Below are 144,179 nucleotides of genomic sequence, written 5' to 3'. Positions count from 1 at the left end.
TCCAACCTCTCCTCATGGCTAATGCCCTTCATATCTGGCAACATCCTGGTAAATCTTTTCTGTGCCCTCTCCAAAGCCTCCACATCCCTCCAGTAGTGCAGCGACCAGAACTATTCCTGGAGCTTTAAATCAAGCGACATCCCGCCTCCATCTGCCCTTCTCAGTCAAACAGCCCTTTTTAAACTATCTGCAAGGACTTATTTTTAAAGAATTATTCAAGGCAAATGTGCAAAGGAAAGGATAAAAAGAATCATACCTTGATTTCACACTACCTACGATTTTTCTTTGAGTGTCCTGGAGAATCATCTTTAATTCTTAGATATTCAAGAGCAATATTGGAGAGTTGGCACCCTATCTCATCCACAGGATGGCACCCACAACAACGCAGAACTCCCTCAGTCCTGCCGTCCCGGGTGTGTGAGCCTGGACTATGTGTTCAGATCTCTGGAATGGGATTTGTCTTTCTGAATCCGATGCGAGAGTGTCAGCACATAGACAGGGGAGGATTTCTGATCCAGTGACTTCTGTTGGGAAGTGTTCACCCGTGGGAGTCAGACAAGGAATTGGGATTGGGATTAATTGTGCATGGCTGTTGTGAGCCACATCGCCTTGCGACATGACTCGTTTATCAAGGCTCAGATTTCTGGAACAGAGAAGATGGAGGGGGGGGGGGGGGGATTGCAGGATAAAGGTGCCCGAAAGGAAGGTTGTTGCCTCTCTTCAAAAGAGAGAGAAAAGAATCACAGCAAGGAAGATGGAGAGAAACACATAAAGAGACCAAGAGAGGAAATACCCCCAAAACAACTGCTCGAGATCATGCACTCAGCTCCGTTTAACTGTGGTTTCCAAGGCAACCAAGCAGCTCCAGTGCACTGGACTCCTACTCAGAAAGCCTCGGTTTGGCATCGGGCCTACATGCTGAGAGGAGGGGGAGGGGGCAAGAGTGGGGGGTGGGGGGAGTTGAGGTCATTGTTAGTGCTGATGTGTAAAGGGAGACTGTAACCACAAACAAACACGCACACACTGAAAAATAAACATTTCAAAGCGCCCCTGACTCGGGAGGCTTGTATTGTACAGCATGTGCGGCAAAACACTAGGAGATGGCCCCACTCCCGGCCTACCCCTCACTGGGGCACGCCTGTTCCTTCTGCTCCCTGATTGTTTCTGCCAGAAGATAAAGCACTCCCTTCCCACACACACACACACACACCATTCACAGACATCCCTAGGCAGACCTGAATGGCTCGAGAAGCGGGATTCACAGTCCTGTGAAGGCCCATTGCTAAGTGGGCACTTTCTGAATGGTGAGCCCATGGTTATCAATGGCTTAATCTTTCCCTGGGTCAGTCCTGATTTCTTTGACCTTATTATCTCAGGGCCTGGTTGTAGGAAGCTAGGTCACAGTTCCGAGACCTCACTCTGTGAGACTTTGAATTCTCAGTCAAAAAAATACCACCTCCCCCTTCCCACCCCATGGTGTGGCTTAAATAAAACACATTGTCCCCTTAGCTCTGGCCAATTGTCTCCAATTCCTTTCCTGAAAATAGTCATTGTCAGGCTTAGTTCTACCGATCGCCCTCGGTGCTATCATCTGAGTGTTCTTTCAGCAAGAAAGACTTTTAATGACCAGAGTTGTGGAGTGGCGCAGTGGTTAGCACTGCTGCCTCGCAGCGCCAAGGACTTGGGTTCGATCCCGGCCCCCGGGTCACGGTCTGTGTGGAGTTTGCACATTCTCCCTGTGAATGCGTGGGTCTCACTCCCACAACCCAAAGATGTGCGGGGTAGGTGGATTGGCCATGCTAAATTGCTCCTTAATTGAGGAAAAAAATTGTATACTCTAAATTTATTTTTTAGAATGATGAGAGTTGTTTAATGACCACTTCATCTGTTTTTTTGGTGGCCTTTCATCCCGCTCTGCATGGTTTAGCATGACATCAGGCATCACCCTAACTACTCAGAGGGAGCTAGGGTTGCCAATTCTGATTAAACATGTTCCTGGAGGGCAGCATGGTGGTTAGCACTGCTGTCTCGAAATTTTTTTTTTTTTAAATAAAAAAATATATTCCTGGAGGTTACATCACATGACTTTCCCCACGCTTCAGCCATTAGTCGGCCAATGAATCCATCCTTGTGACGCACGGCCTTCCTACACCAATTGGAAAGCATCAAGACTCATTACCCAACTGGATTTTTCCTCATTGTCAATATTTTAATACCTGATGAAGAAAAATGTTCGAAGAAAATATCAAAAGAAAACAGCTTTTTAATAATGTTCTGGGTCGCACACAGCAGTGTCTTGGATAGGCTTTTCAATTCCTGGAGATTCCTGGCCAATCCTGGAGGGTTGGCAACCCCAGGGAGCCACCACTATATTTTACTTTTTATTAATTTAGAGTACCCAATTAATTATTTTCCAAGTAAGGGGCAATTTAGCGTGGCCAATCCACCTAGCCTGCATATCTTTGGGTTGTGGGGGCGAAACTCACGCAAACATGGGGAGAATGTGCAAACTCCACGCAGGCAGTGAACCAGAGGCGGAATCGAACCTGGGACCGCGGCGCCGTGAGGCAGCAGGGCTAACCGACTGCGCCACCGTGCTGCCCCCACTATATATTTTGCCTTTAATCCCAGACCTTCTCCCTGCTCAGTAAGAAAGTGCTGGTTTCAATCCATACTCTAGTGCAGTATCCAGGCTGATCATGCCATTATGGGTACTGAGGTAGTGTGTGCCGGATTGTTGGAGCTAAGTGCCACCTTTCCGATGAGCTGCTAAATGGAGCCCACATTTGCCCTCTCAAGTGGGAGGTCACGGATCCCACGGGCCAATTTTGAAGGGCAGAAGAACTGACCTGGTTTCCTGGTCCATACTGATCTCTCAAACAACATTACCTTGTTAAAAATAAATTTAGAGTGGCCAAACCACCTTCACTGTACATTTTTGGGTTGTGGGGGCGAAACCCACGCAAACACGGGGAGAATGTGCAAACTCCACACGGATGGTGACTCAGAGCCGGGATCGAACCTGGAACCTCGGCGCCAGGAGTCAGCAGTGCTAACCACTGCGCCACCATGCTATCCCTCAAACAACATTTCCCAAACTGGATGAACTGATCCTTCATCTCATTGCTTTTGTTTTGTGACCTTGCTCTGCACAAAATGGCTGCTGTGCCTGCTTATGAGGCAGTAACAACACTTAAAAGTGCTTCGTCGTTTGCAAGATACTTTCAGGGTAGATGTACCTCTTGTGGGAATATCTAGAATTAGTGGTCACTGTTTAAAAATAAGGGTCGTCCATTTAAGACAGAGATGAGAATATTTTTTTCACTCACGGGGTCATGAGTCTTTGGGACTCTCTTCCTCAAAAGCAGTGGAATCAGAGTTGCTGAATATTTTTAAGGATGAGCTAGAAAGATTTTTGGTTAACAAGGGAGTGAAAGGGGTTGCAGGAATGTGGGGTTGAGGTTACAATCAGATCAGACATGATCTTATTGAATGGCGAACAGGCTTGAGGAGCTGAGGTGGCCTACTCCTGTTCCTAATTCGTATGTACATATGTTCACATGCCACAAAGCTTTGAACTAGGCCCGAGGATCGGCACCCCAACTGACTCCTCCAGGAGTATCTGCTCAGAAACTGGATTCCACAGAAGGAGATTCGGTTATCATTTTGTAAAATTCATTTTACTGGGTGAGGGTGTCGCTGGCCAGGCCAGCATTTATTGCCCATCCCTAGTGGCCCTTCAGAAGATGTTAGTGAGTTGCCTTTTTGAACTGCTATAGTCCCTGAGGTGTAGGTACACCCATAGTGCTGTTAGGGAAGAAATTCCAGGATGTTGCCTCACCGACAGTGAAGGAACAGCGATATATTTCCAAGTCAGGGTGGTGGGATTCCCAGGTATCTGCTGCTCATGTTTCCGAAGGAAGGTTACACCTTTCAGAATGACACCAACAATTGGATGGAGTTGGAGAATGGCAAGGTGAAGTCCCTGCTCCACTGTTCCTCATGCATGAGCGCATGGATCTCAGCACCAGTTTTCCACAATAACATTCCACATTGGGAGCACTCCTATTGCACATTCCTGCAGGAACCTCTTTCTAGTTTGGTGATGCTTCACCGACTAATTTACAACCATCCCAGAGAGGCTTCACCAGTCACAATGTGCAGAGGATGCATGAAAATTATAGCTGCTTCCAACAAGGCATGGGCACAGTGACTTGACTTCTGGTGACAAACAGACACTGCAGACACGATGATGACAAAGCTACCTGCTGCTTTTTCTGAATTGAGAACCTGTAGCACTAGAAATACGCTTTTGTGCTGAGGCATCTGGAGAAATGTGCCCCCAATGTTTGAACAAGCAGCCATCGCTGCTGTAGTTTCTGTTACCAGAGCACTACTAAGGCCCCTCAGCAACAATGAAAAATAAATAACTGCAGATATTGTACATCAGCCAACTTACATCTTGGCGCAACATGGGGGCAGCAAGTTACCATCAAAGAATGGACTGACAGTAAAGACTGACAGAATGGGTGGAATGTCTTGGCAAAGCTGTTGGAGCAAATATTATGTCATACAATGAGTGGCCTTTGGAGGGAGCTCGGCCCCACTGGTCCAATTGACTTGTCCAATCCCTCGCAATTCGCTGAAAGCCAGGAGTTAATCAGCCACCTGAAGTTCCAACACTAAGGTGACTATACAGAGCTTTCTGAAGCTCGGTGTTTGTCAGCTGGTCTCTGACAAAGAATGAAGAGAGCCAAAAGGATCAATCGGCCTGGGAGAGCACTCAATGCAAAGAGGCAGCGCGTGGAAAAAAGACAGAATCTGAAGACTGGGACGTGAGCTGTCCAGCTTTTAGAGCACAGAGCCCATGATTTCTTAGGTCAAGTGTGAGCATGGATGTTCTTACTTCTTCCTGCGACTGGCTACCTGGAGTGGAGGCCCCACCACACACATTGCAGTATGAGTGGCATACATCTTGGTCAGAGTGGTCCTTGATTTGATTGATTTAGTTTTATTGTTGTATGTACCGAGGTACACAAATTATTGTTCTGCGTACAGTCCAGGAAGATCGCTCCATACATGAAAACATAGAACCCAATCAATGACTGGAGTCACCAACCAAGAAAATGCCACTGGGCCTTTTTAATTCCAAGTCCCACGGTATGCAACACTCTGCAAGACGAACTTCAATATTGATCATTAACTGCCAAAGCCTCTCACCCCCTCCCCTGCCACACACACAATGTTGTTTGTTGGACACTATACAGCGGGCAGCTGTTACACAATGTGGGATAGGGTGTTGAGGATAGATGAGGCCAGTGGGATATAGAGGATTCTCAGTCAGTGATTACATTTGGGTCCCTCAGAACAGGCACCAGGAACAAACATTCCCTGGAGTCTCCCGGAACAACAACCGCTAATGTAAACATGGGTTTGGGATCAGACTCCTTTCTGCTGAGCTTGGCATGGAGAAGCAGGAAGGAGAAAAGGAAAGCCTGGAATGGAGCAGCAGTGAGGATTGGGGCAGGACAGCAATGACAGAAATTAGAGGAATCCACAGCGACATCAGGAGACAATCCGGGGGAAAGGCATATTGATGGAATAGGAGGAAAACCACTTGCTCCAGTCGAGAAGGTTTTGAAGTTTGGGAGAGGGGATGGGAGGAGAGGGGATGGGAGGAGCGGGCAATGTCTGGTCATTGACAGCCGAATAACCCCCAGAGTGTCAGTGGGGGTCCAATATAACCCCCCACCCCTTTTCATTTCCACACCCTGTGAGAAGACTCTGAACAGAAGGGTAGTTCACCCTGGATAATAGCTCATACCTCCTTCACACCAGACAACAAAGCTTCTTTTTAATTTAGAGTACCCAATTCATTTTTTTTTACCAATTAAGGGACAATTTAGCGTGGCCAATCCACCTACACTGCACATCTTTTGGTTGTGGGGGCGAAACCCATGCAAACACAGGGAGAATGTGCAAACTCCACATGGAGAGTGACCCAGAGCCGGGATCGAACCTGGGACCTTGATGCCTTGAGGCAGCAGTGCTAACCCACTGCGCACCAGACAACAAAGCTACAGTGGAATCTGGACAGCAAACTAAAAGGCCACATACCCCATGAGCGTAGTGCTCATGCCCAGTCGTATTGTGTAATAATGTTTGGTTTGGCACGTGCATGTTTTTTAAAAAATTTAGACTATCCAATTCATTTTTTCCAATTAAGGGGCAATTTAGCGTGGCCAATCCACCTAACCTGCACATTTTTGGGTTGTGGGGGCGAAACCCACGCAAACACGGGGAGAATGTGCAAACTCCACACGGATAGTGACCCAGAGCAGAGGATTCCGCAACTTCCAGGTGGCCAAAAGCTGGAGTGGTTCGCACCGTTCTTGGCATCGGGCCATCCTGCCTATTGCGTGAGAATCCCACCCAATGTTTTGCGTCCACTTGACTCTTCTTCAGAACTAAAGAGAGGGGGAAACGTGATTATATATAAAAGGGAGTGGAGCAGCTGGAACAGAATAGAAGGTCATTGATTAGTGAGAATTGGGAGAGGTTGCAACAAAGGTGGAGCAAAACTTAATAACAAGTGTCAGATGGTCTGGTGGGGGAGGGGGAGGAATGACTTTTGCATTGAGATAAAAATGTTTGGGACATTTACAAAGGTTAAGATGGAAGAGAAGGGGCAGCACGGTGGCGCAGTGGGTTAGCCCTGCTGCCTCACGGCGCCGAGGTCCCAGGTTCGATCCCGGCTCTGGGTCACTGTCCGTGTGGAGTTTGCACATTCTCCCCGTGTTTCCGTGGGTTTCGCCCCACAACCCAAAGATGTGCAGGGTAGGTGGATTGGCCACACTAAGTTGCCCCTTAATTGGAAAAAATTAATTGGGTACTCTAAATTTATTTAAAGAAAGAAAATGTTGTTGAACTCAATATTGAGTCCTGAGATGCTGCATTGGGCTTCACTGGAGCATTGCAGCAGGCCAAGGACAGAAAAGTGGGCCTGAGAGCAGGGTGCTGAGATAAAATGGTGAACAGCAGGAAGGTTGGGGGTCAAGCTTGCTGACTGAATAAAGATGTTCCGCAAAGCGGTCACCCAGTCTGTGTTTAGACTCCATGATGTAAAGGAGACCTTATTGGGAGCAGTGAATACTGTGGACAGTGAGGAGGGAGGATGTAAAGGGGCAGGTGTTCCAACTTCTGCAATCGCCAGGAAACGTGCTGTAAGAGGGGATGAAGAGTTGGGTGTGATGGAGAAGTGGACCAGGGTGTCAGGGAAAGATGTGTTTGATGGTGGCATCATACTGAAATTGGCGAATATGGCAGAGGATGATCATTTGAGGGCAGAGGCTGGTGGGCTGAAAAGTGAGGACAAGAGGGACCCTCTCATGGTTCTGAGAAGGTGGTGAAGGGGCGAAGGCGGAGGTGCAGAAGATGGGTTGGACCTGGTTGAGTACCCTGTCAACAGGGGGTGGGGAACCTCAGTTAACGATAAAAGCAGACGTGTCGGAGCGACATTTTTGATTGTGTCAACTGAACAGAAGCAACAGAGGCAGAGAAACTGGAAAAATGGGATGGAGTCCTGAAAGGAAGTGGGGTATGGAAAGCTGTAGTTGAGGTCGCTGTGGGAGTCGGTGGTCTTGTAATGACTATTGGTGGTCAGTCTACCCCCGGAAATGGGGACAGAGAGGTCATGGAAGGGAAGGGTAGGGTCAGAAAATGGACACCAAGGGCAGCACGGTGGCGCAGTGGGTTAGCACTGTGGCCTCACGGCGCCGAGGTCCCAGGTTCGATCCCGGCTCTGGGTCACTGTCCGTGTGGAGTTTGCACATTCTCCCCGTGTCTGCGTTGGTTTCTCCACCACAACCCAAAGATGTGCAGGCTAGGTGGATTGGCCATGCTAAATTGCCCCTTAATTGGAAAAAATTGATTGAGTACTCTAAATTTAAAAAAAAGGGAAAATGGACACCACTCTACGAATGATAGTAGAAGGAGGTTACTGCCTTCAATAACATCCATCAGGCTCCTCGTCTCTCTTTAGTTCACATAAAATATTATTCCAAGGTCTTAACCTTGGCTTGATAGGTATCACTCTCTTTACTGGGGCAGAATATTGTGGGCGAAGTCACTTTCCACAATCTGGAGCAAATAATTAAGGTTGGCACTTCAGTGCAGAACTGAGGGAGTACTACATTGTCAGAGATAATGAGACATTAAACCAAGGCCGCATCAGCCCTTGCAGGAGGTGGGCCTTCCATTGACATCCATAACAAATCCACTGACTCTCATAACTACCTGGATTTTACCTCTTCCTATCTCTTGTCTTGTACGGATTTAACTCTCTTCCTTTGGTTTCTTTCTTTCCATTAGATCTGCTCCAACAGATTCGATAGCAGTGTTTCCAAACTATCCTCCTTTTTCATCAGTCTAGGATTCCTCTCCATCATGGTACTCAAGATCCTTGACCCATGCCCAACCATGTTTATGCTTTCACCCCTACCTCCCGCTATTAGAGCCAAAACAGGGGCCCCATTGTCTCCACGTTCCTCCTCAACACTCAATTGACCATCTTCCGCCATTTTTCTCATCGCCAAATTGATCCCAGCACCAAACACATCTTACCCACCCCATCACCCAACCCAACAAACCCATCACCCAACCCATCCAACCCCACCCACCCCATCACCCCACCCACCCCATCACCCAACACACCCAACCCCACCTACCTCATCACCTAATCCAGCCAACACATCACCCAACCTTGCCAATCCCACCCACCCCATCATCGAACCCATCCAACCCCACCCACCCCATCACCCTACCCACCTCATCATCCAACCCATCCAACCCCACCCACCCCATCACCCCACCCACCTCATCACCCAACCCACCCAACACCCCACCTACCCCATCACCCAACCTACCCCACCCCATCATCCAACCCATTCCACCCCATCACCCAACCCACCTCATCCCACCCACCCTATCACCCAACCCAACCATCCCACCCACTCCATCACCCAACCCACCCCATCCCACCCACACCATCACCAAACCCACCCAACCTCTCACACCCCATCTCACCCAACCCATGCCATCACCCAACCCGCCCCATCCCACCCACCCCATCTCTCCCACCCCATCCTACCCACATCATCTCACCCACCCCATCCCACCCAACCCCATCCCACTCATCCCATTTCACCCACCCCATCACAGCCATCCCATCACCCAACCCACCCCATCTCACACACCCACCTAATCCCACCCACCCCATATCACCCACCGCACCCTATCTCACACACCCACCCAATCCCACCCCATCTCATCTCACTCACCCACCCAATCCTGCCCATCCCATTATATCTCACCAACCCAACCTCACCCACCCCACCTGTATCCCTTCAGCATTCTGAAGTCACTGTTTCCACCATGATGTCCTCATTCATTATTCATTCTACCCTATTCACTGCTCCCCTACCCTGACACTTTCCCATATGAGAGAAGCAGATGTAACATCCAGCCTTACACTTTATCCGTCATCCCTGTCCAAAACCCTAAGCACTCCTTCTGGGCACTCTAGCTATTTACACGCACCTCCTTCATACAAATTCTCTGCTCACGGTCTGCTTCATACCTGATAAATCAAATATAGATCAAGTGACCCCTTTATCAAACACTTTCATTATGCTGTTCTCCCTTACTTTTGCCATTTCAGTTCTCAATCTCTCTCGTCCTTGACCTCCATACTGCTCCATTGAAGCTCCATGCAAGCTTGAGGAAGGAGTCCTTATTTTTCCCCTAGGCATATGATAGCTTTCTAGTTTTAACACTAAGTGAAGCAGAGGTTCATTAGGCTGGTACCGGGTTTGGTGGGATTGTCTTATGAGGAGAGGTTAATTCGACTGGGCCTGTATTCATTGGAGTTTAGAAGGATGAGAGGAGATTTGAGAGATGAGAGAGGAGAGGACAAAATTCTAAAAGGGCTGGACAGACTCGATGCAGGCAGGATATTTTCCTGGTTGGGAAATCTAGAACCAGGGGACACAGTCTCAGGATAAGGGGTAGACTATTTAGTACTGAGATGAGGAAAGGTTTCTTCACTCAAAGAGTAGTGAAACTCTGGAATTCTCTACCACAAAAGGAGGCAAATGTATCCAAGAAAGAGATAGATTTTTAAAAAGATTTTAATGGCATCAAGGGGTATGTGGAGAAAGTGCGAATATGGCATTGAGATTGAGGATTAGCAACATTTATATTGAATGGTGGAGCAGGCGCAATGAGCCAAATGGCCTACTCTGACTCCAGGTCTCTTTGTTTCTATAGAAACAACTTCAGATAGTAGCTATTTAAAAAAAAATACATTTAGAGTACCCAATCATTGTTTTTCCAATTAAGGGGCAATTTAGCGTGCTCAATCCACCTACATCTTTTTTTTTTGGGATATGGGGGCGAAACCCACACAAACACGGGGCGAATGTGCAAACTCCTCACTGAAATGACCCAGAGCCGGGATCGAACCTGGGACCTCGGCGCCGTGAGGCAACAGGGCTAATTCACTGTGGCACCCTGCTGCCCTTCAGATCGTAGCTGTAGTTCTCGCCTCCGCTCCGGTAGCTGTTACAATGTGGGTTGGAGGGGGCAAAGCTTGAGGAATCCCTTCCCCCATCTTCCGGGCCACTGCGGGTTGCTCCAGTTTACCAGGTTTTCATGTTTCCCTCTTCACACCCTGTTGTAGCCTGAGCCTTTAAGGGGTGTAAAACGGGGGAAGGGGGGGTCATGTGATCCCATCACCCAATGGAAATCGAGTACACGGATCTTGGTGCAGAATGAGGACTTTTACAGCCAATGTAGATCCTAGAGATAATCGTGATAGCACTGTGGAAGACTGTGTAAATACTATTTGTAAATAAACCATTATAATTAATTATACCTACTGACTGGTGGTTGCCAATCCTTCTTTTACTACTTTGGCGACACAGTAAATAGGAGTGACTTTGTTAGCTGCGAGGAATTCAACAAGAGCATTGCTGAAAACTGCAAAGTGAATCAGATGGTTCAAGGCCTAAGGAAGAGAAAACAAGCATTCCTCTCTTCAGGAAGCTAGAAGCCTTTGATCTGCCTACTGAGAATTGGTGCAGTATATCAAATAGCTGGAGTGTTTTTTTCAGGGCTAAAGGAGTAAAGGGGAGGATAGGATGAATGTAATTTTACTCACCGTGTCCAGGACCCAGACTACGAGTCGTAGTTTAACATCTCCAGAGGCTCCTGATACTAAGTCGTTTGCAGAGCTAGTGGAATTAGTGAAGGGACATCACCACCCGAAAGCCTCAGTAACAATGCAAAGATTGTATAAGTTTAACTCGGTGAGGAGGGCCCTGGGGAAGACCATCACATCATTCGTAGCCAGACTAAAGCAGATTGCAGAGTACTATGAATTTGGATCAGCTTAAAGTGATATGCTAAGAAATCAGCTAGTAAGCGATGTGAATAGTTTAGCCATGCAAAAGAAACTGATGGCGAAGTCTGAGTTGACTTTCAAGAAGGCGCTAGAAATGGCAACAGAGCATTGCTGCCTCACAGTGCTGAGGACCCGGGTTCGATCCCAGCTCCGGTTTACTGTCCATGCGGAGTTTGCACATTCGCCCCGTTTCTGCATGTGTCTCACCCCCACAACCCAAAGATATGCAGGGTAGGTTCATTGCCCATACTAAATTGCCCCTTAATTGGAAAACAAAAATAATTGGGTATTCTAAATTTATTAAAAAATAAAGAAATGGCATCAGAGGGGAGGCACGTTGGCACAGTGGTTAGCACTGCTGCCTCACAGCGCTGAGGACCCGGGTTTGATCCCCACCTTGGGTCACTGTCCGTGTGGAGTTTGCACATTCTCCTCATGTCTGCATGAGTCTCACACCCACGACTCAAAGATGTGCAGGGTAGGTGGATTGACCACTCTAAATTGTCCCTTAATTGGAAAACATTTTTTTTTAAAATGGTGACAAAATTGAGAGCACCGAATGTTAGACGTTTAGCTGCTGTAGTTTAAAGAGTCAAATGTTCTGTTGCTTTTCCACAAAACACCTTTAATTTCCTTCAACAGACTTTGCACAAAACTCTTAACATCACATCACCTGACACAAGGGCCACCTGAAGCCCCTTTACATATCGGTATCAATTATTGGATGCTTAACATTAATGAGACAACTAATTGGAATGTCTCTTAACCCATTACTTAACATCGAAAAGGGCGCCCAAAAGTTACAAGGCGAACAATGCTTTGAAGTCCACCAGTTAAGGCGGGAAACCGTGAACAGTGATGGCGCCAGAAGGGCTCAGCAGTGAATTGAGTACAGAAGCCGGATGAATCACTAAATACCAAAGATTTGAGCAGCCTGTGAGGTTTTTGAAAATAAACCCAATTTTGTTTTTCCCAATTAAGGGGCAATTTAGCGTGGCCAATCCACCTATCCTGCACATCTTTGGGTTGTGGGGATGAGACCCACACAGACACGGGGAGATTATGTAAATGCCACACGGACAGTGACCCGGGACCGGGATTAAACCCGGGTCCTCGGCGCTATGAGGCAGCAGTGCTAACCACTGCGCCACTGTGCCACCCAAGCAGCCCAGGAGTAACACAGAGTGCTTTTGAAGTTGGGGAAACCACGCACCAGAAATGTGGAAATTCAGAGGAGCTGAGTGCTACAGTTGCAGGAAAAGAAGCCATCTTAGACACAAATGCAAAAGCAAGCAGGACCAGTCCAGTACAAACAGAGCAAGTAATCAACCATTGGTAGGTAACATGGGGGATTGCCCAGTGGGAGAAGGTAATGCCATGTCCTTAAACAATGTGGAAGAGAGTAAGGCAGCTCCCATCACAGTTGTGCTGATAGTAAAAGCCCTGGCCACAAAAAATGGGAGTGGACACAGGGGCATCAGCTATTGTTATCAACAAACGTCAGCACTGTTTCCACTGATGATGGTGTCAGGCTTGATGGGATGTGATTGTATCTGGGAGATCAAATTAAACTGACCGGAGATCTGTAAGATTAAAGGAGGGGGCCTGAATGAGGTCTTAATGAAATATCAGGAAGTATTCTAAGAAAGTATTCTTGGAAAGATTAAAAGATTACAAGCTGGGGCCCACGGAGTTCCAGAAGCATCACCAAGGTTTTTTAGGGCACCACTTCTGCATTCGTGAAAAGGTTGAAACAGAGTTACGGTGATTGGAAGATTTGGGCCTCAACAAACCCGCACAATTTGCTCACCCATCATACCGATAGTTAAACCCGGCAAGACAATCAGAATTTGTGGAGATTATAACGGTGAGTCAAGCTGCGAAGTTAGACAGGTATCCCATACCTCAAAGAGAGGCCCTGCATGCAAAGTTAGTTGGGGGACTGACATATACCAACAATTGGAACTAGTTGACGGATGGAGAACGTATGTCACCATAAACACACAAAGGACTGTCAATATACAGGGGTTTCATCAGCGTTTGCCATTTTTCAGCAGACTATGAAGAACTTATTGTAAAGGTTACCCAAAGTTATTGTTTACTTAGATAATGTCCTGATTACAGAGTCCACAGCGGACGAACATCTGGCAAATATGGATGAAGTTTTAAAGAGATTCTAGGAAGCAGGAGAGCACCTGAAGAGGGAAAAGTATTCCTTCAGCTGATCTTGGATGCAGGGTGGATGCTCTGGAGCTACAGCCAATGGAAGATAAGTGAGAGCCATTAAAGAAACACCAGCCCCTAAGAACACCTCAGAGCTCAGGTCTTTCCTAGGAATGGACTATTATGAATGGTTCTTCCCTCACCTATCAATATGGCCAGCTCTGCTGCATGTGTTGTTGAAGAAGCGCCAAAGGTGGGACTGGAAGAAGCCACAAAAAGAAGCTTTCAATCAAGTGAAGCAAGCGCTACAATCTTCAAGTTGTGAATTTCATAGAATTTACAGTGCAGACGGAGGCCATTCGGCCCATCGAGTCTGCACCATCCCTTGGAAAGAGCACCGTACCCAAGTCCACATCCCCACACTCCCCGTAACCCAGTAACCCCACCCAACCTTTTTGGACACTAAGGGCAATTTAGCATGGCCAATCCACCTAACAAGCATGTCTTTCGGAACTTGTGGGAGGAAACCGGAGCACCCGGAGGAAACCCACGCAGACACGGGGAGAACGTGCAGACTCCGCACAGACAGTGACCCAAGCCGCAAATCGAACCTGGGACCCTGGAGCTGTGAAGCAACTGTGCTAACCACTGTGCTACCGCGTTGCCCTTTTTATTAGTTTATTTTTATTTGTTTAGTTTTAAAGTGGAGGGCAGCACGGTGGCGCAGTACGTTAGCACTGTGGCCTCACGGCGCCAAGGTCCCAGGTTCGATCCCGGCGCTGGGTCACTGACCGTGTGGAGTTTCTACATTCTCCCCGTGTTTGCGTGGGTTTTGCCCCCACAACCCAAAAATGTGCAGGGTAGGTGGATTGGCCACGCTAAATTGGAAAAATGAATTGGGTACTCTAAAAAATTTTTTAAAGGTAGTTTAGTTTTAAAGTTGATTAGTACATTTTGATACAAAGGAAAAAACACTGCTTATGTGTGATGCATCTATATGGAGTTGGGGCTGTATTATCACATGTAATGGGACAGGTCAGAGACATCGATTGGAATGTATCAAGAATTTTATCTGATGCAGAAAGAGGATAATCATTTTTTTAAAATTTAGAATACCCAATTATTTTTGTTTTCTAATTAAGAGGCAATTTAGCGTGGCCAATCCACCTAACCTGCATATCTTTGGGTTGTGGGGGTGAGACCCATGCAGACATGGGGAGAATGTGCAAACTCCACACAGACAGTAACCCAGAGCTGGGATTCAAACCCGGGTTCTCAGCGCCGCAGTCCCAGTGCTATTCCCTGCGCCACATGCCGCCCTGAAAGAGGATAATCATGACGAAAAAGGAAGGCTTGGCCATCATTTATAGCATTAAAAAATTTCACCAATATGTATATGGCTGCCACGTCACCATTATTACTTATTATAACCCGCTTTTAGAACATTTCAAAGAAGACGAGGCAGTTCCCCAATAGTTTTGGCCCAAATTGAGTGGTAGGCATTGTTCCTAATGGCCGGCAAGTATACTTTCAAACATTGACCAGGGGCTCACATAGCCAATGCAGCCACCTTTGATCTCTTTCTGTTACCTGAAAGCATACCACCCGTCTTCATACCGCAAGAGATGGCAATGGCCCTCAACTTTATGGATACCTTGCCTGTCACAGCACAGCGAGTTAAGAACCGGACTAACAGGGACCCTTTGTTGTCAAAGATTAAGTACATGATATTGCATGGTTGGCAAAACGTGAAAGCTTCTGAAGAGGTGAAGCTGTATCAGCTCGAAAAGTTGAGCTTAGTTATGAGGGTGGTGTCAACCTTTGGGGATCGAGAGTGGTCATCTGAAAACCAGGAAGACAGTTGTTACTAGAAGAGTTACATAGTTCCCATCCGGGCGTTTCGAAGATGGAAATATTAGTGAGAAGCGATGTCTGGTGGCCTGGGATTGATGTAGACATAGAACATACTGCTGCCTTATACCCTTGCATTTGGCCAGGTCAGACATGGGTGAAAGTTCACGTTGATTACATTAGCCGATTTATGGGCCCAATGTTCCTGCATGTATTCCTGTACAGGTATGTGGGGTGGATGCCCATTCAAAATGGATTGAGGTTTTTGAAATGAAGTCTACAATATCCCACGTTACTCTTGAGAAGTTGTGTTAATGCCTTGTAAACCATGGTGTGCCAGAGGTGCTAGTTTCAGACAATGGTTGCTGCCTCACGGCGCCAAGGACCCGAGTTCGATCCAGGCCCTGGGTTACTGTCTGTGTGGAGTTTTCACATTTTCCCTGTGTCTGTGTAAGTCCCACCCCCCACCACCCAAAAAGATGTGCAGGGTAGATGGATTGGACACGTTACCCAATTTTTTTTTTTGTTCAATGAAGGGGCAATTTAGTGTGGCCAATTCACCTACCCTGCACATCTTTGAGTTGTGAGGGTGAGACCCGCGCAAACACGGGAAGAATGTGCAAACTCCACGATTGGAGACAGTGACCCGGGGCCAGGATTGAACCCGGGTCCTCAGTGCCGTGAGACAGCAGTGCTAACTACTGCACCACCATACTGCCCCTGGAAAAGCTAAATTGCCCTTTAATGTGAAAAATAATTTCAGACCATGGCACAGAGTTCACTAGTGCCGAGTTCCAAAGGTTCTTCAATGGCATTAAATACATTTGCATGGCAAAATACCATCCCTCATCGAATGGGTTAGCTGAACGTGCCACCTAAACGTTCAAACCTACATGAAAAAGTAATCATCTGCTCCACTGGAGACTAAGTGGCACATCTTCTCCTGGTTTACAGAACCACCCCACATACCTGTACAGGAATACCTCCAGCTGAGTTGTTACTGGGTTGCCGCTTAAGGGCCAGATTAAACCTCGTTGTTCTGAATTTTGCTGGAGGGTGGACACAAGGCAGAGTTGTCAAAAGAGGAACCATGGTTCTTCAAAAATAGACAGAGCCTTTGAGGTAGATGATTCAGTCTTTGTGAAATATTTTGTAAGTGGTCCAAATTGGGTTCCTGGAGTTGTGGGGGCCAGAACAGGGCCACTATCATATAAGGTACAAATAGAAGGCAAGTTAGTGAAGAAGCACGCGGACCATTTGAGAAGGTGGGAGCCTGTGGCTGCCTAATCCAGGGTGCCCAAAAGTATTGTGGTAGCTTGTTCAAGGGATGAAGTGGCTAATCAGCCAGTGGCAGGCCAAAGTGCAGCTCCCATTGAAACTGAATAAGGGGAGACACAGAGTCCAGAGGAGAGACCCAGTGAGATAATTGCAGAAGAATTTGCCTTGACAGTCGAGCCATGGGCAGCACAGTGGCTAGCATTGCTGCCTATGGCGCTGAGGACCCGGGTTTGAATCCCGGCCCTGGGTCACTGTCCGTGTGGAGTTTGCACATTCACCCCATGTCTGTGTTCACCCCCACAACCCAAAGATGTGTAGGGTAGATTGATTGGCCATGCTAAATTGCCCCTTCATTGGAAAAAAATAATTGGGTACTCTAAATTTATTTTAAAAAAAGACAGTTGAGCCGCAGCCAGTTGAGCTACGTTGCTCCCAAAGGAAGAACAAGTCCCCTGACAGACTGAGGGTTTGATGGATTGTGGCAACATGGTGGCACAGTGGTTAGCACCAGCGACCCGGTTCAATTCCGGCCTTGGATGACTGTGTGGTGTTTGTACATTCTCCCCATGTCTGCGTGGGTTTCCTCCGGGTGCTCCTGTTTCCTGCCACAGTCCAAAGATGTGCAGCTTAGGTGGATTGGCCATGCTAAATTGCCCCTTCAGGTCCAAAGGTTAAGTGTGTTTACAGTGATAGGGTGGGGGAGTGGGCCTAGGTACAGTGCTTTTTCAGAGAGTCGGTGCAAACTTGATGGGCCGAATGGCCTCGTTCTGCACTGTAGGGATTCTATATTTTTCTAAGTGTTTCTCAGTACTGGCGTTTTGTTAATGGTATAACTATTTTATATCTTATATAAGAAGGGACTTAAAGGGAGTGGGATGCAGTAGATGCCACTTTTAAACGGGCATACATCGGGAGTCATGTGGCCCCATCATCCAACGGGGATCAAGCGTGCAAACTTTGCAGCCAGAGTAGATCATAATAACAATAAATTATTGTCACAAGTAGGCTTCAATGAAGTTACTGTGAAAAGCCCCTAGTTGCCACATTCCGGCGCCTGTTCAGGGAACCGGTACGGGAATTGAACCCGCGCTGCTGGCATTGTTCTGCATTACATGTCAGCTGCTTAGCCCACTGTGCTAAACCAGCCCCTAGCCTAGAGCTCTTAGTGATAGCATCATGAAAGATTCTGTGTAAATACAGTTTGTAAATAAACCATTATAATTCATTATACATACTGACTGGTGGTCACCAATCCTTCCTTTACTGCACTACCATTAGACATTTACACTCTCTATCCCTCCTATTCAAGTGTTTATTTCTTTGAATTTACTCATTGTGTATCCTATTGTCTCACATGTTGACATCATATCTGTGATGAAACCATCTCCTCTTCTCCACCCAAGCACTTCACAGCTCATTCTATTTACTTCCCTTTCAGTTTGTTTTTTTCCCCCTTCCCCCACTCCCTTTCCTTGTTCTCCTTTTGAACACTGGGCAGGATCTCTCCTCAGATGCTGCCTTGACCTGCCTCCAGCGCACAGATTTCCAGCAAGTTTTTGCTCTTTGTGAATACACTTTAACATGGTCTTTTTTTAAATTTAGATAACACAATTCATTTTTCCAATTAAGGGGCAATTTAGCGTGGCCAATCCACCTACCCTGCACATCTTTGGGTTGTGGGGATGAGACACGGGGAGAATGTGTAAACTCCACACGGGCAGTGACGAAGAGTTTGGATTGAACTTGGGTCCTCGCCGCCGTGAGGCAGCAGTGCTAACCACTGCGCCTCCATGCTGCCCACGGTTGTGGGTAATACTGTCGGAAAGTGTGCGGCATGTGGTGCAGTGGTTAGCACTGGGACTACAGCGCTGAAGACCAGGGTTCGAAACCCGGCCCTGGGTCATTGTGCATGTGGATTTTGCACATTCTCCCTGTGTCTGCGTGGGTTTCACCCCCACAACCCAAAGATGTGCAGGGTAGGTGGATTGGCCACACTAAATTGCCCCTTAATTGGAAAAAAAATAATTGAGTACTCTGTCCGGGTTTCTTCAAAACAGTGGCTAAGTGTTGGCGCCGGTGTCAACGGGCCTCTTGGCCCAGCGATTCCATGGCCCACAGTGGGCAGGGCATGGCGCCGGAGTGCTCCATGCACTCCGTCTGCCGATATGCGGCCCTGCACTTCCAGCCCTGCGCGCAGTCTTCCGCACCAGCCCTGCGCGAATTGGTGGACACACACAGCAGGCCGGCGCGGAAGAAGATTGGCCCCCTCCAGATCGCGCGTCCACCAATCGGTGGCCCCCGAGACTGATCCCCCCCACCCCCCACCAGGATGCTACAATGGGGAGTTCCAGCGAACAGAGCTCTCAACTGTATAAAACGGTGCGTGTGCGGCCTCAGCCGCGCATTCCCGTTCAGGCCCTTTATTCAAAGCGGGTCACATTGAATAGCCATGTGTTTCTTGGCACGCAGCCCAACATGCTCGCTAGGAGACTTTGTTCTGTTTGAAAGAATTGCGCCCAAAAACATGCAAACAATTTTTGACCCCAGTGGTGCAACACTTCAGCCCTAAACCATCCATTATAGTATAGAGGTACCGTTTTAATACAGCAGAATCCGTAACCGAGTTGTTAACACGGCTACAAAAACTAGCCGAAGAGGGCAGCACGGTGGCGCAGTGGTTAGCACTGCAGTCTCACGGTGTCGAGGTCCCAGGTTCGATCCCTATTCTGGGTCTGTCCGTGTGGAGTTTGCACATTCTCCCTGTGTTTGCGTGGGTTTCGCCCCCACAACCCAAAGATGTCCAGGCTAGGTGGATTGGCCACACTAAAATTGCTCCTTACTTGAAAAAAATGAATTGGGTACTCAAAATCAGTGTTCTTCAAAGTCAGGGGCGTGACCCGCAGGTGGGTCGCGGGCGGGTGTCGGGAGGGTCGCGGAGCCATTGTCCGCGGCGCTCCCGATCGCGCAAATCCCCGCGCAGCAGACGGCTTTTCATAACTCCGGCTGCAAGCGGCCGCAAACATGTTTTTAAAAAAATTTGATGATCGGGCATGCATGCACAATGCAGCCGCTATTTTTAAAAACGGTTGCAGCTTTTTGTTTTACAAGTTCTGTAGTAGTTTTTATTCATTTATTCATTGATTTTATTCACTTAATTTTTAATTTTTAAATTTATTTTATTCATTTTTTTTACAAGTTCGAGGGGGGGTTTAATCATTTTCTTCATTTATTTTACTCATTTTGGTTTTTTTTAGAAGTTCAGGGGCGTTTTATTTGATCAAATTTTACATGAAAAAAATTCAGAACTTTGGACAGATGGAGACTCCATACTTTCCGACACCAGAAGGCTTCATCTTCATCCAACAGGTTCCATTGGAGGAGCGTATACGAGGGCCAAAGAGACCCAAAACCATGTCCTCCATTTTTGTCAGCAGCAAACAAGGTTAAAGGAAAATGGTGGGTCGCGCAGGTCGGCCGGCATCGGTCGCAAAGATCGGCCGGCGTGGGTCGCGCAGGTCGGCCGGCGTGGGTCGCGAAGGTCGGCCGGCGTGAGTCGCGAAGGTCATCCGGGTTGGGTTCTGAAAGTTGGCCGGTTGGTAAAAATGGTTCCCTGGAAAAAAAGTTTGAAGAACACTGCTCTAAATTTATTTAAAAATACTAGCCGAATATTGTGGATACGGAGCTTCCCTTTCTAAAATGCTGCATGGCTGTTTGGTCTGCTGTGTACATAACATGGCTATTCAAAGGAAGTCGCTAGAGGAATCCTCCCGAGACTTTCAGCAGGCTGTCCAAATTTTGCTTTCCTGTAAAAGCACGAAGAGAGGAATGCAAGACATCCAGGGGATGGAGGTAAACACCCGAGGATGTGCCCCCTCCAGGCAAGCGACCTCCCCATGACAAAATAAACACCCTGGACCACGTACCGTATGGGCCAGGTCTGTTGGCTAAGGACCAAAAGGTCCGAGGGGGAATAACTCCCCAGAGTCTGTAGAGGAGAGCCCGCGTGTTATGCACATGTGGACTCAGGATTGCTAGAAGTGTAAGGCACGAGTTAGCCAGCAACCCCGGTGTCCCGCCAGTAGTAGGCTCCAACTAAGGGCTTGCAACTTCCACCTGGACCAACCAGAGGAGGAGGTGAGTACGCAGCTGAATTGTATTGAAGCACCCTGAGTGGCCCCTATCAAGATAACTGTGCAGGTAAAAGGAAATCCATTAAACATCAAACTCAACATGGGAGCTGCGGTTTCAGTTATTGGGAAGCAGGCCTGTGACAGGATAACGGTGGGGGTACAGCAGTTAGATCTGTGGGACACCAATATGATTTGTAATGTACACCTGTGAACCATTAGCCTTTGCCACAATGACCCCGGTGGTTAATGGGCAACAGTTGGGGCAACTTACGTTGATTATAGTCAATGAACACAGCCCCAGCCTACTAGGCCCCGAATGGCTCATACTCCTACACCTGGACAGGCAGCAACATTTCCAAATGGGACCCAGGGGCCTGTACGAGGTGCTGGGAAAATACCCTGAGGTTTTCCAACCGGACTGGAGAAAATAAAGCGGGCCATGGCAAGGATTCAGGTCAACTTGGACGCACAACCAAGGTACCTCAGGGCTCGCCCAGTCCCTTGCTCTTGTTAGCAAAACCTGAGGCCGAACTCACCCAGCTTGAAAGCCTTGGAACCATTTGACCAGTATGCTTTGCCAATTGGGTGGCACCGGTAGTCCCGGTGTTCAAACCGGATAAGGTGGTCAGACTGTGTGGGACTATAAGTTGATGGTCAACATGACCTCCCAATTGGATCATTACCTAATGTCCCGCATTGAGGATCTTAATGCAAAATTGCCCAGTAGACACTCATTTACGAAGCTCAATATGAGCTATGGACCCTGCCTCCCAAGAATACATTTCTATAAACACCCATAGAGACCTGTAAGAGTATAGCTGACCACCCTTTGGAGTGTTGTTGGCCTGTGCCATATTCCAGAGAGTAATGGAAAACATAAAAGAAAAAATTTAGAGTACCCAATTCATTTTGTCCAATTAAGGGGCAATTCAGCGTGGCCAATCCACCAACCTTGCACATCTTTGGGATGTGGGGGTGAAACCCATGCAAGTACGGGGAGAATGAGCATACTCCACATGGACAGTGACCCAGAGCCGAGATTGAACCTGGGACCTCGGCACCGTGAGGCAGCAGTGCTAACCCCCCAGTGAGCTACCGTGCTGCCCCTTGGGATCATAGTGTGTTAACAAACCTGAATTGTTTTTTTCACTTGTGCGAATGCTTCTTGCTGAGCCTTTTCCACACCCATTCTTGGCTCTTTTTCAAGAGGGGAATATTTTCAATATTTGCAAGAAAGTATGTCATAGCAAGGGCATTGCTCAGTTAAACGAAAACGGCCCAGACTGTGTACCAGATGACACAGTCTATGTTAGAAACTTTGCAGACGGAGCCCAGTGGACCCCTGGGACCATCATCTGTCAGACAGGACCGGTACCTTATCAGGTTCAGGCACAAGGTCGGGCCTTGAGGAAGCACCTCGATCACATAAGATCCAGGAGACCAGTCTTGCGTGAAATTCCTTGGGAGAGGAAAATTACAGTCAAACCAAATCCAATGCCAGTAGAGGTTAGAGTATGACCCCAAATGGGTCAAGATGCCAAAATGAGAGATATCATAGATACAGATTGGGAGATGGAAAGCCAAGTGTCAGAAGTCTCCAACAGGGAACAATCAGTGCAGCAGCGTCAGACACTGCATCCACCACAATGTCCGAATAGAAGCAGTGTTCGCTGGCCAGGTATATGCCGCCTGATCCGGCCCTGCAAGTGCAGGAAGCACAGCCAAGGATGAAGAGAGTGTGGCGCCCTCCAACTGCACAGTCATCAGAGGAGCCTTCAGACTTTGCGGGGCGGGGGGGGGGGGTTGCTATAATCTGCCCAAGACTTACAGGGTTGGAACAATCAGTCTCCTCGTGAGTCTCACTGAATTTGAACTGTCTCACTAAAGGGACGGGGAGCCAGAGGACAGTCATGATTGAGATCTGTATAAAGACGGCCAGGTATGGAACCGACAGAGCAGACCAGGCTGGGATCTGATGTCTATTGTCAATATTTGCAATGAAACAAGTTTATAATAATAATCTTTATTTTCACAAGTAGGCTTACATTAACACTGCAATGAAATACTGTGAAAATCCTCTAGCCGCCACACTCCGGCACCTGTTCGGGTACACAGAGGGAGCATTCAGAATGACCAATCCACCCAACAGCACATCTTTCGGGACTTGTGGGAGGAAACTGGAGCACCCGGAGGAAACCCACGCAGACACAGGGAGAACGTGCAGACTCTGCACAGTCAGTGACCCAAGCCGGGAATCGAACCTGGGACCCTGGCGCTGTGAAGCAACAGTGCTAGCCACTATGTACCTTGCCGCCCTCCATTTCGGTCCAAACTCATTTGTGGCCTACAAAATCCTGCTGCTATTTTCTATGTTTCCATGAAATGAGACACCAAGCTGCCACAAACATCAATGTGATAACAACCAGATCATTGCCTCACGGTAGCATGGTGGTTAGCATCAATGCTTCACAGCTCCAGTGGTCCCAGGTTCGATTCCCGGCTGGGTCACTGTCTGTGTGGAGTCTGCACGTCCTCCCCGTTTGTGCGTGGGTTTCCTCCGGGTGCTCCGGTTTCCTCCCACAGTCCAAAGATGTGCGGGTTAGGTGGATTGGCCATGCTAAATTGCCCGTAGTGTAAGGTTAATGGGGGGGATTGTTGGGTTACCGGGTATACGGGTTGCGTGGGTTGAGCAGGGTGATCATTGCTCGGCACAACATCGAGGGCCGAAGGGCCTGTTCTGTGCTGTACTGTTCTATTGTTTTTAAGTGCTGTTAATTTGAGTGATAAATATTGACCTGGGACCCTGGGGATAACTCTCCTGCTCTTCTTCAAAGTTGCGCCATGGGGTCTTTACATCCACTTGCATTCTTGGCCCGCTTTGAGCAACAGGTCAGCGAGAGCGAGCCCTCCACCCCAGAAGCCGCGGATGAATTTGTATCTGAGATCACCACTGCAGACATCGGAGCAGCCTTCTCGAAGGTCAACCCTCGGAAAGCCACTGGCCCGGATGGGGTACCCGGATGAGCACTCAGGTCTTGCACGCATCAGCTGGCGGGGGTATTCGCAGACATCTTCAACCTCTCTTTTCAAAAATCTGAGGTCCTAGGCAGCACGGTGGCACAGTGAGTTAGCCCTGTTGCCTCACGGCGCTGAGGTCCCAGGTTCGATCCCGGCTCTGGGTTACTGTCCGTGTGGAGTTTGCACATTCTCCCCGTGTTTGCGTAGGTTTCGCCGCCACAACCCAAAGATGTGCAGAGTAGGTGGATCGGCCACGCTAAATTGCCCCTTAATTGGAAAAAATGAATTGAGTACACTAAATTTTTAAAAAATAAATAAAAAAATCTAAGGTCCCTATCTGCTTCAAGAAGACGATCATCATCCCTGGACCAAAAAAAGGTCAAGTAGTGTGCCTTAATGACCATTGTCCAGTGGCTCTGACATCCATCATCATGAAGTGCTTCAAAAGGTTAGTCATGGCATGAATCAACTCCAGCCTCCCAGACTGCCTTGATCCACTATAGTTTGCCTACTGCTGCCACAGGTCCACAGCAGACGCCATCTTCATGGCCCTGCACTCTACCCTGGAACACCTAAATAACAAAAACACCTATGTCAGACTCCTATTGTTTGACTACAGCTCAGCCTTCAACACCATTATTCCTACAAAACTCACCTCCAAACTCCGTGGCCTTGGCCTCAGCTCCTCCCTCTGTGACTGGATCCTGAACTTTCTAACTCACAGGCCACAATCAGTAAAGATCGGCAACAACACCTCCTCCCCGATCATCCTCAACACCGGTGCCCCACAAGGCTGTGTATCAGCCCCCTACTATACTCCGTATAAACCTATGACTGTGTGGCCAAATTCCCCTCCAACTCGTTTTTCAAATTTGCTGATGACACCACCACCGTGGGTCGGATTTCAAACAATGACGAGACAGAGTACAGGAATGAGATAGAGAATCTGGTGAACTGGTGCGACGACAATAATCTCTCCCTCAATGTCAACAAAACGAAGGAGATTATCATCGACTTCAGGAAGTGTAGTGGAGAACATGCCCCTGTCTATATCAATGGGAACGAAGTAGAAAGGGTCGAGAGCTTCAAGTTTTTAGGTGCACAGATCACCAACAGCCTGCCTTGGTCCCCCCATGCCGACACTATAGTTAAGAAAGCCCACCAACAGGGGCGGCATGTGGCGCAGTGGTTAGCACTGGGACTGCGGCGCTGAGGACCCGGGTTCGAATCCAGGCCCTGGGTCACTGACCGTGTGGAGTTTGCACATTCTCCCCATGTCTGCGAGGGTTTCACCCCCACAACCCAAAGATGTGCTGGTTAGATGGATTCGCCACGCTAAATTGCCCCTTAATTGGAAAAAAAATAATTGGGTACTCTAAATTTAAAAAAAAAGAAAGCCCACCAACTACTTTCTCAGAAGACTAAGGAAATTTGGCATTTCAGCTAAGATCGTAACCAACGTCTACAGATGCACCATAGAAAGCATTCTTTCTGGTTGTATCACAGCTTGGTATGGATCCTGCTCTACCCAAGACCACAGGAAACTACAAAAGATCGTGAATGTAGCCCAGTCCATCAGCAAACCAGCCTCACATCCATTGACTATATCTATAATTCCCGCTGCCTCAGAAAGGCAGTCAGCATAATTAAGGACCCCACGCACCCTGGACATACTCTCTTCCACCTTCCGTCAGGAAAAAGATACCAGAGTTTGAGGTCACGTACCAACCGACTCAAGAACAGCTTCTTCCCTACTGCCATCAGACTTTTGAATGGACCTACCTCGTATTAAGTTTTTTTTTTTTAAATTTAGATTAGCCAATTATTTTTTCCAATTAAGGGGCAATTTAGCATGGCCAATCCACCTACTCTGCACATTTTTGGGTTGTGGGGGCGAAACCCACGCAGACACGGGGAGAATGTGCAAACTCTACACGGACAGTGACCCAGAGCCGGGATCGAACCTGGGACCTCAGGGCCGTGAGGCAGCTGTGCTAACCACTAGGCCACCGTGCTGCCCTTACCTCGTATTAAGTTGATCTTTTCTCTACACCTTGCTATAACTGTAACATTATATTCTGCAGTCTCTCCTTCCTTCCCTATGTACAGTATGCATTGTTTGTACAGCATGCAGGAAACAATATTTTTCACTGTTTACTAATCCATGTGACAATAATAAATCAAATCAAATCAAAAACTTGAGAGCAGGCAGACAAGACCTCAGTTTAGCATCGCAACAGGAAAGCAGCAACTCCATGCAGCACTCCCTCGGTGCAGCACTGAAGCACCAGTCTTTGTTTATGCTCAGGTTGTGGAGGACATGGCTGTGAGGCGAGGTTGCTACCAACTAGGCCATGACTGACCGACATGCTGGCATTGGAGAGGGCATAGCAGATTCAACAGTGGGTTATGAGGAGTAATTGCAGAAGCACATGTTGTGTTGCTTTAACTTTGATCAAAGTGTTCATAATATGCACTGGGAGTGCGGCGCTGAGGACCCGGGTTCAAATCCCAGCCCTGGGTCACTGTCTGTGTGGAGTTTGCACATTCTCCCCGTGTCTGCGAGGGTTTCACACCCACAGCCCAAAGATGTGGGGCGGGATTCTCCGGTATCCAGCGGGCGGGCCGTACCGGCGCCAAAGAGTGGCGTGAACCACTCCAGCATGGGGCCGCCCGGAAGGTGCTGAATCCTCCGCACCTTCGGGGGCTAGGCTGGCGCTGGAGTGGTTGACGCCGTGCCAACCGGCACCGAAGGGCCTCCGCCGGCCGGTGCAAGTTGGCACAAGCGCAGGAGCGCCAGTGTGTTCCCAGAACTGCTGGGGTGATTCCTGCGCATGCGCAGGAGGTTTCTTCTCTGCGCCGGCCATGGCGGAGCTTTACACCGGCTGGCGTGGAGGAGTGCCCCACGGCACAGGCCCGCCCGCAGATCAGTGGGCCCCAATCGCGGGGCCAGGCCACCGTGCCACCCCCCCCCCCCCCCCCCCCCCCCCCCGCGCCGCCCCTGAGGACTCCGCAGAGCCATCCATGTGTAATTTATGCCGGCTGACTGGCCGAAAACGGGCGGCCGCTTGGGCCATCGTGGAGAGGAGAATCGCTGGGGGGTCCAACCAGCGCGGTGCGATTCCCGCCCCCGTAAAAAAACGGCGCTGGAGAATTCGGCAGCTGGCATCGAGGTGGGATTCACGCCGGCCCCCCGGCGATTCTCCGGCCTGAAGGGGGGGGGGGGGGGGCAGAGAATCCCGCCCGTACAGTTTAGGTGGATTGGCCACTCTAAATTGCTCCTTAATTGGAATAAAAATAATGATTGGGTACTCTAAATTTATTTTTAAAAGTGTGCGTAATATGGTTCAATAAGGTAGATACAAAGAAATGGCTGCCGGGGCTGTCCAAATCGGAGGGACACAACTTTAAATTAGAATTCAGCCATTCAGAGCTGATGCCAGGAAGCACTTTTCCCACAGAAAGGGTATGGGAAATCTGGAATATTCTCTTCCCTCATACCATCCCCCTCCCAACACAATGAAGTGGCTGCTATAGGGAAAATTTAAAAATGGAAAGACTGAGGTGGATGAATTTTTGTTGATTAAAGGATATGAAGCAAAGGCGGGTAAATGGAGCTGAGTTGAAGATCAACCACGATCTGATTAAATGGTTAAATTCTTAAGAGCATTTATGTGAGGAATTTGTCCTCAGCCCTGAGGGGAAATGACAGAAACACTGAAACGCTGCTAATTACAATGACAACTGGGTGGCGGGGGTGGGGTGTGGAGGGGGGTAGTTGATAGGAATTTAATCACCCCTGCCCCCCACATACCTTCTAAAAAGGTCTTTTCTTCCAGGCAGGCAGTTCCAGGGCCTACTGTGAGCCACCGTCAGTGAGAACGGCCATGTCATTTTGTTTCAGCAGGTGGTCAGACACTGGCTGGAATGAGGGCTGTACCATTGTTTTACTTCAATGGGAAGCTCTTGACTGGGGAAAGCTGAAGATTTATGAACAGATAACTTTTCAAACGAGCTAACTACATTCTGGGTCATTGTAAAGCAGTAATCCTGTCAGGAGTACTTCCTGTGGCATCAACTAGGCCTCTGCTGCGGGTAATAATGTGGACAAGTCATTTGACTGCTCCTTCTTATCTCTCTTAATATCTGTTTCACACTGGGAGTTTCTCTGCAGGGTGTAGAGGAGTGGAAAGCACTTAGGCCCAGTGTAGAGTCATGACCGGATTAGCTTTATGGCCTCACATGCTTGCTGTTAATTGGCATGCGGTTCTGGTCCTTTTGTGAAAAGCAGAGGTTCAACATTCACCCCTAAGCTGTTGTAAACAGAATATTATCGGCCATAACACTCCAGTCATCGGTGACTCCTCATTAAGGGAGCTGTTTTTGCCTTTGCCTGACATTTCAGTCAGTTATCTCCTTGACCTTCCCCTCCCTGAGTGTTTAGGAGCCCGAGATGAATATTTCAAAAACTAAGATTGTTACATGCTGTTGGTCTGGATTTCTACTCTTTGCTCCCAACCCGGCCACTCCCACATAATAACAGCACCAAGCTTTCCGATCCAGACTGTTGATACAGCTCGCTCACATGAACTCAAAATAAAATGTTGCTTTTCTTAACCAAAGTAGAGTGGGAAAGAGACGGGGAGAGAAAGAGAGTAAGAATGAAGGAGAGTAAGTAAGCAAATTAGAATTAGAATTAGAACAATACAGCACAGAACAGGCCCTTCGGCCCTCGATGTTGTGCCGAGCAATGATCGCCCTACTCAAGCCCACCCTATACCAGTAACCCAACAACCCCCATTAACCTTATTTTTTAGGACACTATGGGCAATTTAGCCTGGCCAATCCACCTAACCTGCACATCTTTGGACTGTGGGAGGAAACCGGAGCACCCGGAGGAAACCCACGCACACACGGGGAGGACGTGCAGACTCCACACAGACAGTGACCCAGCCGGGAATCGAACCTGGGACCCTGGAGCTGTGAAGCATTGATGCTAACCACCATGCTACCGTGCTGCCCTGGAGAGATTAGAGATTTGTGGCATGTCAGAAAGACTGAGAGGAGAACAAAAAGACATCTCCGGCACTGTGGTGATTTGTGTTGCATGGAAACAGTTAAAACTTGACACTGAGCCAAAGGAGGAGATATCAGGGCAGATGATCGAGAGCTCGATGAAAGAAAGAGTTAGGTTTTAAAGGAGCATCTTAGAGGAGAGAAAGGTAGAAAGCAAAGGTTTAGATACCAGAAGGAACGGCCTCCAATGATGGAACATCAATAACCGGCCAAGGCATCAAAATTGAAGGAGCATAGAATCCTGGGAAGGCTGTTGGAGGTTACAAAGAAAGTGAGAGGTGAGGCTTCAAGTTTCAAGTGAGGATTCAACATATAGATGAAAACAATTAAATTTGAGGCATTAATGGACTGGGAGGCAATGTAGATCACTGTGAGCAGTGGGTGTCCCAGATTTGGTGTAAGTTAAAATACGGGTCTTGGAAGAGCTTGTGTTTATGGAGGAAAAAAGTATTTAATTATCCAGTAGCATTCACATGAGCCCAAAGCCATCTAGAGCTATTGAAGAACTTTTGAAATATGGTAATGTTGAAAATGCAGCAGCCAATTTGCTCACAGTATCCTACACCAATGCATCACGGTCAGATCGCCTGGTTTTAGTGATGACTGAGGAATAGAAATAGGACAGGACATCGGGACATGTCCTCCGTTCTTCTTTGCTGCACTGCCAGAGAGTGTGGTGGAGTCAGGTTGAATCGAGGCTTTCAACAGTGAGATTGATTATTGTTTGAAAATGAATGTGGGCAGCACAGTGGCCTAGTGGTTAGCACAGCTGCCTCACGGCACTGAGGTCCCAGGTTCAATTCTGGGTCACGGTCACTGTCCATGTGGAGTTTGCACATTCTCCCCTGAAAAAATAATTGGGTAATCTAAATTTATTTTAAAAAATAAAAACAAAATTAAAAAAATAAATAAAAGAAAATGAAGAAGGCAGAACGGTGACGCAGTGGGTTAGCACTGTGGCCTCACGGTGGCGAGGTCCCAGGTTTGATTATGGCTCTGGGTCACTGTCTGTGTGGAGTTTGCACATTCTCCCCATGTTTGAGTGTGTTTCGCCCCCCACAACCCAAAGATGGGCAGAGTAGGTGGATTGGCCATGTTAAATTGTCCCTTAATTGGAAAAAAATAAATTAGGTATTCTAAGTTTATTAAAAAAAAAGCAAATGAAGAATGTGCACGATTACTGGGAAATGCTGAGGGAGTGCTACGAGGTGAATTGTTCTTTCAGATGGCCAGCATAGAAATGACTAATCCTTCTCTGCTATAACCATTCTGTGATCATCATGCCATTTTACACACAACTCTACTGCTGTTCCTATCTCCTATGTTCTACTGTTAGATGCCTGAGAGGTTTCCACTTTCATCAGAGCCAATACCATTGTCCTTACACTGCGGCACAGGTTGCACAGCTCCTCGTTGATGCTCCCACAGCATCAAGGGCTGAGCCATGCTGATCAGGACACTCCCATATTTAATTCCTACCATTTGCTGAAATACTGACCTCAGCCATGGTGCCAGTTGGAATGGCCTGAAATGCCCTGATCTCCAGGGGCAACTAAGCTGACGTCATGGCCAGCCGATTCCCAGATAGAGGTCGGAACATTAGGTGTGAACTTCAATGTGATGCTACCCACAGTCAAATATCCACCCAAAGCTCAGAGTCACAAATGGCGAATGCCACTTGGATAGGTGACAAATACCCCTGCATGGTCCAGTGATTGCTAGCTTACAAAGCAGTTGTAGTAACTCTCCGTGATCAAGCAGCTTGCTCTCACCCACCTACTTTGCTGAAGTGGCAAGAGGAAGCCCTTGGGAACTGTGACCATACAACAGAGAGGGGAGAAAAATAAACACAGCCTGAGTTAAAATCCTAATGTGTCTTCATGGATGAATTCTTGATGCTCGTCTGCCAATTGGTGTCTGCACTCCCCCCCCCCCCTCCCCTCCTCACAATGTATTTTCCAAATAAACAAACTGTCCTTTGCAGGATGCAAAGTGTGGAATGTGGATTGCCCCTATGAGGCAAGCCATATCTCACCGTACCAGCTGCCGATTCAAACAGGTCAGATGTCCCAGCACAGAATTTCAGAGAACAACCTCTTGTGACAGACGCAACAAATAGCACTTACTGGGGAAATGATTAAGAGCTAAGTGCTTTGTCCACCCCCCCCCCCCCCCCCCCCACTTGTTTATTTGTTCCATATGGTATTAGTTTCAGCATTCCCAGAACTCCAATTCCCAGATTTTCCAGATGAAAAGAGCTGGCTGCAAACATTTGGCAGGAACAACCAGCCTGTGTAAGCCAATAGTTTGGCAGCATCAGCGCATATATTGGGATTTGTTCCTGGAACAAGATGGACACGGGGGCAGTGAAGAAAGTGCGAGATTTGCAAAGGGAAATACCACATTTGAGGGGTTATTCTTCTCCGGAAAGATGGAACAGGCCGAGACTGCTCTCTCTGGAATAGAGAAGACTGAAGGATGACTGAGGGGCAGGCGGTGGTGTAGTGGTATTGTCACTGGATTAGAAAATCAGGGAACCAGCGACCCAGAATAATGCTCTGGGGACCCAGGTTCAAATCCCGCCACTGCAGATGGTGAAATTTGAATTCAATAAATAAAATCGGGAATTAAAAGTCTAATGATGACCGTGAAACCATTGTCGATTGTCGTAAAAACCCATCTGGTTCACTAATGTCCTTTAGGGAAGGAAATCTGTTGTCCTTACCTGGTGTTGGGACTCAGAACTAGCTGTTGTCCTTACTTACATGTGACTCCAGACCCACAGCAATGTGGTTCACTCTTAACAGTACCCTCAAGGGCAACTAGGAATGGGCAATAAATGCTGGCGCAATCTGTGATGCTCACAGCCCCATGAACTAATAAAAAAACTGACCTGCTACAAAGATGTCTTTAAAATCATGAAAGGATCTGATAGAGAGAATGCGCTAAATTTTCAATTGAGGCTGGGGTTCAGATCGGAAGTGGGTTGGCCTGCAATTTGTCCCAGTCATGCTGCTTCCGAACCGGAGCTACTTCCAAAGAGGCCAACTAGGCAATTATCACCAAATCAACTTAATTAAGGGACCTATTAAGGTCCCGTTCTCATGCTGATATCTCAGGTCAGTCGGGTGAGAGGTTGGGGAGGGGGCAGAAACAATGGTTCATATGAAGGATGCCCACCCCTGCATCCATAATGGCTGCAGCCACTGGCTGACCCCTGGAAGGGTTGCCCCTTCTGGCCAGGCAGCTGCGGCCATTTTAAATAGTCGATAAAACTTACTGTCGCCAGTCCCACACTCTATCTCCACCTTCAGATTGGCAACTTCAATCTTTGCTGCTGCTGCTGCCATTGTTTCCGACCTTGAGGCTCTGTTTTGATGGTGAGCCTGTTCCCTTGCCCTTAATTGGCTCCCCATTTCTGAGCAAGCTGTTGGTGTGTGCATGACATGTGGGATCGGGACCCAGAACTAGCTCTGTGTGAGGTTTCTGACCCTGGAATGAAAATTCAGTCTGATGTTCCTGCTTGTAAAGAAAGCCAAAGTTAGCCATCATAAACCAAATACAGTGATTAATTAATAAATCCAATATGATATTCGGGAGATACCGTGTTCTCCAGAATGTGACGCTCACTGCCACAGATTGAGGTTGTTGCTTTATTTATTTATCTCGGTGAACCCCAAGCCTTTCCCTTATATCGATCAAATGACCACACAGCCAGTTAGTTAATTCAAAGGATGGCTTATTTAAATACACAAGAGCTATCTCAACATGCAAACACAGTGTCTACTATGAGTTAAACTACGCCTATCAGCTACAATAACCTATACTTAACTTCAGGGTGACCAGCACTGTGCAACTGGATAAAGGCCTTTAACTACATTTGACTTGGCTGGTTCGAAGAAAGTGGCTCTGTCTCTGTTGGGCTCAGCCGTCAGGTAGCGATCGTTGGTCTTGAACTTAGCTGGCTGTTCCTGCTGCAATTGGGTGGCACAGGCCGGATCCAAGAGAGACAGAACACATGGCTGTGTCCTCTTTTATCCCTCTGGGATTTCGCGCTCTTTGGGGGCGGTCCTTAACCTGGGACCCAATAGCTCTGATCACTCTCTTCGTTTTCGGCCAATAAAGGGGAGGGTGCCTTGGTAGCTGGGCGGGGCCTTAGCGCTCATTGACCTTGGCAGCTGTGCTTTGCTTGATTGGAGTTCTATTGTCCTGGGAAAATGGGCCATTAAAATACAAACGAGCGGGGGTTTCGATAGGTCTGGTGACCTGTGTTTTAGATACATGTAGGCCGTGTATCTGTCTGAGTCCTGGGTTGGCCATAATTCCCATGGTCCTTTGCAGGTGGCCATCTCAGGTGGCTACAAGGTGAAGGGCACAGATGTGTTTAAGGGGAAGATAAATAGGAGCATTGGGGGACATGACAAGAAGGGCATGTTGGGAGTATGGGATGATGTAAAGTGAGATGAAGCTCAAGTGCAGCAGAAACACAAGCAGAGATTAGTTGGGCCAAATGGCCTATTTCTGTACATTCAATATCATTTTAAGTTAAAGACCCCATGGTACTATTTAAAGAAGAGGAAATGAGTTCTCTTCATTGTCCTGGCCAATATTAATCCCTCAACTAGTCCCAAATACTATTATTCAGTTATCATCTGCTTGTTGTTTGTGGGAACTTAATCTGCCGCATTTCCTACAATTTAACAGTGGCTGCACTATATTGAAAACATTGCATTGGTCCTAACGATCATTGGGTGGGACATCGCATGAACGGCACAGTGGTTAGCACTGCTACCTCACAGCGTCAGGAACCCGGGTTCAATTCCTACCTTGGGTGACTGCCTGTGTGGAGTTTGCACTTTCTCCCCGTGTCTGCGTGGGTTTCCTCCGGGTGCTCCGGTTTCCCCCCACATCGATGTGCAGGTTTGGTGGATTGGCCATGCTAAATTGCCCTTTAGTGTCCAGAAGGTTAGATAGGGTAATGGGGGAGTGGGCAGTCTCGATGGGCTGAATGGCTTCCTTCTGCACTGTAGGGATTCTATGATTCCATGAGCTCATGAAAGGCCCCATTTAAATACAGTTCCATTCTTTTTCTTTCTGACCGAGGGCAAGATTGGGATTAGCTGTGATTCCCTATGTGGCCGACTAGCTCAGATGTTTAAAAAATTTTTTTTTAAGAGTACCCAATTATTTTTTCTCCAATTAAGGGGCAATTTAGCATGGCCAATCCACCTAGCCTACACATCTTTGGGTTGTGGGGCAGCACGGTGGCGCAGTGGATTAGCCCTGTTGCCTCACAGCACCGAGGTCCCAGGTTCGATCCCGGCTCTGGGTCACTGTCCGTGTGGAATTTGCACATTCTCCCCGTGTTTGCGTGGGTTCAGCCCCCACAACCCAATGATGTGCAGGGTAGGTGAATTGGCCACTCTAAATTGCCCCTTAACTCGAAAAAATGAATTGGGTACTCTAAATTTATTTTTTAAAGTCTTTGGGTTGTGGGGGTGAAACCCACGCAGACATGGGGAGAATGTGCAAACTCCACACAGACAGTGACCCAGAGCTGGGAGACTAGCTCAGTCATGCGCAATGCACTTGGTAAGTGGGAGCTTCCTGCGTGACTGTACCCCAGCCTGAGGAGGGGGAGAAAGCAGGGTTGATGGGGGAAGGTCACCCTTTCTCTTCTGTAATCAATGTTTCTCCACATCGACTTTGACGACATAGTCGCTCAGAGGGTGCTTTCTTTCCAAGTTAAAATAATTCAGCCCACAACAAACTGAGTAGACATGATTGAGAATGCAGTTCACAGCCAAGGCTCACACTCGAGTGTTGCTGCTTCCAGACTATCAATGGTGCCAAATGGCAGCGGAGGTAATTGGCTTTTGTTGTTGACAAACACACAGAATTTTCACTTGGAGGGAGAGCTGTTATACATCCCCACGGTGTGATAAATGGGAGAGAGTTCACCACACACAGCCATCAACCCCCTTCTGAAACAAGACGTAAGCTTAAAAATACTGTCGCCCAATGACATCTGTCATTCAGTGAGATCCTGAAATGAAATGAAAATCGCTTATTGTCACAAGTAGGCTTCAGATGAAGTTACTGTGAGAAGCCCCTATTCGCCACATTCTGGCGCCTGTTCGGGGAGGCCGGTACCGGAATTGAACCGCGCTACTGGACTGCCTGGGTCTGCTTTAAAAGCCAGCTATCTAGCCCTGTGCTAAACCAGCCCCTGGGTCAGCTAAACCAGATCCTCCCTCCCCCCCTTGAAGTAGCACCCAGTCCCTTTGATTTACAAGTTAAGGACAACATGCAAGGCCTGTCTCCATGTGTTCCATCAGACGTGTGATTTGAACACCGAAGAGGGTTTTTTCCCCCTTTTTCATCCCCCACACCCAAACCCTTGTTTTTTTTTAAAGAAAAGGGGCATTGCAACAAGGAGTTTCAATCCTGGAATTCCTCAGGACAATGTCTCTTTAATGGAGGGCTAATGAACAATTTTGCTGTCAGCCCACTGTACAGTACACAGCCTCACAAGAGACAAAGAGCGGGGGCCTGCTCTTTGCAAAGGAGCACCATGGAATCCATTACAAAGGCAGAAATGCCAGGAATTCCCATTCACTAGCGAGTGAGCAGCCCCTTTTAGAAAGCAACAAGCCGTCAAAAATAAATGGGAAGATCAAACGCAGCAAACGAGGGCTGGGGTCTTTTTTCTTGGGTGCACTGCTATTGGGTTTGACAAAAGACGGAGGGTCGCCCCAAGCAACAGTAGCACAATGATCAAATGCCTCACTGTTTTCAGTCACATTGCATCCCAGCTGGTTTAAACACCAGCTCTCTCTGTCTGCTTCAGATGAGGCTCTGCTGGTTTTGGTTTGTATAGTGAGCTGGACGTCTTGGGACGGTTCTGGGCCAATCTCCAGTCCGTATTGAATTAACTGATCTCGGATATCAATGAATCATAGAATCCTTACAGTGCAGAAGGAGGCCATTCAGCCCATCTCTGACATGCACTGTATTCTTTAAAAAGATAGGCTTCATTGCTCCAGTGACCTCTAGTGGAAGAAAGGTCTGTGTGGCCAATGGGCAAGAACCACAAGGCCATTCAGCCCCTCCAGCTTTTTCCATCATTCAGTTAGATGATGGCCGATCAAAGTTCCGGAGCAGCACGGCCTCACAGCGCCAGGGATCCGGGTTTAACTCTGGCTTTGGGTGACTGTGAAGTTTGCACGTTCACCCTGTGTCTGCTCCAGTTTCCTCCCACAGTCGAAAGATGTGTAGATGAGGTGGATTGGCCATGCCAAATGGACCCTTAGTGTCCAAGGATGTGTCGGTTAGGTGGGGATATGGCAGGTGTGGGGGGGGGGGGGGGGGGGGGGGGGGGGGGGAAGATGGGGGGGGGTCTGAGATAGGGTGTTCTTTCAGAGGGTCAGCGCCAACTCGATGCGCTGAATGGCCTCCTTCCTCCTTATTCTATGATTCCCACTCTCATTTTGGGGAAAGAAGTACTTCCTGACATTCACCCTGAATAGTCTGATTCTAATTTTTAGGTAAGTCCACTGGTTGTGGCCTCCTGGGCAAATGGGTACTCTTGATTTATCTTTGAAAAGTCAGCAAAATGGCAAGTATTTGCTCATCGTCATTTGGGATGAGGTACCTGTACAGTTGCCAACTTTGATTAAATGTATTCCTGGAGGTTTGAAAGAACATAAGACCTAGGAGCAGGATTAGGCAATTCAGCCCTTCGAGCCCACTCTGCCTTTCAATACGATCATGGCTGATCTCATCTCAGCCTCAACTCCACTTTCCTGCCCATTCTCCATAACCCTTCAACCCATTACTAATTAAAAATCTTTCTTTTTAAATTTAAAGTGCCCAATTCTTTTTTCCCCAATTAAGGGGCAATTTAGCATGGCCAATCCACCTGGGGGGGTGAGACCCACTCAGACACAGGAAGAATGTGCAAACTCCATGCAAACATTCTCCCCGTGTCTGCGTGGGTCTCACCCTCACAACACAAAGATGTGCCGGATAGGTGGATTGGCCATGCTAAATTGCCCCTTAATTGGAAAGAATTTATAATTGGGTACTCTAAATTTATTTTTAAAAATCATAAAACTATGACCACTTGTTCCAGAATGTCCAACAATGGTGAAACATCCACTCTCTGTCAACTTTGTCAATACCTTTTATAATCTTATAAAAGTAGTTGCCATAGTCCCAGTTGACCATAGGCTGCTTTCCCCTTTGAGGGAGAGAGCTGACTGATGGTGATTTAACCTGAGGATCACCACACCTCAGGTAAGGGTGAGAAGGCCTTCATTTTGTTTTGTAAATTTAGAGGACCCAATTCATTTTTTCCAATTAAGGGGCAATTTAGCATGGCCAATCCACCTAGCCTGCACATCTTTGGGTTGTGGGGCGAAACCCACACAAACACAGGGAGAATATGCAAACTCCACACGGACAGTGATCCAGAGCTGGGATCGAACCTGGGACCTCGGCACAGTAAAGCAGCAGTGCTAACCACTGCACCACCGTGATACCAATTGGCGGGGCCTTCACGTGTAACCTCAGCCGATACTAGAATTGAACCCGTGCTGTTGGCCTTGCTCTGCATCATCAACCAGCTGTCCAACCAACTGAGCTACACCTCAATTAGATCTTCTCTCATTCTCTAAATTCAAGAGAATAAAGCCCTAAACTTCCCAATCTCTCTTCATAAGACAAACCCGTCATCTCTGGAATCAATCTAGTGAACCTCCTCTGAATTACCGCTGATGCAACTACATCCCTTTCCAAATAAGGGGACAAAAATTGTACACAGTATTCCAAATGTGGTCTCACCAATGCCTTGTACCATTGCAGCAACACTTCCCTACTTATATACTCTATTCCTTTAGCTATAGAGGGTAAAATTCTATTTGGTTTCCTTATTACCCTGCTGTACCTACACATTAGTTTTCAGTGTGTTATGCACAAGGATATCCAGATCGCTCTCATCATGTGACTTACTCCCACACTCCAGCCATTAGTCGGCCAATTAATCCATCTTTGTGATGCATCACCTTCCTACACCAATTGGAAAGCAAAACGACTCATTATCCAATTGGATGATGCTCACCTGTCAGCCAAATAGCCTTTCTGCACCCGCCCCTATTCTACCACACCAATTTCCACTATTTTTATAACTGATAAAGTGATTTGCTCATGAGAATTGAAAAGAAACTATATTTTTTAATGTCCCAGGGTCACACACCAGTGTCCTGCAGATTGATCTTCAATTCTTGCAGACTTCAGGCTGAGCCTGGAGTGTTGGCAAACCAGAACCGAGAGTGAACACCGATGCTTTTGTGGAAGCGGTGGTAATGGGGTGGGGGTAGGGGGCGAGATTGGGGCAACCAAGAGAGCATGCCTCCAAAAGGTTTCAAAGGCGGCACGGTGACACAGTGGTTAGCACTGCTGCTTCATAGCGCCAGGGACCTGGGTTTGATTCTTTTCAAAAAAATAAATTTAGAGAGCCCAATTCATTTTTTTCCAATTAAGTGGCAATTTAGTATGGTCAATCCACCTACCCTGCACATCTTTGGGTTGTGGGGGTGTGTTCCATGCAGACAGGGGGAGGGTGCAAACTTCACACGGACAGTGACCCGGGGCGGGGATCAAACCCAAGTCCTCGGTGCATGTCAGAGAAACAGTGCTAACCATTGCGCCACGTGCTGCCCTCGACCTGGGTTTGATTCTGACCTTGGATGACTGTCTGTGTGTAGTTTGCACATTCTTCCCATTTCTGCATGGGTTTCCTCCTGGTGCTCCGGTTTCCTCCCACAATCCAAAGATGAGCAGGTTAGGTGGGTTTGCCATGTTGAATTGCCCCTCGGTGGGGTCACCGGGATAGGGTGGGCAATTGGGCCTAGATAGGGTGCTCTTTCAGTGCAGACTTGATGGGCCGAATAGCCTCCTTCTGCACTGTAGGGATTCTATGATTCTATAATAAACAGTTACAGAGTAGATGGTCTTCATGGTGACTGGGGAGTGTTTAGCCTCTTATTATCAGCTTTCCAAGCCCCCAGTCTAGGGCTGCTCCAACTGGGTGCAATGCTAACAGGAGGCCATATATGGATTCCTGTATAATTTAAAAACAGTACCACCCATCTCTCAACTCATCATCCACAAGAGGAAACATCCTTTCTACATCCACCTTGCCCAGATCGTTCAGGAATGCAGATATCTGAAAGGGTTCTGAGGCTGGAAGAGATCAGGAGGGGCAAGGACATGATGGAGTTTGTAAACAAGGATGAGAATTTTGAAAGACCAGGTCTGGGAGTTGAAAATCTAAGGGTACTCAGTATTTTGGGGGGATAAACTAAAAGGAAAAGGAAGTTATGGAGCTTTGCTCATAAAGGAAGGGATCAATACTGTATTGAGAAATGATATAGGCACTGGAGATCAAGATGTGGAATCAGGCAAGGTAGAAATAAGAAATAGCAAAGGAAAGAAGTCCCGGGGGTGAGTAATATGTAGGTCCCCAAACAGTAGTTCTGCAATGGGGCACAGTATACACCAGGAAACACTGGGGGCTTGGAAGAAAAATACGGCAATAATCATGGGTGATTTTAATTGTATATAGACTGGATGAATCAAATTGGCCAAGATATAGAACATAGAACATAGAACAATACAGCACAGAACAGGCCCTTCGGCCCTCGATGTTGTGCCGAGCCATGATCACCCTACTCAAACCCACGTATCCACCCTATACCTGTAACCCAACAACCCCCCCTTAACCTTACTTTTATTAGGACACTACGGGCAATTTAGCATGGCCAATCCACCTAACCCGCACATCTTTGGACTGTGGGAGGAAACCGGAGCACCCGGAGGAAACCCACGCACACAGGGGGAGGACGTGCAGACTCCACACAGACAGTGACCCAGCCGGGAATCGAACCTGGGACCCTGGAGCTGTGAAGCATTTATGCTAACCACCAGGGCCGGCTCAAGGCACCGGCAACTCGGGCAGTCGCCCGGGGCGCCATGTGCTAGGGGGCGCCAAAGACTCGGGTCCCGCGCATGCGCAGTTGGGCCGGTGCCAACCAGCGCATGCGCGGTGGCCGCCCTCCCCCAGGGCGCCCCCCCTCGGTCCGCCCCCCGCTCGGTCCGCTCCCCCGGTCCGCCCCCCTCTCGGCCCCGCCCCGCCCCCAAGGGCGCCGAAGTTCAGCTTGCCCGGGGTCCAGCAAACCTAGGGCCGGCGCTGCTAACCACCATGCTACCCTGCTGCCCTACAGAAGATCAAATTAATACTAGTCCCAAGGGAGAGTCAATTGAATGTATTCGAGTTTGGAATGCAGGAATTGGTTGCACAGGAGGTGGCTTCCACCTGGATATTCTGTTTTTGGCCCTTTTTGCCCAGTTTCTGGGGAGTGTTTGGAGTAATTTGAGGAAACACAGGGAAATGCCCAGAAGATCCAGGTCCAAGAAGCCTGCAAACAAAGAATCTTCATCCGATTCGCAAGCCTCCTGAGACTCGTCTGCCAATAAAATGGTGGAAGCCGCTGCCACTGCTCAGGTCGCTTCATTGCCGATCAAGATGCTTACAGGCACCTTGGCAGCGGAATTCAAGAAACAGTGGAAGAACGGTCTCCGAAGATATCCATAATTCGATAGAGGTGGCCTTGCCTCTAATTCACTCGGCGTTGGCGGAGACAGAGAAATTGGTGTGGAGGTGGCTCTTTTGGACCAGAGTGACCAGATTGTCTCACTGGAGGATGAAATGGGAATGCTGGCTGGCGTTGACAAAACTGTGTGCCAAAGTGATTTGGTTGATTTGGAGAATCACTCCAGCAGGCATAACCTTCGGATCGTGGGGATTCCGGAGTCAGTAGAGGGCCCAAATCTGCACGAGTATATTTCGAATATCTTTGGAAAGGTGATGGGGGAGAGTGGAGTGTCATCCCCTCCAGGGGCTCGGGCCCAGCGGTCACTCCGTCAGAAGCCCTGCTCAGGCGAGCCACCACGGGTAACCAATGTGAGATCCTACAGCTACCAGCAAAAGGAACAAGACCTGAGGTGGCTGAAGGAGCACCAGGACTACAGATGGGAGGGCCACACCATCAGGATGTTGCGGGGCATGTGATAGTTAGTGGTCTTTCGTGGGCACCTCGGTGGGTCCTAGTGAATGCGTATGCTGAAAATTGTGATGATGCGGCTTTTAAAAATAAGCTACTGGCTTCTATTCTGGATTTGGACTCACACCAGCTAATATGGGGGAAGGGGGGTGCGCTTAAATTGTGTCTTAGATCCCAAATGGACCGATCTGGGCCTAAGTTTATGATGCCTTCAGGGGTGGCAAATGTATTGCCACTTTTATGGAGCAGATGAAGGTGGGAAGCAGACCTGTGGGGCGGAATTCTCCGCTCCCGCAGAAAATCGCAAATGCCGTCGTGAAATAGGGCGACTTTCACGACGGCCCGATACGCCCCACTCACGAACTATTCACGTCCCGGAAATGAGCTAGGACCGGGGCCGCGGACTTCACGTGAAAAATGACGCCATAACCCTGTAACGCCCGAATGACGCCCCGACGACGCCCACGTGACGCCGCTCTGTGTCATCAAAAGGCGCAAGCGAGCACAGCAACGGGAGGAGAAAGATGTCGGAGCCACGGAGGGCCGCCCCGAGGTTTGGAGAGGCAGCTATCGAAGCGCTCCTGGATGAGGTGGAGCGGAGGAGGAGCATCATCTGTCCTAGAAGAGGGCACCGCCACCCTGCCAGCGTAGTGCGACTGGCCTGGCGTGAGGTGGGCACTGCCGTGAGTGCAGTGGGGCAGACCCCTCGGTCTGGGGAGCAATGCAGGAAGAAGCTCCACGACCCTGGGCTGCCAGGGTAAGTGCTAAGAGGGTGCCCCCGGGTCACAACAATCCTCCCCCCGCCCCCCCCCCCCCCACCATGTACTTAATCACCCACCTCCCCCCCTGGCACGAGGGGGAGGGGGAGGGGGGCAGAGTGAATGGAGGGTGCTTTACCAAGTAGTCACAGACCCACATGAGCGCTGCGACCCCCTGGAGAGATGCAATGGTTTAGTTACAACTTGACCCCCCAACCTTCTCCAATATGTGAAAGCCCTGATGATGCCTGCCGAATTGATGATCTATCTATCCCCCCCCCAACAGGACAAGACCGCTCACAATACCCGGGACCGCAACAGGACCGGAGGGGGTTCGCCCATTTTCCACTCCTGACCACGTTTGAGCAGAGGGCTCTGGACCTTCCTTGCTGGGGGATCTGCCACCCGGAAGGTCGCGCAATGTGAGGTTGGAGGGGCTGAACCAAGTGAGACAACCCTGCATGACAACCCCCCCCCCCCTATCCTCTGTCCCTTCACACTCTGCCCACTGGACCCCCCCCCCCCCCCCCCATCCTCTGTCCCTTCACACTGCCCGCTGGACCCCCCCCCCCCCATCCTCTGTCCCTTCACACTCTGCCCACTGGACACCCCCCCCCCCCCATCCTCTGTCCCTTCACACTGCCCACTGGACCCCCCCCCCCCCCATCCTCTGTCCCTTCACACTGCCCACTGGAACCCCCCCCCATCCTCTGTCCCTTCACACTCTGCCCACTGTACACCACCCCCCACCCCCCCCCCATCCTCTGTCCCTTCACACTCTGCCCACTGGACCCCCCCCCCCCCCATCCTCTGTCACTTCACACTCTGCCCACTGGACCCCCCCCCCCCATCCTCTGTCCCTTCACACTCTGCCCACTGGACCCCCCCCCCCTCCCCCCATCCTCTGTCCCTTCACACTGCCCGCTGGAGACCCCCCCCCCATCCTCTGTCCCTTCACACTGCCCGCTGGAGACCCCCCCCCCATCCTCTGTCCCTTCACACTCTGCCCACTGGACACCCCCCCCCATCCTCTGTCCCTTCACACTGCCCACTGGACCCCCCCCCCCATCCTCTGTCCCTTCACACTGACCACTGGACACCCCCCCCATCCTCTGTCCCTTCACACTCTGCCCACTGGACACCCCCCCCCCCCCCCACCCCATCCTCTGTCCCTTCACACTCTGCCCACTGGACCGTCCAACGCCCGGCAGAGCATTTCTAAATAACCCCATTTCATTCTCTTCCCAAGGACGTGCTGCCGAACAACCAGGGCCGTCTGCGTCCAGGCAAAGACAAGCACCTGCCACCACCACCGCACCCAGGGCCGCACGCCAGAGGGTGCCAGGAGGACAGTCAGGGGTGCCATCCTCCCAAACAGATTCTGTGGAGCAGGAGGTGCAGAGGACGGTGACAGAGGGAGAGGGAGAAATGGGCCGCGAAGGCCCTGCGGCCACTCATCAGGGGGCCGATGACCCCGACGACATTTGTACGGACGAGGACCTCGAGCTTGTGGCACTGCTATCTCCCACACCATCCATCATCCCAGAGACACTCACCTCAGTTGGGCAATTCAGTGATGAGGCTCCCGGGTTACGGTCTGGTCCGCATCACACAGCTGAGCTGGTAGAGCAGGTGGAGGTCGGAGCAGCCGAGGGCCCGGATGGTCGGAGGGCAGGCCAGGCCCAGCATCCAGCTGGCTCTCAGACGTTTCCTGGGTTCCTGGATTTACTTTTTTTTTTTAAATTTAGATTAGCCAATTATTTTTTCCAATTAAGGGGCAATTTAGCGTGGCCAATTCACCTACTCTGCACATTTTTGGGTTGTGGGGGCGAAACCCACGCAGACACGGGGAGAATGTGCAAACTCCACACAGACAGTGACCCAGAGCCGGGATCGAACCTGGGGCCTCAGCGCCGTGAGGCGGTTGTGCTAACCACTAGGCCACCGTGCTGCCCTGTTCCTGGATTTACTTGACCCACCCGCACAGCCGATGCATCTCGAAACCCAGGAACACAATGACGGGATGAGGGCCGTCTTCCAGCAGCTGCAGACGCAGTTAGAGGAGTCGAACCGCGTCGAGGAGCAGGGAGTGGTGCTGCTCATGGCAGCCACCCAGGCCGACACCCCACGGGTGGCATCCGCTGTCGAGGCAATGGGTGAAACGGTTTCGGCCATGGGTCAGGTTCTGCAAGGCGTTGGGCTTCATTTGCATGCGTCATCCTTGGCCCTGGACAGGGCTGCCCTCTCACAGGCAGCAATGCGCCAGAGCCAACATGACATTGCCGGCGCGCTGCGGGCCTTGGCCGAGTCTTACCAGGCCATGGCCCAGTCGCAGCACGCCATGGCACAGTCCCAGCAGGCCATGGCACAGTCCAGCAGCCATAGCACAGTCCCACCAGTCAGTTGCGGAGAGCATCAACCGCCTGACACACGTGCTGGATGGCGTCGCGCACTCACAGGTTGTGGTCGCACAGTCCCTGGCGGGAATGTCTAACTCCCTGGACTCCGTCTTTGCGAACCTTCGGATCCTGGTGGATACCGTTGCAGGCCTCCAGGACTGGCAGCGCCAGGTGTCGGTGGGGCGACGGGGCACCTCCCCGCTCGCACCTCCGTCCAAAGGTGAGGCCCGGGGGCCACCAGGCTCCCCGAGGGAGGAGGAGGTTTCGGGGCCCGTCCCATTAACTTCATCACGGGACGTCCCGGGACACTCGGCCTCCCCCTGTCCCATCCCTGGTGCATCGGGTGGGCAGCAGGCAGAGCAGGGTGGCACCACGTCATCCGAAACGCCCGCAGAACAGCCAGGCCCATCAAGGCCGGGTCGCCCCAGGAGAGGAGTGCCGACGGGGAGACAATTCAAAGGGGGCGATTCGCAGCAGTCCTCCTCCACTCCTGCTGTATCATCTGGGGAATCACTGAGTCGTAGTGGTAGGGCCCGTAAGGCAACGAAGAGGACACAAAGTAAGTTGGCACGGGTGAAGGGCACAGATGCTAGGGCATCTGTAAACTATGTTAACCATTAAACTCACTGTTGCACCTAACTTGTAAGACTGTGTGATGTTTCCGTTGCCACAGGGATCATGATGGTGACTGAGTGCCGCTGGGGTTGACGAGCGGTGAAACTTCGGTGCCGGGTGTGCAGTCCCTTCCCCCCCCCCCCCCCCCACCCCCTCCCACAGCTACCCCACGCGGGCACGTGATGGAGTGTCCCTGACGAACTCAGTGACCACCGAGATGGATGGTTCAGCTATTGTCATGAGTCAGAATTTGTCTAACAATTCTGAGCTCACAGCTCGTCGCAGAGAGGGCTGTCATCATTCCACATGGCACTGATCACACCCGCTGACATTCAGCGGGGCCATCGCGCGCGACGCGTGAATCTGGCTGCCACCAAGGCGTTGCGTGCCCGCCGTCCTCGCCGGGTCCGTCGTGCAGCCTCCTGGGCATCACCAGCAGCCGGGTCCTGTCTGCGTGCTGCGCCCGCCACTCCACCAACCTCCTCCTCCTCTGTGCTGGCACCACTGCCACTGGCTTCTCCCTCCGCCTCCTCCAGCAGGGCATCTCCCCGCTGCATCGCTATGTTGTGCAGCGCACAGCAGACCACAACAATGCGAGCGACCTCCTCGCTCCTCTCGTCAGCCAGCACAACTGGCTGATGACTTTAAAAAGCAGGTGTGATAGCCGGCGTCATAACCTGGCGGCACGACGTCGGGACTTCGGCCCATCCGGGCCGGAGAATAACGGGGAGACGGATAGTCGGCTGTTTGGCCGTATCGGGGTGTTTGACGAGGTTATCCGCGGGAAAAACGATGTCAAAATTTTTCTCGTTTGGGAGAATAGCGGGAGCGCATCGGACCGGCGTCGCATGAAAAACCGGCACGGCCCGCTATTCTCCGAACCGGCGCGAGGTCAGAGAATCGCACCCGTGTTTTTTTCTCAGGGGTAGAGAATAAGTGCAAATGGTGCTCTTGGGGACTGGCAAATCATACTCCTATGTTCTGGTTGTGTCTTAAACTTGTTGGCTTTTGGGTCTCCTCCTTTAACACTATGTCAGGGATGCTTGGTATTGAACTGGACCGTTGTCCGCTGGTGCCCATTTTCAGGGTCTCGGATTCAACAGTGCTGCAGACGATAACCTTGTTGGTAGCTCGGAGATGCATTCTGCTGGGATGGAGGTCTCCTACTCCTCCCAGTGCCTCGGCATGGTTGGGTGAGCTAATGGATTTCCTATATCTTGAGACGGTCAATTAGAGGGTCAATAGAAGATTACATTGTGTACTTGTGTTCACTTTCTTTTCATGTACTAAATGATTTGTTTGAGCTGCATGCAGAAAAAGACTTTTCACTGTATCTCAGTACATGTGACAATAAACAAATCCAATCCAGCAACCATTCATTCCCTTTTTCAAAGTGTTAGTCACCGTCAACTGTTGGGGGTGGGGGGGGGGGGGGGTGCTTATTAGTTAGCAGCTGGGGTTTTCTTTGTTTTTTTTACGTTATAGGTGTAAGGGGTGGAGTTGGGTTGCTTTTTCAAATAATCTAAATGTATGGATTAGGGTAGCTGTGGATGTATTTGGTTTCTAGGAGTAATATGTTGTGGAACCCAATCTTCCAGCCTGACACTGTCCTTTGCAATATGGTGTAATTTAGCTTTTGTCTTTGTTATCTATAAACTCCTCACTGCGCCGTCCAATGTACAGGGAGCAGGCTCATCTGGATTTGGTATTGAGTAGGAAGGAGGGGTTAATTAATGACCCCATCGTTAAGGCTCATCTGGGAAAGAGTGATCATAGCATGTTAAGCTGAAATTTGACGGTGAGAAACTGGGAACCCACACTAGCATTCTGGAGTGAAACAAATATAATTACATAGGCATGAGGACATATTTGACATTAGTGGCCTGGGCAGGAAGACTAAAAGGCAGGACAGTTGATGAGCAGTGGCAGTTGTTTAAGGTGATATTTAAAAAAAAAAATTTAGATTACCCAATTCCAATTAAGAGGCAATTTAGCACTGCCACCTAACCTGTACATCTTTGGGTTGTGGGGGTGAGATCCACGCAGACACGGGGAGAATGTGCAAACTTCACGGACGGTAACCCGGGACCGAACCTGGGTCCTCAGCACTGTGAGGCAGTGCTACCACTGAGCCACCCTAAGGTGATACTCAATTCCTCACGACTAAAATATAAACCAGAGAGGAAGAACGATTGTAAGAGAGGGAAAAAAACATCCATGGCTCAGCAAGGAGTTGAAAGATAACAAAGACAAAAGCTAAGGTATACCATATTGCAAAGGCCTGTGTCAGGCTGAAAGATTGGGAATCTTTTAAACATCATAAAAGGGTCACTTAAAAACATAAAAAGAGCAAAGGACGATTATAATAGAAAAATGGCATAAAATATAAAAAAGGATAGCGCAAGCTTCTATAAGTATATAAAAAGCTAAAGTAAATGTTGGTTTCCTTGGAGGATGGGACAGGGGAGTTTATAGGGGTGAACACAAGAAATGGCAGAGATGCTAAATCAATATTGTGCCTCAGGTTTTACAGTGGAGGACACCGGTACCATCCCAATCATAATGCAGAATAGAAAGGGAGGACCTGGAACAATCATCAACATTAGGGAAAAAGTACTAAACAAACTATTGGGATTGAAGGAAGACAATCTGATGGTCCACATCCTAGGATCTTAAAGGAAATGGCAGCAGAGATTGTTGATCCATTGGTTACAATATTTCAGAATTCCCTGGATGTGGGAACGGTTCCAGTGAATTGGGTAAATGCCAATGTATTTAAAAAGGGAGATAGAATGGAGGAAAATGTCAATGGCAAATTGTTAGAATCCATTACTCAGGAAGCAATAACAGGACTTATGGAAAGTCAAAATGCAATCCATCAGAGTCAACATGGTTTTATGAAGGGTAAATGGTGTTTGACTAATTCGCTAGAGTTCTTTCAAGATATGACAAGCCAAATGGATAATGAGGATCCTGTAGATGTAGTGTATCTGTACTTCCATAAGGCATTTTAAAAGGTACCACACAAAAGGTTAATACGCATGGTTACGATCACGAGGGATTAGGTGTCATTTATTATCTTGACTAGAGAATTGACTGAAGGACAGAAGGCAGAGTCAGAATAAATGGGTCTTATTATGGTTGGCAAGCTGTAACTAGTGGGGTGCCACAGGGTTCTGTCACGGGCTTCAACTATTTACAAAATATATTTAACGACTTTGATGCAGGGATAGGATGTACTATAGTCAAATTTGTAGATTACACTAAAATAGATGGGATAGTAAGTTGCAATAACAAAATAATAAAGCTACAAATGGGTATGGATAGGTTAGGTCAGTGTGGCAAATGAGTTTAACATGCAGTGTGAGGTTAACGAGTTTTGAGAGAAAAGTAGAACAACAATTTATCATCTAAATGGAGAGACACTTTGCAGAGGGACCTGTAGATCCTCATGCATTAATCGCAGAACACTAGTACGGAGATATAGCAGGTAATAAGGAAAGCAAATGGAATTTTGGTTAAAGGAATAGAATATAAAAGTAGGGAAGTGTTGCTGCAACTGCAGAAGGCATTGGCAAGACTTCACCTGGTGTAAGGTGTATAGTTTTGGTCCTCTTACTTGAGGAGGGGTGTAATTGTATTGGAGGCAATTCAGAGGAGGTTCACTAGATTAATTCCAGAGATGAGGGGTTTGCTCTATGAAGAGAAATAAGTAGGTTAAGCCTATACTCTCGAGGTTTGAAGAATGAGGAGACCTAATTGAGGGATATAAGATGATAAAAGATATTCACAAAGTACATGGTGGTGCAGTGGTTAGCCCTGGGTCACTACCGTGTGGAGTTTGCAAATTCTCCATGTCTGCTTGGGTCTCCTTGGTAAAAATTTTTTTTTTTTTTTTTTTTAAAAGAGTACCCAATTTGTTTTTCCAATTAAGGGGAAATTTAGCACAGCCAATTCACCTACCCTGCACATCTTTGGGTTGCGGGGGTGAAACCCATGCAAACACGGGGAGAATATGCAAACTCTACATGCTCAGTGACCCACAGCTGGGATCGAACCTGGGACCTCAGGGCTGCGAGGCAGCAGTGCTAACCACCATGCCACCGTGCTGCCCCATCCCATAACCCAAAGATGTGCAGCAGATAGATTGGCCATGATAAATTGTCCCTTAATTGGAAAAGCAAAAAAAGATATTCACAAATAGACGTGGAGTGGATGTTTCCTCTTGTGGGGCAATCGAGGACAAGAGGCCATAGTTTTAGGATAGTGGGTAACAGATTTAAAATGCAAATCAGGAGAAATTATCCCTCTCAAAGGGGCGTGAATCTGTGGAATTCACTATTCCAGGTTGTGGTGAATGCCGGGACATTGAGTAAATTTGAGGAGTTACATTTTTAATTAGTAATGGGTTGAAGGGTTTTGGAGAACAGGCAGGAAAGTGGAGTTGAGGCCGAGATTAGATCAGCCATGATTGTATTGAATGGCAGAGCGGGCTTGAGGGGAAGTATTGTCTACTCCTGCTCCTAGTTTCAATGTTTGTAAGACTATTGCCCCAACATGGCCACCTTAACCTGCTTGTGGAAATTATTTGCTGGATTTAGCTGATAAAGTCACTTAATATTGTTTGGGAAAGGGGTGTCCCAGAATTCAGATAATGTAGGTTTTCTTCCCTTAAGTTTAGAGTACCCAATTAATTTTTTCCAATTAAGGGACAATTTAGCGTGGCCAATCCACCTAGCCTGCACATTTTTTGGGTTGTGGGGGCGAAACCCACGCAAACACGGGGAGAATGTGCAAACTCCACACGGACAGTGACCCAGAGCCAGGATCGAACCTGGGGCCTCAGCGCCGTGAGGCAGCAGGGCTAACCCACTGCGCTGCCCAGATAACGTAGGTTTGGGGACCAAGGTTGTTTCATGTAAAACTGTGCACGTCGTCATCACTCTATTAAGTGTCATAGTGTATTATAGCTATTCTAGCACAGTGGCTGGCATTGTTGCTTCACAGTTCCAGGGACCCAGGTTTGATTCCCGTCTTGGGTCATTATGTGTGGAGTCTGTATGTTCTCCCCGTGTCTGGGTGGGTTTCCTCCCACAAGTTCGAAAGACGTGCTTGTTAGGTGAATTGGAGATTCTGAATTCTCCCTCAGTGTACTCAAATAGATGCCGTAGTGTGACGACTAAGGGATTTCCACAGTAACTTCATTGCAGTGTAATGTAAGCCTACTTGTGACACGAATATAGATTATTTTGTGTGTATATTTGTCTTTCAAGTTAATATTCTTTATGAATTATTCACACACAACTGGTCCATAGTTAAAACTGCTCCTCACATTGAACCAGAAAAAAAAACATCACTATGAACCGGTATTCCAAGTTATTATTCTGGGTTTTGGAATACCCTCATGTTTAATATCAGCGTGTTTCATAATATCATTCATGAGGACAGATAGGGTGGTGGAACTGCAAGACACAAACAGCAGAAGTGATAACATTTTGGAAGGAAAATCCAAGGAGAAGCAATACAAAATAAAGAAGAAAATTCAAAAGCGGGCTCAGGAGCAGTGACCCGAGGTACAGCGCAGGGGCCAGGTTCGATTCCCCGCTGGGTCACTGTCTGTGCAGAGTCTGCACTTTCTCCCCGTGTCTGCGTGTGTTTCCTCCGGGTGCTCCAGTTTCCTCCCACAGTCCAAAGACGTGCCAGTTAGGTGGATTGGCCATGATAAATTGTCCTTAGTGACCAAAAAGGTTAGGAGGGGTTATGGGGATAGAGTGGAAGTGAGGGCTTAAATGGGTTGGTGCACTCGATGGGCCAAATGGCCTCCTTCTGCACTGTATGTTCTATGTTCATGTACACAAACCATTGAGAAAACGGTTAATAAGGCACAGAGTTTCTACCTTTATAGACACAAAACACAAGGAAAATTGTTGAACCTTTATAAAAACACGGTTGGCTTCAAATGAAGTATTGTGTCCAGTTTAAGACAAGATGCAGAAAAGACGTACAAGAATGATGGCAGAGATGAAGCACTTTAGTTTTCGCTGAAAAAAGAGTTGTACGTGGGAAGCATCATCAGGACAGCTTGCAAGAAATACCAAGTTGACAGAATAACAATTTATATGGTGGCTCCTAGCATGAACAAATGAGTCAACTAGAATCATGACTGAAGTACGGTTGGTACCTTGCCTGTTACAAACAGCCAAAGGGTTGCGTTGTTTGATGCGATTCACCAGTCGTTGGGATGTACAGCCTACAAACGTGGCATCATAGATACTGAAATTGATATCCATTACTCATTTGTGTGGTAGCTGGAACGATCGTTAGTTGGGTTCACAGTATGTACGAATGCATGCTAGAAGCCACATATATTCACAAGCAGGACTATCCTCAGCAGGTAGAAGGAACATGTCTACACATTTGTGCCTTCTTCAACTAACAAAAGCGTGGGGGACAGCCATACCCTGGTCCATTCTTCCATGGAAAGCCTTGACCCGAGTCGACCTGCCCGATTTATATTTGAACAGAAGTGCGGCAGTTAACTGTTCTTTGCTACATTCTCCATGGCAACACCTAGAGTCCAGTTGCCAAAAAATCAGCACTCTGCAGAATAATTTGTTGCTCCTGTGCAGCTGGTATTAGTTGCTATGTATCCTAATGGGTGCAAGACAAAAAGCTTCAATAGAATGTCTCTTGTTTCAGCAATACTCCCCAGATCGAAACTACATGGTTGGAATGGAGAAGGTGGGTTGTTCTTACAAGGTTCAGAGGAGATTTGATCAAGGTGTTCAAAATCATGTGATCTCTAGAGAAAGCAGAAACTATTCCCTTTGGCTGAAAAGGCTGAATGACTAGAGACCACAGATTTAAAGTCATTGTTAAAGAACCAAAGACAATGTGAGGAATTTTATTTTTACACACAGGTGGTTACAATCTTGATTGCATTGCCTAAAAAGGGAGAAAAGGCACTTTCAATTGTGGCTTTTAAAAAAACAATTGGATAACTAAACAGAAATCAAAACAGAAAGGGGAATAGGAATAGTTAAATTGCTCATACAGAGAGCCAGAATGGGCCAAACAGTCATCTTCTGTGCTGTAACCATTCTTTGATTCTGTTTGAGTCATATTTTGTTTTTTTTTAAAATCAGATACCTTGGATTCACATCTTGGAAATATCAGTTAAACATTTGATCCTTGAGTATGTAACCAATTACACAAGTTGCATAATAGTGTGAATATGTTTATTTCAGATCCATACACTTAGAAGTTGGGAAAATCTGTAATATACATCCAGTTAAAAATTCTGGTGTGGATTTATTTTGACTGGGGCACAAGCCGACTACTTTTTAAAAAATGAGTTGGGTTGCAGTTGCCCTGGTTCCAGATACTGAATTAGAATTTTCCAAGCCGTTTGGTTTGAGAACACACATTTTCTTCAGTACTTTTCATCTCTTGGAAAGATACCCGAGGTCACTAGGACATAATTTACTGTGATTTTGTAAATGAATGCTATTGTAATTAATTCGTATGCTTAGAAAGTAAGCTTTGGGGATCTGATGACCAAGCATATATGGCAAGAGCCTCACATCAGTCTGAGTATTTATTAGGTGAAGGTCTCGAAGTACAATTGTGGGTTTCCTCCGGGTGCTCTGTTTCCTCCAACAAGTCCCAAAAGACATGCTTGTTAGGTGAATTGGATATTCTGAATTCTCCCTCAGTGTACCTGAACAGGTGCCGGAGTGTGGTAACTAGGGGATTTTCACAGTAACTTCATTACAGTGTTAATGTAAGCCTATTTGTGACACTAATAAAGATTATCAAAAAACTTCTGATATGGGCAGCTCAGTGGTTAGCATTGCTGCCTGCGGCGCTGAAGACCTGGGTTCGAATCCCGGCCCTGGGTCACTGTCAGTGTGGAGTTTGCACATTCTCCCCGTGCCTGCGTGGGTTTCACCCCCACAGCCCAAAGATGTGCTGGATAGGTGGATTGGCCACACTAAATTGCTCCTTAATTGGAAAAAATAATTGGGTACTCTAAATTTAAAAAAAACTTCTGATATGCCACTGGACTGCCAAAGACGCTGGGGAGGTATAAAACATGATACTCGGAAGTGGTATTAACCCTCGTGATTTTCCATAGGAACATTAGGAGCAACAATTTCACAGGATACCGTGTGCGTAGAGGTTTGCTACAACTTGCATCAATTCTCTGGGCAAGCCAATTAAAGCTACTGATGCTGACTGCCATCCAGTGAGGTACTTGGGAAAAGTATTTTGTGGGTCAGAGGCTCAGCTCCACTTTCAGTTGCAACATGTCATTTAGCTGCGGAGCTACATTTTATTGGCCTCCCCTCTCTGCCCATTATAAATGCAATGATGTGTAGATTCTGCCCCCCCCTCCCAATCCTGAGGGCTATTATTTCAAAATGGAAGCCAGTAAAACTTCAAGAAATTGAGAGCTCAAGTATGTCCTAATGCTAGAAGCACTGGACCTGAACGGCTGTTCTAAACTTTGTACCCGTTGCCTTTCGATTCAAACGTGAAGCAACGTTTGCTTGTAGTTAGAAACCTGGATGCTACTTTAATTGATGTATTTTTGTGATGCTATAGTAAGCCACAGCTTCCTGTGCCTTTTCACTCAGGAAAATTTATGTACATGGGTGTCATCGGCATTTATTACACATACCTATCTTCCGAGGCGGTGGGCCTTTAGTAACTTGCTAGGCCACTTCAGAGGAGAACGAGGAGTCATTGACATTGGTGTGGGTCTGAGTCATAAGAGGAGTGTTCAGAAAAGGATGGCAGATTTCCTTTCCTAAACACCACTGGTGAATGAGTGGAGTTTTACAACAGTCATTCAACTTCATAGTTGAAGTTACAACTTTATAGACACACGTTTAATTCTAGCAAAACTGGAATTAATTCTCAAGCTTCCACAGCATGATTAAAGCATTCATTCTCTGAATAATTAGTTCAGCCCTCTGGGTTACTAATTGAGTAGCAATGACCAATACACTGTCATACTCTGTTCAAGGCCAGTTTAGGTTAGATTCTGCAGAATGTATTTCACTTACATTGCCACAGCCATTGTAATTTCTCCCAATATTATATCTAATTAGGACTTAGGCAGCAAGAAAATTAGCTTTTCCAGTGTGAGAAAATAACTTCAGATCTGTTTTTAAACCATCAACAGCTTTCATATCCTGCAAGAATATGCTGAAGGAATTGAATGCACATGATTTCAACTTGTGAGATCAAACTCTTAATTCAGATATGTTGCGATTTACAATAAATTTGGGGCCCTGCACATTTCCATCCATTAGATCACATAGAAGTCCTGAAGCCCTCTTTAACAAAGTGATCCAGACTTGAAACATTAGCTCCCTTCCCTCTCCACAGATGCTGTTAGACCTGCTGATTGTCCGGTGTGCTCGGTTTTTGTTCCATCGTTGTATACTGTGCATGGATGTAACAAAACTTACGAAAAAAAGCATAAGAATGCATCAATTGTAAACAAATTTTATTGAACTTTCATCCAGATAAAAATTGCACAAACATCAATTTTTAGGCTTTCAAACACACAGGAATAAGACGTGTTCCAGGTCAGTAAACCTCATTCTTTGGTGCAGAGGCTGGATCTTACAATTAGAGGGAAATTATACAAAAGGGTGAAACAAAAAATTACCCGTCACCTTACTGTAAAGACAACCCCAAGAGGAATTTTCTTTTTAAAACACACTTTCTGGCAGTCTAGGACCCCAATTTCCCCTCTCCTTTAAGCAGTGGTAACCACCGATGAACATTAAATGCTGGGTTGTTGCACAACAGTAACTTAAACAATACTGCTCAGACATCTTTAAATACAGAAATAGGCTCCGTCATTTTGAGGCACTTGTCTAAGTTTGAGAAAAGGGCCTTTGACCACTTGCACCAGACATTTTAATGCTATCCCCTTAATCTAGAACACAGACTACAAAGTTAAAATTAGAAAAAGAAAACCAGAGGCAATAAGCAAAATCACTTCTTATACAACTCAATAGAACTTCTGATTTTACTGTAGCTCTGCCTCTGTAAAATAATTTGAGCCCAAAACTTGGTTCCACCATTTTTAGAAAACAGCGAAAACTTCTTTAAGCTATATATTACGTCTTCTGAGCCAGGATTTCTGGATCTTGGACCAGACACTTAAATTCTCAAGAATAAATTTTGAATAAAGTCTGCTTAACTAGTGGTTTGAAACCCAGTTTCACAATATAAAAAAAAACAACTTAAGCACTTCATAAAATCAGTTCACAAAAACAATTTGTTTAAACAAACAGCAAATCAGGTGCTCCCACTATCAACTGGGGTCACATTTTGTCAATGAAAAAGTCAACAACTCCTTTGTCTACATTTTAACAACGTCCAACTATTTGGTGAGTAAAACGGGTTATTACATTTCTGATCATTCAGCTTTGAGTAAACTGCACCGGCTTGTGATTAGTCAAACAAACCCTGCAAAGACTTCAATTGAATCTGCTGGCAAGCTTAGAAAATCAACTCCAAGTGCCCTTAATCACCAAATTTCTATTCTGCAAGCATGTACATGAACGATGAACCAAAGTGGCCAGAATCTCCCCAAACCAACCTTACCATTGACTCCTCCCCTGCCCCCAAGCATGGCACTGTCAACCCTTTCCAGTAATTAGGTGGAACAGCCCCCGCACGTTTGGTGCAAACTTCATTTGACGAGTAGAAAAAGGAAAACAGAAGGAATACCACATTATCAACTCAATAACCTTAATGAGCAACTCCAGTTATTGGACTGAGGCTCATCCATTTGCTGCCAACCACAAGCCTCCCAACTGTGGAAGTGAAAAAAAAACATTTTGGAACAGTGAAAGTAGAACACACATACTAGGCCAGCATGCTTACCAAGTTTATGCAAATCAGCAATCCTGTATTTGTTTTAAAGTACAGGTCTATATTATATCTAAATATAATATAATCCGTGTGCAAAGGAGGTAGAGGTTTTTGTTTGGCATGCTCGGTGATGCCACCAAATCCGATTACATAACTATTCATAAAATGGTACCATTCAGCAGAGAGCAGGGCTACGTAGAAAACTTGTCACCCGCCACTGAGTTTTTCTGGAGTTTCCCTTTGGTATCGCAAAGTTGACAGAAAATGCCTGGAAGTATGTAATCTTTCATACTCGTAAATGATGCATTTTAAACAATGATAATTTCCCATTTTCAAGTTCAGAAGTTCTGTTCAGATTGCAGAAGGGGTTTTTCCCTGCTGAAGTTCAACTTCAGATGTTATGAAACTAGTGGCCTAGTGAAACTAGAAACTAGTGAAACTAGTCAACTGCATGCTGAATGGGACTGTGGCTGGAGGAGACAAACCAACAGCATTTTTATACCAACCATCATTCATATACTTCTTTGTTCAATGCCCTTTTCAGCAGCTGATTCGTGGGTTGCATTAAAATCCCGATATCAAAAAACTGCACATTAGCCCCCGGTGCAAGCTATTCACCCAATGGCAAGTGAGACAATTGGGTTCCAACATGAGGTAGTTTGAAGCTGCCGCAGAAAGAGGCACCGAGGTAGATGAAAGCCATTACCTGACAAGGCACCAGAACCACATCTTGCACCCCTATTACCCTCCAGAGACGGTAGGATCACTTCCCTGAGAATTATGTATCATTTTGACCCTAGTCTCTGAATTAATTGGCCTCTTGGGGTTCTGCAAGTTGATCTTTTGTTGAGGTTATTTGAGGTAAGGTACTGTGCCTGATTAAAGTTTAAGAATTGCAAACATAATCCATTAAGCACTTTTAGTGAACTCTGCATTTGCTTGTAAAGCTGTGTGAAATTGTTTTGTGAATACTCAAGCTAAAACAGACTTTTGGGATTTGTCCAGTTACAAAGTTGGAAAGTGATGCAAGTATTGAACACTCCTAACTCTGACCTAACCAATACAAAATGAAGAGAAAACCAAATGAGGATAAGTTACCAATTGGATAGCAGATGCAAGCCAAATAGAAAAGTTTTAAGTGGTGCATTTTTAAAATAAGGGTTTCATCATCTCCCCTGGACTCAACCTTTAACTTTTACACCTCAAAACGGTCCCCATATCATATGTTCCATATCAAAATATGGCCATATGAAAAGAAGAATGTTCAAAAAATTAAATCAAAAACAAGTTGATTTTAACAACCATTCCAACGAATGTTCAGTTGACGACCTCATTACAAGCAACATGATCAGAGGGGTCATCACAACTTTATATTAGCAAAGTTCACCAGGAGCTATAACGAAAACCACAGTACTGAACTAGTTATCATAACTGCAATATTCCAGCCAGCAGACCATTGTGAATTCTACATCATACCAATAACCTCAAACATAGTAACAAAAGATATTTTCAACACAGTTTTGATTAAGGACATCATTTTTTTTATTTAAAAAAAAGGTTCAATTTGGTTTGGAGACTGATTAATTCTGCTATCCCAAAGGAACTCAATACAGTAATAACAGATTTATTTGGTTTGTAAAACTTGCGATTTATTTTAAAGGCTGAATTTTGATTTTTAAAAATACCCCAAAAGTGGGGTTGACAAATGTGTGCTTGTATCTTTAAATTTGTGCTAAAATGGGAGGGGGTAAAAGAGAGAGAGAGAGAGAGAAATGTCTCCAAGAGATATCTCTAAGGCAGTGCACCCAAAGCTGTAACTGCATAAACCTCAAAGCTAAAGAGCACAGCATTCAAATTACAGGAATTAGACGTTGTATGGTTTTATTTCATTCTAAAGACAAAGCCTATTTCATACTTGAAAACTGGAGTTTAAACGTGGATTTCAAATTGATGGGCCCCTTAAACAGTTTTGCATTAATCATTAACCACTGCTCATGAACAATTACCCAATGTGTAAAACAAAAGCCATTCTATGCTACAACATCTAACCACGACATATTCAACCAACTGTTACAATCTGAAGCAGCACATCAGCCAGTTTCATCTTGAAAGCTAAATTGATCCATTAGGGAGTTTACAATAAAGTAGGATACTAACATTTATAAATGGAGACTGCTCCACACAAAATCTGAAGCAATTTCCAATCTTACTGATGATTACCCACAGACAGCCACCCTTCTCCAGACCGGGGCGGGGGGCATGGATCTCAATTTACATTAATGCTACCCCTCATTTCAGGTTTCCCATTACAATTTAACTGGCTAGCGTGCCTCTTCTTTCCATTCTTCCAAGAATTCAAAAAAAGGCAATGTTTCAACCAGTTCAGAGGAATGATAAAACAGCCAAATTGATGCAAGTTTTAAGTAAACAGCAGCTCTTGCACTTGAACCCTGAACCACAAAGAGGATCGAGACAAGGTCCAGTTACATTCTTTAGCCCCTTTATTTGGGGATGTGGTCTAGATATTTGTCCCAAAAGCAAGCCTGCCTCCACAACTGACCATGTCACTTTTGATCCAAAATGAAGCCACGGTCTCTTGACCAAGTGAAGAAAACAGTTCCACCGTATTTGAAAATCAACAGCCTTCACAGCTTTAAACATTTGGACCCCCAGCCTCCCCAAAAGGCAATGTTCACTCATTATTGTAAAGATGGGCCGTGTCATTTTCATAGACTGCAGCAAGGCGGCAAATAACTGGCAGGCAAATGGCTAAGAAGTGAAATGGGAGTGTGCCTTTAACTCTGATCACCAGACTAGCAAGGCAGGAAAACTGGAGCATCGTAGCAGGTGCAATGAAACTGGCTCAGAGTTAAAATTATACAATTTATGGCTGTTAATCACTTTTACGTTTTGCAAAAATAGTCAGTGTGGTTTCTGTAAAATGTCACGTTTATATGCTGTGGTTCCTAGACTGTAAAAATACTGTTTCTCTTTTCTAAAATCTGCATTTATTTAAGAGAAGGCTGTGAAGGAAATCATTTGCATAAACTTAATTTAAAATAGTTTTAAAGAGACGTTGTCTCATTTCTAAACTAATTGGTCACTTTTGGGCTACAGACAAAATGGAAGATTCAGAGCTGGAAATAAATCCATGGATACTACCAATTTTCCTTAACTATTAGATATAACCAGAACCCTGGCAGAATATTCACATAATAGCGCTGTTACAATCAGCAATTATTGCCATTCCTTATGGGTCTTTAAAAGTGTTACTACTGCTCCAGCGCACGACACACACAAACTATTACAATAATGCTCTGTAAAGGAGTAACTTATTTTCTACTTAAGAGGACAAGACAACGGAACCCCATTGTCTAAACCACAATAGTAAAGAACTGGTCAGCTCTTAAGATACATTTTACAAGATTTTTATCACAAAGATAACACTTTGCAATGAATCACCGGCTGATTAAAAACTTCCTTGTTTAGAAAATCTAGCATTGAGAGCCCAATTAAGTGAGGGGTTCATTTCCTTTCTGTTTATGGCATCTGTAACAGTGTGTGCACATCCAAGCAGTGCTACACCCAAAGCAGGACTAGTGGACTTTCCCCACCCTGAACTCATTTTTCTGCAGATTCCCAACCAGGACTAAACAAGATCAAAGGAAACGTGATACTGTCTTTCAAATCAGCCAATTCACACTTCCAACACAAAGTAATACTGCCTCCGAAATCAAATACAGCCTACCAATTCAGTAGGAAATTGATTTTATACAGGGACCTGAGGTAGCAGTCGAGGTAAATATAATTTGATTATCCCAGGTAATATACTTTGATCTTTGGGGTATCAAATAACAACCCAAATCTTCCTTACACAAATACCCCTAATAAACACTCTGAAGAACCCTCAACAACTTCTATGTTCACCATTATGTGCATCAGGCCAAAGAACATTACACCCTAAAAACAAAACAAAACAAGGAGGTATTTAGTTTACATTCAGGTGGAGCGTAGGGCTACATTCAGGTGGAGCGTAGGGCTAAACATCCAAGAGATTCAATATCAAATAATCCCTGAAAACAAAACGTATGCAGGTAGGCAGCCAAAGCCTTTCAGTCACCCACAAATGGCCATTTCTTAGGCTATACAAGTGGCTAATAGTCTTCCTACCTGAGAGATTTTTTTTAAATAAAGCTACAGGAAAATTTTAATACTAAGAAATAAGTCTTTGGATTCAGGTCATAAAGGCACCAATTGCCTGGACTCATTTGCACAGTTCCATGGAAATATCCAAACATTAAAGTCAGCCCAACATCTGCAGGCAGTGAGGTAGGTCTGCTATATATTTATGTAGTTTTGAAGTAGTCTCACAGCTCACACGTTACCATCATGAGGTAGATGACTGCAGCACAGAAAAAAAACACCTGTCTTCTCGAGGGAAAACAATTAAGACATTGTCCCTGAGCAACAAATTCACAATATAGAAAAAACAAAGCACACAGCATTATTAAAACAAGAGGATACGATTGTTGCCAAAGTCGACGACTACTATTAGTCCATCTGGCATCAGGGCTATTCCGGACGGACGATCCATCTGGCCAAAACCACTTCCTTGGGATCCAAACTTGCACAGGAAGTTGCCATTTGGTTCAAAGATCTGGATGCGATGATTCCTGGAGTCAGCCACAATGATGCGCCCTTCTTGGTCGATAGCTACACCCTGAGGTCGGAGGAACTGACCATTACTTGTGCCTTCAGAGCCAAGGAAGCGTGCAGACTGGAAGTCGGGATGGATTACCAGCAGCCGGTGGTTGTTGAAATCGGTGACCACAAGGTGTCCTTCATGGTTAAAGGCCACTCCACGAGGAGAATCAAAGTGCTTCCACAAAGCTCCCTCAAAGCCGTATTTACTTACAAAGTTTCCATCTGGGCCAAAAAGCTGAACTCTATGATTGCGAGTGTCAGATACAAGGATCTTTCCATCAGTATTCACTGCAACATCCCAAGGGTAGTTGAACTGGCCATTCTTGCTTCCTTTCTCCCCAAACTTGAGGACAAATTGTCCCTCAAAGGTGAAAACCTGAATGCGGTGGTTGTCCTTATCGGCCACTACGATTCGACAATTCTGATCACAGGCAACACCAGCTGGACGGTCAAACTGCCCAGGTCTGGCACCTGCTGTTCCAAACTTGTGGTGATAGGTTCCACTTGGTGTGAATACCTGAACACGGTTGTTGCTACGGTCAGCGATAATAATATAGCCTTCTTTGTTGACACAAACACCCCATGGTCGGCAAAGTTGTCCATCTTCATCCCCTTCTCCGCCAAAGGAACAAATTGGAAGCCCAATGCCACCATAGTTGCGACCGGCTTTGACAATAACTCGAAAGGGGCTGTTCTCAATATGCTGGCCGCGAATTGTCACCGAGACCACATGTTCTCCTTCTAGATGTGGAGAGTAGCTAATTGTGTAGGTGCCATCGTGATGATCAAGAACATCAGCGCGGAAGAGACAGCCATCAGGTCCCATGATAACAACTACGACCAAATCACCACCTGAAGACCTTCCTTCGCCAGTGTGATCCTTGGTGATTACAGTGAAACTGCTCATTTTCCCACGTAGTGCCCTTTTCAACCCCTCGCCAGTAGCTGTAGATATTGGGGCATATGCGCTGCTACTGATTATGCCCAATGACTTAATGGCTTTGTACAGGACACCATCAGGCGGAATGAATGAAAGTGTGTCATCGTCTTGAGGCTGAAGGAGATTCCGAAGTTTCTTTAAGTCCTGAATTTGGACAAACATTTGTTCTTTTGCCAAGAGTACATCCACATCTCGCCCATCCAGTAAGGCTTTCTGCACACAGTCTATTGTGCTCTCCAGTCTGGTTAAATTCTCACGCAGCGCTTCCACCTGAAGGTGTAGAGTCTTGGCCTTCATCTGCCGGATCTTTTCAACCTGTTCAATGAAAAAAAAATTGTTAAAATGTTGAACACTACTCTAATAATTTCACCCACTATTCATATCGACCCAGTCAATTCTCTCCCCTTATATAAAAAAGGTTTACTGCTTACCCACCAAGGGTTTGAGTGATTTTGTTTTTTTGAATACAAGCACAGGACAGATCCTGTTCTCAAAAGGCATTCTGATCTGCATGCTGTTCCAGTGGGGGTTAATAATCAAAATAAGGAATCTAGTTGACCTTCTTCTAACTCTAGCTCATGCTAGAAACTAGATCCTCTATAAAGTTATGATGCAATGCACTCTTCATTACCTCATACTTCTCCCAGTAAAAACCATGATTTGGCCCTAGCATTACAGCCACAGACTTTAAACTGCACGGTTGAATCTTCTCAAATTGATGTTTATACTGTGCAAATATATACTGTTTTAAGCACTGAGCCCCAAGTTACAAGCTGTCAGCAATTATTACCACGGTTATCAGCTCTGGATCACTGGCCAACTTCTCAACATTATGGTCATTTAGCTTATGGTCATTTGTGAGACCTGCTGTGCATAAACTGGCATTTCATACAGTGATGACCCTGCAAAAGTACTTTAAAAAAGATTTACCCCATTATTTTTTTGCCTAATTAAGGGGCAATTTAGTATTGCCAATCCACCTACCCTGCACATCTTTGGATTGTGCGTGTTGAGAACCATGCAGACACTAGGAGAATGTGCAAACTCCACATGGATAATGACCCGGGGCCGAGATCGAATCTGGGACCTCAGCGCCGCAGGGCTAACCACTGCGCCACCATGCCACCCACCCATCAAAAATAATTAGTTGTAAAACACTTCGTGATATCCTGAGGTTTTGGCGAGAGGATATCAGTGATAGCAAACCTAGCCTAGTGATTGGGCTGTAAGAATGAAGTCGGACCTATCGACGAACCATGACCCTATGAATAGGATTGAATACAAGCCGAATATTTCATAACATGTTATTGAAAATGCTTAATCAGCGAGTAGGATGCTGGCTCATCAGCTCCGTAAGCGGGATGCGGCTAAGGAGATTGCTGGAGTGAGAGACAAGAGTGGGAATGTGGTGCGGAAGGGGGTAGAGGTGAATGAGGTCTTCAAGGACTTTTACGGGGAACTGTACCAGTCGGAGCCAACGGGGGAGAGGAGGGGAATGGAGAGGTTCCTTGACAGGCTTTCTTTCCCGAAGGTGCAGGAGGAGAAGGTGGAGGGGCTGGGTGCGCCGATTGAGCTGGAGGAGCTAGTTAAGGGGATCGGGCAGATGCAGTCAGGGAAGGCACCGGGGCCGGATGGGTTCCCGGTGGAATTTTATAAAAAGTTGGTGGACCTAGTGGGCCCCTTGCTGGTGCGGACACTCAACGAAGCGTGGGAAGGGGGGACTTTGCCCCCGACGATGTCACGGGCGCTGATCTCGTTAATTTAAAGAAGGACAAGGACCCCCAGCAGTGTGGTTCATACAGGCCCATATCTCTCCTCAACGTGGATGCTAAGGTGCTGGCAAAAATCCTGGCCACCAGGATAGAGGACTGTGTGCCAGGGGTTGTGCATGAGGACCAGACAGGTTTTGTGAAGGGAAGGCAGCTGAACACGAATGTGCGGAGATTGCTGAATGTCATTATGATGCCGGCGATTGAGGGGGAGGCAGAGATAGTGGTGGCGCTGGATGCGGAGAAGGCCTTCGATAGAGTGGAGTGGGGGTACCTATGGGAGGTGTTGGGGAGGTTTGGATTTGGTGAAGGGTTCATTAGATGGGTAAGGCTGCTATATGAGGCCCCAATGGCGTGCATGGCCACGAATAGGAGGAGGTCGGAGTACTTCCGGCTTTACCGAGGGACCAGGCAGGGTTGCCCCTTGTCCCCCTTGTTGTTTGCACTGGCAATCGAGCCGCTGGCGATGGCATTGAGAGATTCAGAGAGGTGGAGAGGCTTGGTGCAAGGTGGAGAGGAACATAGGGTGTCGTTGTATGCCGACGACCTGTTACTGTATGTGGCGGACCCGGTGGGAGGGATGCCGGGAGTGATGGAGTTACTAGCCGAGTTTGGGACCTTCTCAGGTTATAAATTAAACTTAGGCAAGAGCGAGGTGTTTGTGGTGCACCCTGGAGACCAGGAGGAAGGAATTGGTGGGCTCCCGCTTAGGCGGGCAGGGGAGAGCTTTAGGTACCTGGGGGTGCAAGTGGCCAGGGACTGGGGGACTCTCCACAAGCATAACTTTACCAGACTGGTAGATCAGATGGAGGAGGAGTTCAGGAGGTGGGACATGCTGCCATTGTCGTTGGCGGGGAGGGTGCAGTCCGTCAAAATGACAGTGCTTCCGAGGTTCTTGTTCCTTTTTCAGTGCCTGCCCATATTTATCCCCAGGGCCTTCTTTAGGAGAGTGACCGGCAGTATTCTGAGCTTTGTGTGGGCACATGGGACTCCGAGAGTGAGGAGGGTATTCCTGGAGCGAGGAAGGGATAGAGGCGGGCTGGCGCTGCCCAACCTTCTGGGGTACTATTGGGCAGCCAATGTGTCAATGGTGCGTAAATGGGTGATGGAGGGGGGAGGGGCGGCGTGGAAAAGAATGGAGATGGCGTCATGTAGAGGTACAAGCCTGGGTGCCATGGTAACGGCACCGTTGCTGCTCTCCCCCAAGAGGGTTACCACGAGCCCGGTGGTGGCGGCGACCCTAAGAATCTGGGGACAGTGGAGACGGCATCGGGGGGAAACAGGGGGCTCGATGGAGGCTCCACTGGGTGGCAACCATCGGTTCATCCCGGGGAACACGGATGGGGGATTCAGGGGATGGCAAAGGGCGGGCATCAGCAAATTGAGGGACCTGTTTATTGGCGGGAGGTTTGCGGGCCTGGGGGAACTGGAAGATAAATTTGGCCTTCCCCAGGGGAACATGTTCAGATACCTGCAGGTAAAGGCGTTTGCTAGGCGACAGGTAGAGGGATTCCCTTTGCTGCCCTCGCAGGGGACGATGGACAGAGTGCTTTCGGGGGTGTGGGTAGGAGAGGGGAAGGTGTCTGACATCTATAAGGTAATGCAGGAGGTGGAGGAGTCATCAGTGGAGGAGCTGAAGGCTAAAAGGGAGGAGGAACTCGGGGAGCAGATAGAGGATGGGACTTGGGCGGAGGCCTTGGAGAGAGTCAACTCCTCCTCCTCATGTGCGAGGCTTAGTCTCATCCAATTTAAGGTGCTGCACCGGGCCCATATGTCCGGGACTAGGATGAGTAGGTTCTTCGGGGGCGAGGACAGGTGCACCAGATGTTCGGGGAGTCCTGCGAACCACGCCCATATGTTCTGGGCATGCCCAGCACTGGAAGAATTCTGGAAGGGGGTGGCGGGGACGGTGTCGAGGGTGGTTGGATCCAGGGTCAAACCAGGGTGGGGACTCGCGATTTTTGGGGTTGGGGTGGAGCCGGGAGTGCAGGAGGCAAAAGAGGCCGGTGTCCTGGCCTTTGCGTCCCTAGTAGCCCGTCGAAGGATTCTGTTACAATGGAAGGATGCAAGGCCCCCAAGCGTGGAGACCTGGATCAGTGACATGGCGGGATTTATAAAATTGGAAAAGGTCAAATTTGCCCTGAGAGGATCAATACAAGGGTTCTATAAACGATGGCAGCCTTTTCTGGACTTCCTGGCTCAGAGATAGGTAACTGGGTCAATAGCAGCAGCAACCCCGGGGGGGGGGGGGGGGGGGGGGGGGGGGGGGGGGGGGGGGGGGTGCATTATTGTAGTGTTTATTCTGTAACTTTATAGTTAATTTGCGTTGTTGTTAAAATGCTGGGTTGTTCATGGGGATGGGGCGAATGTATATGATTGTTAATATTATTGTTATTTTCGGTATTTTACTAAGGTGCGTTATTGTTGTATAAAATCAAAATTTCTCAATAAAAATTATTTAAAAAAAAAAGAAAATGCTTAATCATTCATATATTAATAGAACTGTCATCAACTTCAAATATTGAAAAGAAAATAAATATTTACACTTTGGGTGCAGAGGGAGTGCATATCTCTCACAGTCACTGTTGTGAACAATTAGCACGCAACTCACTCCAATTGCCCTTGGACTTGCGTGCAAATCACTTGGGTAGGAAAAAAACAAACTACAAGGACAGAAATCAGTGAAATACGACAATCCTGTGCATGGGTAACGGTCAGCAAAATACCTAATGGGCTACATGTAGCCCTGGGCCACAGATAGCCCACCGAGGAGGTGGAATTGTCACTGGACTAGTACTCCAGAGGCCCAGGGTAATGCTCTGGGGACCTGGGGTAGAATTCCACCAGGGCAGTTGGTGGAATTTGAATTGAATAAAAATCTGGAATAAAAAGTATAGTGGCGACCATGAAACCATTGTCGATTGTCAATTTAAAAACAAACAATCTGGGCAGCACGGTGGCACAGTGGGCTAGCACTGTGGCCTCACGGCGCCGAGGTCCCAGGTTCGATCCTGGCTCTGGATCACTGTCCGTGGGGAGTTTGCACATTCTCCTTGTGTTTGCGTGGGTTTCGCCCCCACAACCCAAAGATGTGCAGGGTAGGGTAGGTGGACTGAACATGCTAAATTGCCCCTTAATTGGAAAAAAATGAATTGGGTACACTAAATTTAACAAAAAAAACAATCTGGTTCACTAATGTCCTTTAGGGAAGGAAATCTGCCACCCGTACCTGGTCTGGCCTACGTGTGACTCCAGACCTGCAGCAATGTGGTTGACTCTTAATGCCCTCAGGGATGGACAATAAATGCTGGATCAGCCAACAATGCCCACATCCAATGAACGAATAAAGGAAAAAAGAAAACCGCTGGACTGCTTGATTGGCACCCCTTCCAAAAACATTCACTCCCTCCACCATCGATGCACAGTCGTAGCAGTGTGTACCACCTACAAGATGCACTGCAGGAACTTAAGAAGGCTCCTTAACAGCATCTTCCAAACCCACGACCACTACCACCCAGGAGGATAAGGGCAGCAGATATACGGGTACATCATCACCTGGAGGTCCCCTCTAAGTCAATCATCCCAACTGTTACTTCACTATGACTGGGTCAAAATCCTGCAATTCTGTCCCAAACAGCACTGTGGGTGTATCTACATCTCATGGGCTGCAGCGGTTCAAGAAAGCAGTTCACATTTGCAAACAAGAGTATTTTTTCTCCTACAGTTTTGTCTTCTCCCAAAGAGTTGATTTATCTCCTTCGTATACTAAATTGCAATTGTCGTTTACATCACAAATCCACCCTCACTGGACAGCCATATCTCTTGCAGTGATCTTTGGAGACTGGGAAGCGGAAGCCTGGTTGATTTGTTATTCTCTCTAACCAGTGCTACGGTGAAATGTAGCATTCCTACCACTCCAGTGGAGAGTGGATGCTGTACCTCAGCAGTTAGACATAGACATAGAGAAATACAGCACAGAACAGGCCCTTCGGCCCACGATGTTGCGCCGAACTTTTGTCCTAGGTTAATCATAGAATTTTGGACAATTTGTCATGGCCAATCCACCCAACCTGCACATCTTTGGACTGTGGGAGGAAACCGGAGTACCCGGAGGAAACCCACGCAGTCACGGGGAGGACGTGCAGACTCCACACAGACAGCGACCCAAGTCGAAATCGAACCTGGGACCCTGGAGCTGTGAAGCAATTGTGCTATCCACAATGCTACCGTGCTGCCCTTAAGAAGTTAACCTACACTCCCTTATTCTACCCTAATCCAAGTACCTATCCAATAGCCGTTTGAAGGTCCATAAATTTTCCGACTCAACTACTACCACAGGCAGTGCATTCCATGCCCCCACTACTCTCTGGGTAAAGAACCTACCTCTGACATCCCCTCTATATCTTCCACCATTTATCTTAAATTTATGTCCCCTTGTAATGGTGTGTTCCACCCGGGGAAAAAGTCTCTGACTATCTACTCTATCTATTCCCCTGATCATCTTATAAACCTCTATCAAGTCGCCCCTCATCCTTCTCCGTTCCAATGAGAAAAGGCCCAGCACCCTCAATCTTTCCTCGTATGACCTACTCTCCATTCCAGGCAACATCCTGGTAAATCTCCTCTGCACCTTTTCCAAAGCTTCCACATCCTTCCTAAAATGAGGTGACCAGAACTGCACACAGTACTCCAAATGTGGCCTGACCAAGGTTTTGTACAGCTGCATCATCACCTCACGGCTCTTAAATTCAATCCCTCTGCTAATGAACGCTAGCACACCATAGGCCTTCTTCACAGCTCTATCCACTTGAGTGGCAACTTTCAAAGAACAATGAACATAGACCCCAAGATCTCTCTGCTCCTCCACATTGCCAAGAACCCTACCATTAACCCTGTATTCCGCATTCAGATTTGTCCTTCCAAAATGGACAACCTCACACTTGTCAGGGTTAAACTCCATCTGCCACTTCTCAGCCCAGCTCTGCATTCTATCTATGTCTCTTTGAAGCGACAACAGCCCTCCTCACTATCCACAACTCCACCAATCTTCGTATCATCTGCAAATTTACTGACCCACCCTTCAACTCCCTCATCCAAGTCGTTAATGAAAATCACAAACAGCAGAGGACCCAGAACTGATCCCTGCGGTACGCCACTGATAACTGGGCTCCAGGCTGAATATTTGCCATCCACCACAACTCTCTGTCTTCTATCGGTTAGCCAGTTTGTTATCCAACTGGCCAAATTTCCCACTATCCCATGCCTCCTTACTTTCTGCATAAGCCTACCATGGGGAACCTTATCAAATGCCTTACTAAAATCCATGTACACTACATCCACTGCTTTACCTTCATCCACATGCTTGGTCACCTCCTCAAAGAATTCAATAAGACTTGTAAGGCAAGACCTACCCCTCACAAATCCGTGCTGACTATCCCTAATCAAGCAATGCCTTTCCAGATGCTCAGAAATCCTATCCCTCAGTACCCTTTCCATTACTTTGCCTACCACCGAAGTAAGACTAACTGGCCTGTAATTCCCAGGGTTATCCCTATTCCCTTTTTTGAACAGGGGCACGACATTCGCCACTCTCCAATCCTCTGGTACCACCCCTGTTGACAGCGAGGACGAAAAGATCATTGCCAACGGCTCTGCAATTTCATTTCTTGCTTCCCATAGAATCCTTGGATATATCCCGTCAGGCCCGGGGGACTTGTCTATCCTCAAGTTTTTCAAAACGCGCAACACATCTTCCTTCCTGACAAGTATCTCCTCAAGCTTATCAGTCTGCTTCACGCTGTCCTCTCCAACAATATGGCCCCTCTCATTTGTAAATACTGAAGAAAAATACTTGTTCAAGACCTCTCCTATCTCTTCAGACTCAATACACAATCTCCCGCTACTGTCCTTAATCGGACCTACTCTCACTCTAGTCATTCTCATATTTCTCACGTATGTGTAAAAGGCCTTGGGGTTTTCCTTGATCCTACCCGCCAAAGATTTTTCATGCCCTCTCTTAGCTCTCCTAATCCCTTTCTTCAGTTCCCTCCTGGCTATCTTGTATCCCTCCAGCGCCCTGTCTGAACCTTGTTTCTTCAGCCTTACATAAGTCTCCTTCTTCCTCTTAACAAGACATTCAACCTCTCTTGTCAACCATGGTTCCCTCACTCGACCATCTCTTCCCTGCCTGACAGGGACATACATATCAAAGACACGCAGTACCTGATCCTTGAACAAGTTCCACATTTCACTTGTGTCCTTCCCTGACAGCCTATGTTCCCAACTTCTGCACTTCAATTCTTGTCTGACAGCATTGTATTTACCCTTCCCCCAATTATAAACCTTGCCCTGTTGCTCGCACCTATCCCTCTCCATTACTAAAGTGAAAGTCACAGAATTGTGGTCACTACCTCCAAAATGCTCCCCCACTAACAAATCTATCACCTGCCCTGGTTCATTACCAAGTACTAAATCCAATATGGCCTCCCCTCTGGTCGGACAATCTACATACTGTGTTAGAAAAGCTTCCTGGACACACTGCACAAACACTACCCCATCCAAACTATTTGATCTAAAGAGTTTCCACTCAATGTTTGGGAAGTTGAAGTCGCCCATGACTACTACCCTGTGACTTCTGCACCTTTCCAGAATCTGTTTCCCAATCTGTTCCTCCACATCTCTGCTGCTATTGGGGGGCCTATAGAACACTCCCAACAAGGTGACTGCTCCTTTCCTATTTCTAACTTCAACCCATATTACCTCAGTAGGCAGATCCCCCTCGAACTGCCTTTCTGCAGCTGTTATACTATCTCTAATTAACAATGCCACCCCCCCACCTCTTTTACCATCCTCCCTAATCTTGTTGAAACATCTATAACCAGGGACCTCCAACAACCATTTCTGCCCCTCTTCTATCCAAGTTTCCGTGATGGCCACCACATCGTAGTCCCAAGTACCGATCCATGCATTAAGTTCACCCACCTTATTCCTGATGCTTCTTGCATTAAAGTATACACACTTCAACCCATCTCCTTGCCTGCAAGTACTCTCCTTTGTCATTGTTACCTTCCCCACTGCATCACTACGTGCTTTGGCGTCCTGACTATCGTCTACCTTAGTTGCTGGACTACAGATCCGGTTCCCATTCCCCTGCCAAATTAGTTTAAACCCTCCCGAAGAGTACTAGAAAACCTCCCCCTCAGGATATTGGTGCCCCTCTGGTTCAGATGCAACCCGTCCTGCTTGTACAGGTCCCACCTTCCCCAGAATGCGCTCCAATTATCCAAATACCTGAAGCCCTCCCTCCTACACCATTCCTGCAGCCACGTGTTCAACTGCACTCTCTCCCTATTCCTAGCCTCGCTATCACGTGGCACCGGCAACAAACCAGAGATGACAACTCTGTCTGTCCTGGCCCTTAACTTCCAGCCTAACTCCCTAAACTTGTTTATTACCTCCACACCCTTTTTCCTACCTACATCGTTGGTACCAATGTGCACCACGACTTCTGGCTGCTCACCCTCCCCCTTCAGGATCCTGAAGACACGATCAGAGACATCCCTGGCCCTGGCACCCGGGAGGCAACATACCTTTCGGGAGTCTCGCTCGCGACCACAGAATCTCCTATCTATTCCCCTAACCATTGAATCTCCTATTACTATTGCTTTTCTATGCTCCCCCCTTCCCTTCTGAGCCCCAGAGCCAGACTCAGTGCCAGAGACCTGGCCGCTGGGGCCTTCCCCCGGTAGGTCATCCCCCCCAACAGCATCCAAAACGGTATACTTGTTTTGAAGGGGAATGGCCACGAGGGATCCCTGCACTGTCTGCCTGTTAGTTTTCTTTCCCCTGACTGTAACCCAGCTACTCTTGTCCAGTACCTTTGGTGTGGCTACCTCCCTGTAACTCTTCTCTATGACCCCCTCTGCCTCCCGGATGATCCGAAGTTCATCCAGCTCCAGCTCCAGTACCTTAACACGGTCTCTGAGGAGCTGGAGTTGGGTGCACTTCCCGCAGGTATAGTCAGCGGGGACACCAGTGGTATCCCTCACCACCCACATCCTACAGGAGGAGCATGCAACTGCCCTAGCCTCCATCCCCTCTTACTTTACAGAATTAGCTGCCCTGTGGACCAACTGGACCTCCGCCCTCCGGCTCTGCTCCCAGTCAGCTGTACTCTAAACTCCTGGTTCCCTTCACGCTCTTTGATAAATATAGGAAATTAAATGAAAGGAGTACCTTACTCCCTCCTCACCTAACTCCCTCAGTCACCAAACTCTCACTGTAGCACTCAAATGCCACAAGCTCAGCACTCCCTCAGTCACCAAACTCTCACTGTAGCACTCAAATGCCACAAGCTCAGCACTCAGTGCAAACCTGATTCTCAGTTACTGTTAGTCACAAGCTACCGAATTTCTGCAAATTTTGCAGTGGTTGTGATTTAAGGATATGTGTTCTCTTTTCGTAAATTACTTAGTGTAAAGTCAGACAGGCTCAACCAGAGCTCTAAGCTGACTCATTTGTAGTCGGTATGCACCAGCTATACTCTAGGTGGAGAGATTGTAAATGGAAATTAGTGCAGGATAAAAACCATTGGTCAGGAAAGCAGCTAATGAGTAACAGACGTCTTTCACGGTCGAGATAATTTGGGTACAAACCTATTTCCATGAGAAGAATGGACAGAGCATCTAAACCTAAAACCACCCTGGACGATTTAAAAAAAGAGAGGCTGGAATAAAAACGAAAAAGGGCAATGTGCAATAAATGTCAGTTACGACATGCAACAGAATGTATGTACTCAGGAAGAAACTGAAAAAGTATATAGGGGGGGGGGGGGGGGGGGGGGGGCAGCATGGTGGCGCAGTGGGTTAGCCCTGCAGCCTCACGGCGCCGAGGTCCCAGGTTCGATCCCGGCTCTGGGTCATTGTCCATGTGGAGTTTGCACATTCTCCCCGTGTTTGTGTGGGTTTCGCCCCTACAAGCCAAAAATGTAGCTGGATTGCCCCTTAATTGGAAAAAATGAATTGGGTATTCTAAATTAAAGAAAAAGTATATAAGGGCAAAGATTAGCAGGCAGAATCAAAGGGAAACCTAATATTCTTTTAGAAACTTTTTACAAGGGGCAGTGCAGTGGTGAGCACTTCTGGCACACGGTGCCAAGGACCCGAGTTCGATCCCGACCCCGGGTCACTGTCCCGTGTAGTGTTTGCACTTTCCCCCCATGTCTGCGTGGGTCTGACCCCCACAACTCAAAGATGTGCAGGGTAGGTGGATTGGCCACGCTAAATTGCCCCATAATTAGGGAAAAAAAAGAATTGGGTACTCTAAAATCCAGAGCCCCCTGGATGTCTGGAAGTGGATAACCAAGAAAAAGAGTAGGACCCATTAGGAAGCAAAAGGTAATGGCGTGAGGCAACAAGAGGACATAGCTTTGGTCCTTAATAAATACTTTGCATCTGTTCTCACGAGAGGGGGAACGATACAGGCATTCCAGGCAGGGAGATAGGTGTGAAATATTAGATAAAATTAACATAGCGAATAAGTATTAATTGATTTTAAAACTTTGGATCGCAGGTGAACCCCTAGCCCTGGACAAAACCTATCCTAGGCTACAAGGGTAGAGAAGAAATAGTGGATGCTCTCATCATTTTCAAATCCCCCTCTCGCCATTTTCCTCTCTGTTCCAAATCAATAGTTGGACTTGAATGTAGGGGATAGGAATAGGAAATTTGCACAACGTACAAAGATTGGTCATGTGGCTGCTAACAAAGAATGCTGCAGGAAGACTGCAGCAGGAAGACATCATTGGGCTAAATCAGGTGGATGGAACAGTGGCAAAAGGAGTTCAATTTCGAAATATAAGAGGTAATACATTTGCAGAAGACAAATTTGGCAAGGAATACACAGAAGTCTATTAACAGTAGAACAGACCAGGGAGATCTAACTGACATGTAAAAATGAGTCTAGATAACAGCGCAGAAGGAGGCCATTCAGTCCATCAAATGTGTTCCAACCCTCTGAAAGACAACCCTACCCAGACCCAGTTGTCGTCCCTATCCCGGGAACCCCACCCAGCCCACACATCTTTGAACACAAAGGGTCAATTAGAATGGCCAATCCACCTAACCTGCACATATGACAAGCATAATTTCAAAGTTTGCAGGCAATACAAAACTGTGGTAATTAGTGATGACCTGAGGCACACATACATACATACATACATACAAGTAAAATGGGCAAATGCAGCGGATGCACCTTAAAGCGTGAAGTGATGTGACTGAGAAACAACAAGGGGTGGCAGTAAAATCTTGATGCCATTTTGAAGGAAATGAAAGAGCAAAGAAATCTCAGGTTACACATTAACGAAATTTCAAGGTAGCAAAACAGGTAGTTAAGGTACGAAAGAGAAAATGCTGGAAAATCTCAGCACGTCTGGCAGCATCTGTAGGGAGAAAAAAGAGCTAACGTTTCGAGTCCGATGACTCTTTGTCAAAGCAGACCTGATGAGATTTTCAGCATTTACTCTTTCGTTTCAGATTCCAGCATCCGCAGTAATTTGCTTTTATCCGGGTAGATAAGGTAGTTAAGAGACCACATGGCACACTTTGATTTGTAAATAGATAGGGTGAACAGTTGGAGACTTTTTCCCAGGACGGAAATGACAATTACAAGGGGGCACAAGTTCAAAGTGAGGGGGGAAAGGTTCACTGGAGATGTTTTCGGGGGGGGGGGGGGTTGTTTTTTTTTCAGAACACAGAGGGTGGTGGTAGCCTGGAATGCACTGCCAAGTGAGGTGGTTGAGGCAGATACGTTAGCGACCGTTAAGACTTTTCTGGATAGTCACATGAACAGACATGGTATAGAAAGATACAGGCGGTTGGTCTACATAAGACACTTAATCGGTGCAGGCTTGGAGGGCCAAAGGGCCTGTTCCTGTGCTGTATTGTTCTTTGTAAATGGGGCCAGTCACACTACAGATACAAATGTCGGATTTGACCGTAGTTGGAATATTGAGCACAATTCTGGTTTGTGATTTTTCCAAAACATGTGGGTGGCATTGGCTATGCCAGCATTTGTTACCCATCCTTAACTATCATTCAGGTGGTGAGCTGCTACCTTGAAACGCTGCAGTCCCTGTGATGTAGGTGCACCCATATTGCAGGTATTGAGTTCCATGATTTTGACCCAGTGACAGTGGAGGAGCGGCAATATAATTCCAAGCCAGAATGGTGTGTGCCTTGGATGGGAACTTGCAGGTGGGGGTATTCTCATGTACCTGCTGCCCTAGTTCTTCTAGGTCAGCGATAGGCAACCTAGGCTTATGAGTGGGCCACACGAGTGGTCCTCCTTCATCTCACTAGGCCACAAGGTTGAAATCAGGCTTGTTCACTGACCATCACCCCATGACGAAGAGTAAATACATTTAATACATGCAGAATATTTCATAAGAAGTTATGGCAAATGTTTAATAATTTATATCTTGATGGAACCATCAACTTCAAATGGTAAAAGCAAAATAAATATTTACACTTTGAATAGAGGGAGCACCCAGCTCGCAGTCAATGTTGTGACCATTCAGCATGCACCGCACTTCACTTACCCTCATTTTTCATCCCTATCTCTTCAGTCATACTGGTAGGAAAAAAAACGACACGGACAGAATCAAAGGAAATGTGGCAACCCTGCGCGTGGGCAGTGGTCATCAAAACGTCTCTTGGGCCACACCCAGAACTCAGATGCGCCCCCCCCCCCCCCCCCACAGGTTGCCCACCACTGGTTTAGATGGTAGAGGTTGAGAGTTTGGAAGGTGCTTTCAATAGTCTTGCTGAGTTGCTGCAGGGCATCTTACACGGTACACATTGCTGCCACCATATGTTGGTGAAGGGAGTGAATGCCAAATGGTTGATGGGGTGCCAATGAAGTGGTTACTTTGTCCTGGATAGTGTCAAGCTTCGAGTGTTGTTAGAGCTGTACTCATTCAGGCAAGAGGAGAAGTATTCCATTACAGTATTCCATTACACGTCTGACTTGTGCCTTGCACATTGAAGTGTCAGGAGAGTTACTGGCCACAGAATTCTCAGCCTTTGATCTGTTCTTGTAAAAATTAGTGAACCATATTTTAAGGGTGTCAAGGCACTGGAGACGTCAAAGAGAAAGTTTACCAGGGTGATATTAGGAGTGAGGGAGTTCAGCTTTGCAGAGAGTTTGCAAAAGAGAATTTCTTCACAGGAGGTTTAAGATCTGGAGCAGGGTGGGGATATCAGATTTCATAACATTTTTCAAAAAGCAACTGAATAAGTTAGTCTAAAGAGGATTAATTTACAGAGAGTAATGGAAAAAATGTTGGAGTATGGCATTAATTTGGAGTGCCTAAAGTGTAAGCTCAGGTGTGAAAAGTCAAATGGTCTCCTGTGCTGCAAGATTCTATTCCATGAAACTTTCATCGAACTATTTCAGCAGATGTTAGCATAGTGGTTAGCACTGCTGCCTCACAGCTCCAGGGTTCAATTCCAGCCTTGGGTGACCGTCTGTGTGGAGTTTGCACTTCCTCCCAGTGTCTGTGTGGATTTCCTCTGGGTGCTCCGGTTTCTTCCCACATTCCAAAGATAAAATGTTAGGTGGGGTTACTGGGATAGAGGAGGCATGGGGGCTTAAGTAGTGTGCTCTTTCTAAGGACCGGTGCAGGCTCGATGGACCAAATGGCCTCCTTCTGCACTGTACATTCAATGATTCTGACACTGTTTCTAGCATGAAAAGCTCTACCCGGTAACCACCAATACCAAAAACAGATCTGGTGATCATTCTTCTCCTTTCCGATTGCAGGATCATGGTTGTATGCCTGCACAAGAGTCATAGCAATTCAAGATAATTCACCAGATGGCACACAAGAGAGGCCACTCCTCCCTCCCCCATTACCCAAAGCCCCCCATTCAATGCAGGTGCTCAATGCCTTGTACACATGGTATATGCAATGTCAGCTATTCGCTCAAATTTGATATACCACCCTATTATCGTAGCGCAATAGCCCCCAATTCACCATCTAAGCTCAAAACATTCAGTACGGCAAAAAAGTATATTGCAGCACAAGGTACCATCGGGAGGGCAAGGTGGGGCTGACGAGAAAGAAATGTTAATCTGGGTCCTCATGTGAATACCCAGCATTAAGGACTTAATCACAAACCATAGCTGACTTTGTTTGTTCAAATATAAAACTGCACTTCACAAACTGCAAGAGTGACTCACCTTTCTTAACAGGTCACATTCACGTTCCTCCAGAGCCTTCTTGTGCCGTGAAGTTACTGCTTTGACTTCTGACCGAATCACTTGAGCTTTCATTTCGACTTGTTCAACCATGGCTCTGACTTTCTCTATACTGAGCTATAAGAATAGGGTGGGGGGGGGGGGGGGGGAAATAAATAGAAGTATAATTAATGAGCCACCCAAAGACCTCTCTGAACATTTACTCTACATGCCACCATAGGTTTCCTATGATTGATCTTTGGTGCTACCGCAATGTACAAGGTGTGTGTCACAGGACTTCTGTACTACAAGTTCCCAGTTAGCTTGCCCAATATTGAAATTCTTTTCCCAACTGAGCATTTCTTCAGTTTTTAAAAAGAGCTGCAGTTTTTAATAGCCTATTCGGGATCAAGGATGGGCAACGAATGCTGGCCTAAGCCAGTAAAGCCCACACCCCCGGAATTAATTTTTTCAAAAGTTAATTGCCAATTACGAAAGCTGACTGGCCTTTTCCCAGCTGTCCACAACCTCAAGAACGTATTCTATCCATATTGATACAGATGAAAAATACCCTGGAAATTTAACAAGAAAACAAGAACGTATTTAATCTTAGTGTCAAATACAAATACCACACCCACCCCAACAGCAAAAAGTACCTTCACAGGCCCTAGCGAGCACTGTGCTATTGCGTTTTCTATTTGGACATTGGACAGTTGCAGGGTGATGATCCTAGAGGATTTATCTTTTCCTTCCCTTCCTGATCCAGCAAAGCAATGGCCAACTGAGCACTGACTAAGTTCAGTTATATTGCAGTGAACTGAAAGATGAAATTGCCTACAGACATTATCCATCTAGGCTCAGCAACTTGGCCAAGATACAAAGAGTAGTCAGCATACATGAGCTTTGGTATAGGGGAAGCCCAGATAATAAGAACAGTTAGGCTATTTGAATATTTGTAAGGAATGGGGGGGGGGGGGGGGGGGAGAGAGAGAGAGAGAGGAGAGAGAGAGAGAGAGAGAAGAGAATGTCCTGAAGAGTGGGAATCTGAAGTGGTAGCTGTAACAAACTTTGTTGACCCCTAACCCAGTGTAATGTAGCCAGCTATAGCACCCCACCACAACATATGGAATCAAAGTTCCTTGGCCTGTATGACTCCGCTTTCACAGACATGGCCAGCTGCATCATTAGGCCATCTTATACACAACTGTTTTCATATGGACAGTTGTCACATTAATCCCCCATACGATATTAACCAGAAATATCTATTGCAATTGAAGCTGCAGCCATTAATGCAGAACTATTCTGATTCAATACATGACAACTCAAATTGAATTCCCAGACTACTTGACACCCAACCAGGTTTTCGATGTTAAGCTATAGCAGTAGGAAACTACTCAGAACGAACACCAAGAGGATCAAATTCACTCAGCACCAACAGACATTAGACGGGAACAGGTTGATTATCTCATTTTACAGCAATCTAGAAGTGTGCTTATTTTTAATCTGAATAGTTTGAATGACAGGCAAGAATTCTTGTACACTGCGGTTTGAACACCATTCGGAAAACTATTTCAGCGTTTGCAAAATGAGCGCTACATGACAAGAATCTTCTTTGGAACACCATTGCAGCACAGGATCTTTCTTCCTTCACATTTCCTCGAATTCACTTCAATAATGTGAAACATCCCAAAATAATATGGGCATTAATTTCCAGTAATAATAGTTTCAAGGGCGGCACAGTGGTTAGCTCTGCTATTCGATACCGGCCCCAGGTCATTGTCTGTGTGGAGTTTGCACATTCTCCCCATATCTGCGTGGATCTCACCCCTACAATCCAAAGATGTGCAGGGTAGGTGGATCGGCCATGCTAAATTGTCCCTTAATTGGAATTTTAAAAAATAGTTCCAGCTAGAAATTGGGTTACTCATCCCTGATGGCATGGCTGTTTGTGTTGGCGAACTTACTCCCAATTACACTTTCCTACAGAAGATTTAAAAAAAAAAATCTTTTTCATTTGATGGGTAGGTTATGCAATTGTGTTTAAGTTCAACGCAGCAGTCCTTTTTTCTTAAATTCTGAGCATACCTTGCTTTTTATGCACGGAAAATAACTGGAACCTGTCACTAAACTGTAGAAATATATAATACATAAAACACATCTCTTCGCCTTTATTCAATGGCTTTCTGCTTCAGAGGTAACACCAGACACAAACAGATAATGCAGAGCATTACTGAGGGAGTGTTGCATAGTTGGAGGTGACCCTTGCAGGCAAGATAGTAAACTGAGGAGCCTGCCTGCAGACTGATGAGTGGGTGGCACAGTAGTTAGCACTGTTGCTTCACAGTGCCAGGGCCGTGGGTTCGATTTCCGGCTTGGGTCACTGTCTGTGTGGAGTCCGCACATTCTCTCAGTATCTGCATGGGTTTCCTCTGTGCTCCGGTTTCCTCCCACAAGTCCTGAAAGACGTGCTGTTAGGTGATGAAAATGAAAATTGCTTATTGCCACAAGTAGGCTTCAAATAAAATTATTGTGAAAAGCCCCTAGTCGCCACATTCCGGCGCCTGTTCGGGGAGGCTGGTACGGGAAGGTGAATTGGACATTCCAAATTCTCCCTCGGTGTACCCAAACAGGCGCCGGAACATGGCCACTACTTTCACAGTAACTTCATTGCAGTGTTAATGTAAGCCTACTTGTGACACTAATTAAGATTATTTATTTAACATTTATTGAAACATTTTTCAAGACCACAATACCCAAGTCAAAATGTAATCCTCAAATCAACATCACTAAAAGATTATTTTAATGTTATAAAATTCAGATAAGGGACTTCCGGTGGCGGCGATGCGCAGTTGAGCCGCACATTCGGCGGCTCCCGCGAATAACGGACTTTTCAGGGCCCCCAACGGAGCTGAGGCGGCGAATCCCAACGGGGGAAGAGCCCAGGAGTCGACCCCAACGGTCCCATGGTCCGGACCAGGAGTGGGGCAGCGAGAAAACCGTCGGAAACAGCTAGGAAAAATCAGGGGCAGAAAAACAAAATGGCGGCCGGCGAAGGCTTCGAGGAGCTGAGGAAGTGGGTCCAGGAGCAGCAGACGATTCTGCTGCGCTGCTTCCAGGAGCTGAAGTTGGAGCTGCTGGAGTCCATCAAGGTAACCAACAGGGAACTGATGGAGACCCAGACAGCCCAGGGGGCTGCGATCCGGGAGCTGCAGCAGCAGGCCTCCGAAAGGGAGGACAAATTCGTGGCCGTGGCGGGGAAGGTGGAGATGCACGAGGCGCTCCATAAAAGATGGCAGGAGCGGTTCGAGGAGCTGGACAACCGGTCGAGGAGGAAGAATTTGCGGATCCTGGGCCTCACTGAGGGGCTGGAGGGGTCGGACCTAGCGGCTTATGTGGTGATGATGCTAAACTCGCTGATGGGGGCTGGGTCCTTCCAGGGGCCCTTGGAGTTGGAGGGGGCCCACAGAATTCTGGCTAGGAGGCCCAAGCCGAACGAGCCGCCGCGGGCGGTGTTGGTGAGGTTCCACCGGTTCATGGATCATGAGTGTGCGCTCCGGTGGGCCAAGAAGGAGCGGAGCAGCAATTGGGAGAACACGGAGGTGCGGTCTTCCAGGGCTGGAATGCGGAGGTGGCGAGACGGAGGGCCGGGTTTAACCAGACGAAGGCGGTGCTACACAGACGGAGGGTGAAGTTTGGAATGTTGCAGCCGGCGCGTCTGTGGGTCACCTATAAGGATCGGCACCATTATTTTGAGTCCCCGGAGGAGGCGTGGGCCTTTGTGCAAGCCGAGAAGCTGGACTCAAACTGAGGGTCCCCCTGATGGGGGATGCTGTATAATACTGTATTTGTATTTGCTTGGTTTAGTGTAAGATGTGGGGTGGCTTTAGGGTGGGTGGGGTGATGTCGTACGGTTTTTTCTATTTGCGTTTTTAAGCAGGGGTCAGGTGGACGGGTTCGGGCAGAGGGGTAAACGGGGAGTTTGGGGAGCTGGTGGGGGGGACTGACAATGGGAGTGGCCCTGGAGGAGGCGGGGCTTTCTGCGGGGTTCCCACGCTGAGAGAGGGTGGGGGCGTGTTTTCTTTTCCCGCGCAGGAGCGGGGGGAGGGTGGACACGTTGACGGGCACAATGGAGGTGGGGCAGGCCCACGTTGGGAGGAGCCGAAAGTAGGGCGGGAGTCGCCGGGGTCAGCAGAAGTTAGCTGGCTCACGGGAGTGCTGTAGGGGGGGGGGGGGGGGGGTGCGCGGCTAGGCGGGGTCCTAGCCTGGGGGGGTACCAGGTTGCAGCTGAAACGGTCAGGAAGGAGCTGGAGGACGCAGGGGGTGCTGGAGGGGGGGACTTGCCGCCGTGGGAAACGGGCAGAGCGTGGGACGCTGGCTGGAGGTGGGCAAGGGATGGGGTATGGCTAATCAGCAGGGGAAGGGGGCAGGGAGCCCTCGGATCCAGCTGATAACTTGGAATGTGAGGGGGCTGAATGGGCCGGTCAAACGGGCCCGAGTATTTGCGCACCTGAAGGGACTGAAGGCGGATGTGGCCATGCTCCAGGAGACACATCTGAGAGTGGTGGACCAGGTCCGGCTGAGGAAGGGGTGGGTGGGCCAAGTGTTCCACTCAGGGCTGGATGAGAAGAGTAAGGGGGTGGCGATCCTGGTGGGGAAGAAGGTGTCGTTTGAGGCGTTGAAGGTGGTAGCTGACAGTGGCGGGAGGTACGTGATGGTGAGTAGCAAGCTGCAGGGGGAGCGGGTGGTGTTGGTGAATGTCTATGCCCCAAATTGGGACGATGCGGGGTTTATGCGGCGTATGTTGGGCCGCATTCCGGACATGGAGGCGGGGAGCCTGATCATGGGGGGGGGGGGACTTTAACACAGTACTGGATCCCCCATTGGATCGATCCAAGTCCCGGACGGGTAGGAGGTCGGCGGCGGCTAAGGTGCTGAGGGGATTCATGGACCAGATTTTGGGGGGGGGGACGACGACCCCTGGAGGTTTGCGAGGCCAAGGGCCAGGGAATACTCGTTTTTCTCCCATGTACATAAGGCCTACTCGAGGATTGATTTTTTTGTCCTGAGCAGGGGGCTGGTGTCGAGGGTGGAGGATGTGGAATACTCCGCCATTGCCATTTCGGATCATGCCCCGCACTGGATGGACCTCGGGCTGGGGGAAGAGAGGGACCAACGTCCGCTCTGGCGCATGGAGGTGGGGCTGTTGGCAGATGAGGAGGTGGCCGGGAGTGTATCGAGAGGTACCTCGAGGCCAATGATAACGGGGAGGTTAGAGTAGGGAAGGTCTGGGAGGCATTGAAGGCGGTGATGAGGGGGGAATTGATCTCCATCCGAACCCATAGGGAGTGGGGGGAGCAGAGGGAGAGACTGATAGGGGAGATGGTGCAGGTGGATAGGAGATATGCGGAGGCCCCAGAGGAGGGATTGCTGGGGGAGAGGCGTAGCCTTCAGGCCAGATTTGACCTACTGACAACCAGAAAGGCGGAAGCTCAGTGGAGGAAAGCACAGGGGGCGGTGTATGAATACGGGGAGAAGGCGAGCAGGATGTTGGCGCACCAGTTCCGGAAGCGAGACGCGGCCAGGGAGATTGGGGGAGTGATGGATAGAGCTGGGAAGGTGGTGCGGAGGGGGGTAGATGTCAATGGGGTCTTCAGGGACTTCTATGGGGAACTGTACCGGTCGGAACCCCCGGTGGAGGGGGGTGGAATGGGGCGCTTCTTGGACAAACTGCGATCCCCGAGGGTGGAGGAAGAACAGGTGGAGGGACTGGGGGCACCGATCGGGCTGGAGGAGGTGGTCAAAGGTATAGGGAGCATGCAGTCGGGGAAGGCGCCGGGGCCGGACGGGTTTCCGGCGGAATTCTATAAAAAGTATTTGGACCTGTTGGGCCCCCTGTTGGTCCGGACCTTTAACGAGGCAAGGAGGGGGGGGGGGGGGGGGGGGGGGGGGGGGGGCTCTCTGCCCCTAACTATGTCACGGACGCTGATTTCCTTGATCCTGAAGCGGGACAAGGACCCTCTGCAGTGTGGATCATATAGGCCGATTTCGCTGCTGAACGCCGATGCAAAGCTGCTAGCAAAGACCCTGGCCACTAGAATAGAGGATTGTGTGCCTGGGGTCATTCATGAGGACCAGACGGGGTTTGTGAAGGGAAGGCAGCTGAACACAAACGTTCGAAGGCTCCTCAACGTCATTATGATGCCGGCTGTGGAAGGGGAGGCGGAGATAGTGGTGGCATTAGATGCGGAGAAGGCCTTCGATAGGGTTGAGTGGGAGTATTTGTGGGAGGTGTTGGAGAGGTTTGGGTTTGGGGAGGGGTTTATCCGTTGGGTGAGGTTGCTCTAAGAGGCCCCGATGGCGAGTGTAGCCACAAATAGGAGGAGGTCGGAGTACTTTCGGCTGTACCGGGGGACGAGGCAGGGGTGCCCCCTGTCCCCCTTGCTCTTCGCGTTGGCGATTGAGCCCCTGGCCATGGCATTGAGGGAGTCAGGGAACTGGAGGGGCCTGGTGCGGGGTGGGGAGGAGCATAGAGTGTCGCTGTACGCGGACGACCTGATGCTGTATGTGGCGGACCCGGTGGGGGGGATGCCTGAGGTGATGAGGATTCTTAGGGAATTTAGGGGTTTCTCGGGGTATAAGTTGAACCTGGGCAAGAGTGAGGTGTTTGTGGTGCATCTGGGGGATCAAGAGGAGGGGATTGGTAGGCTCCCATTGAAGCAGGCAGGGAAGAGCTTCAGGTACCTAGGGGTCCAGGTGGCGGGGAGCTGGGGGGCCCTGCACAAGCTTAACCGCACAAGGTTGGTGGAGCAGATGGAGGAGGAGTTTAACAGGTGGGATATGTTACCGCTGTCACTGGCGGGGAGGGTGCAGTCCGTTAAGATGACGGTGCTCCCAAGGTTTTTGTTCCTGTTCCAGTGCCTCCCCATCCTTATCCCGAAGGCCTTTTTTAGGAGGGTCAACAGGAGTATCATAGGATTTGTGTGGGCGCATGGGACTCCGAGGGTTCGAAGAGTGTTCCTGGAACGAGGCAGGGATGGGGGGGGGGGGGGGCTGGCGTTGCCCAACCTCCGTGGGTACTATTGGGCTGCCAACGCAGCGATGGTGCGTAAGTGGGTAATGGACGAGGAAGGGGCAGCATGGAAGAGGATGGAGGCGGCGTCTTGTGTGGGCACGAGCTTGGAGGCGCTAGTAACGGCGCCGTTGCCGCTCCCTCCAACAAGGTATACCACAAGCCCGGTGGTGGCGGCTACCCTCAAAATTTGGGGACAATGGAGACGGCACAGGGAGAAATGGGGGGCTCGATGGAGGCCCCGATACGGGGGAACCATTGGTTTGTCCCAGGGAGCATTGATGGCGGATTTCTGGGCTGGCACAGGGCAGGGGTTAGGAGGTTGAGGGACCTGTTTGGGGAGGGGAGGTTCGTGAGTCTGGGGGAGTTAGAGGGGAAGTTTGGGCTCCCCCGGGGAACATGTTTCGGTACATGCAGGTTAGGGCGTTTGCCAGGGGGCAGGTGGAGGGGTTCCCCTTGTTGCCCCCACGGGGGGTACGGGACAGGGTGCTCTCGGGGGTGTGGGTCGGAGGAGGGAGGATTTCGGACATATACCGGGTAATGCAGGAGGTAGACGAGGCCTCGGGGGAGGAACTGAAGGGTAAATGGGAAGAGGAGCTGGGTGAGGAGATTGGAGGAGGGGACGTGGGCGGATGCCCTGGAGAGAGTGAATTCCTCCTCTCCCTGTGCGAGGCTTAGCCTCATACAGTTCAATGTGCTGCATAGGGCCCACATGACTGGGTCGAGGATGAGCAGGTTTTTCGGGGGAGGGGACAGGTGTGCTAGGTGAGTCCAGCGAACCACGCCCATATGTTTTGGGCGTGCCCAGCGTTGGGGGAGTTTTGGAAGGGGGTAGCAAGGACGGTGTCGAGGGTGGTGGGATCCAGGGTCGAACCAGGCTGGGGACTCGCAATTTTTGGGGTTGCAGTGGAGCCGGGAGTGCAGGAGGCGATAGAGGCCGGTGTTCTGGCCTTCGCGTCCCTAGTAGCCCGGCGGAGGATCTTGCTCCAATGGAAGGATGCTAGGCCCCCAAGCGTGGAGGCCTGGATCAATGATATGGCGGGGTTCATTAAACTGGAGAGGGTGGAATTTGCCCTGAGGGGATCAGTACAAGGGTTTTTCAGGCGGTGGCAGCCTTTTTTGGACTTCCTGGCGGAACGGTAGGGAAATAGGCCGACAGCAGCAGCAACCCGGGGGGGGGTAAGGATTGGGGGGAGGGGGGGGTAAGGATTGGGGGGGAGGGAGAACTGTGCACATGGGTTTGTGGAGGGTGATATCTCTTTCCCTTTCGTTGTCTGGGTGCTCTTTTGTTTTTCTTTTGGCGTTTTTTGTTTTTGTTCTTTCCTTTTGTTTGAAGTTGCTCTTGAAGCTGGGGGGGTATTGTTCATGGGGTGTTACCGCGGGTGGTTGTTAATAGAGTTAAGATGTTTATATTTTGTATTTTGTAAAAATTTCAATAAAAATTATTTTTAAAAAAAAATTCAGATGAGGTCTTTGTTCCTGGAAGATCAAATTCCAATGATAGATTTCAAATTGGCTAACTGAGTAAATTGAATTTTTAAAAAATAAATTCAGAGTACCCAATTCTTTTTCCCATTAAGGAGCAAATTAGAGTTACCAATTCACCTACTCTGCATATTTTTGGGTTGTGTGGGCGAGACGCACGCAGACAAGGTGAAAATGTGCGAACTTCACACGGACAGTGACCTGGGGCCAGGATCGAACCCGGGTCCTCAGCACCATGAGGCTGCAGTGCTAACCACTAGACCACCATGCTGCCCGCAGCAAATTGAATTTTAACAAGAGCAGCATGGTGGAGCAGTGGTTAGCACTGCTGCCTCATGGCACCAAAGTCCCAGGTTCGAACCCGGCCTTGGGTCACTGTCGGTGTGGAGTTTGCACATTCTCCCTGTGTTTACGTGGGTTTCGCACGCACAACCCAAAGTTCTGCAGGGTAGGTGGATTGGCCACACTAGATTGCCCCTTAATTGGAAAATAATTAATTTTAACGGATACAATTTTCCATTATTTATTTCTTCATTGTATAGTATCAAATTGCATTTTCAACAGGCATAGCAAACAGAATCAGGAAAGTTAGAGCCTATGAAATAAAAGAGAGTAACAACATAAATCTGAAATTGGCCAAATGACAGGAAACTGTTGTGGTGAATACCACATATTCAGACTGAAGGAAGCTACAGAGGGAGTGTCTCAGGGTCTGTGTTATAGCCTTAATGGTGGTTAAATATTAATGATCTAGACTGTGGTGTACAGGACACAATTTCAACATTTACAGAAGACACAAACCTTAAAAGTATTATGAATTGTTGAGGAGGGCAGTGATAAACTCCATAGGACCTCGGCTGGCGGAATGCACGAACAAATGGCTGATGATATTTCCTCCAGTGACGTGTGAAGGGATTACACTTTGACACATTAAGAATGAGGAGAGGCAATATAAAAGGAAACAATTCTAAAGAGGGTGCAGGTGCAGAAGCAGAGGGGATCTGGGGGCATATGCGCACAAATCATTGAAGCTGGCAGGGTAGATTGAAAAAGTAGTTAATAAACCATCTGATCCTGAGCTTTATCATACAATCCCTACAATGCAGTTCAACCCTGGTCCCCACTCTACCATTACCACCAAGCCAGAATTCAACACTGGTTCAATGAAGAGTGCAGGAGAGCATGCCAGGAGCAACACCAAGCATATGAAAAATAAGGTGTCAACCTAGTGAAGCTAAAGCACAGGCCTATTTGTATGCCAAACAGCATGATCAGCAAGAGCTATGCGATTTCACAACAAACGCATCAGATCCAAGCTCTGCCGTCCTGCCACATCGAGCCGTGAATGGTGGTGGACAATTAAACAACTGACTGGAAGAGGAGGCTCTACAAATATCCCCATCCTCAATGATGGTGGAGCCCAGCACATATGTGCAAAAGACAAGTTTGAGGCATTCACAACAATCTTTAGCGAAGAGTGATGAGTGGATGATGGCATCACGGTTTCCTCCGGAGGTCCAAGCATCACAGGTGTCAGTCTTCAGCCAATACGATTCACTCCATGGGATATCAAGAAATGGCTGAAGACACTGGATATTGCAAATGCTTTGGGTTCTGACAATACTCACCAATAGTACTGAAGACTTTAGCTCCAGAACTTGCAGCACCACTAGCCAAGCTGTTCCGGTACAGCTACAACACTGGCATCTACCCGGCAATGCAGAAAATACTCTCCCACTTGGCTGGATGACTGCAGCTCCAACACTCAAGAAACTCTATACCATCCAGGACAACAGCCCGCTTGATTGCTCCCCCTTCCACAAACACTCAAACCCTCCATTACAGACGAACATTGGCAGCCGTGTATACCATCTACAAGATGCACTGCAGTAACTCGCCACAGATCCTTAGATAACACCTAGCAAATCCACGAAATACGAGAGCAGCAGATACCCGACTTGGAAATATATCGCCGTTCCTTCACGGTCACTGGGGTCAAATCCTGGAACTCCCTCCCCAACAGCACAGTGGGTGTAACTACACCTCAGGGACTGCAGCGGTTCAGAAAGGCAGCTCACCACCACCTTCTGAAGGGGAACTAGGGATAGGCAATAACTGCTGGCCTAACCAGTACATCCTGGAAATTAATTTTCTTTTTTAAAAATCTGCTGACTCTGCCACATGCAGGACACATGATCGAGGGAGTTGCTGTCTTGTACCTCCGCTTCCATGTTTCAGCTTCATCTGTTTCCAATGATGTGCCCCAATGTGTTTGGTGTCTTCAAAAATGAACTATTTCCATTTTGGTCAGTCATAAGCCAGGCTTTTCCAGAAGGCAGCAGAGATGTTTGACCTCTTCAGGGATGCTCTGAGGATATCCCCATGACGTTTCTGTTGCCCTAGGGGTTTCCTGCCACAACCAAGTTCCAAGTAGAGCAGTTGTTTCAGGAACCTGGTGACAGCGCACACGTATCATCTGCTTGCAGCAGCGTAGATGGAATAGTTTCTCACTTGGTCTGTAAATTATTTCCTCATCCGGGTGGTACAGTGGTGCCTCACAGCGCCAAGGACATGAGTTCAATTTCGGCCCTGGGTCACTGCCCGTGTGGAGCTTGCACATTCTCGCAGTATCTGCATGGGTCTCACCCCCACAACCCAAAGATGTTTAGGGTAGGTGGATTGGCCAAGTTAACTTGCCCCTTAATTCAAAAAAAAAATGGTAAATTAAAAAAAAAAGTTCCTCACCTGTGAGTAATTTGCTGGATAGGAGATGCAGTACTGCAGTGCGGAAAATGGAGGGGGCTGGTGAAATGGAACAGCATTTCTTGACCCCAGCCTTCAACGAGATAGGGGGTTGGATTCTCCGCCCCGCAGCGCCACATTTCTGCCGTGACCCGCCGGCGGTATTCGCCATTATGCCGGCCGGTCAACAGGGTTGCCCATTGTGGGGCAGCCCCACCCCGTTGGAAACCCCCGGGCATTGGCAAAGCGGAGAATCTCGCACAGGGTTTGTGGTGGCTCCATTGGTGAGGATCACCATTTGCACATCATCACGGAGTAGATGGTGACCAATTTCTGAAGACAGCCACATTTGAGGAAGATACCTCCATCAGCCTTTCACAGTTGACCAGGTCAAAACATTTATGGGAGGTTGAAAAAAGGCCACGTACAAAGGCTGGTGCTATTCTTTGTACTCTTCTTAAGATGATGTGTGCAGTGATTAAGTCTACAGGTGCCTCTTGATGGGTGAAAAGCAAACAAGCTCTGGAATGAATCTGTTCACTGGGAGGTGGTGATTGAGGAGCATTATTGCAATGAACTACCACAGTTACCACAATTGGACTCTGTTCTCCATAGCCATGATCACAGCTAGGGTCCAATACATGATCCTGGGCAAAAGCAAACTGTTGTGCTGGGCATTTGAAATAAAAATGCTGGAAACACTTGCCGGTACACTTTTTACTATTTCCAGTTCTCATTGACCGAAACAAAATCGGTTTCTCTCTCCACATTTACTGCCAGGCTGTAGCATCCCAGATTTGCCTCTAGCTGAATGGGGATATCGCAGACCCAAAATCGATAAAATTCAGCCCCGCAAGCTATGTTGCATTAAGGAAGTTTTATAATATAGCTCTACGAAGATTATTCAATTAAATGTACCTCTCCTTTTCTTTCCATTCCGTCATAGATCATAGAATTTACAGTGCAGAAGGAAGCCATTCGGCCCATCACTGGCCTCTGAAAGAGCACCCTTCCTAGTCCACACCTCCACCCTCACCCCGTAACCCCACCCAACTTTTGGATACTACAGGGCAATTTAGTGTGACCAATCTACCTAACCTGCGCATCTTTCGACTGTGGGAGGAAACCCGCGCAGACACGGGAGAACGTGCAGACTCCGCAGACAGTGACCCAAACAGGGAATCGAACCCGGGTCCCTGGCGCTGTGAAGCAACAGTGCTAACCACTGTTCTAACATGCTGCCCCTCACTGCTGAGGTCATTAGTGAATGAAAGGCCTCTTGTTCTACATGTACACAGTGCAGCTCCAAAGGCTTGTTATTCAAAATATTGATGTTGAAAAATCTGCCACATCTTTTCCGAAGACAAAATGTAAAGTCCAATGAATGACAGGAGATAAAAAAGACTGGATATCAGAATCAGAAACAGGTAGGTCAAATCTCAGGAGCAAAGTACCAAATTATGTTATTGCTGTTTTCCCAGAATTTTTAATATTTAAAGGAACAGTTTAAGCACGTGTTGGGTAGCTTCATTTTGGAAGCACATTCTTAGTCCATGAAGCGTTAGCCATCTAATAAAGATGTAAATTGCATTATTGAAACCCCACACCATTTTCATCATCGACAATCTTACCCACAGTAATTTGAACTGAACTAGATTGCATTTCAGTACAGCTTCAACACTGGCATCTATCCAGCAATGTGAAAAGCTGAACTCCAGAGATAAGGTCGGAATGACTGCCCTTGACATAAAGGCAGCATCTGACAGTGTAGCATTAGGAGCCCTAGCAGAACAGAAATCAATGGGAATCAGGGGGAAAACTCTTCACTAGTTGGGAGTCAAACCTGGCACAAAGGAAGATGGTTGCGGTTGTTGGGAAACAATGGTCTCAGTCCTGGGACATCGCTGCAGAGTTCCTCAGGGTAGTGTCCTCACCCAACCATCTTATGTCGCTCCATCAATGACCATCATGAAGGTCAGAAGAGCGAATGTTCACTGGTGACTGCCCAATGATCAGCCCCATTCACAACAACTCAGATACCGAAGCAAATGTTCAAATGCAGGAAGACCTGGACAATATTCAGGCTTGAGTTGATAAGTGGCAAGTAACATTCGCATCACACAAGTTGGAGATGGCCATTTCCCGCCACAAAAGTAAATCTAAACATCTCCCTATGACATTCAATGGCATTACCGTCACTGACTCACCCCCCACTATTAACATCCTGGGGATTGCCACTGACCCCCAAACTAAACTGGACCAGCCACATAAATTATGTGGCTACAAGATGTCAGAAGCTGGGAATTATGCGGCGAGTAACTCATCACCTGACTCCTCAAAACCTGTCCACCATCTACAAGATACAAATCAGGAGTGCGATGTCCCAGGACTGAGACCATTGTTTCCCAACAACCGCAACCATCTTCCTTTGTGCCAGGTTTGACTCCTGCAAAAACACTAAGACGCTTGACACTATACATGACAAAGTAGCCTACTTGATTGCTACCCCATCCATGACCTTCAATATGTACTCCCTCTACCACTGACACAGTGCAGCAGTGTGTACCATCTACAAGATGCACTGGAGCAACTCAACAGGATTCTTGGACAGCACCTTTCAAACCCATGACCCCTATCACCTTCCCTGTCGCTGGTTAAATATCCTGGAACTTCCTTCCTAACAATGCGGTAGGTGTTCCTATAACACACAGAATCATTACAGTGCAGAAGGAGGCCATTTGGCCCATCGAGTCTGCACCAACCCTCTGAAAGTGCACTCCCCATAGGGTCAGGCCCCCACCCTATCTTTGTAAGCCAGCTAATTCAACCTTTTAGAGACGAAGGGACAATTAATCATGGCCAATCCACTTAACCTGCATATCTCTGGACTGTGGGAAGAAACCAGGGCACCCAGAGGAAACCCACACAGACACAGGGAGAAAGTGCAAACTCCACACAGTCACCGGAATTGAACCGGGGTCCCTGGCAGTGAGACAGCAGCGCTAAAAACTGTGCCACCGTGCCATATAGACTGCAGTGGTTCAAGAAAGCACTACACCATGATCTTCTCAAGGGCAATTAGGGTTGGGCAATAAATGCTGGCCTAGCCGGCGATACCCATACCCCACGAATGAATAAAAGAAACCTATTGCTAAGAAGCTCAGACAGGCTAGAAATATGGAAATGCAGCAAACCACAAAATGATACATCATACTCCATGAATTTGGGGGAGGGTAGAATTTTCACGTAACTTTTTTAGATGAAAGGTTTATACCGACCACTTTAGCCAAAGGGATCACCCCAACTGAGAAATAAGGGTAGATCATACAGATCCTCAAGCCTGCACCACCATTCAGTAAGCTCAAGGCTCATCTTTTATCTCAGGTCCATCGTTCTGCCCTATCCTCATATTCCCTTGGTGCTCAAAAATCTGTCTGTCTGTCATAGCCTGTTACAATACACCATCCACAGATATCTGAGGGAGGGTGGTTTTGCATGACCCCTCAGTGAAATTATTGTACAAGATTCAGGGGGGGGGGGGGGGAGAGGAGAAGAGGAGACATTATCCAGTCTTTCTTGAATGGATAGCATTATCAGATTTAAAACAAGCATGATTTTGAGTATATGCCCAATCAAAATGACTTATTCAAATACACAAACTAGCACTGTACATTTGGAGTTTGAATTACAAGTGAAGACAGCTGCTCTCAGTGCCGAGTCATCTGCAGAAGTACATAGCTTAACACTGCAGGTGTCCACATGTGCCAGGTTGGATTTTCCATCATCATAAAGATGAAGATGTCACAAAGAAACTGGCTGAAGTCTGCACCTGTTATGCACATTGCTCTCTCCTCCTTTGAACCAGATTCAAGTGAGATCGTGAGGACCAAGCAGGCTCCTCTCTCATTAACGGTAAGCGAACACGGTGTGCAAGGTCATCCAGTGTGGGTCGCAAAGATCGATCGGTAAAAGACATGGGGAAAAATAGTTTGCAAAACACTGAGCTAGCAGGGAGGTCGTCAAAATTCGTAGCTCTCAGAAAACATTAGCATTGAGCCACTTTGCTCAGGAGTGAAGTAAAACTATTCATTGCACCTGATCTCAGCTGGCTGGCTATCTTCCTTTCATTCCAACCCAGTACTATGAAGTAGCTCAGCAAAAAAATAAAATAAAACAACGATATAGTGTCTAAGGCTCTTGAGCCAGTCAAGAACAAGGTACCAAGTCTATAACAACTGGTCTTGCCTCAAGGATGTGAACAGGACTTTGGTCCATAATATGTGGTTTGAATCAAAGTCTGGAAGTCTAGTTCATGCCTCAATATTGGACCATTCCACTTTGCAGTGACTACTATTCAAAAATGACAACATCAAGACCATGCAGATAACCACAACTAAGTATTTGCAGTTAATTGCAATTCCTTTTTTGTGAACTCCAATGCTTTAGGTGTCTGTTTTGGATATTTCACAGATCTCAGACATGCAACACTCACCAAATCCTAGTTTTGGCCAGGGGCTTTGAAAAAAAATCTTCATCTGGAATCAATATACTGCATGAGATTTTTGTTATTCTTTCATGAGATATAAGCATGCTGCCAAGGCCAGCATTTGCTGTCCACCCCTAATTGACCCCGTGAAGGTGGTGGGTGGTAAGCTGCTTTCTTGGTCAACTGCAGTCCATCTGGTTTAGGCACACTCAAGTTAGAAGGGACAAAGATCAATATCAATGACCATATTACATTTCCATTATAGAACTTGATATTACTTGCGAACCAAATCTCTCAAGTACTTAAAACTTTATTATCAGGAGCGAAAGGGGTGACGGCGCTGAAAAATCCCACTCATTAATAATTGAATTTCAAAATTGAGACTCCGAGAACGCTGATCAATTCCAGGACATACCAAACCAGTACCAGTAACTCCAAGATGGCCAGGGAGTTTATATTTTCTACAGAGGGGGCAGTGGGCCACTCACCTCCAAATTCTTTTCAGATTCCATTTTATTTCAATGTCCTGCGAGAGAAAGGTGGGGTAGGTTTGTATCCTTTTCAAAATAAGAGGCAGAAAAGAGATCCTGTCATCTAATATGTATAAATTGAAACAGATAACATTCAAGTAGTCTCCCAGCCAACCTTAATAACAATCGCTGCTATCCTGCTGACATGCAGGCCAGGAGCAATTCTCTCCATTACTGGTAGTAAAACCCTTCTCAGTCACGCACCCTCACAAACCCTTCAGTTAACTGCTGACTCGGGAATTCCATACCACAAACATTCAAGCTGCTTGCCAAAGCCTTGGTTTTTATGGAGAGGTTGTTAACTCTTTCAGGCCAACCAAAACCAGCTGCCTCAATTTATCTGCAGAATGCTACTCCTTAAAACAGACAAGAGAAGAGTGGGAACCTGTTTGAAACAAGGAAGCCATGCAGAAACATAGTTGCAGCCCCTGTACATCACGTATACTATTACTTCAGCATCATTCCTGCCACCATAAAAAAATACTTCCTCTTTCTGATGTAATGTCCATGTGCACAGCTAATTACATGTCGAATTATATTATCGCAAGTTTATGTTTCAAACCAATTTTATACACCTACTGCAACCTTTCAGAATTTAAGTTCACTGTAAAGACTTGAACCCACACTAGCTTATCGGTTACAAGGAATGACTTACATCTGGTCCCATTTTGAAATAGTTTGCAGCTTTCCACCCACAATACTAAGAAGGTAAGCAGAAAACTTGTTCCACTGAAATAAGATGAGTACCCAGGTAATCACCCTCCCACCTCAAATTTCTAAAATCAGGGTTTATGTCAGAGAGGGTATGAGTACATTTTTGTTTTTAGAATTCCGACATGCCTTGCTAATTAACAAATCAACCAACGGACAAGAATCATGGATGGTTTCTCAACATTGAGTCAAGACCTTAACCACACATCAGAAATTCCAGTTCAATCCTTTTAGGACAGTTTCCTGTGTCAGGCAGCACAGCAATGAGACTCCTATAAACTCACATCCACAACTCTTTGCTTTGAAGCTAAGGAGCATAGAAATCTTAAGATGGTTTTAATTCAGCTGCTTTATGGTTTGAGTCATTTGAAAGGAGCTTGGGCCCCAGATTACAGGGTACTTTGCAACTGAAAATAATGTGGTGCTGGGGTCCATATAAGGACTTTTTATACCAAGTACAGCAAGTTAGATTCACAATTTTAATTGTTTAACTGACACAGCATTCACAGTTACAAACCATGGTCAAAACTTGATTTTCTGTTCAACACGGAGAAGAAATGCAGCCTTCTGTGGATAATGTAATGTGATGTGGTCACCTCTTGATATTTCTTTCAGTATAGCTCAAAGGCTTTTTGAATGTTTCTGTGGGCAGCTTGGCAAAGATTTAAAAACAGGCTCAAGATAGTGATTGGTGTATCTCAGACTTTGGAGATGGGGACAGAACCAAACGTGTGGAATGTTGCCCGAGCTCCCGCAGAAAATCTAAATTCCCAAAGTAATGGTCATTTAAGCTTTTCATCTTGGTTTCTGAAGTTTCAGTGACAGGGAAAACCCCAGGGAAAGTCCTAACCATGTGTTTAGTCTACAGAGAGTGCTTCAATTTTACAGAGAGCAGCCAGAGTAGGGTGCTCTGTGTTGACCAGAAGAGCCGAGTCAATTCTATATTGAACAGTACAATTCTATATTTAACGTCTCGAGAAAAAAATAATTGAATGGCATTTTATTGCATCAGGAACAGTCATCCATGATGCACTTTTATGATTCACCTTACGTAAATAAAACCACTACAGCTTAGTCTCTGCCTGCTAAAATGCATATTCATTCAATTTCAAAGCGGGCAGCACGATACATTCCAGCAACCAATGTACAAAGCAAAGTTCCTGAGTAATGGTCCCTGGGACTTGCCATTATTTACCCAGATGATAGACAATAAAGGCTGCACATTGAATCATAGAACATGTGAGGTCTGCTTACTGGAATGACTGTTGAACCTGAACCCAAGATGATATCAAGTATAAGACCCCAAAACATGCCAGTCTTTGATCACTATGTGAGCAGCCTTGTTAGAAATGCACTTACTGACACAGGAAAGATGACATCAGGCTCCACTGTGACAACCCCCCATAGTCCAATACGGGATGCTCTTTGTCCATGCTCATATATTAAGTCAGTTCAGGGGTACACTAAGAAGCAGATACCATTCTAGGAACCATCCCCGCTAGAAAAAGGAAGTTCAAACCAAACTAAAATGAATCCCATTATTTCACCAAGGTTTTTTTGAAACATTGATAGATTGCAGCAATGAGTTGGGGGAAACAGATACAGAAGCCAGATCAGGGTCAGGGTTCAGCCTGAGTTGGCAGACATTAGACACCATGCTTAGGCCAAGCACAGTTATATTGTTCATCTTTTAGGGGACTACACAGGCAAAATTATCTTACTTTTCATCAACTTACAACTTCATATTCATTAATTTTAGAACAATGTGCAATTCAATGGCAGGTAAGAGATTAAAGCAAAATAAAAAACTTACTTTCAATTTTATTTGAGACCGAAAATATTAAAAACTAAGTTGATGATAAAAAGCCACATACATTCAACTTCAACTGCTGGCACTTAAAAGTTGCAGACTTACTAACTTTTTAAACAGTGACTGCATAACCAGAGACAATTTCATTACAATAGTTATGACCACGTTTATGTCTCATAAGATCCTTTACAAGATCCATTGCTTTGGCAATTTTCCCACTTTTCTATTTCTCTCCAAAGCTCAGTTTGCTCTCCAATGCTACCAACAGCAGGAATATACCCTGGAAAAATGAACGGATTTCTTGTACTTGGGTTTCCTCCGAACAAGACGGGGAGCATGTGCAAACACCTCACAGACAGTGACCTGGGGCCGGGATCAAACCCGGAATCTCAGCGCCGTGAGGCAGCAGTGCTAACCACTGCACCACCATGCCGCCTCTCGAGTCTGGATGACTCCGTCGAAGCACAGATGCCATCAGACCTGCTGTGATTGTCCAGCATTTTCTGGTTTTGTTTCAGATTCCAGCATCCGTAATAATTTGCTTTTAACTTCTGCAATCTGCATGCCTCAGTACCACACCAGATGCACACTCTGAACAAATGAGTCATCAGGGAACAATCGAAGTTTGGATGGGAAGGGAAGGGTTAGAATAATGGAAGAAGTATATTTTCTGAAGAAATTCTGAAGAGAATTTTGTTTTAACGGGAGATTTCGATTTTTCAGCCTTCTGAGGCTTTTGGGTAAAGTTTAATCCACTAGGTCAGGTTCTGAAGTAAATGCACAGGTATAAGCAATTAGAGTAACCAAGACTTTACTGAGGCTAAAATTTTCTTCAAATGAACAAAACAAAATTATACCCCAAATATTTGCATTTGACAACTTTCCTGAAAGAGGAACTTCCTGCTCTACTAGGCACCAAGTACAAAGTGGCAGCTTCAAGATGAACGCAAACAGCTATTGTGACCAACACTGAAGGAGGTTGAGCACAGCACGTCAGTGACACTCAATCCTAAACACTTTTGCAAGCACTAAATATGGCTCATGTTTTAGGGAGTGGTCTTTCTGCACGTTACTTAAAATTTTCACTTAATGGGTATAAAGAAGATAATTGTGCATTCTTTGAGCTACATCCAAATATGGTCTGCAGTATCGTACCATCTCTAACAAGCTGAACGATACACAGCACAGTAATTACCAAATAGGAATGGCTTGCTTATAACAATTAATTTACCTAAAAGCTTAACACTCCAACAGCTCACAGTGGTCAAAAGCAAGTTTCTTGTCTTTGTGATGAACTAGAGCAGCAGGAGCAGAAAGTGGTGAATCAAATAGAAACCAGGGTTCATGCTCTGATCCTGGTGAAATCGTGCATTAACTTGGCTTTTTAAAGACAATATTGGGATCCTGTACAATGCCGTTACTCCCACTGCGGTCAAATAATCTTCCATGTGTGCAAGGCATCAGAGACTTTACCACACCCAATGAACAGTATGTCATTTTAATCATTTTCAGGAAAGGACGCCAAGAATGTTAGGTGTTAAAAACTGCTATTAAAGATAGCTGGTTGTTGCTTTTTTTCCCCATAAAGTCCTTCAGCCGCATCACTCTTCGCGAGGTTAGTGTTCCAATTTCCATTTTAAAAAGGCAGACCTAACTGTATGTTGAAACTCAATTACAAGTACTCTTTCCAACCTTACAAACAAGCAAAATCCACCGTATGCAAATTATTTTCCCAGCAGCAAGGCTTTTATCCTGAACTGCAGGTTAAAAAGTTTGGGTGTCCTGCAAGCAGCATTTAAATAGCAGCACACAATAAATATAACTCCAGAGCAAGTGTCCAATTCATTTTGAAATCACAATAGCAAAAAAATCAGTGCTGCACAGGATATAGGGATTATGTCTCTACACTTACCTGAAGCTCACATTCCTGTAATAGCCTTTTGTTTGGGGTGCAAAGACATGAAAAACAAGTTATTGATATGGTAACTGCCAAGTTCAAGCAGTTAACATGGTTTTTAATATTAACTGAATACCAATCGGAGTGTTTAACTATATTTAGGCAGCACCAATATATTGGAGGTACACAATATGTAGTGCATGCTTGGAATTAAAGTGCGACTTTAGTTCAACCGTTCACTGCTTGTTTAAGTTCCAACATTTAAGACCCCGTTATGACATTTACCAAATTGATAGCTGAGCCATACAAAACAGAAAGGTCGGAGGTCCAAACACTGGTCTGTGTTCAGTTAGCTGACCTCAGCTTAGTGGTGTTAAAACTGACCTCATCATTCTGTGCTAATGTATGAATCAATGGTCATGGACCCAACATCCAAACACAACTGTATGGACCTCTACCAGAAATGCACATATTTGCTCACTACAACATAACTAGTCAACTCGGGGAAGAGAGTGAGTAAGTGAAAACTGAATTTGCAATGAAGCCCATCTTGGGGGCACACTCTCCGGCACAGGTCAATAGTTCCTCAAGTGGTGTACAGAAGGGTCAAAACGGTGTTTAATGTACAACTGAATGCAGTGGTTACAATATGTTTGGACTTGGATATTTGCTGAACCCAAAGATAGGACACGGGGAACAACCCAAAACTGGTATGACCAGAAATTAATTCAGATCTCCTGCTTTTCAAAGAAACAATTTGGAAATATACAGAGAGTTATGAATTTGCTAATATTAAAGTTCACAACATAGATCGATAACAATCACAGCACAGGAGGTCACGACTCACCCAGTCACGTGAAGGAGCAATTCACCTAGTGCCATTGTCCCACCTTCTAATAATAACCTTATATTAGTGTCACAATTGGCTTGCATTAACACTGAAATGAAGTTACTGTTCGGGTACACGGAGGGGGAATTTGTCCAATTCAGCTAACAAGGACGTCTTTCAGATCCTGTGTAAGGAAACCGGAACGCCCGGAGGAAACCCATGCAGACATGGGGACAATGTGCAGACTCCGCACAGACAGTGACCCAAGCCGGAATCGAACCTGGGACCCTGGTGCTGTGAAGCAACAGTGCTAACAAACCACCGTGCTACCGTGCTGCCCATAACACCTGTAATGCTACATTCAGCTAGTAATTCATTACCAATTCGTCTGCCTCAACGGCCCAAACCTCCACCACACTCAAGGCAGTGTGTTCCAGATTTCCATCACCCACATGTGAAAAAGTTTTTCCTCATGTTGCCATTGATTCTTTTGCCAAATAACTTAAATCTGTGCCTTTTGGTTCGCGCTCCTTCCAATGGGAAGTTTCTCCCCATCGAGATTGTTGACCCATATCCATGATTTTGAATGCCTCTATAAAACGCCTCTCAACCTTCTGTTCTTGAAGGAAAACAGTCCCAGCTTCTCCAATCTTTCAACGTAACTTTAGTTCTGCACCCCTGGAAGCATCATTGTGAATCTTCTGTGCACGTTCTCTCATGCCTTCATAGCCTTCCTGAAGTGTGACTACGAGAACTGAGTGCAATATTTCAATTGAGGCTGAACTAGTGTTTTACACAAATTTAAGACAACTTATTTGTTTTTGTACCCTATGCCCCTGCTAATAAAGCAGAGCATACTCCATGCTTGATTATTCACCCTCTCATCCTGCCACCCTCAATGATTTATGCACATATATACCCAGGTCCCTCTACTCTTGCACCCCCTTCAGAATTGTACCCTTTTTCAAAGAATATTGTGTCTCCACATTCTTTCTACCAAAATGCATCACTTCACAATTCTTTGCATTAAATTTCATCTGCCAATTATCCATCTATTTTATCAACATATTTTTATCCTTTTCAAGCTCTACACCATCCTCAGTTCACAAACCTTGAAATTGCGCCCTGCACACCAAAATCTATGTCAGTGGTCCTAACACCAATGCCTGGGAGACTCCACTATAAAAATTCCTCCAGTCCGAAAAACAACTATCAACTTCTCCTACTACTGTTTCCTATGTTACCACTGTCCGTTATTGCATGAGCACGAACTTTGCTCATAGGACTAATATGCATCATATCTTAAAAAAACTCAAGCAAGTTAGTTTTTTGTAAAATAAGAAAGAAAAAAAAAAAGAGTACCCAATTATTCCTTTCCAATTAAGGGACAATTTAACCTGGCCAGTTCATCTACCCTGCATATCTGTTTGGGTAATGTGTGCGAGACCTACACAGGCACGGGGAGAATATGCAAACTCAACATAGAGTGACCCGGGGCTGGGATCGAACCCAGGTTCTTGACGTCGCGAGGCAGCAGTTCTAACCATTGTGCCACCGTGCTGCCCCTCAAGTTAGCTAGCTAAATACCAATTTGCATTTAACAAACCCACGCTGGCTTTCCTTAATTAACCTGCATTGGCCCAAGTGACCAGGTTATTTTTTTCCAAATTAAACCTGCTCAAAGATAAATGGGAAACAAATCTGGGGCTCTGCAAGAACCTAGTGAAAGAAAGATATGATATCACATCATACAGGGAGGAAAGTTTATCGGCTCCTAAGAGGGGATGGATCAGAAAAATAAAAAGGGGTAAATGTTAACACTGTCCATGGGACTATGTTAGTTGTAATGATCAGTGCTGAGGCCTCAGCTGTAATGGTAAGGATTTTAATCTTCCTGACCAACTGGGAATTACTGTGGGCACAATCTGTATGTATGAGGACATTTACTGAAGTATTTTAAATGTATTTTCTTCAGACGCTGAGGAAACCTACAAAGGAAAAGGTAAAACTGAAGGCAATAACAAGCTTAGTTTAAAATAGGCTATTGGGGATCTTGTGACCATAAAGTTAGAAATGAGGACAGAACAAATGAAGATTTAAGAAATCGGAAACAAAGGATATGGGAGAATATTTGGCCTTCATGAAGGTTCATATTTACAAACCTGAATTGCCTGTCGGCCTTGCTGTGCATCTGCCAACAACTGTAGGGTAATTTCTTTGGAGTCCTGTACGGCATCCTGGAGGTAGACAAAGCTGTGTCCTACATGGCGGCTCATTGTGCATTCTCGACAAATTGGGACAGCGCAAGTATCACAGTACAGGCGCATCACCTGGAAGAAAAGTCAACAATGTTAGTTATTTAAATCAGGTTATCAGATTACGCAGAATTCGAGACTTACTTTGTGAATCCAATTGAAACTGGTTTTGCCAAAATTGGAATCACAACTTCTTGTAAATGCAACTCAACAAACAGTTCAACGTTTTCTGTAGAAAAGATATTTCATAGCAAACATGAACCTATTTATTCCAAAACTCATGGGATTGTACAGCTAAAATATCTTTAAAGTGTATTCTGCGGTAAGACATACCATAGGTGCGAAACTACGTCTTCGGGAACAAAGGCACGGGTATGCTTTGGCTCTCAAGATCAAATGTGGCAAGACGCATGGAACAGGCTCCGAGGTTTCTATTAGTGCGGCTCTAAACCTGGCTACAAATGCTTTGCGTTAGGTCCCTTTCTAGTTTCTCTGTATCGCCATTGGTGACAGTAAATAGCCTTCAATCGGCACTGTGCAAAGAATGTCAGAGAAAATATCACTAAACCCATGTCTAAGACAATCATGGGCATTCACTAACTTCCCACCACAACTGCACAGACCAGGAGAAGATTTCCAGATGGTATTTGACAAGTTGCAACATCAAAGGTCATTTTCCCAGTAACATCATTGCAGTGTTAATGTAAGCCTACTTGTGACACGAATAAAGATATATATATTATGCAAAGTAATAGCTCATAGTGTAAGGGGTAACATATTAACATGTATGGAGGATTGGTCAGCTAACAGGAAGCAGGCCAGTAGCAATAAATGGATTCATTTTCAGGTTAGCAAGTTGTGAAAAGCGCTGGAGTCTTGACTATTGAAAATAACGACCTGCACGAAGGGACCAAATATATCTTTGCTTATGCAAAGATAGGTAGGAAAGTAAGTTGTAAAGAGGACAAGGAGTCTGTGAAGGGTAGGTAGACTCTCAAGGTAGATAAAGTCTTGACTAACAAGGGAATCAATGGTTATATGGGAGTGGGGAGGTTTGGCCACAATCAGATCAACCGTGATCTTACTGAAGAGTGGAGCAGGCTTGAGGGGACTTGTTTTCATCAGAACGACGGAGGTTGAGGGGTGACCTGATAGAGGGGCATGGATAGAGTCAATGGGCATGCACTCTTTCCTGGGGTCAGTCTTCAGGGGGCATAGGTTTAAGATCCATGTGGCAAGGTCTAGATGAGATGTGCGAGGCAAGTGGTTTTTTTTTTATACACAGAGGGTGGCGAGTGCCTGGAATGCGCTGTCAGGGGAGGCTGAACATTAACGGCGTTCAAAAGGCATCTTGACAAACACATGGAGAAAATGTGTATAGAGGGATACGGTACAAGGAAGTGCTGAGGGTTTTGGCCACGGTTGGCATCATGACCGGTACAAGCTTGGGAGGGCCAAAGGGCCTGTTCCTCTGCTGTATTCTTCCTTGAATCTTTAAACATAAGATTTAGTAGCAGGAATATGCTCCCGCTCCTAAATCTTATGTTTAAATATTCCAGCCCTCAGTTAAAACATTATGTCATCATGTGGGAAATAAATATGTTCAAATACCTCAATTTGTTCCTTTGGCTTATGAAGTTATCAATAGTTATAAAGCAGAGTGAAACACATGACTCATTCGTCTGCACACAAGATGTATACAGACTGTCCAGAGAAACACAGGCAAATGCACAAAAACTGTAGCATCTTCAATTTACCTGGAGATTTAGACTGGAACTGCAAATCCTACATCTAGTTCCTGCCAACTTACATGTTACATCTTATGTAAACTAGGTTCCCTTTACTGGTACAATTTCAAACTAGTTTGCTCAGGTCAAAAATAGTGAGTTCTCTCTGGGTGATAGTAATACAATATTTACTGTTTTTTAAAAAAAAAAAGTTCTTAGTAACAGGAAATGTGGCATTTAATATGAGTCTAGACAGAACTTAAACATCACAAAACCACAGGCGGAGGATTTGAACATCACAAGAACACAAATTAGTACCTCAAACCTTATATATTCACATGTATATAAAAACATCTTTCATCATAGGCTGTTCCAAAATATTGCAACAAAATCTTTTACTTCTCTTAAGTGAATAAACAATTTCTTCGATAAGTATGTAGCCCATGTTCCTGTAAGTCGGCTGCACCTTATGCACCCATCAATACATGCATATGTAGGCCTGTCAGTACACAAGAAGGATACTATTGTCCCTAGACAGAATTGCATCCTATCAAACATGCTGTAGCTGCTTCAGCATATAGACTGGAAGTACTGGGGAAGACCAGTCAAAACAGAATAGGCCTTAACGGTCAATGTTTTCCATATATTTGGTTGTGGAACACATGGTCTTTGAGCCTGTGGCCAAAATTAATACAATACTTCACTTTAACCCGCACATCCAGACATAGGAACAGCTTCTTCCCCACAGCTACAAGACTCCTCAACAACTCCCCCTCGGACTGATCTGTTCCCTGTAAGAACAATATTCACGACGCTCTATGCTGCTCTTGCTCATGTATTTGCTTTGTTTGGCTCCTTGATCCGCACTGTAACCAATCACTGTTTGTTGATGTACCATTTGTCAATGTACTCTGTTGATTCTTTTGTCTACTATGTACGTACTGTGTACATTCCCTCGGCTGCAGAAAAATACTTTTCACTGTACTTCAGTACATGTGACAATAAATCAAATCAAATCAAATCCACCCATTAAAAAAAAACATTAATGTATTTCAAGATACAAAGTTTTTCAACACAGGATAATTGGCTTTATTCTCCCACCTGACTTCTACATGGTGTCTGCAATTCACAGTGCAAAAGTCAATTGCTTCAACCCCATTTGAGGTCATCCTTCTAATTGCCTCAGGAAGGAAAACTTCTTGATGCCAAGCATAGTTTTGTTAACATACCCCTCACCTTGCTGTGCCACTGTACCTAAAACACCAGAAAAAATCATCTCAAAACAACATCCAAGCGTGCATAAAGGTCTGCTTTAGACAAAAATCAAACTGTTCCTCAAAACTCTTCCTTCTGACATGTGGATTAGCATACGGCTTTATTTTTGCACAGCTTCTGGAGCCTGGATGGCCACAACTACAGTCAGCCAGATACAACAGGGCACTACAAAATTTCAGCATAGATTTGAACACAACCAAATTAGGCAATATAAATTGAGCTATTTACTTTGTTCCAGATAATGTCAGGATGCTGATAACACTCAGACACTGACTATGCTAACTGAATCGTTAGAACAGGAATGAGAAAGGAAAATAATCCATACAGATTTCAAGTTTTGCATTAAGGGTGCATAAATGTGCTTTCCATCATATAGTCAAAAGAACAAAGTCCAGATACACACACCTTTGTTCAATTTAACTTGATGCAAGTCTCACTACATTGTGCAGACATAATTCTGTTATCCGGATGGATTCGCTAGACTGGAAACTTTAGGTTTGTGTGCTGCTCGTTCTCAAATACTTGTTGCTATGCTTGATCCATTGGGCTCTAGAGATTGCCCATGGTAAAATAGAATATAAGATCCAGAGTTCCCCATCTCTATAATGTAGACAAGTGGAAATGACTGCAACAGCCCTTACCCCTTGACTTATGGAAGCATTATTGGTACTTTCTATGTCACAAATCCCTTAAGCTGCTGCAGGCAGAGATAGGTTTTTCACTTTCTTCTACCAGGTAAAGTAGATACTGAGAGATCTAGAACCAAGGGTCAGTGTCAGAAACAAAAAGGAGCCAACCATTTAGTACTGAGGCGAGGAGAAATTTCTTCACTCAAAAGGGCTGTGGACCATCGGAATTTGCTACCCCAGAGGGTTTTGGAAGCTCAGCTCCTGAGGATATTAAAGGCAGAACATGATCTATTTGGAAAGGCAGGAGGTTGCACAGTCAGGCTGAAACAAGGATTTATTTGTAGGCTAGTTAATATATCGCGATAAAAAGATACAAAGTCACAAAATAGAAAAAGATCACTTGCATTAGGATTTTTTCTGTCAAATAATCTAGAGGGTTTTATGTGCAATTTGACAACCAAAGTGAGGTTCCTAAAGCTAAATCACAGGCAGAGCACATTTACCCCAGGCCCCAAAACCATTCAAAATAGCAGAGCTCACTGTGCATGGGATAGCTTAACAAGATAGCCCAATTATCACGTTTCTGTTTATTCTAGAACAAAGCCTTTCTATATTTGCTACCTTAAACATTAAAACAACAAGTGGCTTCCAGACCGCCATCTTGCAATTGGGCAAGGGAAGTCAACTTTCAGTTCAACTTTTTCAACACGACACTAAAGAACTTATTGCTGTTTGACAGGACAAAACCCCTTTTATCTCTCGCAGCACTGGATTTGGTGACAGTCGGCAGAACCAACTGACAACAGAAGAAAAGGACGTCAATCCCCAGGGCCTTAACACAAGGCAGAGGCAAACCCTAGCCTCTCAGGATATCTATCTTGCGTTTTGGCTCTCAAAATGGATTCTTTGCTCTGTGTATCTTTTCTGTGGGCATCAGCTCATGCTGATCAGCTTCAAAACAGACCAATTCATCTCCACTATCTCATCCAAAGGGAAACTCTTCGTACATCAGCAACTTGGGATCAGGCCTGCTCCTTCCCTCACCAATGCATATAGACATTAACCTCAGTTGATGTGGGAAACCATAACCTTTCCTTAACACCAATTCCACACAATTACTCTCCCCCCACTCGTGGCCTGAAATCAGCTAACCAGCATATGGACTCTCAAGTAATCAAGCTTCAGTGGGGAAAATATGGTGTGTTAAAAAGTATTTGGTGAAAAGCAAAGGTATGTGAAAACAGCGGGGAGGCCAAATCCTCCAATCAAAAACTTAAAGAAACTATGAAACCGTATGTCTCTTCAGAACAATGCAACAATTCTCAGCTGTCTTCTACATTGATGTAGAGCCCACTATCGCCTGAACTGGCCTACAAAACCAAATTGGGAGGAAAAAAATCTTCCCTTTGACCAAAATCATTTATACTAAACCCACAGAAAAGCACAAGAACTTTAGAGACAATTTAGCCATTTACTCACAATCCAGAGAAACTTTGCTTCTTTAAATACTTAAAAGACACACAGCAAGGCTAGCAACAACCAGGCTGAGTAAAATCCTGTTTTGCATAGAATTAGCATACAAAACAAAGGCTCCATTTCCATTCTTTTTGGAGGGTGGGGGGGGAATAGGAAACATGATCAGCATGTCAAAAGAATCACCTTTCACTCCCACCTCAAGCAGTACAGCAGAGGAGCATATACTAAATGCCTCAATACGACCACTGCAAAGAAAATGCAAAGTTCATGAATAGCTCCTCTGGTGGTCATACAAACACACCGTTTTCTTTCAACTTCTATTTAAAAACAACAGAATGCCATGCTTCTGAAATCGAACACTCTGCAGCAACACAACTGGGAGGAGGAAGGGCACTACCTTTCCAAAGCTCTAACGAAATGGATCAGGCAAAGAATTCCACATCTACATTAAACGCTGTTAATTCAAAACCATTTTTCTGAATAAACAAGAGGCCACCCCAAGCGGATATACATTTTGCCAAATGCTTTTCACGCTTTAGATTTTAATCAATATCAGGAGGTCACATTATTATGTCAAATTGGAACAATATTTTTTAATTTTTCAAATTAAGGGGCAATTTAGCATGGCCAATCCACCTACCCTGCACGTTTTGGGGTTGTGGGGGCGAGACACACGTAATCACGGGAAGGAATGTGCAGACGCTACATGGACAGTGACCAGCCCGGATTGAACTCAGGTCCTCGGAGCAGTGAGGCAGCAGTGCTGTGAAGTCTGCACGGTCTCCCCGTGTTTGTGTGGGTTTCCTCCGGGTGCTCCGGTTTCCTCCCACAAGTCCTGAAAGACGTGCTATTAGGTAATTTGGACATTCTGAACTCTCCCTCAGTGTACCCAAACAGGCAATGGAATGTGTCGACTAGGGGTTTTTCACAGTAACTTCATTGCAGTGTTAATGTAAGCCTACATGTGACTTTATTATTTTTTTTTTATAAATTTAGATTACCCAATTATTTTTTCCAATTAAGGGGCAATTTAGCGTGGCCAATCCACCTACCCTGCACATTTTTGGGTTGTGGGGGCGAAACCCACGCAGACACGGGGAGAATGTGTAAACTCCACACGGACAGTGACCCAGAGCCGGGATCGAACCTGGGACCTCAGCGCCGTGAGGCGGTTGTGCTAACCACTAGGCCACCGTGCTGCCCGGTGACTTTATTATTAACCACTGCCCCACGGTGCCGCCCAATTTAACGTGCGTATTCAACATCACCTCAGTGAGAGGAGAGTATAAATTCCGCTGTGGAACACTGCATTTGAATCAAACTGCTTGAATCAAACGTCCCAAAGCGCTTCACAACGGCGGGGGAGTGGACCGAGATAGGGTGCTCTTTCAGATTGCCAGTGCAGACTCAATGGGTCAAATGGCCTCCTTCTGTACTGTAGGGAATCTATGATTATGTTCTATGTTTTGAGGTGTGTCTCAAAGGAGGAAAGTGAGGTGGAGAAGGGAATTCCAGAGTTGAGGGCCTTAGCAACTATCGGTATGGTGAATTATAATTATAATTGGTGCAATTATAATTGAGTGTGCACAGGTCAGAATTAGCAGAATAGGTGGTGATTTAACCGGAGAGTCACTACACCTCACCTCAAGCGATGGGCAAGATTGAGAAGGCGGGCGTTCATGAATAACTTCAGCCGGTACAGGGTTGAACCCATGTTGCTGGCTTCGCTTTGCACCACAAACCAGCCGCCCAGCCAACTGGGCTAAATACCATCGGCAGCATAAGTAGTTCACAGAAACCTGCAAAATCCTGGCTCCGAACTGTAGTATTGACAATTTAAATTCAAAATGCACCAAGCCAACACCCTTTTGTTGAGCTGGTACAGACAAATATCCGGAATGTGTTGTGCAACTACTACTACTACATTCTGCCTGTCGAGTAGGTAGTAACATTTTAGAGACAGGGTCTTTTGAAAAATCAAGAAACACGATTAGTGGAACAAATGCTGAACAACTAAAGTTGATTAGCAACTTAAAAGCACGTGAATACACTATTCAATTAGTTAGTACAAGTGGTAATTACTTGAACAATTTATTACTGATGCAGCATCTTCAATGGATTTGCTATTTAAAAAGCTGGGCCAGAAAAAAAAACAATGGCCTAATCATTAGAAAACCCCCTTTGTCAAAAGTGGGCAGCTTCACTTTAGTTTATTTCACAGACATGGTCAATTTTATGCCATCTTGTTTCTGTGGGACTAGGGCTGGGGAAAGGGTGAGAAATGTGCGAACTGCATAGTTTTGTCACCATAATTACAAAAGAAATAGGATACAACAACCTAACAAGTGATCTTTACTTTGCCATATTTCGGAGTCTTACCACATTCCCTTCACATTACAATTGCTGAATTCCATATTAACAGCCTCAGGTTCACCAACGACAAGGAACTGAACCACCATGTAGATACTGTGGTTACATGAGCAGGTCAAAGGCTGGGAATTATGTGGCAAGTAACTCAGGTCCCTACTCTCCAAAGTCTGTCCACCACCGCCAAGGAAGTAGGTGGAAGTGTGATGGAACATTCTTGCTAAGGCAAGTCCAGATCCAATAACACATCCAATAACACTCAAGCTCAACACCACCCAGGACAAAACAGCTTTTTGATTAGTACCCCATCCACCACCTTAAAAGTTCATCCCCTGCATTGTTAGTAAAACTTTGTCTACAGGCGTACATGACCAAGAGCTGAAAGTGGGATGTGATTGTGTAGCTCAGCAGATATAGACTTAATGGTCTCCTTCAGTGGCATACATTTTGTATCATAGAATCCCTACAGTGCAGAAAGAGGCCATTTGGCCCATTGAATCTGTACCGACCCTCTGAAAGAGCACCCTACCTAGGGTCAGACTGCCCACTCTATCACTTTAACCCCAGCTAACCTTTTGGACACTACAGTAATTTAGCATGGCCAATCCACCTAACGTGCACATTTTTGGACTGTGGGAGGAAAATGGAGCACCCGGAGGAAACCCATGCAGACAAGGGGAGAAAATACAAACTCCACAGTGACCAGAGGCCAGAATTGAGCCCGGGTTCCTGGTGCTGCCACAATCCATCAAAAACTCAGTATGTAGGGGCAGCACGGTGGCCTAGTGGTTAGCACAACCGCCTCACGGCGCTGAGGTCCCAGGTTCGATCCCGGCTCTGGGTCACTGTCCGTGTGGAGTTTGCACATTCTCCCCGTGTCTGCGTGGGTTTCGCCCCCACAACCCAAAAATGTGCAAGCTAGGTGGATTGGCCATGCTAAATTGCCCCTTAATTGGAAAAATCATTGGGTACACTAAATTTTTTTTAAAACTCAGTATGTCAGGGAACGTTCTCTGTGTTTCTACCTACAAGGCTTTTTTAACAGCCATGACCTCTACCACCGCCAAGAACACGTACAATGAAATGCTTAACCGCGTAGTCAACATTCCTTCAATGTTGCTGGATCGAAATCTTAGAACTCCCAAACACTCTCCTAAGCAGTCTCTTGGATTAGAGGACAACTTATTTCCACTACGGTTCAATAAATTCTGAGACGGCTGGTAAGTCCAATACTCAAATTGCACATTCCAACACATTTGGGGCAGGTAGTGCATAACTCCCGATATGTCACATCTCACTTAGGACAATGTCAAAGCACCAGGGCTAATCAGCTATGATGCCAGCGTGGCACTCCGGTCTGCGTGGCATTTTTCTTTAAAAAAAACGTGGGGTGGTCGCTGCATGCCAACCACCACATAGTCCTGACAGGGAAGAGCCTTGATCCAGTGACAAGAGGATTCCAAGGCGATTTAGAGGTGTTACAACACCTTGGGCTAGTGTGCAGTTAATTCCAGCACACATGCCCGCCCCAGAGTTACAACACAAATGAGTTAACCAATAATTGTTATTAAAAAATACCAGATGTCTTTGGCCCTTGGCTGCCCAATAATCAGTCACCAGGTTTGTGAATGTAAACACGATGACTGTTGATTTATAACAAGAGCTATAGGAGCGGCACTGTGACGCAGTGGTTAGCACTACTGCATCACGCTGCCATGGACCAGGGCTCAATCCTGGCTCCAGGTCACTGTCCGTATGGAGTTTGCATATTTTCCCCTTGTCCGCGTGGGTCTCACCCCCACAACCCAAAGATGTGCAGACCACGCTAAATTGCCCCCTTTTAAAGAAATAAAAACAAGATCTATAATGAAATATGCAGTAAATACAACCTGTTAACTAGACGGCAATACCCAATTCCCATTTTAACCTGCCCCCCCCCACCACCTTATATATTAATACACACACACACACACACACACACACACGGATGGAAAGGGGGAAGAAATGCAAGTGAAAGAAAGGAAAAGTCTTTGTTACAGAAAGTAGTCCTTGGCACACTTTTCTTCACAGCAAGTTTGCTAAAGTCTTTGATTTACAGCCTATAATGGTCTTTGTAGATTCAAAAGTACAGCACCCACAGGCTTTCTGGAGAGGGACAGCCCTCACATCAGCATTCTGGAGAATTATCTGGACCTTTCTGGAGTTAACTGGATCCTTTCATTGTGCTGCCAGAATCAAAACTGAAACCAGACTGAAATCTCAGGACTCTGAAAAGCATCCCAGTGAAATCCCAATCACCGCCTGTTAGAAGGCTGATCACAGCCTTTTGGATCAATTCATTGTTCACCAGCCAAATCAATCAAATTTATCCTCCATTTATCTTCTCCTCTATTATTGTTTTGGTCATCATTTGTTTGTTTTAAAAACTTTACCAATCCTCTGATTTACCACGAATCTTTGCCACATTTATGTTTTTTTTCCCAGTTTAATACTATCCTTGGTTAACCATAGTTGATTTATATCCGAGAAGCCTTCTGGGATGTAATTTGATCACTAACAAGATTAGCAGGTGTTTAGAGACATTGAGGTGTGAATGGCTATGAGAAACCTTGTTCACCAGAGATCAGTGCGGCTATACAAAAGATAACTTCTAACAGCAAGGAATTTGAGAAATGTAGACAGCTGAATCCTATGTGGAATATCAAAGAGATTGCATAATTTAATTGTTATCATCATTGGGGAAGGAGGCTAGCTCTCCATCCAGCAATCAGACAGGCCTGTTGCATCTATGAGCCAAGCACAGAGAACGGTTCCATCTGATATTTAGAAGCCACGGCAGATTGCAAATGCTCTCCTCCAAAAGATGCAGTTTTGTGCCTTTGCTGAACCAGGAAGAAATGTTTCCCAGACTTAGGTGTTATGTGGTAACTATTAGCTGCATTTTACCTAGTTACTAAAATTGCTTGGGAAAGGGAGTGTCTCAGTGAGTTTAGGGAATGGGGTATATTTTGGGAACAGGATGTTACTTCACACAAAATGGTACGGTTAGCTATCAATATACTAAAGTGCCATAATGCATATTAATCTTTTTGGCCATGTGTTTTTGTTCCTTTTCTATTACTTTAATAAATATTCTTTATTAATTGATTAGACAACGACTGGACTGGTTCCTCATTGGGTCGTACATTGTTCCTCACATTATTTCAAACAAATATACACCACTAAGATTTAAGTTATCCTTTGGGATACTCTCGCAATAACATCTGCAGGGTTCTTAACCAGAGCAAGAAGTGCCTCAGTATAGTTTTATAACCACAATACAGCAAACATGTCTAATGATTTTATGATTCCACGGCATACTAAAGAACGCACAAAGCTTAAAACCCTGGCTTCCCTAATCTGTCAACTGAAGTATGAGTATACAATCTGTCACCTGGACATCTGCCAGCATAAATTATCGCTGGCAACATCCCAGCTGTTAAATATTACTGTATCAAAACCCTTCTGAATCACAACACTGACAATTTGTCAACAAAGCACTGTGTAACAAGCTGATTTGCAAAGATATGGTTTATAGACAACACTTCACCCATGAGTTGGTCTTGCTCAAAACATGATTGGCATTACTTCCACAAACCATATCACATGCTTTCCCAAATTCAATTGCAAATTTGTTACCGGTTATGTCCTAGGGAACCCACGGTGGTGTAGTTGTAATGTAACTGGACTAGTAATCCAAAATGCAGGCTAATGCTCTAAGGACCTGTTCAAATCCCACTGTGGCAGCTAATGGAATGTAAATTTAATTCATAAATGTGGAATATAAGTTGTCTTTGCCTTAGTTTTTCCTAAAAATATGACGTCCCCAAATTCCACCCCCCCCCCCAATTAAAGGGCAATTTAGCGCCGCCAATCCATCTACCCTGCACATCTTTGGGTTGTGGGGGTGAGGCCCATGCAGACACAGGGAGAATGTGCAAACTCCACATGGACATTAACCTAGGGCCAGGATCGAACCTGGATCCTCGGTGTCATGAGACAACTGTGCCAGAGAAAACCATCTCAAGCTTAAAAGGAAGTACCACCAAAATGAAAGCCTGAACTTCAAAAACGCATTGAATGGAAGTCATCCTAGTTTTCTTTCCCTTTCTACCACCCTTTCCCCGTGCTTATATGTAGAGAGTGGGGCAAGTAAGAGAGGGAGGGGAGTAGATAGGCAATTACATTTTCTGTCCATTTAATTGTAATGCAGAACATATAAACGTTCACTTGTTTTAAACCTGGTGACTGTACTTACAAAGAAAATTACAGCACAGGAACAGGCCCTTCAGCCCTCCCAGCCTGCACCAATCCAGATCCTTTATCTAAACCTGCCGCCTATTTTCCAAGGATCTACTTCCCTTTGTTCCCCACCTGTTCATACATCTGTCTAGATGCATCTTAAATGATGCTATCGTGCCCGCCTCTACCACCTCCGCTGGCAAAACGTTCCAGGCACCCACCACCCTCTGCATAAAAAACTTTCCCCCTCTCACCTTGAAATCGTGACCCTTTGTAATTGACACCCCCACTCTTGGAAAAAGCTTGTTGCTATCCACCCTGTCCATACCTCTCATAATTTTGTAGACCTCAGTCAGGTCCCCCCCTCAACCTCAGTCTTTCCAACAAAAACAATCCTAATCTACTCAACCTTTCTTCATAGCTAGCAACATCCTGGTGAACCTCCTCAGCACCCTCTAAACCATCCACATCCTTCTGGTAATGCGGCGACCAGAACTGCACGCAGTATTCCAAATGTGGCCTAACCAAAAATCCTATATAACTGTAACATGACCTGCCGACTCTTGTACTCAATACCCCATCCAATGAAGGCAAGCATGCTGTATGCCTTCTTGACCACTCCACCGACCTGCGTTGCCACCTTCAGGGTACAATGGACCTGAACTCCCAGATCTCTCTGTACATCAATTTTCCCCAGGACTCTTCCATTAACCGTATAGTCCACTCTTGAATTAGGTCTTCCAAAATGCATCACCTCACATTTGCCTGGATTGAACTCCATCTGCCATTTCTCTGCCCAACTCTCCAATCTATCTATATTTTGCTGCATTCTCTGACAGTCCTCCTCGCTATCTGCAACTCCACCAATCTTACTATCATCTGCAAACTTGCTAATCAGACCACCTATACCATCCTCCAGATCATTTATGTATAATCACAATCAACAGTGGTCCGAGCACGGATCCCTGTGGAACACCACTCGTCACCTTTCTCCGTTTTGAGACACTCCCTTCCACCACTACTCTGTCTCCTGTTGCCCAGCCAGTTCTTTATCCACCTGGCTAGTACACCCTGAACCCCATACGACTTTACTTTTTCCATCAATCTGCCATGGGAAACTTTATCAAGCGCCTTACTGAAGTCCATGTATATGACATCTACAGCCCTTCCCTTATCAATTAACTTTGTCATTTCCTCAAAGAATTCTATTAGGTTTGTAAGACATGACCGTCCCTGCATAAAACCATGCTGCCTATCACTGATAAGTCTATTTTCTTCCAAATGTGAATAGATCCTATCCCTCAGTATCTTCTCCAACAGTTTGCCTACCACTGACGTCAAGCTCACAGGTCTATAATTCCCTGGATTATCCCTGCTACCCTTCTTAAACAAAGGGACAACATTAGCAACTCTCCAGTCCTCCGGGACCTCACCAGTGCTCAAGGATGCTGCAAAGATATCTGTTAAGGCCCGAGCTATTTCGTCCCTTGCTTCCCTCAGTAACCTGGGATAATCCCACCGGACCTGGGGACATGTCCGGCTTAATGACTTTTAGAATACCCAAAACTTCCCTCTTCCTTATGCCAACTTGACCTAGAGTATTTAAACATCCATCCCTAGCCTCAACATCCATCATGTCCCTCTCCTTGGTGAATACCGATGCAAAGTACTCATTAAGAATCTCACCCATTTCCTCTGATTCCATGCATAAATTCCCTCTTTTGTTTTTGAGTGGGCCAATCCTTTCTCTAGTTATCCTCTTGCTCCTTATACACAAATAAAAGGTTTTGGCGGGCGGCACAGTGGTTAGCATTGCTGCCTACGGCGCTGAGGACTCGGGTTCGAATCCTGGCCCTGGGTCACTGTCTGTGAGGAGTTTGCACATTCTCCCCGTGTCTGCGTGGGTTTCACCCCCACAACCCAAAGATGTGCTGGGTAAGTGGATTGGCCACACTAAATTGCCCCTTAATTAGAAAAAATGAATTGGATATTCTAAATTTAAAAAATAAATAAATAAAAGGCTTTGGGATTTTCCTTAACCCTGTTAGCCAAAGCTATTTCATGACCCCTTTTAGCCCTCTTTATTGCGCGTTTGAGATTTGTCCTACTTTCCCGATATTCCTCCAAAGCTTCATCAGTTTTAAGTCGCCTAGATCTTATGTATGCTTCCTTTTTCATTTTAGCTAGTCTCACAATTCCACCCGTCATCCATGGTTCCCTAATCTTGCCATTTCTATCCCTCATTTTCACAGGGACATGTCTGTCCTGCACTCTAATCAACCTTTCCTTAAAAGACTCCCACATTTCAAATGTGGATTTACCCTTAAACAGCTGCTCCCAATCCACATTCCCTGGCTCCTGCCGAATTTTGTTATACTTGGCCTTTCCCCAATTTAGCACTCTTCCTTTAGGACCACTCTCGTCTTTGTCCATGAGTATTCTAAAACTTACAGAATTGTGATCGCTATTCCCAAAGTAATCACCGACTGGAACTTCAACCACCGGGCCGGGATCATTCCCCAATACCAGGTCCAGCATGGCCCCTTCCCAGAGTTGGACTATTTACATACTGCTCTAAAAAAACTCTCAAAAATCAAATTTAATTTCACCTGTATTGTAACTCGGGATCAACACGGCTGGAATTGACTATGCATTAGCCCAGGATGTAGTGACACACTCCACAGTAATTTGGTTGACTTAGCTGCCCTCTACAATGGATTGTCTGAAGAGCAATGACTCGGTTCATAGACAATTAAGCATGAGCAAATTGCAGGCCTACCGAGCGATGCTCACATCCCGTGAAACAATAAAGTCATTTCTGCAAAGAAAGATGTGAACAGAGCGCATAAACGAAGGACATAAAGCGGAGTTTAATAGTATTTCTATGCAATCCCCAAGACTCCAACAAAAATGGAAATCGCACTGGTTCAATTGCTTTTTTTTTAAATTTGTTTTTATTAAAGCTTTTTTCAAACAGAATTTTTACATAACCAATAACAGAAAAATATTTAACAAAACTAGGTGGCTGTTATCATTATACAACAAGAGACTATACATTAAATAAATAGTTCCCCACATACGCCCCCCCCCCACGCCCCCCACTTCGATTGCTGCCGCTGCTGACATTTTAACGCTCTCCTAGAAAGTCAAGGAACGGTTGCCACCGCCGGGAGAACTCCAGCAAGGACCCTCTCAAGGCAAACTTTATTCGCTCCATGCTGAGGAACCCAGCCATGTCACTAACCCAGGGCTCCACACTCGGGGGGTTCAAGTCTCTCCACATTAACAAGATCCGTCTCCGGGCTACCAGGGAGGCAAAGGCCAAAAGCGCTTTCTTTCGCTTCCTGCACTCTCGGATCCTCTGACACCCCAAAGATCGCTATTCCTGGACTCGGCTTCACCCGCATGTCCAAAATCCTGGACATAGCCCTCGCAAAGCCCTGCTTGAATTCTTTAAGCGCCGGGCATGCCCAGAACATATAGACATGGTTCGCTGGACTCCCAGAACATCTGACACAGCTTTCCTCCACCCCAAAGAACTTGCTCATTCTCGCCGTCGTCGTGTGTGCCCGATGTACCACCTTAAACTGAATTAAGCCAAGCCTGGCACATGAAGAGGAACTTAACATGCTTAGGGCATCAGCGCACAGGCACTCATCTAACTCCTCACCTCTGTCCTCCTCCCACTTGCCCTTCAGTTCCTCCACTGGGACTTCCTCTGCCTCCTGCAGCTCTTGGTAGATGTCCGACAACTTCCCCTCTCCTACCCAGATGCCAGACACCACCCTCTCCTGTATCCTTCGAGGGGGTAGCAACGGAAATGTCCCCACCTGTTTTTTTGAGAAAGTTACGGACTTGGAGGTATCTGAAGGCGTTTCCAGGGGCAGGCTGAATTTCTCCTCCAGTGCCTTCAAGCGAGGGAAAGTCCCAGCTATGAACAGCCCCCCCCCATCCTTTTAATGCCTGCCCTGTGCCAGCTTTGAAACCCCCCCCCCTCCCCCTCGTCTATCTTGACCGGAACAAATCTATGATTAATCCGTATCGGGGGTCCAAACTGAGGCCCCCTCCTCCGTCCTACGCCTTCTCCTCTGACCCCAGACCCTCAGTGCCGCCGTCACCACCGGGCTTGTGCCGCCGAGAACGGCAGCCGTGCCGTTACTAGTGCGGCTAGGCTGGTGCCTTTGCATGACGCCGCCTCCAGCCGCCCCCTCCTCCATTACCTATTTCTTAATCATGGCTATATTAGCCGCCCAGTAGTAGCTACAGAAGTTCGGAAATGTCAACCCTCCCCCCGCCCGACTGCACTCTTAACTCGCGGGGTCTTGTTGCCCCACAAAAATCCCGTGATAATCCTGTTCACACGCTTGAAGGAGGATTTGGGGATGAAGGTGGGAAGGCACTGGAAAACAAACAGGAATCTGGGGAGGACCGTCATTTTGATGGCCTGCACCCTTCCGGCCAGGGAAAGTGGGAGCATGTCCCACCTTTTAAAGTCTCCCTCCACCTGCTCTACTAGCTGAGATAGATTGAGCCTGTGTAGGGCATCCCAGTTCCTGGCCACCTGTATACCTTGGTAACGAACGCTTCTCTCCACCATCTTGAGCGGGAGCTCTCCCAGTCTCTCCTCCTGACCCCTAGTGTGGATTACAAACAGCTCACGTTTCCCCACATTCAACTTGTACCCTAAGAAGCTCCCAAAGTCTCTTAGGATCCGCATGACCTCCCCCATCCCCGCTAGCGGGTCCAAAATATACAAAAGCAGGCCGTCTGCGTAAAGCGAAACCCGGTGTGTGTGTGTCCCGGACCAGCCCCCTCCAGTTCCTTGAAGTCCTCAGCGCTATGGCCAACGGCTCAATTGCCAGGGCAAACAGTAGCGGGGATAGGGGGCACCGCTGCCTCGTCCCTCAGACCTCAGTCGGTTCATGGATACACTTGCTACGGGGACCTGATACAGTAGCTTGACCCACCCTATGAATCCCTCGCCAAATCCAAACCTACCTAGCGCTTCCCACAGGTACTCCCATTCCACCCGGTCAAATGCTTTCTCTGCATCCATTGCAGCCACTACTTCTGCGTCCCCTCCTTCTGAGGGCATCATTTTTTTTTTTTTTTTTTTTTATTTATTTTTTTTTTTTTTTATTTTTTTTTTAAATTTAGATTAGCCAATTATTTTTTCCAATTAAGGGGCAATTTAGCGTGGCCAATCGACCTACTCTGCACATTTTTGGGTTGTGGGGGCGAAACCCACGCAGACACGGGGAGAACGTGCAAACTCCACACGGACAGTGACCCAGAGCCGGGATCGAACCTGGGACCTCAGCGCCGTGAGGCGGTTGTGCTAACCACTAGGCCACCATGCTGCCCTGTTCTGAGGGCATCATGATAATGTTTAGGAACCTCCTCACATTTGTGTTCAATTGCCTGCCCTTGACGAAACCCATCTGTTCCTCATCAATCACTCCCGGGACACAGTCCTATATTCTAATAGCCAAAACGATATCGGCCTGTAGAACTCACATTGAAGCAGATATTTCTCCCTCTTCAGGATGAGCGAAATAGAAGCCTGTGACATTGTCGGGGGGAGGGTTCCTCTCTCCTTAGCTTCGTCAAAGGTTCTTAGAAGGAGTGGGCTCAGCAGCTCCGAGAATTTCTTGTTGAATTCTACAGGGAAGCCATCCGGTCCCGGGGCCTTGCATGACTGCACACTTTCTAGGCCGTTAACTATCTCCTCGAACTCAATCGGGGCCCCCAGTCCCTCCATCAGGTCGTCATCCACCCTTGGGAACCTCAATTGGTCCATAAATTGCTTCATCCCTTCCCCTCCCACCGGGGGCTCTGACTCGTACAGTTTACAATAAAACTCCTTGAAGACTTTGTTGATCTTCTCTGGGCCCCAAGACCGTGTTACCTGCCTTATCCCTAACTCCACCAATCTCCCTGGCCACCTCTCTCCTGCGAAGTTGGTGCACCAGCATCCTACTTGCTTTCTCCCCATACTCGTAGACTGCCCCTTTCACCTTCCTCAGCTGTGCCTCTGCCTTCCCAGTGGTCAGCAGATCAATCTCCGCCTGCAGTCTCCGACGCTCCTTTAGCAGCCCCTCCTCGGAAATCTCCGCGTACTTCCTGTCTACTCCGAGTTTCTCTCCCACCAGCCTCTTCCTCTCCGCCCTCTCCCTCTTCTCTCTATGGGACCTAATAGAAATGAACTCCCCTCTGATAACTGCCTTCAGAGCCTCCCAGACCATTGTTGCTGTTACCTCCCCTATATTGTTTGTTGTCACATAGTTTTGCTCCTCCTTATCCGCCCGCACACCTCTTCATCCGCCAGCAGTCCCACATCCAGTCCTCAGAGAGGATGATGCCCTCCCTCCGCCCCTAGTCGCAAGTCCACCCAGTGTGGGGCATGGTCTGAGACTGCAATGGCTGAATACCCGACCCCCTCCACCTTTGGGATTAACGCACTGCTCAACACAAAAAAGTCAATCCGAGAGTATACTTTGTGAAGGTGGGAGAAAAAAAAAAGAAAACTCCTTTGCCCTTGGCTGCGAGAACACGCACGGCCTCTTGACCGGCCCGTTCAGACCCCTCTCATTCCACATGATCAGCCTGGACTGGGGGCACTCCCGACTAGCCATCTCCCTTTTTCGGCCAGACACGTGAGCGCACCCCGCTCGCTCCAGCCGTGCCGCCGGAGGGCCCCCAACCTGACTCTCCGTCTGCACCCAAAAGTTGGCTCCCCTTCAGTCAGCAAAGCAGCACGCCACCCTCCCACAACTCCCCAATCCCCCATGCCAAGCACCCGCGTAGCACTGATTTCCCCACCATTACCCTTCCGTAAGTCAGCTGACACATGCTGACCCCGGCCGCTCCCGCCTCCATCCCCAATCTTACTGTTGTTCTCTCCTTCAGGCCCCCAACCTCCCCTCCCCCACCAGGGCAAGAGAGTGAGAGCCATCCAAATTCTTCCCGTGAAACAAGAAACACATCCCGGGCGTTACTCCGCCCCCTGAAAAACAAAAACAAAAAAAAGGAAAAGTGAACAACTTAAATTCTACTACCAATCTTCCACCCGGTTACACATTCCGACCAGGGTGTTTCACCCACGTGCAGCTGTCATTTAGTTCGAGTCCAGCTTTTCATGCTTAATAAATGTCCACGTCTCATCCGGCATATCGCCGCAGCGGTGCCTGTCCTGGTACGTTACCCAAAGCCTCGCCTGATGCAGCAGCCCAAACTCCACCACTTTGTTGTGGAGGACCACCTTAGCCCCGTTGAATCCCGCACACCTCTTAGCCAGTTCAGGTCCTGGTGTTCTCCCACTTGCTGCTATGCTCCTTCTTTGCCCAACACAAGACATGCTCCCTGTCTGTGAAGCGGTGGAACATTATCACCATCGCCCTCAGTGGTTCATTCGTCCTCTGCTTCCTTGTGGGGACTCTGTGGGCCCCGTCCAGTTCCAAGGGCCGTGGAAGGCCCCCATGCCCCATCAGCGTCGCCAGCATTGTAGTCACAAAAGCGCTTGTGTCCACCCCTTCCGCACCTTCAGGGAGGCCCAGAATTAGCCGGTTTTGTCTCCTAGACCTATATTCGAGGTCATCCAGTCTCTCCTGCCATCTTTTGTGCAGAGCTCATGCGCCTCCACCCTGACCGCCAGACCTAGGATCTCTTCCTCGTTGTCAGATACCTTTCTCTCCACCTCTTTGATCACCTTCTGAGTCTCTACCATCCTGTCCAGAGGCCTTCATAGGTGCCAGCATCTCCGTCTTCAGCTCTGCAAAGCAGCTTCTTAGGAACTCCTGCTGCTCTCTCGACCACTGGGCCCCCACTGCTTGGTCCACGCCGGCCACCATTTTGTCTTCACGGACCTGTTCCGCTTGCTTCCCCGTAATCGCTCTCTTGACGGCCCCTCTCCTGGTCCCCTCCATGCAGCAGTGAGGGGAACCTCTCCAGCGTCTCTTGCCACGCCGGGAATCACCGCCGAAGTGTCGCTACAGCTCTGCTGAAGGGCCCAAATGTCCGATCTCGGCGGGAGCTGCCGTGTGCGCGACCTATTCGGACATGGCCGCTACCGGAAGTCGCACCGGTTCAATTGTTGGCCAATGGACAATATTTAATAATCTAAAAACTTATGTCCAATCAATCGGATGCTTCAAATGTCATTAGAAATATTCAAATAAGGGCAGCTCGGTGGTGCAGTGGTTAGCACAGCTGCCTCACGGCGCTGAGGTCCCAGGTTCGATCCCGGCTCTGGGTCACTGTCCGTGTGGAGTTTGCACATTCTCCCAGTGTCTGTGTGGGTTTCGCCCCCATAACCTAAAAATGTGCAGAGTAGGTGGATTGGCCATGCTAAATTGCCCCTTAATTGGAAAAAATAATTGGGTACTCTAAATTTATTTATTTTTTTTAAATATTCAAATAATGAGCAGCATATGGGAATCTTAAACTTCTGAGAATTTGATTTTACCAGAAATCTGATTTTAACAGAGCAACCATTTTCCAAAAACATTCATTTCAGACTTCAGATATCACCCAAATCTGTACCATAATATTCCATGTGAGTATACAGAATAAAAGTGTGATTATCTGGCAATCGTAACTAGTTCTAGTGGACTGTACTTGGGTTACCAGATCCCTTGATATTTTGAAGCTCAAGTATCTGTAAGGATATTTAGGTGCTGGCAACTTTTAAAACTCTATTAATTCAGGTCAACTTAATTGAAGTTGAGAATTTCCGCGGTCAGTTAATTCCACCCAATTTAGTTTGAGATGTCAGCCCAAATAAGTGGCAGTGAAAAGGTAAGTGTACACTTGCATTCTCACAAATAAATATTCTTGGTGGATGTAAAAGATGAAGGAATACCGACTGGTAGATAGGGACAACACCGTACTGGACGCAACAAGGAGGAAATGGGAGGACGACCTGGGGATGGAGATAGGGTGGGGACTCTGGAGCGAAGCACTGCATAGGGTCAACTCCACCTCCACGTGCGCAAGGCTCAGCCTGACGCAACTAAAAGTGGTACATAGAGCCCACCTAACAAGAACCCGTATGAGTAGGTTCTTCCCGGAGGTGGAAGACAGATGTGAGCGGTGCCAAAGAGGCCCGGCCAACCACGCCCACATGTTCTGGTCTTGCCCCAGACTTGTGGAGTACTGGACAGCCTTCTTCGAGGCTATGTCCAAAGTGGTGGGGGTGAGGGTGGAGCCATGCCCGATAGTGGCGGTCTTCGGGGTTTCAGACCAGCCAGATCTATTCCTGGGGAGGAGGGCGGACGCCCTTGCCTTTGCCTCCCTGATCGCCCGCCGTAGAATCCTGTTTGGCTGGCGGTCAGCAGCACCGCCCAGAGCTGCGGACTGGCTGTCCGACCTCTCGGAATCTCTCCAAATGGAGAAAATCAAATTTGCCATCCGAGGGTCGGACGACGGCTTCCACAGAACGTGGGAGCCATTCATGCAACTGTTCCGGGACCTATTTGTGGCCAATGTACAAGAGGAAGAATAGTCGGGGGAAGGTAGCGGGAGGGGGGGGGGGGGGGGGGGGGGGGGGGGGCTACAGGTTCGTTACGGGGGTTTGATGGCTAGCTAAGGCCCAAAACCAAGCTAAATAAACATGTTGGGGGGGGGGGGGCGCAGTTACTACTACGAAGATGCTTACCTGTAAATATGTATGTTAATTTTTGCGTGTTTGTTTTTGTTGGTTTTTTTTTTGTTTCTCTCTCCTAACAATTTGTAATTTGTTCAATATAAAATACGAAAACTGAATAAAAACATTTATAAAAAAAGATGAAGGAATGTAGCATATATTATAGGCTGAATGTCTATTTTATAATTATTTATGTTACAATTAAGCTCCTTTCCAAAATCCACTGTGATGCCACACAATGGACATCTTCCATGGGGAGAACTCAGCTACAAGTTATTTCCCCAATGCTTGTGTTAAGTATGTCAAGAAGGCTCCAAGTTCAATCTTTGGCATTTGCCAAGTTTGATGATCTCAAGTGAATGTAGCAGCAATGAGTAGTTATATTTGGCTCAATTCCCTGAGCAATGTGTATGTGTAGTGCTGGAGGAAGCAAAAGGAGAGAAAGGAAAATGGCTTCCACTTGGATACTGGCTGAGCTGAGGGTCAGAATTAGCTGTGGTTTGAGGCATCAGAGCACAGTCAAAACGCCGGTAAGAATTTGCATTTTAAGCAAAAGGACAAACAAGAGTGCAAACAATTTCCATCAGATTATGATTGCTGCCGTCACAGCCCATGCACCGCACATGTGGTCAGTGTCAGCCATGCCAAACGTACCACTTTGCAAAGAATACTTTGATACCTGATCACTGCACCACCACTTGCCATTTTGTTTGTCGCCATCCCCCCCCCCCCCCCCACCACTTGCTCGCTGCTACGCCAAACCCCCCCCCCCCCCCCCCCCCCCAACTACTCCTCGTCACCCTGTTCCTTTACTGAACAGTGTTTTTCGAATTGTTTTCCACTATGACTCACTTTGCCAACCAGACAACGTTCAGGACCCTTGCCGGCTGCCCTTCGCGACCCACAAATGCCAACCTTCACTGCCCACCCAACATTTAATGCGAAAGGGGAGCCTGCTTGGTTTTCACGATCTCACTTGAATCAGGTTCAACGGGGAGGGCAATGTACATATCAGGTGCAGACTACAGCAAGTTCCTTTGTACTGGCTTCATCTTTATGACAACGGAAAATCCAACCTCTCATGAAGGTAATCGTGAAGGGCAAGAGCAACAAAATGCTTGTTTTACTCAGCACTGTATACTCCTGGGAGATGCTACTCCAGAATGCTGACAGCCTCATGGACTTTTGGCATGTATTTAATGTGCTATCACAGGTCAGATAAAACAGTGTAGTCTTTTAATTTGGAGTCAGCTATAAATTAATAACCAATTCTGGGATCTCAGCCTCAAAAGGCATTTTTCACCCACCATTTCTCTTTCAAAATCTGAAACTTCTCCTCTCATTTGCCATTACTTCCTTGCATAATACACACATGGGCGTTACATCCTTATTTGCATTGGCACAATTGACAAAACCATTTCTCAATAAATCATCTTATTTCTCAAGCTAAGTTTCTTCTTTGTAGGATGTTAACCAGAGGCCCTGGAGCTCTGTACAGAGCTAACACTAGCAATGCTTCGTCCTGCCCTGGACTCTCCCGAGCTGCTCTCTCCAGCAGATTCTGTTGAGATCCTGTCCAGTAGGTACACTGCCTATTTGAATGTCTGGCTATCTCTTACTTTTAAGAAAACTATCCATCTTCACAGTCCTCTTGGCAGCAGCTGGAAAATGGAAACAGCTGTGCTCCATGATTTGGCACCAAAAGCACATACATGCAGGGTGCGCGACCTGCTCACTGCTGCCCCTTCTGGCCAAAAGACTGCACACAGCCTCATTTCCTTTTATTTAAAAAGGTGGTAGAGGCCGCCATTCTCATTTCAAAAGTTGGTCACAGTCATTAGGCTCTTCTCCCGTGATCGGGACCACAACAGGATCAGTGGTGTCTGGAATCACTGTATCTTCACAACACATCATGCTTTTAATGATCTGAAATTCACTTCCTAACACATACCTAGCCAAAGGCTACAGTCAGTGGCCCAAGCTGGGAGAGAAGGGAAATCAAAACAGGAGAATCTAATCATTATATAGTGACCTCTGCGTGTAAGAGCACATCCATGCAAACCACATAGGGCCAAAATAGAGGCCATGGGATTTATTTCTAATCCCCAAACTAAAATACCCATCAACAAACTCTCTCAGCTAACACACCCATCCATACAGGTATCCCAGCCATCTCAGAAATATATTCCCCATCAAACTAGTCAACGAAAAAACAAATATCCATAGAATCCCTACAGTGCAGAAGAAGTGCTCTTTGTAGACCCCCCATTCTATCCCCGTAATTTTGCGCATTGATCATTGTCAATCCAATGAATCGCAGAAAGTCAGTATGCAGGTGCAGCATGTAATTAAAAAGGCAAATAGAATGTTAGCGTTTATTGCAAGAATAAAAGTAGAGAAGTGTTGTTACAATTGTATAGGGTGGGCAGCACAGTGGTTAGCATTGCTGCTTCATGGCACCGAGGTCCCAAGTTTGATCCCGGCTCTAGCTCACTGTCAGTGTGGAGTTTGCACATTCTCCCCGTGTTTGCGTGGGTTTCGCCCCTACAACCCAAAGATGTGCAGGGTAGGTGGATTGGCCACGCTAAATTTCTCCTTAATTGGAAAAAAATTATTGGGTACACAATTGTATAGGGCGTTGGTGCGACTACACCTGGAGTATTGTGTCCAGTTTTGGTCTCCTTTTTAAAAAATTAATTTAGAGTACCCAATTCATTTTTTCTAATTAAGGAACAATTCAGCGTGTTCAATCCACCTACCTTCCACATCTTTTGGGTTGTGGGGGCAAAACCCATGCAAACACAGGGAGAATGTGCAAACTCCACACGGGCAGTATAAAGAGCCAGGATCGAAATTGGCGCCACCGTGCCACCACTGCGCCACCGTGCTGCCCCTTGGTCTCCTTTTTTGAGGAAGGGTGTGGCAGCATTGGAGGCAATTCAGAGGAGGTTCACCAGATTTATTCCGGGGATGAACGATTTGACGTATGGGGAGAAATTAAACAGTTTGGGTTTATACTCGCTTGAGTTTAGAAGGATGAGAGGGGGTCTGATTGAGTATAAAATACTAAAAGGAATTGATAAAGTAAAGGTAGACCAAATGTTCCCCTTGTGGGCCAATATAGAACAAGAGGTCATGGATATAGGTTGAGAGGCGGTCGATTTAGAACTGAGATGAGGAGGAACTACTTCTCGCAGAGGATGGTGAATTTGTGGAATTTGCTGCCCCATAGTGCAGTGGAGTCTGAATCATTAAATGTTGTCAATAAGGAGATATATATCTCTGAAAATATAGGTTAACAGAAAATGGGCAACTGGTGGGGAGGTGGATTTGAGACTAGGAAGAGATCAGCAATGATCTGATTGATTGGCGGAGAAGGCTTGGAGGGCTGAATTGCCTACGTCTGCTCCTAATTCCTATGTTCCAATGCAATCCACCTAGCCCGCACATCTTTGGATTGCGAGGGCAGCATGGTGGCACAGTGGTTAGCATTGCTGCCTACGGCGCTGAGGACCTGGGTTTGAATCTGGGCCCGGGGTCACTGTCTGTGAGGAGTTTGCACGTTCTCCCCGTGTCTGTGTGGGTTTCGCCCCCACAACCCAAAGATGTGCAGGTTAGGTGGATTGGCCACGTTAAATTGCCCCATAACTGGAAAACATAATTGGGTACTCTAAAATTTAAACAAAAATCTTTGGATTGTGGGAGGAAATCAGAGCACTCGGAGGAAACCCATGCAGACACGCGGAGAATGTGCAAGCTCCACGCAGTTGCCCAAAGCCGGAAATGAACCAGAGTCTGTGGTTCTGTGAGACAGCAGTGCTAGCCACTGTGCCACCCTTAGAACAAAAGATGAAAATGCTCCTTGCTCGATTTAAAAATGTCCTACAGATTGAGATGATGTGACTGCTTAGCTCATAAAACTATGAAGGAACAGGAAGCCTTACTCCTGCATTCGGTAGCCAGGTTTCATTAGTTTGCCATTGCCACCGTTTATTTTGTATCATCAGTATTTACAACATTAAATAATTAGAATTTCAAATGGTGGATTGTTAGCAATCTTTACAGAATGCAGGCATGTTTATGCGTCGCCAATCATTCTGCATGCAGAAATCTCTTGCCAAATAACTGCTGGTTATGCTCAATATCCTTTAAAAACGGCATATTGAGCACCTATCGTCAGTCAGCATCAGCTTGCCATGGTAGAGCAGTGTTACATGTTCAGTGAGTTAACTCTGTACCTCAGAAGCACATTTCTTCATCCAATGGAATAACTTCTTAACCATTCAGCCACTTACTGCCTCTTTCAATGCCCAGGTCTGTTAGCATACGGCTAAATTATTAACTATTTTTGACTCGGGTTAAAAGCTTTCTAGCCAGAGATTTTCATTCAAACCGTTGAAATAGACTGTACAAATATCCAGAAATGAAGCAACAGCATTGTAACCCCACTGTGCCATTTAATGCCTCTTCATTAGAAATTCCTAATAGTAATTTGTAAGTTTTGATTGGCCCTGTAGGTTAAGAATTAATTCAAAATAACACTACAACGCTTAAAATGGTGGCAGGGTAGGGAGAGAAGTTGCAACGTGAATGAAAAACATAAGCAGTTACTCACATAGCAACATTTTACAGAAACAATGAGTTTTTTAAAACTCTCTAGTCACCCAAGATTACAACAGTGTACATGAACAGCATGTTAATCCGGATAGCAATCTGGTTACAGTATACATGCAAACAATATTCTTCCTTCTAACTTTTATTCAACCTCACTGCCCACAGGATGCCAAAAAGACATAATAATTATTAACTTCCAGTTGTTGACACTTCAGCGTCTGGATCGGAGCCAGTTTCAACTGTTCTGGCAATATGCCAGAAGTATTTTTATTAAAAGCGGGGAGAAAACCATTGATTTCTTCACAACAAAGTTAACTAAGAGCAATTCAGGGCAGCACGGTGGTGCAGTGGTTAGCATTGCTGCCTGACGGCACCATGGACCCGGGATCGATCCCGGCTTCGCGTCACTATCTGCGTGGAGTTTGCACATTCTCTCCGTGTCTGCCCAGGTCTCACCTCCACAACCCAAAGATGTGCAGGGTAGATGGATTGACCAGCTAAATTGCCCCTTAATTGGATAAAATGAATTGGCTACTCTAAATTTTTTTGAGAGAGCGCTGGGTGTGGCCCTTGCGGCTAAATGGATCAAGGGACATGGAGAGAAAGCGGGAGTGGGATACTGAATTTTTAAAAAATTGAGTGAAATTCAGACATCAGGAAGAGGAGCCATACGAGTTGGTCAGTAAATGCACATTACCTTATCGTAAGAAAATAAAACTTTGTAATGTTAAATCCCGGTTAAAAAAACAGCATGTGTTACAGGCCCATCATTTAGCACCTCAACTTAAATCTCTTCTCAATTTACAGTGGCCTCTTGTTAAATAATCCCCTTCCCTCCACAAGGACAGCATACCTAGCTCTCAAGGGCAGTGCCAGTGATGTTTTCACAGCTCTAAACCTTTAACATTAGAATATGACTGCATTTGATGCCATTATTCCAATGTTCCTGGGTAAAACCTGCTTCTTTAACAAAGGCCCCAGTGAGCTGAGCAACACTGCAATGCAAGTTCTATCTCCAAACTATATGCAGCTAAGCCCTTTTTGAAAGTAACAAGATAGAAAACTGTTAGCTCGCACTTGGGTGACACAGGATACAAGAATCTTAAATACATGTGCTGGTAAATTAGTTGATCGGTGAAGGATAAATCACCAACATCCAAGCAAATATGTTTCATTCCTACTTGCCCTGCTTCCACATGGAATTGCAGGAGGGAATGATGTTGTCAAGGAGCAGCTCCAATCTTGTCCTGAGTAAAACTGAATTCAAATCAATAAATTTACCATCTACATCACCCATGAACACCACTACCTCAACACGACTGTTGCTGAAAAACTCCTCTATGCTTCTCTCACCCCACAAAGCCAATAACCACAGGGCTTTTCCGGCTCATCTTCCATACCCCATCCTGACTAAACTTTTTAAAACTCTACCCTAGGGCGGCACGGTGGCAGAGTGGTTAGCACTGCTGCCTCACGGCACCAAGGACCTGGGTTCAATCCCAGCCCCGGGTCACTATCCCGGGTGGTGTTTGCACATTCTCCCAGAGTCTGCATGGGTATTACTCTCCAAAACCCAAAGCTGTGCAGGGTAGATTGGCAATGCTAAATTTCCCCTTAATTGGGGGAGAAAAAAATGAATTGGGTACATTAAATTAATTTTTTTAAACTGCAAGATCCAATCATTTATCAGAAAGCAAAAAGCAAGACTCAATCCCATAAAACGCAGTAAATAAGACCATCTGCAGTAAACCCATTCCTCTCCCGCCCCCCGCCCCCCTCCCCCCTTGGATGACTAGAGTCTTACCCTAAGCACACAATTCAAAGAAAGAGGCATGTTAAGGTCACATCCTCAGGAACACAAGGTCACCAGTGACAAAAAAAGTGCCTTGCATTAATAACAAATGGCAGAAAGGCATTAACAGCAGCTGCCATTCGAACAGTTACTTAGCCACTATGTCTCTGAAATAATTGAAGATACACACACATATAAGACATTTGGGGTGAGATTGTATGCTCCATATTGCTAGTTTTAGTTGGTAACATAGTTGTTCTACTAGTAATTTCATGATTACAGATGCTAGCTACTCTTTTTGTCCTCTATCAAAATGAAATAGATGGTTTGCTTGACAATCCGGAAGAGGAACTACAAGAAAGAAAGAAAATTTATTTTTGAACTGTACACTTGATGCAAAAACTCTGGGAGAGAAAAGGGAGAAAACTTGGGAACATATTACAGGAGAAAATAAAATGAGATAGAGTAGAAAGTCCCCTCTTGCTTATCCTCCAACAAATTCTGATGAGCAACCACAATATTAACAACTTTTGGTACAGCGCAGTGTCTAATTAAATTCCAGCTCAAATTACCGGCTTTCAAATACACTTCCCATGAGACACTTAACGAAATAACTCATTAAGGAATGTATTGGATCACAACTACTAATCTTTAGTGATGAGTTGAGATATTGTGTTACTATACTATCCTCCGCCATTCATGCCTAAATTCTTCACACCAGCATATTTCCTTCTTTCTCAGTTAGACATTTCACCACCATCAATCCAACTTCACCTCTCCAACTTAAGAGGCCGATTTGGTGAAGCCGGTAAAGCCAACATTTTGAAAGGTTTTTTGAATATTTCTTGAATATTTAGACTCAGAAATTTTAATGGAAGATTTTCCATCCAAAATCTGCATATGGTGATAAGACAGGTATTCAATTTTACGTTCAAAATTTTCCATATTGTATCAATGGGTTTCCTTCCACTTCTTGCTTCGCCCAAACAGGTGGACAAAGGCTGTCCAGCACCAATCTGTGAGCGGCTCCACTGAAAATTGGGCTTTGGTATCACAAAACTAAGTGTTATTCAGGATATAACTTTTACCCCATCAGCCTAAATTCAAAAAATTAAGACTACAAAAACAAAAGTGGTTAGCACTGCTGCCTCACAGCACCAGGGGCCCTGGTTTAATTCCGGCTTCGGGTGGGTGACTGCCTGTGTGGAGTTTGCACATTCTCCCCGTGTCTGCGTAAGTTTACTCCAGGTGCTCCCGTTTCCACCCCCAGTCCAAGTATGTGCAGGTTAGGTGGATTGGCCATTATAAATTGCCCCTTAATGTCCATAATGCGTAGGTTAGTTATGGCGATGGGATGGGGAAGTGAGCCTAGGTAGAGTGCTCTTTCGGAGGGTCGGTGCAGGCTTGATGGGCCAAATGGCCTCCTTCTGCACGGTAGGGGTTCTATGATTCTATGAAGTGCCTGCAGCATTTGAATCATCCGAATACTTTCCATAAAGAAGATTTTAATATACGTTCTACAGCATAAGTAATGTGGCAAACCCGAGAAATAATATTTAAGAGGCAAAAGGCAGCAATTGTTTTGAAAGGAAAGAACGAGAGCCATCTCAAACCTATGCTGAATAGTCCAGCCATGCTCGTACTAGTTCCCAACAGGCAGATTCCAAAATGAATTGCCAAAAGTGAATTACTACCATGGAGTCAAAGTGTTGTTTTTTTTTTTATAAAGTGATTTGCGAATTTTCAAATGGCTTGTGAACTTTGTGCTCAAGGTGAAGGATGATAGCACACAAGGGACCAGAACACTTCCCATTTTAAGCACCGAGTGTCAATATTATTCACTCCAAGATCAAGAACAACATAGTCTGTTCTAACAAGTTCAAAAAATGTGCTGCCGCTACCAGTGTGGTATTAACTAAATTTGTACCAAGTCACAACAGCTTCAGTCCCATCTCGTAAGCTGATGGTGAAAAGGCCGATGGTGAAAAGGATGAAACGGGTGCTTGTATTTCCCCTACAATGAAAATGGTGGTGCAAACACATAACATCTAGTGATAAACACAGACCACACTACATTAACAAATCAAATGTTTTTGCATGTACAAAATTCTGTTCGTAACCAGTGCCTCGTCTGGTGCATTAACCCATATAGAGCAAAAGGATAACGGTGATAGAGACCCCCAGCGTTTTGATTTGACGGATTCTAGAATGGGGATAAAAGTAGCCTTTGTGCCGAGTGTTTTCCAGCGAACCTTGTAAAAATTGACCGCGTGGAAAATATCACACTGTGAGTTCCACAAGCATTAACTGCCCTGTAATACATCAACCACGGGGTCATTATTAATACTGTACCGAGGTGTCAGCTGGCTACTTATCCATGGTGGGGAAAATGGCATCAATTCAGCCAGATCCTTTCCACAGTTACCCTTTTTCTAACACAGAATTTGGCAGAGCCAAGATTTGTCTTTCTTTTGTACCCTCGATACAGATGTGGTGGGCCTTCCTGAACCATCACGATCAATGTGGCAAAGGTACTCCCTCACTGCCATTACGTAGGAACTGCAAGATTTTGATCCAGTAATTAAAGAATGGGGGTGTATGTTCAAGCCTGGATGGCATGTGACTTGGAGAGTAAAGGATTCGTAACTCAGCATCATCGGAGTTATAGACCGATACAAAGTAACCAATCAAAACCTTTGCTATATCCTGAGAGTCCACCAAAATCTGTTACGGCCTAATTCAGGCCTTAACACCTAATCAAAAAAACATCAGACTCTGGTCGGATACCAAGTATCATATTTACAGGAGAGCTTTTTTAAAAAGAAGCAGCTGGACATGAGTATAAAAGCCACATCGAGAGGATTTCACAAGAAGCGGACTAAAACTCCCCATTTTGGTGACACAGAAATTGAAATATCTTGGGAGGGTGAGGCAGTGAAAATCAAGGCAACAATCAACTGTACACAATGCAATTAGCATTGTTTGCCTTTTAACTTGCGTAAACTACAGAAAAACACTGATATTTCTAAATAGCTCATGCACAAAACAAATTTACTCCAAAGTCATTACCAGCAAGGAAGTTGCGTCTTCCACATGGAATGGAGCCGAGGGCAAGCAATGGCAGTTGGCCTGGCTGAGATGCTGGAAAGCAGGGCATTACTGCATGTGTACAACTGAAATGCCCGGAGGGGGGGTTGGTGTTAAAGAAGCTGGACATATTGTTAACCGATTCACAGGAATAAACCTATATATAGATTTCAACAAAAGGCCTCCAGCACAGCATTAAATTTAGTCCAGCACTATGGGGTCTCTTTTCTATGCAATCAATAAAACTCCAGCTGCACAGCATTCTGTAGAGAAAGGTCAGATGAAGCAGATGCTGCTGGGAATTAACAAAACCTTCAAATACGCAAACTGACAAAAAAAGTAAAGTTCTGTCAAAATTAGCAATATCTCCAAATGTAAAAATGAGCGCACTAGAAATGAATGAGGGTGGGTTCCCAATGAGCGCAGCACCAAGATATGGTAACCCCTATACATTTCCCAATTACACTGTCATACAAGCCTGTAAGATTCCAAATTTGATAAGACCTTCCAAGTTAAAGGGAGAAAACAGTCAGCCACATGAAATATTTAAGGTGGGTTAAAGATTGGATGCAGTCCAACTGCAATGAATGTTACCCCGTCCCCTTGGAGGAGCTGGAGGACGGTATCTGAGCAGAAGCCCTGAGCAGAGTAAACACGACCGCAACATGCGCCAGGCTCAACCTGATCCAGTTTAAGGTTGTGCACAGGGCCCACATGACGGGGGCCCGGATGAGCATATTCTTCAGGCTGGAGGACAAGTGTGCTAGATGCGCCGGAGGGCCGGCTAACCATGTACACATGTTCTGGTCGTGCCCTAAACTCAGGGAGTATTGGCAGGGAGTCGCAGATGTCATGTCCCGGGTATTGAAAACTGGGGTGGTAATGAGCCCGGAGGTGGCAATCTTTGGGATTTCGGAGGACCCGGGAGTCCAGGAAGAGAGGGAGGCCGACGTTCTGGCCTATGCTTCCCTGGTAGCCCCGCGACGAATATTGTTAACATGGAGAGACTCAAAGCCCCCGAGGGCTGAGGTATGGCTATCGGACATGGCAAGTTTTCTTGGCTGGGGATATTGAGGCAGGTCCGTGCGCAAACAGAGCCGTGGTTTGCGCTATGTTTAATTTGTAATTTGTGTCTCGACTTCTTTTTGTTCTTGTAATGTACAATGTCACTTTTTCTACATGCTTTAAATACCTCAATAAAATTGTTTGTTAAAAAAAAATGAATGTTACCCCGTCCCACACAATCATTTGCCACCACTTCTGTAAAGCAATAAACCTCTATAGGTGGCAGTGGCAGTGGTTAGCCCTGCTGCCTCATGCCTCTGAGGAACCGGGTTCGATCCTGGTTCCAGGCCACTGTCTGTGTGGAGTTTGCACATTCTCCCCGGGTTTGCTTGGGTCTCACCCCCACAGCCGAAAGATTTTTTTTTAGAAATAAATTTAGAGTACCCAATTCATTTTTTCCAATTAAGGACAATTTAGCATGGCCAATCCACCTACCCTGTACATCTTTGGGTTGTGGGGGCGAAACCCATGCTAACATGTGGAGTTTGCACATTCTCCCTATGGACAGTGACCCAGAGCCAGGATCAAACCTGGGACCTCGGCACCGTGAGGCAGCAGGGCTAACCCACTGCGCCACCATGCTGCCCCCACAGCCCAAAGATGTGCAGGGTAGGTGGATTAGCCACACTAAATTGATCCTCAATCGGAAAACTTAAGGATTGGGTACTCTGGGCAGCACGGTGGCCTAGTGGTTAGCACAACCGCCTCACGGCGCTGAGGTCCCAGGTTCGATCCCGGCTCTGGGTCACTGTCTGTGTGGAGTTTGCACATTCTCCCCGTGTCTGCATGGGTTTCGCCCCCACAACCCAAAAATGTGCAGAGTAGGTGGATTGGCCACACTAAATTGCCCCTTAATTGGAAAAAAATAATTGGGTAATCTAAATTTATAAAAAAAAAAGGATTGGGTACTCTGAATGTATTTTTTAAAACTTCTATAACACCTCACCAGATGTCACCTCAGTGCAAAATGCACTGTTTTTAATTGAACAAAGTAAATTGAGATGGATAGAAAACTGGTTGACAGACAGGAATCAAAGAATGGGAATTAACAGGTCTTTTTCAAATTGGCAGACAGAGATTGGTGGAGTACCGCAGGGTTCAGTGCTGGGACCCCAGCTATTAACAATATGTATTAATAATTTAGATGAGCGAACAAAATGTAATATCTTCAAATTTTCAGATGACACCAAATTGGGTGAGCTGTGAGGAGGATGCAGAGGTCCTTCAGTGTGATTTGGACAAGTTGAGTGAGTGGGCAAATGAATGGCAGATGTAGTATAATTTGGAGAAATACGAGGTTATCCACTTTGGTAGCATAAACGAGATGGCTATTATCTGTATGGCCATAAATTAGGAGTGGGGAATGTGCAATGAGTGGCTAAGGTTCTTTAGAGGATGAGAAGGGAGATTTAATAATGGGAGATGAGGAAATGGCTGAGGAACTGGACAGGTTTTGGGGTCGGCCTTCACAGTGGAAGACACAAATAACATGCCAGTGACTGATGGAAATGAGGCCATGACAGGTGAGGACCTTGAGAGGATTGTTATCACAAAGGATATAGTGATGGGCAAGCTAATGGGGCTAACGGTAGACAAGTCTCCTGGCCCTGATGGAATTCATCCCAGGGTACTAAAAGAGATGGCTAGGGAAATTGCAAACGTACTCGTGATAATTTACCAAAATTCTCTGGGGTGGTCACGGCGGATTGGAAATTAGAAAACCTGACACCACGGTTTAAAAAGGAAGTAGGTAGAAAATGGGTGATTATAGCCCAGTTCGCTTAACTTCGGTAGTAGGGAAGATGCTGGAATCTATCAAGGAAGTAATAGCGAGGCATCTGGATGGAAATTGTCCCATTGGGCAGACACAGCATGGGTTCATAAAGGGCAGGTCATGCCTAACCAATTTAGTGGAATTTTTTGAGGACATTACCAGTGCGGTAGATAACGGGGAGCCAATGAACGTGGTATATCTGGATTTCCAGAAAGCTTTGACAAGTACCACACAAAAGGTTGCTGCATAAGAAAGCGATGCATGGCATTAAGGGTAAAGTAGTAGCATGGATAGAGGATTGGTTATTTAATAGCAAGCAAAGAGTAGGGATTAATGGGCGTTTCTCTGGTTGCCAATCAGTAGCTAGTGGTGCCCATCAGGAATCAGTGTTGGCCCACAATTGTTCACAATTTACATAAATAATTTGGAGTTGGGGACCAAGTGCAATGTGTCCAAGTTTGCAGACGATACCAAGGTGAGTGGAAAGCAAAAAGTGCAGAGGATACTGGAAGTCTGTAGAGGGATTTGGATAGTTTAAGTGAATGGGCTAGGGTCTGGCAGTTGGAATGTAATGTTGACAAAAGTGAGGTTATCCATTTTGGTAAGAATAACAGCAAACGGGATTATTATTTAAATGATAAAATATTAAAACATGCTGCTATGCCGAGGGACCTGGGTCTCCGAGTGCATGAGCCGCAAAAAGTTGGCTTAGAGGTGCAACAGGTGATTAAGAAGGCAAATGGAGTTTTGTCCTTCATTGCTAGAGGGATGGAGTTTAAGACTAGGGAGGTTATGCTGCAATTGTATAAGGTTTTCGTGAGGCCACACCTGGAGTATTGTGTTCAGTTTTTGGTCTCCTTACCTGAGAAAGGACGTACTGGTGCTGAAGGGTGTGCAGAGGAGATTCATTAGGTTAACCCCAGAGTTGAGGGGGTTGGATTACGAGCAGAGGTTGAGTAGACTGGGACTGTACTTGTTGGAATTTAGAAGGATGCAGGTGGGGGGGGGGAGAATCTTATAGAAACATATAAAATTATGAAGGGAATAGATAGGATAGATGTGGGGAAGTTGTTTCCACTGGCGGGTGAAAGCAGAACTAGGGGGCATAGCCTCAAAATAAGGGGAAGTAGATTTAGGACTGAGCTTAGGAGGAACTTCTTCATGCAAAGGGTTGTGAATCTATGAAATTCCCTGCCCAGTGAAACAGTTGAGGCTCCTTAATTAAATGTTTTCAAGGTAAAGATAGATAGTTTTTCTGAAGAGTAAAGGAATAAAGGGTTATGGTGTTCGGGCAGGAAAGCGGAACTGAGTCCACAAAAGATCAGCCATGATCTCATTGAATGGTGGAACAGGCTATAAGAGCCAGATGGCCTACTCCTGCTCCTAGTTCTTATGAGACCTGGGTGTCCTCGTACACCAGCCACTGATGGTAAGCAGACAGGTACAGCAGACGGTAAAGAAAGCGAATGGTATGCTTGCCGTCATAACGAGAGGATTTGAATACGGGAACTGGGATGTGTTGCTTCAATTATACAGGGCCTTGGTGTGGCCACACCTGGAATATTGTGTGCAGTTCTGGTCTCCTTATCTGAGGAAGGATGTTCTTGCTCTCGAGGGAGTGCAACGAATGTTTACTAGACTAATTCCTGAGATGGCGGGACTGATTTATGAGAAGACATTGAATAGGTTATGTTTGTATCTGCTGGAAGTTCAGAAGAATGAGGGGGAGATCTCATAGAAACTCTAACAGGACTAGACAGGGTAGATGCAGAAAGGATGCTCCCGATGGTGGGTATGTCCAGAACCAGGGGTCACAATCTGAGGATAAAGGGTAGATTATTTAGGACAAATTTCTTCATCCAAAGAATGGTGAGCCTGTAGAGTTTGTTACCACAGGAAGTACTCGAGGCTTAGGTATAGCACTTATGGCGAAGGGGATCAATGGGTATGGGGGAAAGCAGGATCAGGCTATTGAGTTGGATGATCAGCCATGATCATAATGAATGGCGGAGCAGGCTCAAAGGGCCGAATGGCCTCCGCCTGCTCCTATTTTCTATGCTTATCTCTCCACCTCTTCTGAAGTCAACAACTTTGAAGGACAAAAAGTAATCATTCTTCTAGTATTTTGATCAGTTAATCACAAAATTTTGAACAGGTAGAAAAATGGTTAAGCACTGCAGCGGGCCCAATCATGTCCTTAACCATCAACCTGCAACAGGGACCTTTAACAAGTCAGTATGCTCCTCCTCACCACCCAGCACAAACAAAAGGTAGCTGCACACTAAAAGATTAGTCAGGTCAGCTAATTTATTGTTCTTTGAGGTTACACTGTGCCAGAAACTAGCAGAGGGCTGGGTTTTGAAGTTTCAATTGGAACTGCCTGGATCTCCCAACTGTAAATCAACACATGTCGCAGATCCCAGAGGTCTGTCAATGCTCATAGTTAGTTACCAAGTGACGTACACAAGTAGCCGAAATTCACCACCTTAATAGTTCATCAATTTCACAGGCCAAGAACCCAGACAAGACCAATTCAAACTTCCATCAGGGTTATTCTGTCCATTTTCCCAAAGTGATGAGGAACAACCTTGCTCATAGCTTTAAAATCTTGGGGTTTTACGAACTGCAAGTCAATTTTGCAACAAACTCCCCAGTACCATTCCAATCTAAGAAGCATAATCTCAATTGAACACTGGAAAGTCCTGGTCCTCAAATCATGTGCCTCTTGCCATCAACTTTACTCCCATCATTTGCATCACCATACATATCTAACAGAACCCCATTCTGCCCCTCAATTTTGTTTGCCCCTTCATTCCAAAGCTGCATATATTCTTTATGGAGATGCTAGTCACTGTCAAAAATGTGGCTTCAGGAAAGGGACCCCAACTGCTGAGATGTTGGATCAATGAGGAATCGTGCCCTGGTCTAAGATACCAAATCTGACACCCTGCTTCTCCTGAAAAATCTGAAGGAAGTTAAGAGCTTTTACGTACCAGTTGCTGTACATGTGCAAGCAAAGGCAACTATACCATTGGTAGTTATTTTACCACAAACTCAATTTCAGCCACACAATGTCACTTGTGAGCTTTCCATTTTCGGCTTGAGAGACAGCAATCCCCAACTAAACCTCCCTAACCCAGCAGTACGAGAGGAAATTGGCCGAAACAAAAGCCAAACCAATTGCCTTCTCCCCTCCCTCACACTGGATACTCAAGTCATACTGCCTTTGTTTTGGCTCACCACAAACAATTGAAATCAGAGGAGAGGAAATTGGCGATGGGAGCTTGCTTTTGCAAACATTTATCTCTTCCCTTTTAACAAAATACTGACCAAAATTATTCTCCATTAGGATTTTGCTCATGGCAGGAACTAGTGTACTTACCTGTAGGCAAGTATAGGGGACAGAGACAAATTGAACAATCAGATTAAAGCTATAAGATCAAAAGAAAGAGATAATTCAGTCGCTCCAGCCCTCTCCACCATTCAATAAGATCATGGCTGATCTGATTGTGGCCTTAATTCCGCTTTCCTGTCTGCACAATTTCTGCTGGTCAGGGACTCATCTAGCTTCTAGAAGATTTAAAATAGAGAAAATAAGGGAGTTGAGGAAGAACTTATTTAGATAGCGACTCTCTGTCTCGGGGCATCTCAACATCTTAATGTACAGTGAAGTAGTCAGCGTTGAAATTGTTGAAACACACCAACCAATTTGCACACAAGTTCCCACCATTACATAACTGACAATTTATTTTAGCTATGTTGGTGGCACAAACACCAACCAGGAGGGCTCTCCTGCAGTTTTCCTCAAGACGCTGTTATAAGATCTTTCATGGCCATCTGTTGAAACATCTCAAAGTCAGCACGTCTGACAATGCTGCATTGTTTCAGTAGTGAACAAAAGTGCCAGCCTAGGTTATGTTTTCAAGCGTCAATAAGGGAGTTTGCATCCACAGGCGGACTTAAAAGAATGTTTGAACTGACACTTAAAATGTAACTAGACGATCAAAGAGAAAATTATGATTTATTACATAAAAAGAGGGTTGTTAGAGTAGAAAGAAAATCCATAATACATCCTCTCACTTTCCTTTTGCAGCTAAGAAAAAAGCTGCCAGCCCATTCAGAAGCCAGTTGGATGGCTTTCCAAAGTATAATTACATTATTTTTAAACCAATGAGACATTTGAGATAGATTTTTAAAAAACAGACTCTAAATGGAAGTGCTGCATTCAAAACATCAGCTAGACCAGTGAACTCATCCCAAATCAGTGCAGCTCAAGTGAAAACATATCTACACACAGTACCAACAACGATTTTGATAGAGTAACCTCGCCTTCCAAGATTTCCATTCCTATCTGTGTATTGTGCTGACCTCTTTGCAGTGGGAAAGGAGTTCGCTAATGAGACCAGGGTCAGGAATTAATTTGCAACTATGTAGCACCTTGTCATGTCACTCAAGACATCCACCAAGTAATTTGCATGTATTAAATTACTTCTTCATGTCCTGTCACTGAGCTGAATGCAAGGGTCCTTTTGTGCACAAAGTCTAACAAATCACAATAAGAGCGTTGGCAAGGAGCCCAGGAGAATTCACCACTTCAAATCATATGAGAATAGAGCAGGCAGTGCTAACTTCTCCAGTCAGAGAATGTTGGCCGTGCTGTGAAATTGCAACTAACTGGCAAGTTCAGAGAAAATAGTTTTATTTACTATTATGTGAGAGAATGGAAAGAAGCTGTTTTGCTTGGACTCTGGGAAGAACGTAACATTTTTGAAAATAAATTTAGAGTACCCAATTATTTTTTATTCAATTGAGGGGCAATTTTGCGTGGCCAAACCTGTACATCTTTGGGTTGTGGGGGCGCAACCCGGGAGCAGGCCCATCACACGCCTTTCCACGGAAACACAAATGTGTGGCAATTTGCATGAAGAAACAGGCTCTTGGAATGTCTGCACAATAAAAGCAACTCATATCACAACATTCCAGAATCATTTTGATTCTGGAGTTGTATGCAGCAGCCTGGTGAGTTATACTAGGCATTGCTGAACAGGGGCCCGTAGCCCAATGTGTTAATCCATCCTGGTGAGCATTGTGCACTATTAAAAATGTACATCCTCTCTTCTTGGCCAACCACGTACATTAAAATATCCAATTCTCACTTCTCCCCAATGGAAATTGCATTGTTTAACCCATCGTTACATAGGTTAAGTCGAGGAGTCATATCTTGTCTATTAAGCTTTGTAACCAACTTTTTTTAAATTTAGAATAAGTGTTGTTCCCCTGGGTTGGGAGTTTGTTCCCCTGGGTTGAAGGATCTCACTCAAACAAAATAGTCCCATATTAACGAAAGGACTAAAACTAAGGAATGGCAACATTGACGCTTTCTGGAGGCTACTCGCAGACGGTGCTGCCTTTAAAACACTGATACTTGAAATATCGGACAAAGCTTACAGAATACAAAACACGACTGAACCTAATCTCCCAAGTAAATCGCACTTTGAGTGAGCCCGCTCAACAACCGACACCATTTTGTTTGGTGGAAAGATTGCCCAGCACCCTGGACTGGAAGGAGAGGACACGTGTGTCTACACACAAAACCAAATCTACATCTTTCAGCGCCTCGACAATTCTGTGATACAAAACCAGACGTGAATGAATTAAAGTACTCCTGCCAACTCACGAGATTCCAAGATTAATCGATACGTTATTGATATGTTGTGCAATGCACACTGTGCAGAACATGAATGGGCGCAACACATTAACGAGTGATCAGAAACACAGGCTGTTACATTACAGGACTGAACAAGAAGACTTTTGCTGCCCGATACCACGTTTCCGAGGACACATTGTTACCAGGCTGCCGAACATGAGACTCGTTTAGCACATCGACACCATCACGATTAAAGATACCATCGCGTCTCATCATACCATGGTTTGTGGAAACAAATAAATGTACCAAATTAATTCCTCAAAACAATACACGGTCGCCCTCCCTCGTTCCAGAATTGTTTTTTTTTAAATCCTTTTCGTTAACATCGGTTTGAATGCACTGCCAGCCACACGGTATTAACCTACATCTTCCGACTCTATTGATCCAGGATTGTGGAATATTATTGAGCAACTGTTTCCCACGAAAACATGTGAAACAAGGCAGCGAAGATGGTAACAGCCACCAAGAGGTGGAAAACTCCTAAAATACCAAGTGAAATGTGTAATCGAAATTTTAAAAAGTAATGATCAACATATAGATTTAGACCGAAGATCGGTTGCCTCCGGATTGTTTCAATGAGCTAAATGGCAAATTAAAAAGTGAAATGCAAAAAAAAAATCCCCAAACGGGTTCATTTCGAAACCTCAATAGTTGCGTCTACGAGATCAAAATGATACGATCAGAAAATGGGGAAACGAGAATGTAACGTCATTTAAGCACAAAACCTCCGATTGGAAGCATGAACGTGGAAGAAACATATATACAGTTAACATTTTACACAAGATCTTAAATCATTCCAAACAGGTAGGAAGCAATTGTAATCTTCAAGTTAGGCTAAACACACAATTTAACAGATACGGACATTATCATTGGTGCCCCCGGTCCATGGTTTAATATTATAAATAGTTTACGATTTAATACCGACGTTACTGAGGAAATCAAATCGGGCACAAATGCTGAACTGAAACTAATCAAAAATTAGGTGTGGAATTAGAATACACTTTATAAAAACTTCCATATCAATTAAAACCCTCTCGATGCGGCCTTTCAAAAACACATTTCTCTCAGTTATCAAAGAAGAATTTTTTAAAAATCGGAAATCATGCAACCAATTAAAACACGTTGCATTCGCCCGCATTCAATGAATGATACAGGTTGCATTCTCTACGCAACGAAAACGGTGGATTTTCGTCCCAAACAACGATCGAAACACGCTGCATTGTTTTACTCGTGTAACAAACGAAACGTTGCATTTTTAAACACAAGCAACGGACTAAAGAAGTTGCATTTTAGCCCCGTGCAACGAATGAAACACGTTGCATTTTCGCCCCATGCAACGAATGAAACACGTTGCATTTTCGCCCCATGCACCGAATGAAACACGATGCGTTTTAGCCCCATGGACGAACCATATTGCATTTAGCCCCATACAAGGAAAATAAGGTTGCATTTGAGCCCCATTGAACGAACGAAACACGTTGTATTTTAGCCCCATACAACGGACTAAATACACAACATTTTAGGCCCATTGAACGAACGAAAGAATGTAAACAGGCTGCATTTGCCCCCGTGCAAGGAAAGAAACAAGAGTGCAACTATGTCTTGCGTTTCGAACCGAATTAGTAAGGAAGTGGGCAAACCTACTTCGTTGTCGTGCTGCTGGCAGTAGCTGACCCGTTCGTGTGTGAGCGGCAGGCTGGGGAAGGGCTGCTGATTGTAGTGTTGTTGCTGCTGCCTGAAGCGGTGGATGACATGCTCCTTGGTGAGGCGGACCCGCTGATGGGCCCGCACACAGTGATCGCACAGATACTCGGCACAGTCCAGGCAGCGGGAGGTCACCGGGGCGCCCTCGTCACACGAGCTGCAGCCGGCCTGCGAGTTCTTGGGCCGGGCCCGGCCCCGGACGTTCCCCCCGCAGCCGGGCTCCAGTTCGTCCTCGGCGGCCGACACCACGTCCAGCAGGTTGTTGAGCAGCAGCAGCTCGGCCGGCAGCCCCTCGCTGTCGGCGGCCGGAATCAGGCGCTCGCAGATCGGGCAGCTGAGCTCGGCCGAGTTGCCCGAGCAGGAGGACGAGGAGGAGGAAGAGGAGGAGCAGGAGGATGAGCCCTCAGCCTCGGGGCCCGGCCCGTTGCCCGGCCGGTGCCGGTTGACCGGCGGCCCGCCCCCGCGCCGCCGCCGCCGGTGGGCCTCCAGGCAGGCGTGGCACAAGGAGTGGCGGCAGGGCAGCAGGCGCAGCTCCTCGGCCGGGCCCCCCGCCGCCGATGGAGGCGGCGGCCCGGCCGCCAGGCTCCGCGAGCGCGGCCCCCGGGAGTGGCAGAGGCCACACTGAGGGGGCTGAGCCGCCGGGGCCTCGGGCCGGCTGGGAGCCTGCGGCGGGGCCGCGCTGCCCTGGCACTGAGGCGGTGCCGCCGGCTCCTGGCCGCAGAACGGGGCGGCCATGGCGGCGTCCGAGCGCTGGTAGCAGCGCGGGTAGAAGCGGCCCTGGGCCAGCTCGGGCGGCCGGGGAGACGGCAGCCGCTCGGCTTCCTCAGCGAGAACCGCTCCCCTCTGCAGTGACCGGGAAATCCACATGGAGCAGCCGGCGGGGGATCATATTCCCCCCGGGGAGGCTCCGGGCTGGGGATCCAGGGATCTCGCTGAAGGATCCAGGGATCCGGACTGGGGATCTATTGATCCTGGCGGTGGATCTAGGGATCCGGGACTGGGGTTTAGGGATCCTGGTGAAGGATCTGGGAATCTAGGCAAGGGAGGGGTGTGGGGGGGCAGGGGTACTAAGGATCCGGGGCGGGGGGCAAGGGGTCTAGGGATCCGATCCCGGGGGGGGGCGGGGGGGGGGGGGGCAGGGGGACTAGGGGGGGGGGAGACACTAGGGATGCCGGGGGGGGGGGGGGTGGGGGGAAGACGACGACTAAGGATCCGGGCCGGGGATCTAGGGGGTAGGTTTGGGGGGAGCCCTCTTTTTAATGTCTCCTCGCCCACCCTCCTCACACGAAACTCTATAAGGCCTCTTTCCAATCCCCGGTGTTTCCTGGACGACCTCCTCCTCCTCTCCGGCCCCTCTTCAGCAGCGCCCCGATCCGCTGCCTCCCGTTGCCGCCGCGCGCTCCATCTTCTCTCACTTTCTCTACGGCTCTTTGGACGTCGGCTGCAAGGGGGGGGGGGGGGGGGGGGGGGCGTCAATGCGTCATCGCGTTACGGGGCGGAGCTGAAGGAGGCGGTCCCACCCACCACTCATTCATTTACACATTCATTCATAATTTATTCCATTCATAAATCCGAAGGAGGAGGAGTCGGTAGTGTCCCTACCTCTCAGTCGGGTTGACATGGCCTAGCCAGCCACTCAGCTGAAGGGCAATTAGAGACGGGCAATAAATATTGGCCTTGCCAGCGATGACCACGTCCCATGAATTCTTTTTTAAACATGTGAATAAATCTATTTCATGTACATGTATTGGGATCTCCAGGAATTGAAGATCAATCTCCAGGTCACAGCTCTGGAGAAAAATCAACCACTCATTTTTTTTTAAAAATTATCTTTACCAGATATAAAAGCATTGGGGACAGCACGATGGTGCAATGGTTAGCACTGCTGCCTCGCAGCGCTGAGAACCTGGGTTTGATCCCAGCCCTGGGTCACTGTCCACGTGGAATTTGCACATTCTTTCCATGTCTGCACGGGCCTCACTCCCAGAACCCAAAACAATGTGCAGGCTAGGTGGATTGGCCACGCTAAATTGCTCCTACATTGGTAAAAAAGAATTGGTACTCTCAAAATTAAAAAATATATATAAAAGTATTGAAAACTGGAGGCGGGGCAATGCTTCTTGGTTCACAGCCAAGCATCATCCATTGGGAAATGAGTCTTTTGGGTGGAGGAACATTGCAAGGACAGCGGAACATTGCAAGGATGGATGTGGAAGCTTAATAAAGACCGAAGCTTGGAGGGCACGCCATCTGATGAAACTTCCAGGAATACGTTTAATTACAGTTGGCAAAAATACCTCTGGGCCAGAAACTTGGGGTTCCAGTCACATGCCTCCAGATCTTGTTGGCTAAGGAAAGTGTGCCCATCAGACTGAAAGAGGCCCTTAGGCCCATCGTGTCTGTGCCAGCCACCTGTCAAGCACCTATCTGTGCTAATCGCATTATCTAGCACTTGGTCCAATATCTGAAATAACAATAAAAAGTGTTAGAAAAACCCAGCAGGTCTGGCAGCATCTGTGGAGAGAGAAACAGAGTTAATGGGCGCGATTCTCCTAAACAGAGAGAAATAGCCGACGCCGGAGTGAAACCCGGAGTGTTTCACTCCGGCGTTGGAGGCTGCTCTTCGCCCCCTATTCTCCCCCCACGGGGGGGGGGCTAGGAGCGGTGGTGCGCGAATCTTGGGCGCCGGGCCTTGACGCTTGCGTCAAAGCAGTGCGCCGAGAATGACGCGGCCGGCGGCACCGAAGTGACATCAGCTGCACAAGCGCAGGTTGGCCGGCTCCAACCGGCGCTTGCGCGGTT

At 46.6% G+C, this 144,179-nt stretch overlaps 1 protein-coding gene across 1 annotated transcript; it reads right to left on the bottom strand.

Annotated features, from left to right (window-relative positions):
* Window positions 1-54,369: 54,369 nt before the first annotated feature.
* On the bottom strand, window positions 54,370-142,439 carry trim71 (tripartite motif containing 71, E3 ubiquitin protein ligase). The gene is made up of 4 exons (XM_038807067.1): window positions 141,318-142,439; window positions 100,144-100,311; window positions 76,426-76,560; window positions 54,370-61,732 (listed from the first exon to the last, which is right to left on the bottom strand). Exons 1-4 carry the CDS (start codon window positions 142,242-142,244, stop codon window positions 60,281-60,283), a joined length of 2,682 nt encoding a protein of 893 aa, XP_038662995.1. The 5' UTR covers window positions 142,245-142,439; the 3' UTR covers window positions 54,370-60,280.
* Window positions 142,440-144,179: the final 1,740 nt, after the last annotated feature.

This window comes from Scyliorhinus canicula, chromosome 9 (genome assembly GCF_902713615.1).
Source record: "Scyliorhinus canicula chromosome 9, sScyCan1.1, whole genome shotgun sequence".
NCBI lineage: Eukaryota > Metazoa > Chordata > Chondrichthyes > Carcharhiniformes > Scyliorhinidae > Scyliorhinus > Scyliorhinus canicula.
Note: the sequence above shows the minus strand (reverse complement) of the source record. Positions and strands in the feature narration are given on the sequence as shown.

What these genes read in the sequence shown, in the direction of transcription:
- trim71 (XM_038807067.1), bottom strand. Translation starts at nt 142,244, where the DNA reads ATGTGGATTTCCCGGTCACTGCAGAGGGGAGCGGTTCTCGCTGAGGAA. An exon ending in GCCAGCAGCACGACAACGAA is followed by an intron (nt 100,312 to 141,317) that starts GTAGGTTTGCCC and finishes CTTTTCTTCCAG; the next exon opens with GTGATGCGCCTGTACTGTGA. An exon ending in AATGTGACCTGTTAAGAAAG is followed by an intron (nt 61,733 to 76,425) that starts GTGAGTCACTCT and finishes TTCATTGAACAG; the next exon opens with GTTGAAAAGATCCGGCAGAT.